At 37.9% G+C, this 133691-nt stretch overlaps 4 protein-coding genes across 6 annotated transcripts in view; 2 read left to right on the top strand and 2 right to left on the bottom strand.

Annotated features, from left to right (window-relative positions):
* The first annotated feature begins 22141 nt into the window (after positions 1 to 22141).
* On the top strand, positions 22142 to 34029 carry LOC139751081 (uncharacterized). The gene is made up of 3 exons (XM_071666185.1): positions 22142 to 22398; positions 31293 to 31444; positions 32454 to 34029. Exons 1-3 carry the CDS (start codon positions 22142 to 22144, stop codon positions 32603 to 32605), a joined length of 561 nt encoding a protein of 186 aa, XP_071522286.1. The 3' UTR covers positions 32606 to 34029.
* Positions 22606 to 29137, bottom strand: LOC139751236 (uncharacterized). Its single transcript, XM_071666467.1, has 3 exons — positions 28025 to 29137; positions 25769 to 25947; positions 22606 to 25185 (listed from the first exon to the last, which is right to left on the bottom strand). The coding sequence occupies exons 1-3, from the start codon at positions 28148 to 28150 to the stop codon at positions 24543 to 24545; spliced, it is 948 nt and encodes a 315-aa protein (XP_071522568.1). The 5' UTR covers positions 28151 to 29137; the 3' UTR covers positions 22606 to 24542.
* Positions 34030 to 41891: 7862 nt separating the features above from the next.
* On the top strand, positions 41892 to 65866 carry LOC139751237 (uncharacterized). Of its 2 annotated transcripts, none has more exons than XM_071666468.1 (10): positions 41892 to 42061; positions 48985 to 49052; positions 50725 to 50854; positions 54017 to 54180; positions 54860 to 55017; positions 57210 to 57349; positions 60460 to 60651; positions 62712 to 62813; positions 63185 to 63397; positions 64964 to 65866. In XM_071666468.1, the coding sequence occupies exons 1-10, from the start codon at positions 42023 to 42025 to the stop codon at positions 65069 to 65071; spliced, it is 1314 nt and encodes a 437-aa protein (XP_071522569.1). In that variant the 5' UTR covers positions 41892 to 42022; the 3' UTR covers positions 65072 to 65866. The 2 variants fall into 2 exon arrangements, with proteins under 2 accessions (XP_071522569.1, XP_071522570.1); XM_071666469.1 differs by lacking the exon at positions 41892 to 42061 and adding an exon at positions 42147 to 42260 and having other exon boundaries at positions 64964 to 65217.
* Positions 65867 to 98324: 32458 nt separating this feature from the next.
* bwa (alkaline ceramidase) overlaps positions 98325 to 133691 on the bottom strand; it is a 41585-nt gene continuing 6218 nt past the window's right edge. The window contains exons 1-2 of one of the 2 annotated variants that reach the window (XM_071666471.1): positions 107757 to 107777; positions 98325 to 105359 (exon numbers count right to left, since the gene is read on the bottom strand). In XM_071666471.1, the coding sequence (XP_071522572.1) occupies positions 104520 to 105338 (819 nt within the window). In that variant the 5' untranslated portion in view covers positions 105339 to 105359; positions 107757 to 107777 and the 3' untranslated portion in view covers positions 98325 to 104519. Of the gene's footprint in view, positions 105360 to 107756; positions 107778 to 133691 lie in introns of those variants that run through there. The other variant, XM_071666470.1, reaches the window with a different exon arrangement.

Below are 133691 nucleotides of genomic sequence, written 5' to 3' on the forward strand. Positions count from 1 at the left end.
ATTCGGCTCTTCCAGAGGCAAGATATATTAAAGAATTTGAGGTAGTCTTATGTTCAAAGGAGTAACATTATATTAACAAAAGAGAGGCTGTCATCATGTTTGTTACAAAATACAAGCCTCTAAACTGCTTTTTTATTGTGATGTTGAATTACCTATTTGACAGATGTGAGTCTGGTTGCTTAAGCAGTGGGAAGGGGAGAGAACCTGCAGATCGTAGGTAATTGACAATCAGAAGCTTGTTTCTCAGTGATTGGTGAAACCTTCCAACTCGATTATTGTACAGTATGGCATTCCTGGTTACAGTAAAACATCAGTTTGGCTGCTCACTTATTATTGCGATTGAAAACGAGCCATCCTTTTTTTTTATCTACCCTTATGAAGTACACAAAATTCAATAAAAAAAAGTCTGAATAATGTTTATATTGTATGTTTTTCTTTCTTGTTCTGTTAAAGTCATAGCATTGGAAATACCTCTAGTTTTTATATTAACTTAAGGCCGTCCAGTGTATGCCGTCCCCCTTGTATAGGAACAGCTTGTTTTTGTGTAACATTTAGTTCAACTGGAAAAAATTAATATAAAGCTATTTGAATTAGAATTATCCCACATTTAATACATGGCTTGTAATCATTAAAATCATATGTGTATGTTTGAGGTTAAGGAATATTAGTAGTATTTATTTGTTAAACCAGGCATCAGTATATAAATTACACAGTTGCATCTTGTGATTGTTAAAGTTTTATATATCTTATTTGTTTAATTTTGGTAGATTACTTAGGAGCACATTTAGTCGTATCAGTGCTGGAAAATTGAGATAATGAAAAGATAATCTACATTATGCAGTTTTGAATGTTCTAAACAAAACATTACTAATTCTGATCTTTTCTCAAAAGATTTAGAGTATTTGATAATATGAAATAGGATTATTATCAGATGCTATGTAATCTGAGAAGAAATTAATAGATAAGGAAAGCATTTATATTACTTAAAATACTAGAAGTAATCTTTGCTCATTCCATGCAACACTTCAAGATACTTGTCATGTAATCTTGAATGCTTTACTTACCACTGTTAATTTACAAGTGACCTTATAATACTAAAGATTATTGGAAGCCATATCAGCTTGTTTCTAATATCTTGCAAGATATGATGTAGTGGTACAAAAACATATCTCTATTTTGTTTGTTAAGCATGTTAAGGTAAATTGAAATGATACAGTTTATCATTTCTCCTAACTATGTTGGTAAACTGTATTAACACTACTGGTTAACTCCCCCGGGCCTACCATCTGTAATCTGTTTTACTTTGTAATTATTTGATGATACTATAAAAACTTCCCAAAATGCTATTAAATTGTATTTTCTTACATTTTGCCTCAAAAGGGGGCTCTAAAACCCTCGATTCCTGAGAATCTATTTATGTTCTTGGTTCACTGACAAATGTCATTCTGTGAAAATATGATCTCGTGCAAGTTAGAGTGAAAATTTTAAAGACAAGGGAACAAGGAAAATTAGGCAATGAATGCTTGAATAAGTTTTATTGTAACTTATGATGATAAGTACATGCTCAGTGACCTCCTTTTTACATTAAAGAATATTGTTTTATACCGGTGACATAGGTTGGTTATTGATCCTTATATAAGCAGTTAGTTGGTACAGTGCTGTTTTAGTTGTGAATCAGAATGTCCCATGCACGAGTTGTATTGCAAATTCAAGATCTTTAGTGGCAAAGTGAAGCCAACAGGTAGAAAATAATCTGTGCTCAAGCTTTAGTGACTGCTGCTCAAAGATCTTGAAATTACTGGTATAATGTGCGCTGATTATTAGATGTCCCATTTGCATTGATCATGGTGGATGAACGTCCTTTGAAAGAGTGTAGTAAATGTGCCTGTTAAAAGTCCTCATTCTCTTGTATAAATGTTTAAATGGTGCTCACAGCCTTTGCTCTGTGTGTATTTTGCAGTATTATACAACACTGTATGATATTCAGCTAAAATAGATTTCTACTTCAGCATTAGCTTTGTATTATATTACACTTATAGCAGCTGAGTTTGAAAGGAATTAAAAAAGTTTGATAATTTTTTGAAATACACTGAAGAATATTTTTGGTACCATAAAAAAATTCTTAATGTTTTAACCATTCTTCCAGTGGCATATAGTGGAGGGAAAATATGTGACATTTTATTAACAAACACCGAAAACATTTGAATATTTGTTGGGGATGATATTTTGTTTAAATCTTATTAGTCCAGCAACACATCACAAGATGAGTCATTGGGTGATTTCCTCAAAAAATTGAGACATTTTTTTATGAATGTGAGTTAACTGTTAACATAGCAGGGGATATCCAATTATTCGTTAAATTGTAATTTTTTCATGACTGATTTGATCTATTGATTTGATCTATCTATTTAAATGCTTCTTTCTTGTATTGTGTTATTTCAAGTAAAGGTCTAGGGCATCTTTGTTTATCTAAGTTAATGTTAAGTGATGAAATCTTACATCATTAGCTTTCAAACCTTAGTATCTGTGTTTCTTGGGCTGAAGTGGTGTTAGGTAATACAAATTTTGAATCATTTATGACTGCCAAGTGTCAGGAAATCTTTTCCTTTTTATTTCAGATGCTGGAATAAGGTTTGGCTTAGTTGCCATAATAAGTCATTGGGGATCGAATTCTTGCTTATGGTTTATGCACAAAACTACATTCCAGTAGTAAGTTTCTTTTTCTCATTACTAAAAACATTTTGTAATTTGTTAGATAGGAAATTAAAGTATCAGAAGAATGAAGACATTTTATTATGCTTTCCATTTATAATGCAGTAAAACATTAGTATTCCAAGCCTCGTATTCTGTAATAATTGGACCTAAATTTTTCACAGATCAAAAATTATAAATGTGAAAAGTATTTATAAAACAGTCATCCCTCCATATATTTGGACCATTTCTCATGATGCTCCAACTTTCAAAATCATGAGATAGGACTATGTGAATACTTCATATTTACGTAAGAAACAGCAAAATTGTTGAAGAGAATATTCAGTAAAAACTTCATTAGAAGATATTGTGTTCACCCAAGCATTAATGGTTTATTATAGATTTTTTACTTGGATGTAAACATGATATGAACATAACTCCAGATTTTTAGGTACACACACTTTCTCTCATTCTCATTTTATACCAGCGTTCATAGATTAGGACCCGCGTAATGTAGCTCCTGCATAGGGCTGGTGTACATTGCCTACCCTTAGAATCAACCAGAAAAGTGAAATATACAACCAAGAAGAATAACATGTCCTGAGATATATATATATTATCCCTGGGGATGGGGGAGAGAGGATACTGCCCATGTATTCTCTGTGACATAGAATGTGACTGAAATAGGTGGGAGCAGAACTGGAAATCCTCCTCTCCTATTTTACTTTTCCAAAAGAAGGAACAGAGAAGGGGACCAAGTGAGGATTTTTTCCTCAAAAGGATCATGACTGAATTTGTTTATTTTAAGACTTGTTTCATCATGAGCCTCAAGAATGAGGTAGTGCTCCCAGCACTGTCCTTTTAGCCATCAAGTAAATATTAAACCAAAGAGCTGATTGATGGAATACTTTTTTAGTGTTGGTTTATAACGTAAGAGAGGTTCTCTGAGATTTGGTACTTTGTGCATAACTGGAGTTGGGATTAATTGGATTCTTGTTTAAGATCAAGTTAATTTAGTGGAAAGTCTCTGCCTTTGCTGTTGAAAATATACAATGATGTTTCTTGTTTAAAGTTATTTTGTTGGTGTATAACTTCATATGGATGTTTTGGTTGAATTAAGCATTTTAGTACTAATGGTTACCAATGTCAATAATTTGGTAAAAGTACTTGTCTTAAGAACCTCAATCATCTTTCTCAATACAACGTGTGATTTTTGCTTTTGTATGTATAGCTAATCTGTTGGTGTTTACACTATTTTCTTTTTTGTCTTAGTAAGATATGATTAGGAACATATTACTGAATCTTTGGGGGAACAACCCTCATGGAGCTCCTTCCTTTGTTTCAAGGTTTTATTGATGATGTAAGAGAGCAGGATATCCAGGCCCACCTCCCCCTTCCTGACCCTCTTAGTCTCTTTATGTGACACATAGGAAATACACAGGTATTTTCTATTCATTATCTTAATGGCTCATACCCTTAAATGGTTTTAGGGTTTGTAGGTCTGAGTATGCGGAAACATGAGCTCAATTTTGCAAAACATATCTACAAATGTTTTTTTAGATCCCTGTTGAAACTGCACTTTCATTATTACTGTGACAGGATGTAGTTATGTCATCTTTGTTGTTAGGTTGTAACCATATTAGTGGCCTTCAAATGCCTCAGGGCATATGGTGTTACCAGGGATGGCAAGAATCATGATGAGCTGGTTTAGACTATCAATTGTTGAAGATAAATGTACTTATTTTCCTAGTGGTAATAATATTCCTCTTGTGTTAATGTATATGATGTATGATATATATAAAGAATTTTTGAAGAATATTAGGCCTTCCATCTTACAGGTGAACCACATCATAATTTCATGAGTGATACAGTCATACATATGATACACTCATGTTTAATGATATGTATTGTATATAACAAAGCTCTTAAAGAACTTAGAATTCAGGACATCTCCTTCAAGCATATATGATCATGGGCAAATTTTGATCGTAACTGATCATTTTATATACACAGCATATTATATTCATTGTATTCATGTGCTTTCATATCCCCCAGAATTGTTTTTTTACATGTTATAACAAAGGTTCATGTGTATCTGTTATTATTCATGTGCATGGGGACTTTGTAAATATGCATATGCATCACCAAAGTTATGTAAACTCCTTTTAAAAAGTTTCAGGCTAATCATTTACAATGTTCAGGTGCTTCTGAAGTAGGATGGAGTAGAGTGAGGGTTATTGGGAGGTAGGTGGAGGTGAACCAGGCTTCCCTGCTTCTCTTCCATCACCCCCTTAATTATCTTACCCAGCAGACATTGCCATATCACAGATAATGCAAACAAAATTTGATAGATCATTGTTTACCAAAAAAAAGGGCATGATTGCTGCTAGAGTGGGATACAGTGGAGTGAGGGTTAATGGGAGGCAAAGGGAGATGAGTGAAGCTTGTTCACCCCCATATCTTGCTCACTACCCACATATCTCCTGTGTCTCATGGAAGGCAATTAAAGGGTTGCAAATAATGCTGGAAGCTCTTCACTCCTCTGTTATCACTTTCTGAGTTGAAAATGATTGGCAGAGTAGGGATTTTTTCCTCAAGGGCTCTGATTATCTCAATGCTACCTCACTAAGTCAGGAAAGGTGACTGGGTATAAAAGAAAAAATATAGTAGGCAAGTTGCAGATAAAGTGTTTCACATTTGAATCAAATAGAGTATGTTATTGAACCACAAAATCTCAGGCTGAGCATAGAACACCACCTGTTAGAGTTTTAAGGTTCATATTGATCATAGTATTAGTAGGTGTAAGAAAAGACCATATGAAAAAACTGAACACATTTTCTAACTGAGAAGTTTAGAGAAAGCTTCTCAAAGGGAAATAATATTGTTGAGTCGCTTTTAAAGCTAAGAAGGTCCACAAAGTGAATATGGTTACCAATTTTTATACCCAGTTTAGCTACACCGAAGGAGATTACCTTTGTAATCTGTTTACTAGGAAACAGAGGTGCAACTGGAGGGATGACTGATCATTATCTTGTGGAGGCGAAGGTGAAGATTTGTATGGGTTTTCAGAAGAGAACAGAAAATGTTGGGGTGAAGAGGGTGGTGAGAGTAAGTGAGCTTAGGAAGGAGACTTGTGTGAGGAAGTACCAGGAGAGACTGAGTACAGAATGGAAAAATGTGAGAACAAAGGAGGTAAGGGGAGTGGGGGAGGAATGGGACGTATTTAGGGAAGCAGTGATGGCTTGCGCAAAAGATGCTTGTGGCATGAGAAGCGTGGGAGGTGGGCAGATTAGAAAGGGTAGTGAGTGTTGGGATGAAGAAGTAAGATTATTAGTGAAAGAGAAGAGAGAGGCATTTGGACGATTTTTGCAGGGAAAAAATGCAAATGAGTGGGAGATGTATAAAAGAAAGAGACAGGAGGTCAAGAGAAATGTGCAAGAGGTGAAAAAGAGGGCAAATGAGAGTTGGGGTGAGAGAGTATCATTAAATTTTAGGGAGAATAAAAAGATGTTCTGGAAGGAGGTAAATAAAGTGCGTAAGACAAGGGAGCAAATGGGAACTTCAATGAAGGGGGTTTATGGGGAGGTGATAACAAGTAGTGGTGATGTGAGAAGGAGATGGAGTGAGCATTTTGAAGGTTTGTTGAATGTGTTTGATGATAGAGTGGCAGATATAGGGTGTTTTGGTCGAGGTGGTGTGCAAAGTGAGAGGGTTAGGGAAAATGATTTGGTAAACAGAAAAGAGGTAGTAAAAAAAAAGAAGGAACAGAGAAGGGGGCCAGGTGAGGATATTCCCTCAAAGGCCCAGTTCTCTGTTCTTAACGCTACCTCGCTAACGCGGGAAATGGCGAATAGTTTGAAAGAAAGAAAAAGAATATATATATATAAATATATATATATATATATATATATATATATATATATATATATATATATATATATATATATTTTTTCATTTTCATACTCTGTCGCTGTCTCCCGCGTTTGCGAGGTAGCGCAAGGAAACAGACGAAAGAAATGGCCCAACCCCCCCCCCCCCATACACATGTACATACACAATCGTCCACACACGCAAATATACATACCTACACAGCCTTCCATGGTTTACCCCAGACGCTTCACATGCCTTGATTCAATCCACTGACAGCACGTCAACCCCGGTATACCACATCGCTCCAATTCACTCTATTCCTTGCCCTCCTTTCACCCTCCTGCATGTTCAGGCCCCGATCACACAAAATCTTTTTCACTCCATCTTTCCACCTCCAATTTGGTCTCCCTCTTCTCCTCGTTCCCTCCACCTCCGACACATATATCCTCTTGGTCAATCTTTCCTCACTCATTCTCTCCATGTGCCCAAACCATTTCAAAACACCCTCTTCTGCTCTCTCAACCACGCTCTTTTTATTTCCACACATCTCTCTTACCCTTACGTTACTTACTCGAACAAACCACCTCACACCACACATTGTCCTCAAACATCTCATTTCCAGCACATCCATCCTCCTGCGCACAACTCTATCCATAGCCCACGCCTCACAACCATACAACATTGTTGGAACCACTATTCCTTCAAACATACCCATTTTTGCTTTCCGAGATAATGTTCTCGACTTCCACACATCCTTCAAGGCTCCCAGAATTTTCGCCTACTCCCCCACCCTATGATCCACTTCCGTTTCCATGATTCCATCCGCCACCAGATCCACTCCCAGATATCTAAAACACTTTACTTCCTCCAGTTTTTCTCCATTCAAACTTACCTCCCAATTGACTTGACCCTCAACCCTACTGTACTTAATAACCTTGCTCTTATTCACATTTACTCTTAACTTTCTTCTTTCACACACTTTACCAAACTCAGTCACCAGCTTCTGCAGTTTCTCACATGAATCAGCCACCAGTGCTGTATCATCAGCGAACAACAACTGACTCACTTCCCAAGCTCTCTCATCCCCAACAGACTTCATATATATATATATATATATATATATATATATATATATATATATATATATATATATATATATATATATATATATATATATCCCTGGGGATAGGGGATTAAGAATACTTCCCACGTGTTCCCTGCGTGTCGTAGAAGGTGACTAAAAGGGGAGGGAGCGGGGGGCTGGAAATCCTCCCCTCTCGTTTTTTTTTTTAATTTTCCAAAAGAAGGAACAGAGAATTGGGCCAGGTGAGGGTATTCCCTCAAAGGCCCAGTCCTCTGTTCTTAATGCTACCTCGCTAACGCGGGAAATGGCGAATAGTTTAAAAGAAAAGAAAGATATATATATATATATATATATATATATATATTTTTTTATTTTTTTTTTTTACTTTGTCGCTGTCTCCCGCGTTTGCGAGGTAGCGCAAGGAAACAGACGAAAGAAATGGCCCAACCCCCCCCATACACATGTACATACACACGTCCACACACACAAATATACATACCTACACAGCTTTCCATGGTTTACCCCGGACGCTTCACATGCCTTGATTCAATCCACTGACAGCACGTCAACCCCTGTATACCACATCGCTCCAATTCACTCTATTCCTTGCCCTCCTTTCACCTTCCTGCATGTTCAGGCCCCGATCACACAAAATCTTTGCTTTGTTGCTGTCTCCCGCATTAGCGAGGTAGCACAAGGAAACAGATGAAAGAATGGCCCAACCCACCCACATACACATGTATGTACATACATGTCCACACATGCAAATATACATACCTATACATCGCATCGTATACATATATATACAAACAGACATATACTTATATATACACATGTACATAATTCATACTGTCTGCCTTTATTCTTTCCCATCGCCACCCTGCCACACATGAAATAACAACCCCCTCCCCCCTCATGTGCGTGAGGTAGCGCTAGGAAGACAACAAAGGCCCCATTCATTCACACTCAGTCTCTAGCTGTCATGTAATAATGCACCAAAACCACAGCTCCCTTTCCACATCCAGGCCCCACAGAACTTTCCATGGTTTACCCCAGACGCTTCACATACCCTGGTTCAATCCATTGACAGCACGTCGACCCCGGTATACCACATTGTTCCAATTCACTCTATTCCTTGCACGCCTTTCGCCCTCCTGCATGTTCAGGCCCCGATCACTCAAAATCTTTTTCACTCCATCTTTCCACCTCCAATTTGGTCTCCCACTTCTCCTCGTTCCCTCCACCTCTGAGACATATATCCTCTTGGTCAATCTTTCCTCATTCATTCTCTCCATGTGACCAAACCATTTCAAAACCCACTTCTGCTCTCTCAACCACACCCTTTTTATTACCACACATCTCTCTTACCCTTACATTACTTACTCGATCAAACCACATCACACCACATATTGTCCTCAAACATCTCATTTCCAGCACATCCACCCTCCTGCGCACAACTCTATCCATAGCCCACGCCTCGCAACCATACAACATTGTTGGAACCACTATTCCTTCAAACATACCCATTTTTGCTTTCTGAGATAATGTTCTGTTCTCGACTTCCACATATTCTTCAAGGCTCACAGAATTTTCACCCCCTCCCCCACCCTATGATTCACTTCCGCTTCCATGGTTCCATCCGCTGCCAAATCCACTCCCAGATATCTAAAACACTTCACTTCCTCCAGATTTTCTCCATTCAAACTTACCTCCCAATTGACTTGACCCTCAACCCTACTGTACCTAATAACCTTGCTCTTATTCACATTTACTCTCAACTTTCTTTTTTCACACACTTTACCAAACTCAGTCACCAGATTCTACAGTTTCTCACATGAATCAGCATTCATGAACGCTCATTTTATGTTTTGGACAATCACATGCTTACCAAATGGCGTCCTAGCTTCGTCTCTTCGATGTATATCAACTGACTGTTATATTTCTCTCTTGTGTCTCCCCGATGATGTGATTATTACACGAAAGTGCACTTGGGAACTTTTCATGTTTCATTTTCCCCGTGGACTCATAGGAATATCTTGATCACGCGCAAAATTGTGATCCCTTCCAATATGGGAGAAAGAATACTTCGCACGTATTCCCTGCATGTCGTAGAAGGCGACTAAAAGGGGTGGGAGCGGGTGGCTGGAAATCCTCCCCTCTCGTTTTTTTTTGATTTTCCAAAAGAAGGAACAGAGAAGGGGGCCAGGTGAGGATGGATATTCCCTCAAAGGCCCAGTCCTCTGTTCCTAACGTTACCTTGCTAATGCGGGAAATGGCGAATAGTATGAAAGAAAGATTTTTTTTTTTCATACTATTATTATTATTATACTTGTTGCCATTTCCCACATTAGTGAGGTAGTGCCAGGAAACAGATGAAGAATGGCCCATCCACTGATATATGCCTACATATACATAAATGCCCATACATACACATATACATTCATAAACATATCAACATATACACATGTACATATCAGTATATACATTTATTTTATTTATCTGTTATACTTAATCATTGTCTTCCACGTTAGCAAGGTAGCGCAAGGAAACAGACAAAAGAATGGCCCAACCCACCCACATACTCATATATATATACATAAACATACTTACACAGACACATACATATATTCACTTGTACATATTCATACTTGCTTGCCTTCATCCATTCCTGAAGCTACCCCACCCCACAGGAAACAGCATCTCTACCCCCTGCTTCAGTGAGGCAGCACCAGAAGAACTAACAAGAAATTCCACATTTGTTCACACTCAGTCTCTAGCTGTCATATGTAATTCACTGAAACCCTAGCTACCTATCCACATCCAGGCCCCACAGAGGATGAGAGGCGTGCAAGGAATAGAGTGAAGAGTGAATTGGAATGATGTGATGTACCGGGGTCAGTGTGCTGTCAGTGGACTGAACCAGGGCATGTGTGTGTATGAGAGTGGATAGGTCTTTCCTCATCTATTTCCTGGTGCTACCTTGCTAACACAGGAATCGATGTTCAAGTATATTGATAATAGAAGAAAAATAAATGTATAGCTTCCTGTGGCCTCTAAATGGCTTACTCAGTTTTTTCAAGTTTGATGAAACTCGATGAAGTGTGCATTTGCGTTCTTTCCATACCAAACAAGTCATTATCAATAGTAAAACTAATTTGTTATACATGTACCTACAGCCATCAATTTGTACAAAACATTTCTTGATGGGTATATTTAGTCTTAACCCAATAAAAATGATGACTTTCTTCCAACTTACTCATTGGTGAAAATTTGCTTTAACTAAAGAAATTCATCCTTTTGAGCGATTGAAAGCTTGGGTGAAACATTTTACATATGATCATTGCTTTAAACAAGTTCAGATATTCCCAGTAGTTTGCAGTTTACAAGTTACACTTGACTGGGGTAGTTTTTGCATGTAGTTCTCATTTAGCCTTATGTTTGCAGCACTGTGTTCTCTCCTCCAAAAAAGAACAGGCTAGTGAAGCACCAAATGCTTTGCCTGTGAAATAGCACAAGTAACTAGTGTACAGTACTGTGGAAAAGATGATGAAGGTGCTTTGTAACATCATGTAGGCCCAATGCTTAAATGTGGCACACAACAATTATCTAAACTTTAAGACAATTCCTAAGTTCTCCCTTTACCTCAGCCAGAACTAGCAAGGCTTCACAGGTTTGTTGACGAAGTGCAAAGCAGGTGGACTGCAGAAAAGTATCATCTACTTGTTGCCCAGAATTTCAGTATCTTTTGACCAGCAAGTCTCCACCCAAACAAGTCAGTGTTGAAACACAATTAGTAGTGAACTGCAGCCTTCAGTCAGTTTTGCTTGCATCCGGTTAGAACTCGGTATATTATCTGAAGATGAGCCTGTAAACCTACCTTTCCTCTCCTGCAAGCCTCTTAAACATGGTGAGCACTATGAGTATCAACCTTAACAGATGCTGTTGGTGCCATCATGCAGCCAGGTTATGTTTTACTGATAGATTTATTTTCTTACGTTTTGTCCACAGTATTGTTCCAAATTTTTAATGAATTATTAATTAGTACCTAAAAGAAAATACATTTGCAAGAAGAGATACTGAAAAAAGATAAAACAGGAAAAAATTTAGGGTAAGTTTTTGGCTGACACAGACTATAACTGAGTATATATTCCATGAGAAGTTTGATTCATAAGGCAACTTCAAAAGCTATCATGTTAGGTTATGAGATATCCTTCTTAATATACAAGAGATGATTTCAGTGATTAGGACTTGAAGGACACAGAGCATTCAGGGAAATATTCAGCCACAGTAATCCAGTTGCAAGATCTTTCAACATATCATCCAGAATGGTAACTTAATATTTGCATAGTACCTTGAGCAAACAGCTTGTTCATTATATTTATACAGTGCATGTAAGGGATGTAGATCACAGAGTATATATGGATTATTTTTCAGCCTTTCATTAAATGATTTATCTTAAATGCTATGATTGCAAATGATGTATCACTATTTCTTGTGTGTGTTCTGTTGGTTTCATTGCATATTACAAGAGATCCTTGAGACAAAGTTCCAGGGGTACTTTTCTATAATGTAAGGCTTTACATCTTGATTGTAAGTACATTTCTTGCTTACTGTTGAAAGATCCTAGATAACCACATAAGTCAGTTCAGTTTAGTTAGGCGAGTACATATCACAGGGTAAATTCTCATTAACAATAATTGTTTGATAAGACTTTTATATCATATATTTGTCACATTATAAATTTCCTCATTATGAAATTATATGCAAGTTGATTGTTTGAGGGCCAATATATACCTTCTCATGTTCATCAAATATATTTGATGAGGTAGAACTGTATGATAGTCCAGTAATTGTCCTGCTCTGTAATTAGCCATTTGGACTGGTTACAAAGATGGATAATGGTTGATTACACTTTGATAAGAGAAGACCTTGTATTTCATTCTCTATACATGACAGAACAACTATTATTTCCTTCTCCATGCGTGCATTGACATTTCTGGATGATTAGCATTCGTCCTTTTAAAACTGGAATATAGGATTTTGGCTTACTAGAAAGACTGACCTCTGCATTGTGACATTTAAAAGGATCCATGCATCTGTACCTCATAGCCACTGCAATGTATGTAAATAGTCATTATAGCTTTTCATTGGCTTAGACTTCTGTGTATGTGTGTGTTTTCAGTTTAATTGCCCTAAGGTCTGGGTTAGTGACAGGATAGATAAGTGTATTTACAATGGCAGTTGTCAGCTGGCCCTTCATATTATTTTGAGATAGCAGTACCTCTTTCAGATATTTACCTTTTTGAACACCAGTTCAGTTCCATCATGACATCTTTTAGCATGTTTCTGTTGAATCTTCTGAGTTCAAGAGGTTAGTGCCTCAAATTGAAATCATCCTTTTGCTTAGGTCAGTGCTAAGTACTGTAATCTTACTGATTATGTATTTACTCCTGCATGCTAGAATGAAATTTAGTTCATGTATGATTTTCACCCAAGCTCCAGTACTAATGACCCCATCATACCAGAGTACTGAATACCATTGAGAAGTGGCGTGGTGACATCAGTTGTTTCTTTTAATCTATTTAAAAGATATGTATGCAGAAAAGTTAAAAAGAGTGTAAAGGAATAATTGCCATTTGAATAACTACAAACTTGTGTTTAATGTTAGATACTGATCTGTATGTAGATATTTACTTGGTATGAAACCACAACTTGTTAATGTGCAAATTGCACATACTTTTTATGATTTTATCACTTCTAATGTCTGATGGTTATGTGTAGGTAAAGAGATCCAGAGCAGGTGGATAAAAGTAGATGATAGACAGTAGCTGCAACACTGAAGGTTCTTGAAGACACTGGTGAAGCTATGAATCATGCTTTTTTTGATGTCTGGGATGGTTAAAAGGAACTATTTTTCTTGAGTTTTTGTTGATCATTTTTCTCTGTACCTTTATAAAAGACATTGATGGGGAAATTGGGACACATGTATTGGTTCAGTATTTGCAACTAAAGAGATGTTACTGTGCTAGACCATGGTATACACCAGTGTTACTGTTGTTACACAGAGCCTGAGGAAAGTGAGTCATTCTTACCCAAGAGATGTAGCATCTAACACAACTTAAGTTTCATACATTGACTGATATCAGGTGAGTTTGTCTCAGTTGTCCATTGGTGCATACTGGCAAGGTGAATAAGGTTTAGCTACTTTCCCCTTTTCTGGTTCTTTCCCTTTGGCCAGAGTCACAATGTGACTCTGCTTGATTCACAAATCTTCAAAGTTTCTTTTTTTTTTTCTTTAGTGTTTCCTTTACTTATAGCTTTAGCAATCACACCTTGTTTCCATAGCATTTTCATCATGAGAAAAGTTATATCTGTCAATCTACATATCCTTACATAGGTAGATAAATATTTGAATATTCATATATTTTAGTATAGCCAATTTCTAAGTCTTGGACCATTCAAAAGGCTCCTTCAGACCAAGCAGTAGGGAAATTTAGACTCCTTTGGAATGAGTTCTTTGATGAACTTGTATGCCCAGTGATATAGTCTGTCCAGGAGTGACTTCACTTGCGGTGTAACATCATGCAGGTGTAGCCAGGTAACACTCTGTATATAGAAAAAAAAATGTCATTATTGGAGGATGTTTGCATTATAGGGAATGAGTTTCTTGTTGGGAAAACCCCAGACTCTTCACCTTGTATACATATATGTAAGTATAGTCAAGCTTATGCCAGTTTCTCAATTATCAACCATTCACAAAGAGGTTGATGATGAGCAGTCATTGGCTGCAAGTCAGCTGACTGGCAGGTGTGCGTGTATGTGTACACAAATTCTGTTAAGGCTTGTGGTAAAAGATGTTTTCTATTATTTTTTTACGAACATTGTGGTGATTCTGTATTTATCATTTATTTACCTGTTGTTAAAGTCGAGAAACAGTTATATGCACAGCAATTCGTGAGGCTTTTTCCCTAATCAATCAGGTCTAGATTCTGTGGAATGATGTTATGTCTAATGGAAAGATTCCATTAGTGGTAAAGATTTTGTTTCATACTTTTTACACGAGAAGAACCGAATACTGACATTTCTTGGCCTTTCTTGACACCGTGGTCACTCAAGTAAAGTGCTCTATGTTAAGCAATAGTAATTGTTCCTTACCAGCACTGTTTTATGCCAATTTTATGGATCTCAGAATTTTGTAATATTGTAATATAAGTTTTTGTGTATAAAGAATTATAAATGGAAGACCCCGAATCATCAAAGTTTAGTCATACATCTTTATAGCCATCATAGTATTTTAATACTCAAGTAAATGTTGGTGTTCTGTTCGTAGTTTTATATCAATATGCTACAGTTGCTCAGCAATGTTTTGCAAAATATATAAAAAGTTATTCAGACTAGATTCATTACCCTATTTGACCTTAGGAAAGTTACATGGGACTCCCAATGGAAAGCAGTACATTGCATTGTTTGGGTTCAGATTGGAAGTATATTGTGAATAAGAAATTTACCGAAAAATTACTGCAACAGGTTGTGCTTTTCCTATTTGCATGCAAATACTACTGAGGATTTTAAATACGTCCTAGACAACCATCAATAACGAATGATCGTATATAGTGTGTGTATATCTTGAATCAACTTAGTCTCAACGTGGTAAGGATTATACAATTGGCGGTTGACGGCCATAATGATATCAGGCTGGTTGATAAACACAAAAACCTAAATAACTAACCAACCAATTATAACAATAATGTGTGCATGATGAACCAGTAATACGCCTACAAAGAATTACGGTTTGATTTAGTTCCGAAGTTGAAATTGAAACTATACAGTACATAGGTCAGTAGGAACACTGAAGTAAAAGGAAAGTGAATTAATGTGAATATTAGATGTTATTAGGGGCATGTGAAGTAAGTACCTGTCTCTACTTGAATATATATATATATATATATATATATATATATATATATATATATATATATATATATATATATATATATATAGCATGACAGCTAGAGACTGAGTGTGAACGAATGGGGCCTTTGTTGTCTTTTCTTAGCGCTACCTCGCACACTTGAGGGGGGAGGGGGATGGTATTCCATGTGTGGCGAGGTGGCGATGGGAATGAATAAAGGCAGACAGTGTGAATTTGTGTGCATGGGTATATATGTATGTGTCTGTGTGTGTATATATATATGTGTACATTGAGATGCATAGGTATGTATATTTGCGTGTGTGGACGTGTATGTATATACATGTGTATGGGGGTGGGTTGGGCCATTTCTTTCGTCTGTTTCCTTGCGCTACCTCGCAAACGCGGGAGACAGCGACAAAGCAAAATATATATATATATATATATATATATATATATATATATATATATATATATATATATATATATATATATATTCATGTGAGAAACTGCAGAAGCTGGTGACGGAGTTTGGTAAAGTGTGTGGAAGAAGAAAGTTAAGAGTAAATGTGAATAAGAGCAAGGTTATTAGGTACAGTAGGGTTGAGGGTCAAGTCAATTGGGAGGTGAGTTTGAATGGAGAAAAACTGGAGGAAGTGAAGTGTTTTAGATATCTGGGAGTGGATCTGTCAGCGGATGGAACCATGGAAGCGGAAGTGGATCATAGGGTGGGGGAGGGGGCGAAAATTTTGGGAGCCTCGAAAAATGTGTGGAAGTCGAGAACATTATCCCGGAAAGCAAAAATGGGTATGTTTGAAGGAATAGTGGTTCCAACAATGTTGTATGGTTGCGAGGCGTGGGCTATGGATAGAGTTGTGCGCAGGAGGATGGATGTGCTGGAAATGAGATGTTTGAGGACAATGTGTGGTGTGAGGTGGTTTGATCGAGTAAGTAACGTAAGGGTAAGAGAGATGTGTGGAAATAAAAAGAGCGTGGTTGAGAGAGCAGAAGAGGGTGTTTTGAAATGGTTTGGGCACATGGAGAGAATGAGTGAGGAAAGATTGACCAAGAGGATATATGTGTCGGAGGTGGAGGGAACGAGGAGAAGAGGGAGACCAAATTGGAGGTGGAAAGATGGAGTGAAAAGGATTTTGTGTGATCGGGGCCTGAACATGCAGGAGGGTGAAAGGCGGGCAAGAAATAGAGCGAATTGGAGTGATGTGGTATACAGGGGTTGACGTGCTGTCAGTGGATTGAATCAAGGCATGTGAAGCGTCCGGGGTAAACCATGGAAAGCTGTGTAGGTATGTATATTTGCGTGTGTGGACGTGTGTATGTACATGTGTATGGGGGGGGGTTGGGCCATTTCTTTCGTCTGTTTCCTTGCGCTACCTCGCAAACGCGGGAGACAGCGACAAAGTATTAAAAAAAAAAAAAAAAAAAAAAATTATATATATATATATATATATATATATATAAATATATATATATATATATATATATATATATATATATATATATATATATATATATATATATATATATATCCTTGGTTTCGTATGCCCATATAGAAAATTATGATATATGCCAATGATTATGTAATGCTGTTGAACTTGGTTGAAATATTTAATAATGAAAATTAGATATTCTGAGACAAGAAAAAATAATTTGCACAAAGGTAAGGAAAAAATCCTAAATTTTCTCGACATTATATGGGTAATTGTCTATTATTTCATATGGAAGAATATGTTGTTCAGAAACCAATGCATTATCTTTGTATATCAAAAGAAATTTAGAGATGCTGTATTGTAGATTTGACACTGCTGTATTGTAAAGCATATTTTCGTTGTGTGACTATTTTCCATCTTCCTTTCCTGGATGTTTCCAGCAAACATTAACCATGCAAATGTCTTGTGTTTTGTTATTAGTATGAAATTCGTCTCGGTTGAATGCGGTAGCATTGTGGAATGTATAGTTTTAGGCATTATATGTTTACTGTGTGTACACCTTACACTGTGAAGGAACAAAGTGACAGGTGGTAATTCTGCATTTTTAGGGCGATACTTGGAGAAACGTGTGATTGTTTAGTTTGATAACATAGATCCAACATGGAGGACGCAAGACTAGTTTCTGGTCACTCTGACGTCCAGGAGAGAAATTCATATTTTAGGAGGTAACGGCAGACTTACAACCTTTCTAAGGAGGTATGATATTCAAGTTCTCACTTTCGTAACCCAACTTAGAATTTTATAACTTATTATGATTGTATGTGAAGTGCAACACTTGTTTTTAGAGATCTTTTGTAAATCCGTTATGTTTACAAACTTTTGAAATACGGATTTCAGTCTTTAGACTATGTAGTCTTTTAAAGTTCTTAATAGGTAGAAACTCCTCTTTCCAGAAATGTGTTGTGTTCTCAGATTTTGGCTCGAGACTTCCGTTGCGAGTAGCAGTTTACTCGCTTTTCCATATGGCATATGCGACTGGGTTCGTAAATCTTGCAGCAGATCTTTATTTTCGATGAAGAATAGTTGTTAAACTTTCCAAGATTATTTGTTGTTTTTTCATGTAAGTGGGGAAAAATTATTTGTTAAATATGGAAATTAAGATTTTTCAGTTGTTATTTTGCCGATTAGTGAGCACTGGTTGGTGAAAAAGTATTTTGCCGACTAGATTATTTTCCCGTTTTATTACGGTATTACGTAATTATTGTTTTATGAATACTGATAGCCATACTAATAGCAGTTATGATGAGTGAACTAGTCAGTTTTAATTGTTCTAAGTCAATCAGTCACAGAAGAGCTCATACCCGTTGCCACCTTGAAGTGTTGGCTGTTACATACCCGTTGCCACCTTGAAGTGTTGGCTGTGTTACATACCCGTTGCCACCTTGAAGTGTTGGCTGTGTTACATACCCGTTGCCACCTTGAAGTGTTGGCAGTTAGCGTAAAACATTCATACCAATCACCCTTACGTTGTAACTTAGAACCGGAGAACTCTGCCGCCCTACCCAAGCCAGTCTTAAGGTAACGAAGAGATGGAACAAAGGGAACATAATACTGAAAATTAGATGGTCGGCAAAATACCGTTTAATCCACCGATGCCGACTGGTCGGCAAACTTAGCATTACGTCTATGAAATTATTAGCAATTTTTTTTCATATTTGAAAAGAAAATGCATAAATCGTCGCTCCCTAGCAAACTTAGCATTACGTCTATGAAATGAGAGCAATTTTTTTCATAGTATTTGGAAAGAAAATGCATAAATCGTCGCTCCCCTAGCCGTCCAGTATGTTCCCAGGCTCCGGTTTAGTGTAGGGCTTCAACCACTGTAGTACGATGATGCAGTTTCTGAAACACTATGGTCGACCTTACGGTAAGGCGAAAGCTCTACAGTATTACTCGTAGGTATGATGATTTGACTTTTTACAAGACTAGGAAGGGTCGTTGAAAAGGTCAGGCCATATCATAATAGAATAAGAAATAACCATATATATATATATATATATATATATATATATATATATATATAACAGGTGATTGCTAAAACTTTTCCGTCACCAACTGCCACAATGACTGACACCTCAACTCCCACGTAGCTGGCAGCGCTAAACGTTAAGATAACATCGCCTGAGGGGACTTCACTTGTAGGGATGACCACCAGAATAATGACATTACTGGAGGGAAGACATTATATGTAGGGATGACATCAATATGAATAACATGACCAAGAAAGAGTGACACCTATGTATGACAGGAAAGGTTTCCTTGGTCTTCTGTGAGCGATTTCCTGTCCAGGTCCTTTAATGCTTGGACGAACCCGTCACAGTTTCCTCAGGAAATGTTGAATATCCCCAGCCAAACTGTCCTCAGCGCGAGGACACGACACCTAGAGACAGACGGTACGAACCTCGAGCCTGACGGTACGTCCCTTGGTTATGATGACAGCCTAGCTTAGAAAATAATGAACTTGCCTTATCAGATGGGAAGAAATTATTTGTTAATAGGGAAAATTTAGTTTATCAGTTGTTTTTACTTAGTGAGCATGGTGGTGAAAGTATTTTGACAGTAGTTTTCCGTTTATGAATACGTATTTGAATTGTTTAAAATACTGATACCATATTGTTATGAGTTATGATGAGTGCGTCTTCAATTTGTTGTTCTAGTCAATTCGTCCGGATCATACCCGTTGCGCACCTGAAGTTGGGTCTGTACACGTTGACCACCTTGGAAATTTACTGGCCCCTCTACCCGTTGCCCCCTTTAAGGTTGGCTGTTAAATACCCGTTGCAAACTGAATTTGCCCAGTAGCCGTAAACATTCATACCATCCCTTACGTATGACTAGAACGTGGGAAGTTTCGCCTCTCATCCTCTTAGGGTCACCAAAGAGATGGAAAAGTAACATAATGAAAAGTTTTGAATAGATGTAAGGCAATTACCGTTTAATCAGAGCGACTGGTCGGCAAAATTAGCTTCGTCTATGAATTATGTTTTTGCGTATTGTGAAAAGAATCATGATTGTTAATTGTAGAAACTTAGCATTACGTTTGAAAGAGGAAAGCAATGTCTGAAAGTATTGGGAAAGAAAAGTGCTTGAAATGAGCTTAGGCGATGCATATTTTGGTCCGGTTAGTGTGGGCTCAACCTGTGGTGATGATGCAGTTTTGAAACACTGATGGTCGACTGACGTTAGGTAAGCTTCTACAGTATACGAGATAGATTTGGACGTTTTAAAGGATAGGAAGGGTTAATAGGTCACAATGCATAGGGAATAAGAAGTAACCTTAATATTGATTGATATTTATATAGAATATATGAGAAGTGAATGTTTTAGAATCTTTTCGGTCAAATGCACAGATGGACATGCACACGAGCTAGCGTAGTGGCAGCGCTAGACGTAAGATAAATTGGAGGGACTTACACTTGTGGGTTGACCAGATTCATAAGGAAGAAGTGATGTAAGTATTGTAATGCGTCTAAATGGTGGAATTTTACTATTGCTATGAGGTTAGACTTTGTTAAGGTAGGTTCGCTTGCACTGAATACAGTAAATGTTTGAATATCACAAAAATGACGTGACTACATTTGTTTTTGACAGCTGTTGATACAGCGTCTTAAAAGTTGTGTCTTCACTCGCAGTTTAACTTTGGTTTCTCGTATTCCGGTAACACCTGTTAGCGAGATAGCGTCAAGACCAGAGAACTGAGCCTTAGAGGGAATATTCTCACTTGGCCCCCTTCTCTGTTCCCTTTATCGGAAAATTAAAAACGTTCGGGAAGGATTTCCAGCCCCCGCTCCTTCCCCTTTCAGTCGCCTACGACACGCAGGGAAGACGTGGGAAGTATTCTTTCTCCCTTGTCCCCAGGGATGATATATATATAAAAAAAAAAAAAAAAAAAAAAAATATATATATATATATATATATATATATATATATATATATATATATATATAGATAGATAGATAGATAGATAGATAGATAGATATATATATTTGATACACGATGTAATGAGTGATAAATTTAGTGGTATGTATTGTAAATTCATAAACATCATGGAGGATGTGGAACTTTATGTATTAGTATTTTCGGTAACTGTGAAACTCTAAAAGCCGATAGACTGGAATGTGGCCATTTAGTCACTCAGCTTTTATTTTTCAGAAATATACTCAGATGGGTAAAATAATGTTTAGTACTTACTGAATCGACGTTTTTTTCTCATGTGTAATATTTTATTATTGTCCTATATTTGGAAAACAAATTCTTGTGTAGTACACTTGAATAAGGCACTTGATAGTTTAACTAGTATTCCCTTGACCTTATATCCGTTTCCGTTGACACTTTGCGACGACTTTATCCTTAAGTACCTTACTGTGACATAATCGTTGATCACGCAGACTTGACTCTGGAGTACGACAGTTTAACCCATTGAGTACGATGACTAAATGATCATGAGGGATAAATTCCTCGTACTATAGGAATTGTCATCATAACATAAGGGGCTGTAATAAAAAAAAAAAATGGGTTGTAATGAAGAGGTTAAGTCGAGTACACAAGGGTAGAGTGTGTTTCACAGCTCTTGACAAGAGCCGGCCAAGTGAGGTGAGTGGACCTGCCTGGCAGGTGTCAGGTGGCCAGTGTTAGTATCGCTGGCGGGGTTCCTCAGGAGAAGCGTCCTGACCCGAGTATAGGTTAGCAGCGGTCAGATCTGTGAGAGAAGGCGACGTATCTGATGGCGTGAGGAGGAAGGACCTGGTGAGGAGGGAGCCGTAGCTGGCGTTAGAGAATGCGTCGGGCGAGGATAATAATGTGTGGGGAGCTGCCTCAATTGTGGCGGTGCAGGTGGAGTGGCGGAGATGGGTAGGTGGAGCGGTGGATGATGATGCGGCTAGCGAGGCGACGTCCAAGGTGGCCTGCTCGTAAGATGGCGGCGGGAGGGAGTTGTATGAAGGCGGTCTGTCCCGCGCTCCTGCCCTAGCGCTGGAAACTGACGAACGGCGGGAAGTGGACGCCGTAACCGTGTTGTACATATACGTTGACTGCCGCCGGCTACGAGCGCGGAAGCTGTAAATAATGATGATCATCAGGATGCAAAAGGAGACGAATATTAGGAGGCATGTAGTGACAGGCCAATATACGCCGCTGCCGAAACTAGGTGCGTTGGATGTTTTCGTGTGCGGTCGGCGAGGTGCAGCCGATGTCGGTGGCGGGGTTGTGGTGGAAACGCAGGTTCCATCGTCGTTCGTCAGGCCCCCGGGACAGCCACACCTGCAAGTGGATCACATGGTCGTTAGGGAGAGACTGGGAAGGATGGCAAGTGTCCGTGTCCGAGCAGACTACAAAAGGTATAGAACATTGTTTTGAGAAGCTTTTTCCCTTATTTAGTGACGTACATGATAAGCACTTTCATTTATGTAGTATATATGTGTATATATATGTGTATATATATATATATATATATATATATATATATATATATATATATATATATATATATATATACCCTGGAACACACAACATGAGCTTTCCCTCGACCATCTGCTCACTATAATCACTTCAACCCCACCTGGCACAGCCACCGTAAAAAGATATTTAGACAAAAGTAGAATGGCCAACTTTTATCCAAACTCTATAACTCGTTAGACAACTTCCCATTGCTAGACTTTGCTGTCTCCCATTTCAGTAGCAGCAGCATCCAGAAAAAAACATACATCACGGAAACAGAAAACACATTCTCAGCGTCAACAGTACACGACAAAGCCAAACCACTTTCGATACAATCCCTCCTCAATATGTATGTCATTCAATTCTTTGCATCCGTACTAGATTATTGGAACATGGAATACTACTGTACCCACGGAGATTGTGGAGTTCTCTGCTACTTTTGTTGCTACTTTGTAACCATAAAACATATATTGTAAGAATCTTTTGGAATTACAGGTCAAAGATATTCATAGTTATTTGTTTGAATTTTTATTTCTCATTGTGATCTGAAAGCACTTTTGTATTTTTCCGTTTTGTAGTCATGAGTCGCAATATCTTGCATTTATTGTGAAAAAAGATCAAGAAATCTTATAATGGAATTATTTTCCAACTACGATCTAGTCATTTTGTATCATTACACTTCCATCTGGCCATTTTTTCATATCAAAATGAACCCCTGGGCATCAAAAGTAATTAACCTGGTCAAAAATCAAACTAAATTTTAAAGACCCTTATTTTTTGTCTAATCAGGATACAAGTGAATATGTGTTGGAAATTCAATGAGGTATGACGATTGTATTTATAATTAGTCAAATTACAGCGTGTCAGGTTGTCTTTTTTTTTTCTCATGCTTCAGAAAGAACCACCGTCAGTGCAGTCTTATCTAAAGGCTTACAATATACCCTGAAACTCATGACATGAGCTTCAAGGTCACACAACTGTTGCGTTCCTAAAGACTAACCTGAAAAGTTTTGATATAGAACTTTGAATAGGAAACGATATTTCCTATAACCACCAGTATCACCTGAAGTGTCTTTCAGAATCTAAGAATGAATCTCCTGACATTTTAAAGCAGTATTGAAAATGAATTTTATATAGTAGCGCTGCCTCATGGTGTCTATTCTCCTCCACTTTATATGGTAAAAATGCGATTTTCACACATTTTTACTTTCCATTGTGAGCATTTCCGCAAAATGCAGAGTATACTGTACATATGCCATGTATTTGTCCAAAGTTTGCGGGAATTTCAATCGATAGTTAAGTTGCATTCTCTTCCCTATTATTATTTAGAATCCTCAAGAATGTCACCGGAATTATCGTAATATTTGGCCTCTGGCAGAACCAACACGCGTTATTTGAGGGTTTGCTTTAGATTTGGCAAAAAGTTTTGGAGTTCTGAAGTGCTTCATAAGCCAACCATAGTGTTGTGGGCACACTGAATAGGCTGCTGCACATCATTCATGGTGTTTATGGCACACCTGTAATGTTATTAGGGGCACACGGAGTGGGTTGTCATGAAACACCATGCTAGCAGGTAACTGGCGTGGAACCAGCTCAAATTTCACATTTGAATTCCAGTTTTTACCCCAGATGGCAGAGAGAAAAACATTTCGGCGGTTTCGATCTACAGTGATGGCCTGTCCCGTTGTCGTTTGCTGTATTTGTAACTCGGATGGTACGGATTATAATTTCATGACTCAGGGAATCGATTGACGTTGAGTCCATCGGCATATAGAGATGTTAGTATCGCTGGCTGTGTGACATTGGCGACGATAACCTTGGATATTCAGCAGTTATCGTTTACTCCGTATCTATTAAGTAGCGTTCGCGATGTGGAAGCATTGCTTGCTTTCAAGTAACGTCCGCGATATGGAAGTATCGTTTAAGTAGCGTTCACGATGTGAATATCTTAAACTTTGCATTAAGTAGCGTTCGCGTTGTGGTTATCTTTATCCTTGTATCAAGGAGCGTTCTCGATGTGCAGGTATCCGTTGGTCTTGTCTGTTCAGTAGCGTTCGCGATGACAGGGACTGTTTGCATCACTGTATTCACTTTGTGATTGAGGAGCGCCTGGAGGCGACGTATCTGTAATGGAAAAGCCGATTGAGGGCGACAGCGGGGAAGTCGTGGCGAGGCCTGAGCTATAACTGGCTTCTGAAGATGTATCAGGCGATGGTAAGGAGCGAGGCTCCTCGGCGTCAGCAACGGAGCTCTCTTTCTGTCGAGGGATGAGTGGTATATCTGAGGCTGGACTGGAGATTGTGGCGACGTACTGAGTCGCCTGCTCGTAGGAGGGAGGAGGCAGAGAGTTGTAGGAGGGCGGGGCGTCCCTGTCGCCGATGGTAGACAAGTCTTGCAGGCTGGCGATGGAAGGTCGGCGGGAGCTTGGATTGGCTTCCTCACCTAGCCTCACAGCCCCTCGATGACTTCGAATATAGAAATGATAAGCCGAGAAAAGAAGAAGGGCAATAAATATCACGATGAGCAACAGGACAATCACGGTGTTGTAGTCCTTTCGCGGGATTTTCCTAGGCTGTTCCGAGGACTGGTCAATAGAGCCTGTGAAGGCAGGTATTGTGGGCGGCCGAGGCTTAGCAGAGTAGATGCAGGATCCGTCGGCCAGCTTGATGCCGTATGGGCAACGACACCTGCAAGATGGTCCAGTATTAGTCCCGCTTGAATAATGTTTTTCTGCGTCGTCCAATTTTCTTTTCGCTTTTAACGCCCATCAGTAAGAGTTTATGTTCTAGACAGCAATAATATACTGACTACACGTGCATACAACAGGAATTTTATTCAATTTCATTCTTAACGTTCTGATAAGCTCGTATATTACCAGGTGAACTAAAATTATCTTTGGAGTTTTGTGATCGGATCTGCTTACAGTTGAAAATCCACATCATGCATAGTACCTGATTGCATTCGTGATCGCTGATCTTACTTATTCTTAGTGATTTCATGTCATTATGATCTTGAATATTATTTGTCCATATATCATTTTAGCAAGTATGATATATTAGGCACTCAAAACTGTAACCCTTATTTTTTCATAGTTTGTGGTTTAAAATGCACGAGGATGAGAATATTTTTAACCACCATTTGACATTCAATAACTAGAAAAGTTTATATCTTATTGTTGTCTCGCTCTTAGCTTCAGCCCCACTTTTAGTTCTGTAACCTACTGATCAGCTGGTCAACCTCACTTGACGCATGGGGACGACTGGAACTCACCTTTCGTTGTAGCAGACTAGGCGGGCGTCGAGGCGGGAGCATTGTTCGTCGACCCTACACGGCTCCCCCGACCGCCGCACCGCCAGACATGCACCCCTAGGTTCCCTCACGAAGTCCTTCCGGCAGTGGCATTCTTGCTGGTCCTTGCAAAACTCCCCAGGGGAACAGTCTTTATGGAACTGAGGGGGAGAGAAGGAATTCCATAAGCACGACGGCGCGACTCTTGATCACGATGGTATAACCCTTGGGTATGATGGCCTGGTCCAGACCGCCATCCCCAGGGGTCGTACCGGCATACTGTAATGAAAGCAGTAATTTGAAAAAAAAAAAGTTTGTCAAGGCAATACACAGGTTCCGAAGGATGTTTTAACTCAAGGATTTTCGGACATCTTTAAGTGAGGTATATTGCTTAGATATAAGCATGTGTATTACATGGGAAAAACATCATTGACGAGTGTGTTTGAAAGAGTGATGCGGGATACGGAAAATGTTTAAGATTGCTAGGAACGTACGCGAGAAAAGACTATCAAAACGAAGCCGGTAATCCGTTTCTTCCGTGTTGAATGACAAGCGGCGATATTTTCGACACAATTAGATATTTTCAATTCAAAGTTTTATTCTTAAGAGAAAAGGGACTCCATCAAAACGAACGGTGAGAAGCGTAATTAGATTGCTTTGATACTCATATTTAAGCTAATCTTGTTCAAGGGAGGACAAAATTCCTCCAAGTGTGCCCCGAGCTAACCGTGCCAAGGTCAGTTTTGGAAGGAATTTCTCATGATTGTTCGTAGCCGCTTTGCCATGCTTATGGAGGGGGTGGAAAGATATACAGCACAGATTATTACTATTTGCGTTATATATATATATATATATATATATATATATATATATATATATATATATATATATATATATATATATATATATTTCTTTTTCTTTTCTTTCAAACTATTCGCCATTTTCCGCGTTAGCAGGGTAGCGTTAAGAACAGAGGACTGGGCCTCTGAGGGAGTAGCCTTACCTGGCCTCGTTCTTTACTGTTAAGTATGCACACACTTCAGCCAGTGTCAGGTACCCATTTCATCGACCATCCCTTAGTGAAGGATGAACAGCTGGATGGATTGTGGACCGGGATCCACGGATAGGATTCGAACCTATGCGGGCTTTATCCCAGGCGGCCCTTGCATGCGCAACATTCAGTAATATAATCGCTACTCTATGATGTCTGCTAAGATGCTGGGAGATTAAAAAAAAAAAAATCATAAATGAAGGTATGTTAACGAGAAACCCCAGAACAACAAATGCGGTAAATTTGCCAAATTAAGAGGGCCACTTTCACAAGTTTTTAAGGATCGTGAATTAAGATGTAGAAAATGTTCACAGTCACACATTATGGATAACACGTTTTTGAGAGCGGCAGTAAAGTGAGCGATTTTGCCAGATCGCTGTTAGACATCTCGTGTGATTCCACTGATGTATCCTGATTTACTATAGCTAGGACCCGCTTTAGGCATCTAGTGTGATACTCGTGCTGTATCCTTTACAATAACTAGGACGTACAGTCTCTTTTTTTCTCGTAGGTCCACATTTGACACACCGTTGTACATATTTTGTTCTCAGCCAAACAGTTTGATAGCTAGACGTTGCCCATCGCTTTAGCTTTTACATTTGATTTCCACTGTAATCAGCTCACCCACATAACGGTATACACCCTACTCCATACGCCTAGGGAAGATATATGCCATCAGTTAACCAATTGATTTCTCACCAAAGTTTGTCTTAGTGATGGCCATGTTGATCTAGCACGACGGCACGACCCTTGGGTCTGATGGCTTAGCCTTTCACTTGACCGCTGAAGGTCAGGTGAAATTCCTCGCCATCGTACTCATGAGATATACCGTCGTGCTCGTGTAATGCTCAAGAGCTTAACCATTGTGTCCAAGGGTAGTTAGTATCTTCGTGCTTTAGAAGTCGCTTGTGGTCGAGATGAGTGGTCTTATATGATGAAAAAAATTTTCCATATTTATTTTTGCTACCAAACGTCACAGTAAAGGACGAAGGAATCCTTCCCTTTGGGACGAAGATCCTTGCAGAATGATTAAGATGATCTCACAAATTCAACAGTTAGATTACTGAAGTGAAATATTTTGATAAGTGTACTTCACGATGGATATTGTACATATTACTAAAAAAAAAAACTGCTGTAAGGTTATGCTTGCATTCACGCATACGCAAGCAAACGTTTCACACACTCACTTGGCAATGCCTGGCGATGGGGTAGGAAGAGGAACTCCTAAGCATCATCATGGCGACACAAACCGTCGCCAGCACCACACGGGACCACCACCCCTGGGGACGCACCTGTGCGCCCGCACCGCCCATGGGTGGGTGATATATGGGTGTTACGAGGCACTGGCGTGAGGGCGTCTGGGGTTATAGGGGGTAGAAGGGGGTAGATTATATCTAGGGAGTGGAAAACATGTATAAACATCCAAGGAAATCGAGGACTTGTGTTTGTATTTGGGGGAAAACCTTAAAGGTCGACGGGAAGAGATGGAGATGAGTTTCTTTTTGGAAGACCAGTAGGATATATGGAAGTTAATTGGTATATCAACAGACAGTGGAAGGCTATGTTTTATGATTAGTGTAACGAATGATACGGAAATTATTAGTATCTTATGGAAATATACTGAGACAGGGGCTAGTGAGGCTCTGATCAATTGTTGGGTGGAGTGGACAAGTCCGGGGTGTATGGTGTGAGCAGGGGGTTGGGGGTGGAGGTCAATGCTGCCCGCAATCGATGTTCCTCAGGTTTAGGCTACCACCCGTGCTAGTGGTAGCAGTAGGTTTTGACTGCACCGTTGGCCAGATCATTCATGATGTATCACTTGTACTGGTGTAGTTAAAACCCCACAGAGGAACGTCTCCTTATTCGAAGGAAGTATTCTTGTTGCACTAGACAAGGAACCTAAAGCCGGTATAAGAACCACATCTCTTTATCAAACTTTCTTCTCGGTTCATCGTCCAGGACGGAAAAAGTTTTTGCATTTCATGGTGCATTTTCTGTTACAAATAATTCACAATGGTGTACGTAACCGACCTCACAAGGAACACTTCAATTCCTTAAACACAGGAGGAATCCTTGGGCCGTGGCCCTTCTTGCTACACAACTGTTGCATCGTCACACAACATCAGTCACTAACTTAGATTTACTTATTTATTCGTCAACTAACCCCTCTTGCCACCACAGAAAACATTAGTAACTTAATGAATGAGACTTTGCTTGGGATTCATGAATGTACTTCTGGTTTGTTTTGCGGTTAAGTTCCGTGGCTTTGTTGTCTACATGTACAGCACCCAGTCATGTGGAGGCTAAGCTACGACTGCCACTGCTCCTGCGCACCCTACCTTACTAGGTGTCTATGGAACAACTAGTAGATGGCAACTTCCTTATTTACATTGGTATATATATTTATCATTTTCTTCGCTTCGGGAAGATTCCCCCCACTGAGGAGATAGATGTACCAGCAAAGTCTAGCGAGATTAGAGAGTTGTATTAATGTCAGTAAAGTTGGAATCCAAATTGTTTTTGTAGAGGTGGCAACCTCTGGCATGGATCGGCTTATGACTAAATCATACCAAAGTTTACCGGTCGTTCAGGTACAGACTTCTGGTGGTTCTTTCATGAGAGTTCAAGTGGAATATGAACTAAGTATGATGCATGAAAATTTGCTGAGTGGCATTGGTAACGTCAGAGTGTGCAGTATCGAAATCTGATTGTTTTCCTTGAGACCCATCAAGTAAACCTAACCTTTTCACGAAATGATAGGAATCATGATTTAGAATGCTTAGGCCAACATTCTGGACAAGGAGAGATAACATTCCTTTTAAGTGGGTAATTATATATTGATGGTACAATTTTGAAAAGCATTTTAAACTCTGGACAGGGAAACTCAACCACCTTTGCTGTTTCAGGGATAGTGAAAATTATACAAATAATCTTGAGGTCCATTCATATAGCCAAGAAATGATTTCAATTCAGAAATTCATATAGTTTGAATTTCTCCGCGTTGCAACATGTTGATGTTGTTGGTGGGGTCACCATAGCAACGGGTAATATGGCGGGCAAACATTGGTGAGCAGACTAATCAAGAGGATTGGTTATGCGGGCTCAATCAATGGCCGACCCGCTTACCATTATCATAAAACACCCCAACTATTGGCAGGTGAGACAGATATTTGGATTTGACGCAAAAATGTAATATCGCATGGAAGATGATGCAGTCGTGCTATAGTGACAAAATATGCTATATGACTTTACCACCCAACAAATAGTGAAGTTTCACTGGAGGAGTCACAGAATGTTCCACCTCATACAGGTTTGCTTTGGCACAGACAATAAGAATCATATACTTTGAATTGATTTTCATCTGTGATCACGATTTGGAATATATTAAGAAAATGAACGTAATTCTATAGCTGTTTCAGGTGTTTGATTATTTCTCTTTTATTTTACATTAATGAAAGTTAGAGGCAGATATGCTTAAAAGTGAAAAAATTAATGCAGGGTATGTAGAAATTTACTTGTAAAGTAAATTGGCATAGAATATGCTTTGAGGGGAAGTACATTAACTGGATAGTACTGTAAGGAATGTTTTAAGAATGTGATTGAATTGATTGTTACTAAACGTATTCCTTCGTTCTGTATACTACTATTACTAATGATATCATTTTCCATCCTTGAGTGCAGCAATAGTGCCAGAGAGGCGAAACGCATATATTCCATTCATATTTCATTTTACTTCGAAAATGAGAATATTTCATAGCAAACTTTTTCATTAATAAAGCAAAACTACCAGACCACACTATTTCCCCAAAAGATTATGTCATGAACTGAATCCAAAATGAAATTCTGATTATATAGGAAGGCATGAAGGGAAATTTTGGCTAAACTTCTAAGTAACATTTATTCTAATTTGAAATTTTTTGGTAAAATTCATCTATTTGTTTTCAGATTTGTTCGGTAGTGGGGTTTTGGGCAACTATCTACCAGAGTTATTTAAAGCCGTCTTATATCAAACTTTAGCCAACAGTCGAAAACTTGTGAATACCTTCTTCAGCTGTTCAAGTTATTTCTAAGACCACATACACTTTATCGTCGTGTATTTGATCTTGAGACGTATTTTTTAATTGGTTAGATGGAAATTGGCTGCTTGGGCTTAAGATATGTCACCTGCCAAAGTCATTGAGGCCGTCAACGCCAAGAGGAAGCGGAATATCTTTAACATCTGGTACTGAAGATTATTCTAAGACGACATGCACATTTAGTGTGTACGTGGCCGTTAAACTTGTATTCCATTTGCCATGAACAAACGCTATGTATCACGTGTACCTCTGTTTTCGTCGAAAATGTTGTTGTAGGCAAAATTGAAGTGATTTTTATTTCTAGGATATCATTTTGAAGTTAATTTCTCTAATTGTTTGTATAATAAAGACTTACTTTTGGCTGTATCTTCTCCCACAGTATGCCTGGTACTGAGGCGACCTCAGCACCGCCACGCGGCCAGAAGCAGAACCCTGGAGGCAAGAAGGCTGGCTCCAAGAACCCGGACAAGAAGGGCGAGAAAGGCAGCAAGAAGAAATCCAAAAAGAAATCGGCCAAGGAAGCAGCTGGGGGTTAGTAGTGCAAGTCGCAGATAAATGGTATAATCTAAGTTTACGGTTTGTAGTATATTATTATTATTATTATTATTATTATTATTATTATTATTATTATTATTATTATCATTATTATTATTATTATTGAGCTTTCGGTGAATAGCCATGACTGCGTTGTTATTGTACTGGACACAGTTAACCCTTGTCCAAATGTACAGCTTATAGTCATCTTTAAGGATTGTTTTTTATCACTCATTACTTCTAACCATGTAAGGCCTACTTCATAGTCATTCCCAGTGGGATGCGAGCCTTCCACCTATTCATACAATGAATCCTCCTAGTGTCGGTCCTCCATCTCTTTATATATGTTCATGCGTATCTCAGGTCTCTGTCCCTCTCTCTATATACATGAACTTACATACCTCAGATTTTTCTCCATCTTTGTAAATGTACTTTTATGTCAGGTTTCTCTTCATATTTGCAGACGTTAGTCCACAGTCTGGTCATGTCAGGTTTTTGATAATGTTTTTCTTGTGATGTGAGTGTTAGATCTGTCAGTTCAATAAAAATCCTTCATTGATTTCAAGTACACCATTGAGGTTTCTCGATGTTCTTGCCTTTTCTTTAGCTATCCTTGTCAGATAATCTTAAGTGCTTTCTACATATTATTTTCTGATCTCTAGATATTCTTTTGATGTTTCTAAAAACCCTTTTTTTGATGTCTTGATGTCTAGTTCAGGTCTTTAAATGTCCTTGTATAGTCTCTAAATAATTAAATCAGGTCTCTAAGACATATAAATCCTATCACCTAGATCTTTAAATGCCCTTGTTAAGTATATGAATAACCCTGTTAGGTTTCTAACTACCTTATCGTACCCTTTCCATCATCCATATATATTCGCTCGATCACGACTGTACGACCCTTGGAAATAATGGCCTGGCCTTTGATCCAAAGTTTATAGGTCATCCAAGGGTCGTACCGTCATAGTTATTTTTTTTTTTTTCTCTACCTTCGCCTCTTTGACAGGGCGAGTCCATGTGGACATCCTGGGGGAGACTGCCATGCAGAACGCCCTCTACATCTGCCACAGTGTCCAGGAACTTCTCTACTGGCGTGGGTACCAGTGGGCCCCCGGGGGCAAGAAACAAAAAGGCAAGAAGGGCAAGAAAGGAAGATAGAGAAGAATGAAATAACAATGGTGGAAAGGAGAAGTCAGGGGGTGATCAAACCGTTGTAGATTTTTATTGAATGATTGATGTAGGGTAGATGTAGACTACTGGGCAAAAAGTGCCGTAGGGTAGATGTAGAGTATTGGGCAGAAAGTGCTGTAAGATAGGAAGTAGAGAAGAATGAAAATTACTTATTGTAAATAGCTAGTATAGTAGAAAAAAAGTAGTGATTGGAAATTATGTAAGGTTTAGAATAATGATTAGTAAAGTAGTAAGTAGTACAGTAGTAAAGTTCAAATTGCAGTGGTCGGGAATTTATAAGGAGGGGAAAGTAGTAGATGAAAATGGTAAGAAGTAGTGATTGAAAAGTGGAGGCTGGAAAGTAGTGATTGGGAAGAAATATGAAAGGCAAAAACAGTAGTAACATTTAGAGAATAAAGAGATGAAAGGAGTGATCGGAAAAATAAAGTTGTATCGTGAAAAAGTAATGATTTTAAGGAAAAACAATAAAGCAAATATAGACTACAAGAATATGAAAATAAAGCAACAGTGGAAGAAAGTAGTGAAGCGAAAAGCAGAGAACCTTACAAAGTTTGGGCAATCTATTCCTTACTGTGTTTTAGTTTCATTCTGACGTTTTCTTATAGAACATTTGGTTCGAATTGTCATGATTCCGTACCTGGATCACATCGGTACCTCATCGCGATTGCATTTATGGAACAAGCAAATTACGAGTAATCGAGAAGCCTATTAACAATAACCCAGTCGAAGGGAAGAGTTACTTTGTACTAGTGAAATGGAAATGTTGATTGGTATTATTGTGATTCCAGGTTGTTGGGTACAAGCGGCTGTGATATTCTATGTCAATTTACTGATTTATTTAATTTGCCAATATGATTGTTCAGATAGAATATGGTTTCCCGTTACATGTCTTTATCTAGTCAGCAACACTTTAGCTTCATTATAATCAGCTTGTATATTTGGGCATTAATTAGGTAATGGCCTTTTGCATGTGGCCTTTTATGTATCATAGTTATATACTTCCCCATTTGCGTAGTTTAGATGGCCATTTACGTAGATGCTTCTTAGTTTAGGTTTCATTGGCCATTTACTCAACAGAGATGTTTGCTTTTTCATTTACTTAGCTAAGGAGAAAAACAGTCGTGCCTGTGCTATATATGATCCAGCATAATCTTGTGTTGTTAAAAGAGTAGTGAGTTACGCAGGTGAACTTATTAGACTGAGCAGTAACCAGTGAAATCACTCCTACATAGGTCAATAACTGTGCATAGGGAAGAAGCCATTTTTGAGACTGATAGGATATTCCTGCATGAGAGTATATTGTTATGTATACTATTTCTGCACGGGAGTACATTACCTTGTATATTATTCCTGCATGTCATTATATGGTTTAGTAAACATGTCAGTTTGTGTCTTACCTTTCTTTGTTCCTGTTCTCTAAAATCTCTACCTTCTTGTTCTGCCGTATTATCTTTCTTTGCTGATGAACCTCGTTCGTAATTGATGTGATTAATGTCTTTACATGTTATTTTTTCGAAGTATATATATATATATATATATATATATATATATATATATATATATATATATATATATATAGAGAGAGAGAGAGAGAGAGAGAGAGAGAGAGAGAGAGAGCTTGCTGAAGTGTATTAAGAATTCACATTCTTGCGGTTTCAAAACCCAGTGTATATTTCGCATTTCTGCACGTTTAAAATGACAGCACAAAATCAAAACATCTCGAGTAGATCCGAGTAACGGTAACTTCAAATATGGCACAGATCGCCACCCGTCAACCTCCAGCAAGTCTGGGTAAAGGTTAACCTTGCGTCGTTATATGTTAATGGTAAAATATTCATTATATCAGAATGTATGACGTTTTAAAAGGGCTACTAAATGGCTATATCATACGGAACCAAAGTTGGTGCGGTGCCGGGCATGGTGGACAGAGCCCTGAATTATGTAGAGGGGTTGTTGGATGATGGCGTAGGATGTTGGTGGCTTAGAAAGGTCAGCTAACCCTGAACTCCGAAAGGCCTTGGACACTACGGCACTATACATGAGCACGATGGAGCGATCCTTGAGCATGACGCCAACATCACTGGATATGGTGACCTAGCCTTTATAAATTGACCCTTAATGATTAGATTCAAAGCCAGGCCATTATACCCAAGATTTTTGTTATCGCCGTGTTCAAGGCTGTTATCGCATTATGGTGCTCAAGGGTCGTACCGTCATGTGCAAGGGTTTATAGTCATTTGAAAGATAAAAAAGAAAGCCCAGAAGGCAGGAAGGTCGACTAGTTTCGTACTGAAAGGACAACGTTGAACTGCATTGCCTTACGACCTTATGGTAGGATCCCACGCTACCTTGTCTTTCGTTAAATCAAGCTGGCAATGTACAGATCCAAATATACCATGTTAGATTTATGTAATATTTTTTTGTCCAATAGTAACATGCTGTGACTTGTAGGCAGTAGTGTTTGGCTAGGAAGCGGAACCACTGGCTAAGAATGGCATCGGTAAAATAAAGAGATGAAAAAGTGTCATCCTTGGCTTGAAATATGGATTCTGTAGCTGTTGGTGAACTGCCGTTGTGGTTTTGCCTCCCTGAAGTCGAGGCCGGAGCCGACTGTTTGAATTTAGACAAGCCCAGCATGTCGTCACTGTTACGTAAATCAGCCTGGCAAGAGCACAACAATCTCAACACTCTTGTCAATGTTTACAATTTTTGGTTTTAGTAACGTTGACTGCAGACGCCTCACCAGCTCCCTTCTTTCGCCAAGCAACTCGGGACACGAGGCTGAGAAGTAATATCAAGAAAAACACTAAATTCAGTCGGATGTTGAAATGTCGCACACGTGATTGTTAGATTATCTTTAACAAAAGAGTTAACCTCAATGGGTAAGTTCTTGCGGACTTTCAACAATGAATCATATCCTCCAGGTCAGACTTATGTCTTGGTGACACACACAGAAAACTCCATCGGAAACAGGACGAAAGAGTATGATCCTCATACGTACAAACATCTTTATAATTAAATTCTTTATAATCTAATGATAAGAAAAGGAAAATCCGATATAGTTTTGGAGACGCATTTTTTTCATCTGCTGGTTCTTCGGTATTGTAATGCTTGTAACGGCTGAAACCATTATTAGTAGATTAATGATGTCAGATAATTGGCTGTTACCGTATACTGTTTTGTTATTCTGTGTAATTTGGTTGTTATGGTATAGTTGAAGTAACTAGGGTAGTGCTGCTTACAGATTCTTAATGATTATATGTTTGAGAGGGTGTGTGCTAGTAGTATGTACTTTTCGTCATATAAAGCAAGACAAACTTCTGTTGCGTCAGACTTACAAAATTTAATGTATCAGCCACATATACGAAGAAGAAATGGAAAGGTTCACATAGTATTAAAGTTTGGAGTGCTGATTAGGATGGAAAAAAGAAAACTCAATTCTTGATAAGTCAGGTGCAAGAGAAAAGAAATGCAGTAAAGTAGTACAGTACCTCACACAGCAACACCTTGATTCACCTTATAACAGAGGAATGACTACCCTCTTATCGCGTTACTAAACCACAGTATTAGACACAATCATATGAGACCTCGAATATCGTAATCCGGTAGTTTATGAAAGTGTTAGAAGTGTAATAGATCAGAAGCTCTGGTAAGTCAAGATTCCACTGAGATTTCCGGTGTTTACTTCTAAATACATGAAACCTAGAGGCGTTCATACAGCGGAAATGCACGCCTTCGTCATACGTCTGCAATCACTTGGATCTAGAGTGTTTTACTGGGTAGTGTAGCTATAGAATTGAAAGAATGTAGGCATGTCAAAAATCTGTAGATTGCACCCTCCGGTTACTTGAATGTGTCTCTGAAATTGTCTGATTATAGTTTTGTTAACTCATGCACAGACACTGTCAGCCTAGCACGTGTCTGCGCGACATCATCATGATCATTGCTGAAAAGATTTATGTTTCTTATTTGATTTTAATTGAATTCTTTTTCGTTCTGATGGTTTGTGTTGACCTGGCAGTTGTTCCTCAGTTTCCTCCTATTTCGCAGAATATATCAATATGTACTTGTTTACTTAAATTACATTTCTAGGATTGGAGGTCTCTTATCGTTTAGGCTTCCCGCAATTGCCTTAAATTTTTTTTTTTTTCGTCTTCATTTGCTATACTGAATGTAATATTCCATCTAGATAAGCATGTGTAACACGATCTTAGTGTGGTGATTTAAGTGGTAATAACATTATAAGCGTTAGATGTTGTTTTAACCCAGTCAGAACTGGCCCTCCTAAGTATGAATTTCATGACTGAATTTCATCCTGGGGCCTGATTTTCAGGTCAGCTGTGTTAAGAGGTGTTTTTTTTAAAGATTGCCGACGAGGAAGCTGTCGTGCTGTCAATTACTAAGCCAGCTTTGAGTGACGCTAATATGTGCTGTCAATTACTATGCCAGACGTGAGTGATGTTAACATGTTAGCTCAGGTATAGAAAGGTAAGATTATGGATTTACCAGTAACCATGATGGGTTTAGTTATGGTATGCAACAATAAACATGGCAAAACTTGTGTATATTCAGACGGGGAAACTGGTAGAGTAGATTTCGGGTTGACACAAGTTCGTTGTAAAGATCATCTCCAATTGTGTGTGCACGTCGTTACGACCCCTTTGGTAATATGGCTTGAACTCTGCCCTATCGCTTAATGATCAGGTCAATGGCCAGGCCGTCATACTCATGGGTTGTGCCATCGTTCACCGGGTGTCGTACCGTCGTGATCAACTTGTTATCACTGGTCAACTACCACCACCGGATGGCTGTGAATACTTTACGCTCGCCATTATCAAATTGTTAGAAACAGTGACCACGAAACTAATCTCTAGAGCTGTTATTAAAGATAAAATCATCGTGGAAATAGTTTTGTAGGAATGTGTGAGACTCGTGAAGTAGGTTTATATGTGGTGTAAGCGTATATCACAAATATCATTGAATCTGTAAACACTTTAGTTATAGGGAAAACTGATTACATGATAACTAAACACAGTGATATATGTTGATTGACTTAATTCTTGGATGGGTAGAAAGTGGCACTCAAGTTTATGCTGTGACGATATTAACCTTTCTTTAGAAGCATCCCAGATTTATCTGACTATAGAACCACTGTACTTAGAATTACGAGTAGAATCCTTAATAGTATAACTACCAGTGGAACCATTGCAGGTACAATTACTAGTAGAACCAGTGGAACTACGGCAGGTATGACGCGTGGAACCTTTCCAGTGGTAATCATAGAACCATTAAAACCGCTTCAGATAGAGCCAGTGAAAATGATTAAGGTGTGACCATCCCAGGTTGAACCGGTGGAACCACTGAAGGCAGAACCATCCCACTTACAACCAGTGCAATCCTACTAGGTGTATCTCCGTAGAACTAGACCAGATGTAACCAGTGGAACACACCAGGTGAGGTCGTGGGTAGCGCACGTCCAGATTTAGGCTCCTAGAAGAACGAAGAACGTCTTTAGATAGAATAGTAGAACCATTTCTAATACAACTACTAAGTAGACCATTTAACTGCAACTACCATTAGAACCATTTTCTGCACTTCCAGTAAACCGCTCCTTCTGTAACTAACATAAAACTACTCACACTGTCACTACAAGTAGAGCCGCCTTCTCTGTCACTACAGTATAACCATTTTTACTTTAGATTTAGTTGTATATTTCAAGCTTTTCAAAATATTTACAGAGTTCAACCTGGACTGTATGGTAAAAACCAGTGTGTAATGTGGAGCCCATGACAAGCCATGGGCTTTATCGGGATATTTGAATTATATATATATATATATATATATATATATATATATATATATATATATATATATATATATATATATATTTTATATATAACCACAATGTGGGTTCATTACGAGTTTGCCTCCTCTATATAAACAATTACTAAAGAAATAAGGTCTTTTATCGACCATTATCTATTTCCTGCCTGAACTCGAGCAATTATTTCCTGGTTAAGACTGTGACTCACTCATCCCGTTTTCTCCAGCACTTTTCCCCGCTTGTCTGCGTTCTGCTTGCTGACTCAACTTCCTTCTTCCCAGCCTACACACACATGCTTTTTACTTAATATATGGTCACTTAGATTAAAAAAAGTTATTCCTTATATATATATATATATATATATATATATATATATATATATATATATATATATATATATATATATATATATATATATTGGAAAGGATCACAATTTTGCACGTGATCAAGATATTCCTGAGTCCACGGGGAAAATGAAAGACAATAAGTTCCCTTATCGTGTTTCATTTTCCCCGTGGACTCATAGGAATATATATATATATATATATATATATATATATATATATATATATATATATATATATATATATATATATATATACTTCCCTGGGGATAGGGGAGAAAGAATACTTCCCACGTATTCCCTGCGTGTCGTAGAAGGCGACTAAAAGGGAAGGGAGCGGGGGGGCTGGAAATCTTCCCCTCTCGTTTTTTTTTTTTTTTTCCCAAAAGAAGGAACAGAGAAGAGGGCCAGGTGAGGATATTCCCTCAAAGGCCCAGTCCTCTGTTCTTAACGCTACCTCGCTATCGCGGGAAATGGCGAATAGTATAAAAAAAAATATATATATATATATATATATATATATATATATATATATATATATATATATATATATATATATATATATATATTCTGTGCTTTCAGGTTCTCTTGGTTTATCACGTATTTATGATGTGTAACTTTTTTGTGTCCGAAGAAAGCCTCAAAACACGTAGTGAATTCCAACAATAACCTGGCCACAAAATTCTGATACTGTTCACTTGAATCTGTCATCTCACGCATACGATTGCAGTCAGATGGCAGTGCTGTTTATCGACTAAATCTTTTACGATCTTTGAAAGTCGTCATGTAAACATTCGGTAGGATCCAAGTATCTTTGAGTGGTAATAAGATTGGCAGCGTAGGACAGTGAAACGTGCACCCGCGACTGTAGAGGATTAGGAAAATCCAGGGTTTCCCAGAATTGTAGACGCCCGGAGTGAGCATGAGATCACCTCAAACGACATTCACTAGAATAGCTTATATATATATATATATATATATATATATATATATATATATATATATATATATATATATATATATATATATGAGAGAGAGAGACATAGAGAAAGAACTTACTATGAGAATTTAACTTGCAACTTACCGACCAGAACTGACCACATTGAGGGAAAGAGCTGCCAGAGGCATCGGGGAAGTGTCGAGAAAATTGGCTGTAAGTAAACAGGGATACTGTTATGAGGTCTCCCAGTAGCAGAAACTCGAGCCAAGTTCATGATCTTTTATTTTCATGAGAGAAGTTGAGGCGAGCGGATCTGAGTAATTATGACGAGGAATATTTGGCAGGCAAAGGAAAATACGAGGAATGGTAACAAGGACAGATGGTGGAGATTTAAGGCTGAAAAAAAAAAAAAAGCTTGGGTATTATTAACTGGATAGAGTTAACCATGGTATATGATGAAACAGAAGCTTGATGAACGTTCTTATACCCAAGATGAAAGGTATTGCTGCAATCATCTGGGCATCAAGCTTGTATGAATTCTTCTATAATTTATATCGAACAAATAGATGCCGCCTGGAACTGTTACCGTGCGGTTTCACTTAAGGAAGTGAGATATGTCTGTGAAGTTGTCACTTTACGAAAATGAGAGGAAATGAGTCCCAGACAAGTTTTGGTATAGTTCCAATAATATGTATTTAATTTGTAATTCGAAAAATGCTTTTTTGAGTGGAAAAAAATATACATTGCATTACTGCCAGGATGACATTAGGGAATGCACTGCAACAAATTAATCGTTCTCAATACATTAAATGTACAGAGTATTAACTGCTTGTGGTTATGTGAGCTAAGATTGGCTGGCATGCTGGGTTTGGTTGGTGATAAGTTTTTTTTTTAGTTCTTTCACCTACTTGAGGCATGGCAACAGAGAGCAAGAACATTTGCAACTTAATCATGAGAAAGACAACGGAGATGTGGACTCATGTGGCGTTGAAATAAGGTACGCTCCGATGAGGTATGCCTCACTTATAATCGTGGTAAGCGAGTATAATCGAGGATTATTGTACTCAAGTGTAATTAAGTTAACACGGAAGTGTAGAGACGGACGAGAATATGAATAACGAAAACGTAATTCATGTTCATTACAGGCACCGACACCGCAAGAATTGCACGGTGAGGCAAGTTTAACTGACTGAAAAATCCTGAAAAATCCTATGATGATTGTTGTATATGTCGGAAATCACTGGTCAAGAAAGTGTGATACACAGCACCTGGATATGGTCATAAGGGAACAAGGCAAACGAAAATTATCTGTAAGTTTCAGAAATTTTAGTTGATAAGTGAAAGATTATTAACAGCTGACTATTGTTCCACAGCCGCTTACAAGATTAGCTTCTTAACTCCCGAGTTGATTAGATTTGGGGATAATTGAAGTAATGGTCGATCGTGTTTGAGTGTGCCCCTGCAGACTGATTATATAAAGCGTGTACCTTCATATACCAGCACACTGGAATATTACAACCAAAATCTATTTGATGACTAATGCTAGTTTTCAACCTTTAGTGACAGTAGATATAAAAAAAAATGTATGGATATGGCACGAATGATCTACATGTATAACATACATATTGGTTCATGTGAATCGAAGAATAAAAGGATATTACTAGTATATTATACAGGCAAACAAAAAAAAATGAAAAAGTGTAGCTTATAAGGTTTAATTGATATATGCATGTAAGATAGTCGTAATAATAATAATAATGGTATGACAGACACGGAACACATGACTACGTTTGAGATGTGTAAGTAACAGAGTTGTGGAAGAGAGTGGGAGTTTTTGTGAGAGATATGGTTGGGATGGGCCCCGCGTGGCAGTGTTTACAATCAGCTGGTACCATCGACTTATGACGTTTCAGCTGAGAGGCTTCGGTTTGTTTTTGTTCGCGGCCTAGACACCCTCCGTGTCCACGCTCCCCATTGGTCCACATATTCTCGCTCCACACACTGGAATTTTAACGGCAAGGCACAGCTGTTCACGGTTTCAAGATAACTTGCCTATAAATATTGCGAGAGACGCCGACGCGAGTGCCGATAAATTTGCGTTTGTGAATAATACAAACAATCGAGAGTAAACAAAAGAGTGCATGTTGTGTAGGAGCCAATCGGAGCCTGGCTTACAGATCGCCTTGGAGTGTTGTTAAAGTCGCAACTCCGATATCTCTCATCCTGGCGAACATATCACCAATATTTTCCCAATTTTGGGAAAAGCTCTCCTACAAAATGAAAATGATGAACCACAACAGTATGAATAGATTAGAGGTAAGCCACAGATAGATCTTTTTATTCCATAGGTTGCAATATGGGAGAGATGTGAGCGCAAAGATATTTTGTTACTAGGAATCGTCTGCCATCCATGGCTGTTGACGATGAGAACAGCTGATCGCCCAGTAACACAAAGAACTCCCTCTGAGCTTCATATTACACAACGCTTTTCTACTCCATTCTCGTAGGAATGAACGTATGGCTTATATATACATTTAGTTTTGGGCTATTCTTCGTGGTGTGGATGTTATTGATTGATATAATGATTGTAGTGCGATATTTGGTGTTGTGTGAAACAGTCCTTACTGATAAAGGCATGTAGGGTATGCCTTTGTTTACTGTGCCCTTACTGGCCTTGTAGGTCATGTAGGTTAAGGAATATCTTATCCCCTGATACATGTGACTTAGTAAAGCTCCTAATGAATTCTGGAAGGATTTCAAGTGGGAAACAGTGTCAGTATTTTAACTTAGAAGATTTGTAGGAGTATCTGAGTGCATGGCATCTCATGAACAAAGTATGTGGTATCGCATGCTATAGAATTAGTATTCTGGGTGTAGTGTACATTAGAGTGGTTATTTCCATTTCTCAGATATTTATTTATTAAGACATTTGTTTATATATGCTGGGAATGTATGTTTCATATACATTTTAGTGAAACATAACTGGTGGTGGCTGGACTGATTGCTTGTAAGTTAGAAATAAGCAAAATAACACCTTTTTCATGAACTTGAATTGAAGTGAATGATGGGAACAGTAACAAGGTATTCTGTTTATGGCTTTGAAATTATAGGGAATATATATATATATATATATATATATATATATATATATATATATATATATATATATATATATATATATATTCCTATTTGGTAAGGATCACAATTTTGTGCGTGATCAAGTATATTCCTACATATATATATATATATATATATATATATACACACAATGTGAGTGTATTGTTTGAACTTTGGTGCCTTTTCATGTTCATTCAAGAAAATAGTATGCAGTACATAATTTATATTCTGTGGCAAAGTACTGAAGTTTTATTTAAGTCCATTAAATTGATATTACTTAATGCATAGTGAGGGCATGGTATTTTCATACTTTTTTCAAAACGAAGTCTTAATTATGATTTTGTATAACTAATGAACACTTGATTTCATTTTAACTGCTCCATTCATAGTCCTTAAAAGTTTCCTACCTTTAACTGTTCTCACAAAAGAAAATCAGAAATGTTACAGCTCTAGATTTAAGGTTTTGACTCAAAGCAGTTAGTGTTTGGAGTTTGTATGTTTGTTGAGAGTAGCAAAGGGGGTATAGATGTGCATTAAAACATGTTTAAGATATATCTTTTGAGCTCAGCAGTTTCTTTGTCAGTATTTGGTTTCTACGTAATAATATTCCAGTTGAAAGAAAAGCACTTTAAAAAGTGTCATTAATTTTCTTGGTTTTCTTGTTTTAAAAGTTTTCAATACCTGTTTTGGTACATTAGGTATGAGTTCTAGGAGAGGTTATTTGACATTATCATGCTTACAAATACACAGTATTTCAGTTTCATCCACCCCTGTTTTTGTTATGTGTTTGGTGCATGATTTCACTTCTTTGTTCCATCCACAAAGGAGATTTATTTTTTTCCATATTGATTATCTTGATATTTTCTGTGGTCCACTCTTAGAGATGGCTGATGAATATATGCAAGTTTTCAGTGGCTTCAGAATATGACAGGATAATTGAGTTGCAGAACATTCATAACAAATGCAGAATAGAACAGAAGTCAATCTGAAGTGTGAGAGTACATCAGATGTGATTGTCTTATTGGTTTGATGTCTTGTGTTAAGGATGATACAAAGCTTTACAGTATTTTATGTTGCTGTGTTGGTGTCAGATATAAGTGAGGAGTGGACAAAAGTATGGGAATATGTAAAGTTCCTAGGAAGACGGAGCCTTTAGCACTGTAGGCAGTTGATTTTGTATAATCATTTACCGCATACTAAGATGAACACATCACTGCCCTTCTTGATCACTGTGGAGTCACTGCAAGCCCAGTTCAGTAACACACACACACACACACACCCATTTATTTATTCATTCATTATACTTGATCGCCATTGCCCGCATCAGTGAGGTAGCACCAGGAAACAGATGAAGAATAGCTCATCCACTCATATACACATATATATGCATAAACGCCCATACATGCACATATCCACACATATACATATCAACATATATACATACATATACATACACATACAGACATATACATATATACACATGTACATATTCGTACTTGCTTGCCTTCATCCATCCCTGGCGCTACCCCTCCCCACAGGAAACAGCATAGCTAACCCCTGCTTCAGCAAGGCAGTGCCAGGAAAGCAGACAAAAAAGGCCACGTTCGTTCCCACTCAGTCTCTAGCTCGTATGTGTAATGCATTGAAACCACAACTCCCTATCCACATCCAAGCCCCAAACATTTCACATACCCTGGTTCAGTCCATTGACAGCACTTTTACCCTGGTATATCACATCATTCCAATTTACTCTATACATGAGGTGTAGTCTGAAGTTGAGTGGATGAATAGTTTGTGGAGGATGTTAAGGGAATCTTTGTCTTGTCAAAATCTTGTGTCATTTGATGTACTAGGGGCATTTAACATGTGTTGCTTTTCTGTTATGTTATTGGTGTGGGGAGTGAATGTCATTTGTGTTGTATGCTATGCTTAGAATAGTTAGTGCTTTGTTCATTGGGATTAAAAGAGTGATTGAAGACTTCTGTGGAGATACAGACATTATGTTCTTGGTGAACCCTTATTTCAGTTGTGTAATGCATGTTGTAATTGTGAGGTCATCTGCATATAAAATGAATTTCATGCTGAGGTTTGCTTGAGATAATGGAAGGTTATGCAAGAAGAAATTGAAGAGAGTATAAGTTTGATATTTATTACAGCATATATTTTGAATTTTTTTCTGTATAGGCTATACATAGATTTTGGACAAACAGCAGTGAGAATGAAAATAATTTGAAGTTGGTCATGTCACTTGACAACAGTCTGTACAGTTTGTCATTGTGTGAGACTTGGCAAGGTTCCAACTTAGCAACATGGAAAACATTTGAATTTTTATATAAATTTGTTGCATGAATCACTTGGAAATCAGAAGGCTGTGAATATTATTTTTTAAAACAGGAGAAAGTGTTAATTGAAAATGCTTTAAAGGTTCTTATGAGATTGCTTACTTTTGGCACAGGTTTGGTAGATGGAGGTAGGTATTGTGAGCAGTGCCTCTGTTGGCAGGGAAGTTGGGTAACAATTTAGACAATCCCATAATAGTTGCTGTCTGTAAATTTTGGTGGTTCTTCTGGAGTTCATAAGAGAGAGAGAGAGAGAGAGAGAGAGAGAGAGAGAGAGAGAGAGAGAGAGAGAGAGAGCAAATGTGGACTTTTTTTTGTCTTTTCCTGGCACTACCTCAGGGTGTGTGTGTGTGTGTGCTATTTCATGTGTGGCGGGGAGGCGATGGGAATAGATGAAGGCAGCAAGTATGAATATGTACATGTGTATATATGTATATGTCTGTGTATGTATATGTATGTATACATTGAAATGTATAGGTATATCTATGTGCGTGTTTGGGAGTTTATGTATATACATGTGTATGTGGGTGGGTTAGGCCTTTCTTTCGTCTGTTTCCTTGCGCTATCTCGCTAACGCGGGAGACAGCGACAAAGCATGATATATATATATATATATATATATATATATATATATATATATATATATATATATATATATATATATATTTTTTTGCTTTGTTGCTGTCTCCCGCGTTTGCGAGGAAGCGCAAGGAAACAGACGAAAGAAATGGCCCAACCCACCCCCATACACATGTATATACATACATCCACACACGCAAATATACATACCTACACAGCTTTCCATGGTTTACCCCAGACGCTTCACATGCCCTGATTCAATCCACTGACAGCACGTCAACCCCGGTATACCACATCAATCCAATTCACTCTATTCCTTGCCCTCCTTTCAGCCTCCTGCATGTTCAGGCCCCGATCACACAAAATCTTTTTCACTCCATCTTTCCACCTCCAATTTGGTTTCCCACTTCTCCTCGTTCCCTCCACCTCCGACACATATATCCTCTTGGTCAATCTTTCCTCACTCATTCTCTCCATGTGCCCAAACCATTTCAAAACACCCTCTTCTACTCTCTCAACCATGCTCTTTTTATTTCCACACATCTCTCTTACCCTTACGTTACTTACTCACTCAAACCACCTCACACCACACATTGTCCTCAAGCATCTCATTTCCAGCACATCCATCCTCCTGCGCACAACTCTATCCATAGCCCACGCCTCGCAACCATACAACATTGTTGGAACCACTATTCCTTCAAACATACCCATTTTTGCTTTCCGAGATAATGTTCTCGACTTCCACACATTCTTCAAGGCTCCCAGGATTTTCGCCCCCTCCCCCACCCTATGATCCACTTCCGCTTCCATGGTTCCATCCGCTGCCAGATCCACTCTCAGATATCTAAAACACTTTACTTCCTCCAGTTTTGCTCCATTCAAACTTACCTCCCAATTGACTTGACCCTCGACCCTACTGTACCTAATAACCTTGCTCTTATTCACATATATGTATATATTTTTTTTTTTTTTTTTTTTTCAAACTATTCGCCATTTCCCGCGTTAGCGAGGTAGCGTTAAGAACAGAGAACTGGGTCACTGAGGGAATATCCTCACCTGGCCCCCTTCTCTGTTCCTTCTTTTGGAAAATTAAAAAAAATTATATATATATATATATATATTGTCCCTGGGGATAGGGGATTAAGAATACTTCCCACGTATTCCCTGCGTGTCGTAGAAGGCGACTAAAAGGGGAGGGAGCGGGGGGCTGGAAATCCTCCCCTCTCGTTTTTTTTTTTTTTTTCCAAAAGAAGGAACAGAGAATTGGGCCAGGTGAGGGTATTCCCTCAAAGGCCCAGTCCTCTGTTCTTAACGCTACCTCGCTAATGCGGGAAATGGTGAATAGTTTGAAAGAAAGATATATATATATATATATATATATATATATATATATTTTATACTATTCGCCATTTCCCGCGTTAGCAAGGTAGCGTTAAGACCAGAGGACTGAGCCTTTCAGGGAATATCCTCACTTGGCCCCCTCCTCTGTTCCTTCATTAGGAAAACTAAAAAAGAGAGGGGAGGATTTCCAGCCCCCCGCTCCCTTCCCTTTTAGTCGCCTTCTATGACACGCAGGGAATACCTGGGAAGTATTCTTTCTCCCCTGTCCCCAGGGATATATATATATATATATATATATATATATATATATATATATATATATATATATATATATATATATATATACATATATATATATATATGTTTCCTTGTGCTACCTCGCTAACGTAGGAGACAGCGACAAAGCAAGATAAATAAATAAAATATATATATATATATATATATATATATTTTATATTTTATATTTTTATCATACTTTGACACTGTCTCCCACGTCAGCGAGGTAGCGCAAGGAAACAGACGAAAGAATGGCCCAACCCACTCACATACACATGTATATACATTTCCACACACGCACATATACATACCTATACATCTCAACGTATACATATATATACACACAGACATATACATATATACACATGTACATAATTCATACTTGCTCTCTTTATTCATTACTGTCTCCACCCCGCCACACATGAAATGGCAACTCCCTCCCCCGCATGCGCACGAGGTAGTGCTAGAAAAAGACAACTAAGGCCACATTTTTCACGCTCAGTCTCTAGCTGTCATGTATAATGCACCGAAACCACAGCTCCCTTTCCACATCCAGGCCCAACAAAATTTCCTATGGTTTACCCCAGACACTTCACATGCCCTGGTTCAGTCCATTGACAGCATGTCGACCCTGGTATACCACATTGTTCCAATTCACTCTATTCCTTGCACACCTTTCACCCTCCTGCATATTCAGGCCCTGATCACTCAAAATCTTTTTCACTCCATCTTTCCACCTCCAATTTGGTCTCCCACTTCTCCTTATTCCCTCCACCTCTGACATGTATATCCTCTTTGTCAATCTTTCCTCACTCATTCTCTCCATGTGATTAAACCATTTCAATACGCCCTCTCCTGCTCTCTCGACCACACTTTTTTTTACCACACATCTCTTTTACTCTTTCATTACTTACTTGATCAAACCACCTCACACCGCATAATGTCCTCGAACATCTCATGCCAACACATCCACCCTCCTCCGAACAACCCTATCTATAACCCACGCCTCACAGCCATATAACATTGTTGGAACCACTATTCCTTCAAACATACCCATTTTTGCTTTCCAAGATAGTGTTCTCACCTTCCACACATTTTACAATGCTCCCAGAACTTTCGCCCCCTCCCCCACCCTGTGACTCACTTCCACTTCCATGGTTCCATCCATTGCAAAATCCACTGCCAGATATCTAAAACACTTCACTTCCTCCGGTTTTTCTCCATTCAAACATACCTCCCATTTGACTTGTCCCTCAACCTTACTGTGCCTGATAGCCTTGCTCTTAGTCACATTTACTCTTAGCTTTCTTCTTTCACACACATTACCAAACTCAGTCACCAGCTTCTGCAGCTTCTCACCCGAACCAGCCACCAGCGCTATATCATCAGCGAACAACAAAATATATTTATATATATTTTCATAATTGAGCACCTATATTAACATAACATTATGGAATTAACTACAGCTTACTCTGTAGACATATAAGACAAATATGACACAGGAAAAGATGATAAGCATTTTATTTTTATGATTGATACCTGGATGACCAAAGTTAAGTTGTTCAGCTCCTTTATTTTTACTTTCAGTTGACCAAAGTGTTTTCGGATGATGAAGCGTTGATAAACAAGAAGGTACCACGTGAGCTATTGTTACAGTAAGTATTATTTATAACAGTTTTAAAGGGATTAACGGCAGTATTTCTTTGTTTGTCAATCATTCTCTGGTTAGGTTAAAGGGATTGCAATGAGATTGACTTCACCCAATGTATTATAATGAGTATTCTTTCTCAAAACATTTGAGGGATTGATCATCTCTGTCAATGAGATATACTGTCTGTCAATGAGAGACTGAGTGTGAACAAATGTGGCCTTTGTTGTCTTTTCCTAGCACTACCTCGCACACATGAGGGGGGAGGGGGATGTTATTCCATGTGTGGCGAGGAGGTGGCAATGGGAATGGATAAAGGCAGACAGTGTGAATTGTGTGCATGTGTGTATATATATGTGTACATTGAGATGTATGGGTTTGTATATTTGCGTGTGTGGACGTGTATGTATATACATGTGTCTGGGGGTGGGTTGGGCCATTTCTTTCTTCTGTTTCCTTGCGCTACCTCGCAAACGCGGGAGACAGCGACAAAGCAAAATAAAAGAAATATAAATTATTATTATTATACATAATTGCTGTTTCTTGCGTCAGGAAACAGACGAAGAAATAGCCCATCCACTTATATACACATATATATACATAAATGCCCATATATTCATATATACACACATATACATATCAATGTGTAGCTACATATACATATATATATGTATACATGTACATATTCATACTAGTTTGCCTTAATCCATTCCTGTTGCTACCCCACCCCACAGGAAATGGCATCACTGCCCCCAGCTTCAGCGAGGTAGCACCAGGAAAATAGATAAAAAGGCCACATTCATTCCCACTCAGTCTCTAGCTTTCATATGTAATGCATAGAAACCTCAGCTCCCAGTACACATCCAGGCCCCACAGACCTTTCCATGGTTTACCTCAGACATTTCATGTTCCGTGGTTCAATCCATTGACAGCATGTCGACCCCAGTATACTACATCATTCCAATCCACGCTATTCCTTGCATGCCTCTCACCTTCCTTTATGTTCAGGCCCTGATCGCCCAGAATCTTTTTCACTCCATCCTTCCACCTCCAATTTGGCCTCCCACTTCTTGTTCTCACCATCTATGACACATATATCATCTTTGTCAATCTTTCCTCGCTTGTTCTCTCCATATGTCCAAACCATTTCACCACCCTCTTCTGCCCTCTCAACCACACTCTTTTTATTTCCACACATCTCTCTTACCCTTTCATTACTTACTCGATCATATGTATGTATGTATATGTCTTATATGTGTATGTATATGTATGTATGTGTACATGGTTATGATTATGTATGTACATGTATGTTTTTGTGCATTTATGTATATATAATTGTATATGAGGGGATGGATCATTCTTTGTCTGTTTCTTGGCACTACCTTGCTGATGCAGGAAACAGCAATCAAGTATAATGAATTAGATAAAAAAAAATTTTATACATATTCACCATTTCTCGCATGAGCAAGATGATGTTAAGAGCAGAGGACTAAGCCTCAGAGGGAATATCTCCATTTGGCTCCCTTCTCTGTTCCTTCTTTTGGAAAATTGAAAATCATGGTAGTACTAATTATGATATTCTTATTATAAATACTTGGAGTTGGAGGACATGTAGTCTTTCAGTGGCAGTTTTATTTAATGATATATCTTATTTTCTGTGATTTGTTTTCTCATTGCAGGGTGTTCTCATACCTAGATGTTGTTTCACTGTGTCGATGTGCTCAGGTATCTCAGTACTGGCATGTGCTAGCCCTGGATGGCTCAAATTGGCAGCGAATTGATCTTTTCAATTTTCAAACCGATATTGAGGTAAGAGACTAGAGTAGAGTCAGCAAAGAGGTGAAGAGTGAATGCAAGAATAGATATACATCTGCAAAAGAAATATAACAGGGAGAGTAAAATGATGAAAAGAAAGGTAGATACACAATTGAATTAAAATAGAAGGCATTTTGGGCAGAATGAAGAAGCTCATTAAGGAAATTGAATGACCAGATGAAAAAAGTTTTCATTTAATAATGGAATATAAAAACAGAGTGAAGTAGAAAGTGAGGAAGAATTATGAAGACTCACTAGATTTTAAGGTGTATGTGTGTAATAGAAATATTGGTATTGGCTTAAGAAGGAAGTAGGGTATGGATGTGAGGGCATTTTTTTGGACATTGCAATTAAGGTAATTAAGATGATAGCGCAGAATGCAGAATATGGGGGGGTCCCCTGGGAGATGCAAAGAATAGTTATCAGAAGGTACGCTAGTGCCCTCATGTACATGATATTTGTTATAAGAAGGTAGTGCACCAGAGGAATGAGCAGATGTAAAAATTATACTGTAATAAAACAGGAAAGTTATTGAAAGTGAATGTAATGACTGAAGGATATATCTTGATAATAATAGGAGCTTAGGCATGCAACAGGGTGGTGATAGAAAGGAGGGTGAGAGGCATGCATTTGAGAAAATGAATCAGACTAGTGTGGTATATGAATGTAATTTACTTTCAGTGGGCAGAATTAGATCAAATGAAGTGTTGAATATAAACCATGTAGTAGTTTGTGGAACTTAGCTTTTGATGGTGGGCTTTAGTTTTGATGCATTATATGTGACAGCTAGATATTTAGTGTTTGCAAGTGAGGCCATTGTTCATTAGTTTTTGATGCTGCCTCATTTAGATAGGAAGAGTAGTTACAGTAGATAGTCGTAATGATAATGATAATAATGATAATCATCATCATTATCAAGAGAAAAGTTGTTAAAGTGTAGTCAGATATTTTCAGCACAAAAAAATTTTCAAATGTTTTTGTCAGTTTAGTAATCTTTTTAGTATAAAGATTTTCATAAGTAAATTAGTTAGTGTAATCTGAACCAGAGTAATCTGTGGAGAAAAGGAGCTCATCAGTTGAAAAATATTATTTTTACATTATTTTTCAAAGTTTAACAATCTCATTAGTGCATTCTGTTAATCTGGTAATATTTTTGATCGTATGTCATTTGAAACCTAAACATGTTACATTCTCAAACACAATGCACCCTTTTCTTCCCTAAAACACATTTTAATTTTTTTTCTGTCAGCCATACAACTTGTCTCATATTTCCATTCACTTTTGTATCCTGTTATTAATGTAGCAACAATGATATCCTTATTCCTATTCTTGACCTGTGTATGAGATATTTATTAGTTATGATTTTTGACATGAAAGGTAACCACAATGATATCCTTATGCCTATTCTTATGTTTAAGATATTTAATATATATGATTTTTGACATGAAAGGAGAAGGGGACAGAACAAGTGCTTGAATTACAGAGGTATAATTTTGTTGAGTATACCTGGTAAGATGTATGGGAGAGTGGTGATTAAAAGAATGGTAGCATGCACAGAATATCTGACGGGAGGAACTGTGCGTGAGAAATACTTAGGGAAAGATTGAACTGTATGAGGCATTTATGGATTTGGGGAAAGCAGATGATGATAGAATTGACAGAGAGGCCTTGTGGAAAATGGTACAAATACATGGGGTAAATGGAAAGTTGCAAAATGCAGAGGGGGTGTGAACCAAGAGAGTAACGCATGTGTGGAAGTAGGAAGGGAAGGGGATGAGTGGTTGGTAACATGAGAAAGTGTAGTGCTTTAGGTACTTGAGAGTGGATATGGTGGTGGGTGTAACCATTGTGGTTGAAGTGATTGAGTCATATCTAGGAGGTCCTGGGTGCATTAAGGAACATGCAAAACGTCATTATTAGAACAAAGATAGATATGCTTGAAGATATAGTAGTGTTGTATAGATGTGAATATAGGGCCTTGAAGGCAATAGAAAGAAAGATGGTGAACAAGGAAATGAGGATGAAATGTTGTGTGCAAAGGGATGACTGTGTTAGGAAGGACTGTGTAAGAGAGAGGTGTGATAGTAAGCTTGGTTTGATTGGGAAAACTCATCAGGATGTGCTGAAATGGTTCAGACATATGGAAGGATGAGTGAAGAAAGACTGACTAACAGGGACTACATGTCTGAAATGTAGGAAGAAAGGAGGAAGGGAAGGCTAAGAAGAGAGAAGAATGGAGTGAAGGAGGTTTAGGGATATTGGGGCTTAAACATTCAGGAGGGTAAAAGGTGTCTGTGGGATAGAATGAATTTGATAGATGTTCGTGGGGTGGCCTACTTTTACTGGGCTTCACTAGGGCATGTGAAGTGGTAAAGGTAATCCATGGAATCCTCTGAGGGACTTGGCTGTGGATGGCAGACAGGTTTCAGTATATTGCACATGATAGCTAAAGAATAGCCATATGCAAAATGAGGTCATTGTTCGTTTGTTCCTGATGATAATTTGCTGAGGGGGAGAGGCTATATGGTGTAGAAATATGTTTTTCATTATAAGTGTATTTTTATCATTATTATTGTTATTATTGTTGTTGTTGTTAGAATGACTATATACATTGTTTTTCCAGAAAAATTACTCTCCTTACTCACAGGCAGGCGTATGTTGCTTAACAGTTGTTCATAGAATCTGTGAGGTTTAACAAAGACACCTACTTACAAGCCCCAGGGTACAATAACCGAGGTGCCACCCTAAATCCACCATTGCTTCATCACCTATGTTCTTATTACTCCTATTTACAACCTGGAAGTCATTCTGTTCTTATCTGGGTATCTGACACAGTTACTGAAGATATCTAAATTTCACTCTTCCTCATATCTCAAAATCTTATTGATAAGTGTATGTTTGGAAAAGTGATGACATAGGAGATAACATTTATGAACACTGCAGTTTTCCAGAGATACCAATAAACTTGTTGGTAGTTGCTGTCAAGTAAAACCCAATGTGGAAGATAGGGCTCACTGTTTCTTAATTTCTAATTTTTCACAGTGCAGACAGAAATCCCTTATTTCATTAGAACTACTATCATATTTTTAATAATGTTGTGCTAAGAATCGTGGCTAAAGAAGAAAATAAATTTTTATCCATTTTTTCCTCTCAAAGGGACGTGTGGTGGAGAATATTGGGAGGAGATGTGGTGGGTTCCTGAAACAGTTGTCTCTGCGAGGCTGCCAAAGTGTCAACGATGCAGCCCTTGTTACTTTTGCTGAAATGTGCAACAATATAGAAGAACTCAATCTTAATTTTTGCAAGAACATCACAGACAAGTATGATTTGTTTTTTCTAATTTCTGTGATGTACAAACATTACTTGTAAGAACTAAGAGTGGAAATAAGTTTTTGGAAAAAATTTTGCATCAGGGAAAGCTGTGCAGAGATATGTGTTAAGTAAGATATATGGAGATGGGTTTTCATTATGTCTTATACTTGAGGCAGAGAGATTATTGTTTAATAGGATGAAAGTTTTTAATATTTCCAGGATAATGAGACAAATTTTCCAGAGAACAAGCATGCTTGTAATGCATACATGTGGGAAGTAAGAAAATAACCTAAGTATTATTTTCATGTTCCCATCATTTACATATTAGATTTGCTTGGAGTGTTAATTTATGAAACATACAGACAACAGTGTTTAAGAAGCAGAACAGCAGATTGAAATATATGCATCAGTTCATGATTAATATTCCTGAAGGTAGGTAGCCAACAGTTTTATTGCCCTGATAATTCTGTATTGTCATCATTCATACTTGAAAGTTTTATGAGATTTTGATATTTCGCTCTGATCCACATGTAACTCCACTGTTCAGCCAATATGACAGCATTGTGTGATTTAAATTTTGTTGCAAATTGAATGACCCATCAGTACCAAGCTGGATTTTTTTGAGTATTTCATCATTACTTCAAAATATGAAACTGACAAAGTTACCCATCTCTTGCTTATTTTCAGAACCTGTACAGCGCTTAGCAGAAACTGTCCTCGGCTAGTGCGATTAGACTTAGATTCATGTGCTCAGATTGGTGACATCTCCCTTAAAGCACTTAGTGATGGTTGCCCACATCTGGAGTGGATCAATGTATCTTGGTGTGAGAACATTACACAAAATGGTCAGTAACAGTTTGTCTTGATGGCTTGTATTTTATGTTAAGGTGAGTTTTTCAGGTAGTTATTTGTCTTTGTTAAGCCTTTGTGATGTTTTGCTTAACAGTACCAGTTTTTTTTTTTTATCTTTTTTTTATGTTTGTCAGTTTTTCTATCCACCAAATAACCGTTCTAAATGGAAACTTGGAGATGACAGGGTATGCTGAAGTCTTGACATATGGAGAGGATGAGTGAAAATAGACTGATTAAGAGGATCTGTGTTTCAGAAATGAAGGAAGCAAGTGGAAGGAAAGATTTGGAGTGAATGAGACTTTGAGAGACCAGGGCTGAACTTTCAGGAGTGGCAAGTGGCATACATTAGTTAAATTGAATTTGGTTGATAAATTTACATGGATGAGGGATTGACATAATGTCAGTGGGCTGAACTTGGTCATATGAAACAGGTAAGGAAATGATGGAATGGTCAATGGGCCTCGGCTGTACATGGTAAGTTTTGGTTTCAGTGGATAATACATGATATCTTGAGAATGTTTAAGTGCTAATGAGGTCATTGTATATTTGTTCGTGATACTCTTTTCTAATGGTTGGAAAAGCAGTTGGGCATGAAAAACTGATAGACTGTTAGAGATATTATTGAACTGAAATTTTTTTATTCCTGTGCCTATTTCATGGATGGCATGTTGAGGTACCCACAATTCATTCTTATTCCCAAACTTTACTTTTTTGTTTTACGTTGGTTCTTAACCCCGAGTAGCACAACATATGCTTTGATCATTAGCCTCAGTCTGGGACATCATCATTCTAGACTCAATGTCTGTGTATTTCCCCTGTAAGGAGCCTCTGCACCAAGTTCCTCCAGTAGGAAGAAGGTAAACAATCCATACAGGTTTCAGGTGAAAGTAGAAAGAGAGGATTGGTCACCATCATAGAAAACAGGAACATCTAACACTTTTAAAAACTTCATAACACTACAGAACATTTTGAAATGGTTGACTATCCATGAATACATTGCACCATAAGCAAATTGTAGAAGAATACTTATCCTTGGTAGTGTGGAAGAAGCCAACCACAAATAAAGGCTTGTAGATGACCAGACACATCTGAGGATACAGAGAATTGTGAGGCATTTGATGTGGTAGTGAGTCAGCTAGTGGGATGGCGATGTCATCTCTGAATGGGTGTTACTCATTGGTATTGGGGAAACCTGGAAAAAGTTGAAAAATGGTTAGGGAGGGATGAAAAGGCAGGGATTAGAGCTTTGTAAACCCGAGGATCTAAGAAAATTTTTCACAGCTTTTAAGACAGACCTTAGAGTGTGTGGGATAGACCAACCCCAGAGAGAAATAGTATTAATAAGTACATTGTAGACATTGCTTTTACGGTAGTTGGTAGGAGCTTTAGATAGAAGTAGTCAGTTGGAACATTAGGTAGGAGCCTCAGGAAATGCTGCACTAGAGTTGCCCTCTGCCACTGACCTGCTAAGGGTGAGGCACTAAAGGCTAAGAAGCAGCATTGGATTTCCCTTGTTGTGATGACTCTGGCTATGGCCACCCCTTTGAGGGAGTTCCAATGGAACAGGTGTCAGAGATATAGATGGATAGGCTTTTATGGTAAGATTTGGATGGTTACTGCTTGGAGGGTACTTTAATTTTTGCACTCTAATGAAAGAATACATGCTCCAATTGCATATCCTCTTGGTGCTGTCCCTTGCTTTGATATGTTTAGTTTTCTGCATATAGTTGGCTGTTACTGGGGCTGCATGCTCAACTTCGTCTTAAGGTTGTGAAGGCAAAGTTGATGACCGAATGATTGTTTCATTTGGTTTAAGGTCTGTCTCCTAGATGGTCATGTGCATACCCTTTAAGACTGTGGATTGTGTGAGTAAGGTCCTAGCAACCTAGACTAGACGAAACATTACAGCATATTACCTTCAGTCCTGTAAAAATGCAAAAATAAGTCTCACAAAAAAAAAAAATCATCTTTAACATATATATCATGTAAGCACTGGGAGGTGTCATGGTTTTGTAATGTTTAACTGAATTCATGTAATGTAGTTTTGTTTATTTCCACTAACCAACAACAGTAGCCAATATTGTCTGTGTACATGTTTATTTTCCTACTTAGTCAGGTCCTTCAGGTAAGCAGGTGTTTAGACTAGTGATGGCCAATTTTATAATTCCTCTGATTTCTTCTTCAGGTGTGGATGCCTTGGCTCATGGTTGTCCAAAGTTAAAAGGTTTTGTTGGCAAGGGATTGAAGGCGCTTACAGATCCTGCCCTTATATCCCTTGCACAATACTGTAAAGATCTTGAACACATCAACTTACATGGATGCTCAGTGAGTTATTTTTCTCATTTTGAAGTTAACATCATACATGTTCACACACACACACATATGCTGTTGAGAATGTTGAATAAGGGGAACTGTCCATAACTCAGTCAATTGAAACTTTTGAAAATGGGCTAGGAAAGAAAGAAGGAACATTTTCTTGGGTTGCTCAACATGCTCTAATTTTGATGACTGTTACAGTGTGACAGGAACCTAGGGACATTGAATTAAGCAGTACTTAGAATGATAGGCACTGTTAGAGACATTGGAATCAGGAAAATTTATGGTTTAGTTGATAAAGAATTTAGAAAATTGCAGAACATACAGGATCAGTGCTTGTTAGCAAAAAGGGAGATTATAGAGAAAGCCAGAAACTCAGGAAGTCAATGAATCAGAATTATTTGACATGCACTTAAAGTGAGTGTTGCCAGAGTTTGAGAAATTAGTAAACTAAGTGGTTGACAAAATTTTTTTTTATTATTTTTGGATTGGAGAAACATCATACACCAGAGAGAGAGGAATGAGGAAATGCTCATTAAGAATACTAGGGGTTGCGGAAATGCCAGATGCAGTTTTGTTGGTAAAGAAGTAAAGAATTGATTTTTATTAAGAAATAAGGATGCCCCTGTATTATAACATTTGCTTTTGATTCATCTAGCCAGGAAGTATTTAGGCAGGCAAAGAAACTGAAAGGACGAGGTGAAATTCAGTGGGGGTAATCATTAGATGTATTGGACCAAGGGAAGTAAGGGAGAAAACCAAAGAATACAGTCTAATTGCAAAAAAAGAGGTTGCACCAAATGAGCAGAGGGGATAGAACATCCTTTCCAGTACTATAGACAGGTCTGGAATGTTTTGTGATGGAAATGTCAGCTTGAAAGTGATGTATACAAATGCTGATGGATTACTAGTATATGGTAAAGAGCATTAATTTAGGGATCACATTAAGGCAGACACACCTGATGTTGAATTTGTGGAAACAAAACCTGCTAAAGAGTTGAGAGCTTACCTGTTCTGCTCAGAGGGGTATGTACCTGATAGTAGAGAAGACGGTAGACAAGGAAATAGTGGAAGGTGGGTCTTTCAGATGGTGCATAATAATGGAAAGAGTAATTGTAAGAGAGAAATTCTTTGTGGTGTTGATCCTATATAATCCTCAAAAGAATATCTATGATACAGAACGAATATACATCAATAACAATGAAGGAGCAATCAGATTGGTACTGCAAGAAGTAAAGCATGCTCCTTTCAGAGATGGTAAAGCACTGATGATGGGGGTTACATTTATAAAAAGAAAGACTGAGTAAATTTAGACTTTCATGGTGACAGGGAGTCAAGGAAACATGAATGTTTAAGAGTTTATAGAGGAAAATTTCATATACCAGCATATCAGGATGAGAGGGACTGATGTACCTTGTCTTCACACATACTAGCATAGTTATTGAGAATGATGCACCATTTAGAAAAAGTGATCATGTAATGCTTAAGTTTGACTATTTGGTACTTGAGTAAGTTAAAGGAGCATAGGTGAGACAAAACCTAAGGATGAGGTATATAATCATGGAAACTACACAAATCTCAATTTTTTTTTGTAAAATGGATTTAGAAATTGTTTTCAGTAGTCAGGAACCAGGGCATTGAGTTGAAAGGTTCTGTGAAATTTACAGTGAAGGAGTAGGAACATGGATACCTCTAGCCTCATATACAGAGGGAAAGTTAGAAAATAGGCTTGAATGATTTTATGAAAGAATGCCAAAAAGCAAGATATAGGCTGAAATCCAGCTAGCCAACATTTGGAAGGTACAAAAAGCAAGAAATGAGTTTAGCATTATAAGAAATGAGGAACAAAAACTTGTACAGATTAGGAGAAAAGATTTCCATGATTAGTGTAGAGTGAATTGTCAGTTAAAGAGCAGCTAACCAGGCTAAATGACTCAGGGGAGAATTGTATGGATGACACAAGGATATGTGAGGAACTGAAGAACTGGTTGAAAAGTATTTTCAAGGTGAAAGACACTATAGTTCCAACTCTAGTGAGATGGGTTAGGGAAGATATTTTAGAAAATATTGAGTTATATAGAAAAGACATTAACAGACTACCAGGCTCATGATCCTGATAAAATTCCATCATGTGTGCTGAAAATTTTTGCGGTTACATTTGACAGAAACTCTTGAAATATTGTTTAAGATGTTGATGGAGAAAGGCAGTGTCAAAGGCATGGAAAAATGGTAAACTTCATATTTACGATAAGGAAAGAGACTGGTAAGAGACACTGAACTACAGACCCGAGGAAAGTGATCTGTAAGGTGCTAGAAAAGATGATCAGAAAGCAATTAGATACTTTCTACGTAGGAGAAATAACCCAAGAGAGAAGCAACATGATTCTTTGGAAAGGTCATGTGTAATGAACCTCTTAGATTTCTATTAGAGAGTGTGTTCTCTCTTAGACAAAAGATAAGAGTGGGTAGAAAGTTGTTTCTGGCCTTAGGCGTAGGGTGTATACAAGTCATTAGTTGGAAATTAGGCCAAGTAATACAGTGACTGGTGGAAACATTCTAATTTTTGAAAGTCTGTTTGGTAACTTTATCCAATTAGGATGTGTTTTGGATAAAGAGCAATGTAATCATGTCATATCAAATGCTGCCATAACATAGTGGTATCTTCTATAACATTTACTTTTGTACCACTTGATATAGTTTGTGAAATTATAAATGAAAGTATGTAAATAATTGCAGCATAGACAAAGTTATCATAGCATCATTCAGTAATATTAGTTCTTTTAAGTAATAATGATGCTTAAAGTACCTTAGTTTAGGTCTGCGTGTATATATGTGTTATATTTTATTATTAGCTTTGGTGAAGGCTTTTATTATGCATCCAAGCAAACCTTGATTGAATAATGAAGAGTAGAGTGAATCATTATGAAATCGTTTATTTAAAGTGTTTAGTGAAAATTCTTATGATTGATTAGTTTTATTATGATTATTTGAAAGTTGGAATCCCTATAATTTCATCATTTACAGCACTTTCATGTTGTATCGAGAGTTTAGTTGTAACTTTGTGGGATTTAGATACATTTGTTAGACATTATTATGGTAATATGATTATCTCTTTACAGGCAATCAGTGATAGAGGTGTAGTGGCATTGGCTGAAAATTGTGTAATGATCCGGTACTTGTGTTTAAGTAATTGTGTGCATTTAACGGACACAAGCTTAGTAGTCTTCTCCCAGCATTGCACACACCTTGAGACCCTGGAAGTGGCAGCTTGCTCACTGTTTACTGACAATGGATTCCAAGCTTTGGCCCGGGTAGGTTTAACGTGAGATGTGTGTGTGTGTGTGTGTGAGATTACCTATTTGTGCAATACAGGAAGAGAGTTCTACACTCATGCAGCCCCATCTTTTGAGCTTTCTTTGCCATCAAGTAGCCTCTTAAACCTTTGTTGACTGCTTTCATTTACTTTCTCATTAGCTTATTCCTACCATCCACCACCCTAACACTAAACTAATACTTTTCAACGTCTTTTTTACCCAGTGTTTTCCAACTATTTGTCATGGCCTCTAGTTACTCTGATTCTGCATCTCTTGAAGAACTTTTCTCTGTCAGTATCATCTAGCTGATTTAGAAACTTAAAGGCTGATGTCAGGTTCCCCCTCTTTCTCCTTTCTTCCATGGTGGACACCTTTTTACCCACAGCCTCTCATTACAGCTCTGTCTTCTTGATTTAGGTACCATCTTAGTTACTTTGTACTTATTTAGGTATGATGACAAGATTTCCAAGGCCTAATCCTGTTTTGATCTGATACATGGAGTGAATGATTTACCAAACACATCCTTTTCCATACACTTGAATGTGTGTTTGTGTAATTACCTACTTGTGTTTACCTATTTATATTGTATTGGAAGGGAGATTTACTCTCACAGGGATTTGCAATTACCTTTTTGTACTGTATGAGGAGGGAGTTTTACACACTTAGGGCCCTATCTCTTAACCATTCTCTGCTGTCATACAACATTTTAAATTTCTGTATGCTGTCAGCATTAACCATATCTTCATACATTTTATTCCCTTACACCACCGCTCTTTTACTATATAAGTACTTCTTGCATGTCTTTTAAACAAGTTTCTTACTTGATTTTGTGTTATTTCCTCTGGTTCCAGTAACCTTATATCTTTCAAAAAACTGCCTACTTTCCACATCATCAGTCTGTTTTGAAAACTCAGATGTTATGATCAGGTCATCCTTCAGTCTTTTCCTTGGCTGGCAGACTTCATACCTCAAGCTTGTAACTTAGGTGTCTTAATTTTGATCTTTTTGCTGATGTTGCTTTCATCTGGGCCTTTTCTATAAGCTTTTCATGCTTTTCTAGGTCTGTTACTAAACTTGAGAGGCATATACAGGTTCTGGGCTTACTTTACTATCGAAGGGGTTCCTAAGTGGAAACGTAGGGTGTGTAAAGGGAACATGTTTTATTCTCATAGAAAGCATCATCTCATTGGCCTTCATTTCCTTAGTACAGTTTTTCAGTTTTCAGTGTTTTCACCTTTTCTTTACTTACCTTGTATATCTTTCTTTACTCTTTATATCCTGTTGATGAATGGTACCTCCCATTTCATGGAATTTCTGAATATCACCATGATCAATATAGGTTAATATAAGTAGCTCTAGAAATATTATTTGGTAAGCTACATTTTTAAACATATTAATTGATATTTATTTATATGTATTTCATACTTAATTACTGTTTCCCATGTCAGCAAGGTAGAGTCAGAAGACAGATGAAGAATGGCCCATCCCCTCATATACACATATATGTACATATACATACACAGACATATGCATATATACACATGTACATATTCATGCCTGCCTTCATCTATTCCATGTGCTTCCCCGTCCCACAGGGAACAGCATCACTACCCCCTGCTTCAGCGAGGTAGTGCCAGGAAAACAGAGAGAAAGGCTGCATTTGTTCACACTCAGTCTCTAGCTGTCATGTTTTGCACTGAAACCACAGCTCCCTGTCCACATCCAGGCTCCATGGACCTGTCCATGCTCATTTCAGTCCATTGATAGCACATCGACCCCGGTATACCACATCGTTCCAATTCAATCTATTCCTTGCATGCCTCTCACCTTCCTGTATGTTCAGGCCCCAATCACTCAAAATCTTTTTCACTCCATCCTTCCATCTCCAATCTGGTCTCCCGCTTCTTGTTCCCTCCACCTCTGACATATATATTGTCTTTGTCAATCTTTCCTCACTCATTCTCTCCATATGTCCAAGCCATTTCAACATTAATTGATATAAGTAATTAATCAATATAAGTTGTATGTATTCATGTGGAAGTACTCCTTCTCCACAGACATGTCATATGCTAGAGAAGATCGATCTGGAGGACTGTGTATTGATCACAGATAATACGTTAAACCACTTAGCATCAGGATGCCCAAGATTAGAAAAGCTTGTAAGTTTTCAAGCATATTTGTTTTTACTGCTTATTGTATGAGAAGATGATCTTTCCTTACAATTTAGCATATATGAGACTGATATTACATCATTTACCCAGATAATGGTAACACTTGAAGGATGTATAGATTGGTTAGGTAGTTATTGGGTGAATTTTTTGATAGAATTTGTTGTTTAGATTCATATTTTGAACCAGTAACCTCTTTTCACTATCTTTGTAATTGATTAACATCCCCTTTTCATCATTTTTTCCCCACCTTGGTACTTATTTTTTTTGTGTGATGCAGAGAATAAGAAATGTCCCACTAGTAACACACTCCAGTTTTCAGCAAACATAGGTTGCTTAAGCTTTTTCTGTTCATTTTTCAGAGCTTATCTCACTGTGAATTGATCACAGATGAAGGTATCCGACATCTAGGGGTATCTTCCTGCTCTACAGAACATTTGTCTGTTTTGGAGCTGGATAATTGTCCTCTCATCACCGATGCATCTTTAGACCACCTGCTTTCTTGTCATAACCTTCAACGAATTGAATTGTATGACTGCCAGCTTATAACTCGGGCAGGCATTAAGAGACTCAAGGTAAGAAGATTTGGGAGAAATTGTACTGAAATTTTATCATGTGAGTCAGTTTATGTAAATATCAACCAGTTAAAAGTAGATTGAAATAAGGGATGAAATAAGATACTCAGCAGATCATAACTTTTAAACTGCTATAATCATTACTTGCTGATGCATGGATCACTCCTAATATTGTCAGTTGCTATAAGGGTTCCCACCTTCATTTAGATTCTTAGCTAATGTTTATTAACTTCCACTTATCCAATGATGTCACTCATATTCTCCTGCCTTAGTGAAGTAAAGTGAAGAGATCTGTATATAAAAGTGGAGAAATTCTTGCGTTGATTTGACATTTGTGACATTTTTAAAATTCATCCCTCAATTATTAAAGTAGCATAATGACGTAAGGGTATGCACTTAATGTGGGAAGAAAGATATAAAAGTTTACTCAAGATATGTGGAAGTAAAGAGGAAAGGAAAGCAGAATAGATGAATCTTGATGCATCTTGAGAGGGTCAGGTAAATAGCTTGAACTGAGTTTTAGCATAAATTCTTTCAGCCAGTGTGTAAGCTGGGGTGTATTACAAGTGGATGCATGAATAATGAGTGGAGAGTTTTGTTAAGAGAGGATTTGCATAGCATGTTGCATAGTAAGAGGTAAGTAAAGATTCTGAGAAGGTTGTCATGGTGTTCACCTTTTGATAGTGGGAAGATTGTTGACACCAAACTTCACCAGTAGCTTTTGCAAGGAGCTTACTAGTTTCTACACTTGGTAGCTTTTCATGAGCACCTGCTGATTATATCTGTTCAATCAGGGCAGCTGAACCTTTGCCACAAAAGCTCACTTTTTACAAAATATCAACCATTCCTGTACAACTCTTCTGTTATGTGGGTCACATCCATAGCCCTTGAAAGCATATGAAAGAACCTTCAATTCATTATCCTTCAAATGGGCAATTGGTTTGTGCATAGGGGAGCTAGGATAGAGAGGGGAAAAGTGCCCTTACCATTAAATTTACCCTGGAAATTTTTAAGTTATTCATTTCTGAGGGAGCTCTTCATCTGTTCTTGATACTACCTCATAAAAGCATGATAAAAATATTTATTGAGCTGTTGTAGAGAAAGATGGTACCTATGCATTTATAAGGAGCAGTATCTTTACCTGAAGTGTTACGATTCTAAAGAAAAATCTTTTGATATTAGTTATTTTGTGCAGAGAGACTCCTCACAGCACCCTAATAAAACTCCTACAGGATAGTACACTTCCATCCTCCAATTTCTCTATGTTATGTAAGTGATAATAGGCCCTTCTGTGTTCAGGCCCTTGTGTTCAGTCTTTTATATAGGACATATCAGGTTTTTAAGGCATAAGTTCATTAACTTTGATGAATGGTAATGAACAAATGGTTGCTTCATATTCTTTTAATGGCTGTGATTGACTAGTATATGGAAGACAGTTTTTAAGGTATTGTAGATGTTATTTTGGAGATTGGGCATTCCCATGGTAGAAGGTACTTTCTTTGATTACATGGAACTTTATATAATGCTGATTCTTTTTTTTCATTTTTTTGCATGCATCTCTTTCAGAGCTACCTGCCAAATATCAAAGTGCATGCGTACTTTGCTCCTCAAACGCCACAGCCTGCAGAAGGAAGATCAAGACAACGATATTGCCGATGCTGTGTCATTCTCTGAGGTTACTTGGCTAGAATCCTCCAGATATTTTCTCTGGGGTTGGGGAAGGCGAAGGTTACCCCAGATTCATCTGAGGTTGAGTTGCAATTATTATCTTTTTATAAGAAGAAACATTCTTAGATTCGGGTGACCATTAATTTCTTCCAACCTCAACTTGTCTCCTTGCCTATCTGTCATCTTATTAGCCTTACAGTGGAAGGGAGTTCCTTATTGCATAGGCATTCATTTATTGGTTTCAGTGACCTTAAAATGTAATATTGAAACTCATTGTATGGCTTAGATGACATACTGAGAAACAGCTGCCAATCTGCTGTCGTGATCCTGAAATCACTAAGTCAGAACACATGTATGGTAGTAATTTTCATTACTGGTTAGCAGAATGGTAGGTAATAATCATTTACCATTTATGATTTGCCAAAGCCTTTATTTCTCACTAAACATTGGGTCCCACTGGAAGGGTGGGTTTCGTCTAATGTTAGTTGAGACTCGCAATTGCTCCCATAACGTTGGCAGGAGTCAGCCTTGTACGACCAATTTTTGTATGGTGTCGCCCATCATTTACTCTCTGTTTTCCTGCCAATCATAAAACAATAAGTATATGTGCTTCTTTAGTGGCACTATTTGGCCAGGCTGTGTAATTTTTATTGATTGTGATGAGAATGTGCAATTTGGAGTCCTAGTAAGGTTTCCATAAGACAGGTTTTCTTTACGAGTTGCAGTTACAGATGAAGAAATATTTTTTGTATGGAAGTTTCATGGTTTTGTAATATCAAGAACATTATGCATAAGAACTTATAGATATTATTATTAATCCATTAAAATATGAATGATATTTATTGTTAATTCCAATTATTGTTGAATATATTTATATTAAGAATAAGAAGTTTTCAGGTTGGTAATTTATGCTGGAAAACATATCTCCAGTGAAATATGATTTCATGAATTATTTTGGGAGTTAGAGACCACTCTTTTAACTTATGGAGAGAGCCCTGTGAGCATCCGAGAGAGCATTAAAATGCCATTTTACTCCCTAAAAATTGGGTATGTCCATGAGGTTCACCCTTGTTGATCATCATAAAACATGAGGCCAGCAGATGCATATTCACAGGACTCAACAGCCTTGCAGCTGCCACCTCAAGCCAATACCTTGATGTAGAAGTAAGGTTGCACCGGGTGACCATCTCACCTGCATTCCATTACACTCATTCACTGGCACTGTTCATACCTGTTGAACATTGCTTTTGATGCTTTCACTTTCATTTTTGACCTTCAGATATGTCATTTGTGCAGTAAGGGGAGTACAAATACACTAAAAATAGGTGATTACAGTGGAAGTGATGTCAACTTTCTGCATGGAAATTTGTGAGCCTTAAGGCTGGATTTAAAGGACATTTACAGACATGTTCTGGTTTGTCACAGGCTGGGAGTTCATAAGAACTAATGTAGGCTGTCAAGGAAATTTGACAGTTCAGAGTCTTAGTTTTTTGGAATTAACCTTGCCCAAGTTGTTCTTACTTTGTTGATCCAGCCCTTTTAACCAAAGATCTGGTTGTACCAGATTTAAGAGAAGAATGTGTCTGGTAGAGTAGCTCAGCCAAATATGTTTTTTTTCCAGAAAGCATGTTTCACTCTAATACAGAAAAATCTTGGATTGTTCCATATCAGGATTTCACTTGGTTTAGGGTCAATTGGTACCCCTGAACCAGTGTGCTTTGCCTTTCAGCAGAGAAGTTCTCACATATTAACAATACAAGCACCCTAACTCGTGTCTTTGACCCTTTGTTGATAATGTCTTGAATGTATGATAGTGAGATGTTCATCAGAGCTGGGTTTATAGACAACACAGCTCATGCAGACAAGCGTTTCCATTAGAATGAGCTGAAGTTTTGATATAGAAGCAATAGTTTCCCTGCTTGATCAGAGAGGCAGTATAGTGTTAGAGTCTTCTGTTTTGTTCAGTCAGTGGATAAACTTCAAGTTGTACCTTTAGTTTTCTAGTGAGAATAGGGAGTGAAATCTAGCAACAAGGAAATTCTCCCTCCAGAGGACCAAGACCTACTTAGGAGGTGCTTTACAGCATGTTGGGAAATATTGTCACAGTAATTTGTATTTCCTTGTTGGTCCCCAATATAGGTCTCAGTTCCTGAAGCAAGGTTTAAAAATTTGAGTAATGTATCAAGTAAAGTTGAATGTTTATTTAGGTAATAATCATTTTGCTCTTTAGATGATCCTTAGGCTGGTTCTTCCATTCATTGCTAGGAAGGATCAGATTCAGCTTACCCAGGCTCTGATTACAGGAAAGTTAGCTCATTTAGCATCTTAATTTAGGATGGCTTATGGATCTTCTCACATGGTGGGGAATGCTTGCTTAGTGTTATGTTTGAGTGAACATCAGCCAACAGGAGCATGGTTTGCCCTGTCCTCAGACTTTCTTCCTCCTCAACTTTCTTTTGGCTTCAGACAGGTACTTAGAGAACTGAGAGTTAGTCTCTTTTTCTGGGAAAATGCCCCTGATCTTTGGAAAGAAGCCATGTTTTATGAGAAAAGAATGTACTCTTCTTCACCTGCCAGATCAGTTTTTTCATGTTGTGAGAGATTTTATAGTTGAATCTTGTTTCAGAACTTCATAGGCAAAAATGGCTGTTGTATCCTAGAAAGGTTTGATGATAAGCTGCATAATTTATGATGGTTGCTCTATGAGATGGTAGTTCAATATATGAATAAAGGGTTCCAGTATTGAGTTCAGAGTGATCCTGCTTATCACCCAGACTTATTTTCATAGAGATTCACGTGATGCATTTGATATTCTCTTCCAGTTTGATAGCTATTAATCTACTTATGCGGCATTGCTCTAATGACAGCTTGGAAATCAAATCTTTTCATTTGTCTCCCATGGAAGACAGTGTCAAAGGCCTTCATAACTTAACTGTACTATCTTTTGATTTTAAATGAGGCTTGCTTGTTAAGGTAAACAAAGGAGCTAACATGAGATGCTTGACCAGGCAGTTGTTGGGGTAAATGTCATGATTGAGATTATGAAGACATGACAACTACCTTTGTTTGACAGTACCTCATTTAAGGTAGGGTTGACCTTCGTTTTGTTGCTTTGATAATGCAACTCTCAGAAGAGGATGGTCCAGAACAGAGGTCAGTTATCTTTAAGGGTAGAGACTTTCTATAGGTTTTTCTGAAGGCCATTTTCCTTTATGTGGTTATGGTGTCAGATGACGGTAGGGGTCTGTCCTTAGATGAGAAATGTAGGTTTTGAAAAATGAAAAGACTTGTCTACCACAGGCAGAACATTGTGGATATTCATTTATTTTACATTCCCATCCTTCCCCTCTTTACTCTTTTGAAAAACATTTATTTAGCACAGACAGTAACAGGCCTGAGGCACAGACACCAGCAATGGTAAATGAATATGGATGAAGGGTCTCAGAGCACTACCTCACCTTCTAACCATAATGCCACGGGTCTTGGCAGGTTGCTGTATGGTCATTGAGTCTTGTGAACATGCATCTGCCAGCCTTATATGTTTTGTGATGGTCAAAGGAAGGAAATTCTTTTGGATGCAGCTCATTCTAAGGAGGTGAAATGGTGCTTTTACCCCCTACTAAGCAAATGGTCTCCTAGTTTCTCATTGGGCTCTGCCCACGGTAAAGAAATTATTTTACATCCTTCATAACCTACATATCTGACTTTTGTCAGTATATGCTAAATTGTAAAAGGCACTTCAGTTAACTTAGGGAAAACAAGACTTATGGAGAGAGTATCTAGGACTTACAGTAACTTTGCCACAAAGCCTCAATGTTTGTACACCATGATAGAATGGTCTCTCCACTTAGCTTTGTATTCTTTGACCAATATATTTCTGTGCTTACTTGAAAGAAGTTGATGTATTCCAGGCAGGCAAAGATGGTTCATTTCAGTGTTCATTATTTTGTTTTAGCTTTACACACACACACACACACACACACACACACACACACACACACACATACACACACACACAGATACATATATAAAAGTAGATATGGTACACATACAAGGTTAAGAGGCAGGGCAACACAAGTGAGAAACTCTCTCTCCATAACACACAAATAGTAATTGTGAATAGTAATCTCACACACACACATACACTTACATACATACATACAAGGTTCCTTAGTGCAGTGGGTAGCTTTGCAAGCCACTGGCAGGCCCAGTTCTAGTCTTGGACAAGGCATTTGGTTTACAGCCAACCCTTGTAGGGTTAGTCGAGAAATGGGTACCTGGCATAAGGTGGAAAATGTCAAATATATGAAGAAGTATATATATATATATATATATATATATATATATATATATATATATATATAAGATTGACAAAGAGGATATATGTGTCAGAAGTGAAGGGAACGAGGAGAAGTGGGAGACCATATTGGGGGTGGAAGGATGGAGTGAAAAAGATTTTGAGTGATCAGGGCCTAAACATAGAGGAGGGTGAAAGGCATGCAAGGAATAGAGTGAATTGGAACGATGTGGTATACTGGGGTCAACGTGCTGTCAATGGATTGAACTAGGGCACGTGAAGCATCTGGGGTAAACCATGGAAAGTTTTGTGGGGCCTGGTTGTGAAAAGGGAGCTGTGGTTTTGGTGCATTTCACATGACAGCTAGAGACTGAGTGTGGATGAATGTGGCCTTTGTTGTCTTTTCCTAGCGCTACCTCGCGCACACATTGGGGAGGTGGTGGGTGCTGTTTCACGTGTGGCAGGGTGGCGATGGGAATGGACGAAGGCAGCAAGTATGAATATGTACATGTGTATATATGTATGTGTATGTATACATTGAAATATATAGGTATGTATGTGCACATATATGGGTGTTTATATATATATATATATATATATATATATATATATATATATATATATATATATGCAGGTGTATGTGGGTGGGTTGGGCCGTTCTTTTGTCTGTTTCCTTGTGCTACCTCGCTAACGCAGGAGACAGCAACTAAATGTAATAAAAAGAATAATGAATATATATATTTCACACATATTTACCATTTCCTGCATTAGGGAGGTAGCATTAGAACAGAAGACTGAGCCTTAGAGGGAATATCCACACTTGGCCCCCTTCTCTGCAGGCAAATGCAGAATAGCTTTCAAGTGCATGGATAAGGAATGTACGTCCTATTCTTATAAGGCCAAAACTTGAGTGTGCTTGTCATGTTTTGTTACTGCACCCAAAGAAGCACATAGAGCTCATAGAGAAAGTCCAGAGGAGTGCAGTAAAGATAGTACCAGAAGTAAATTAGCTAAGTTACAGGGAAAGGCTGGTGGTTTTAAATTTACCCACCATGGGAGAGAGAAGAGTGAGGGTGATTTTATCAAAGTCTTTCAATTTTTAAAAGAGATCGATGATGAATAGTTCTTTAAGAGATGAGAAGTGTAGGGTTAGAAAACTAGGGGAAGTAACATGAAACTAATTAAGAAACTTCTTGATAAGGATTTAAAGAAATACCTTTATGATAGAAGAGTGTTGGGTGAATGAAACAGAATGAGAGAAGAAGGAAATTAGGGAATTTACAGGGAAAGGCTGGTTGTTTTAGATTTACCCACCATGGGAGAGAGAGAAGAGTGAGGGGTGATTTGATCACAGTCTTTCAGTTTTCAAAAGAGATCAATGATGAACATATCTTTAAGAGATGAGAAATGTAGGGTTAGAAAACCAGAGGAAGTAACATGAAATTAACTAAGAAACTTGTTGATAAGATTTAAAGAAATACCTTTATGATAGAAGAGTGTTGGATGAATGAAAGAGAATGACTGAGGATATTGTTAATGCAGACAGCATACATATATTTTGGAGGTTGTATGGCAGCAGAGAATGTTTAAGCCATGGGGCCTCATTAGTGGAAAACTTTTTCCCCATACTGTACAAATAAGTAATCACTCTCACACATACACATACACATAGTGTTTAAGAGATGGGCCTCCCTGAGTGTAAAATTCCCTCCCCTACAGTACAAAAAAGGTAATTACACACCCACACACACACACACACACACACACATATGAAAGGGAAGAGTGGATAGATTGTTTATATCTTGGCTGCCTGAGGTCACATGATGCATTACTGCATGGGAGGCTTATTCAGAAGCTGGAATACTAGGCAGGAATAAAGGAGAGATTCCTTCAGTGGATTGAAGAGTATCTTAGTGGAAGGGAACAAGGAAAACATGTCAGAGGAGCCTTCTACAAGTGGCTAGAGGTCACCAGTGGAGTGCCTAGGGTTCAGTTTTGGAATTGGTACTCTTCTTGATCTATGTGAATGACTTGCCTGAAGATGTTTGCAGATGATTCAAAAGTTATGTGAAGTGAGAAGCAAGGAGGATTGTATCAGCTTACAAGGGGACCTAAACAGTCCCCATTGTTGATGTGATACATGGTTGATGAAATTTAACACAAGCAAATGCAAAGTAATGAGGATGGGACAGAGTGAGAGAAAGTCTCAGTATGATTATTATCTATCAGAAAAGAAAGTTTCTAGATTCTGTTTGCTGGGAGATATTATGTTAGCTCTCAGCTGTATGGATAAAGAAATATTTAGCAAGCTGTTCATAACCTACATAAGACTATATGTAGAATTTTCTTTACAAGTTTGGTCACTGCATCTAAAGAAGCATAAAGTGCTAATAGAGAAGGTTCAGAGGAGGGTAACAAATATATTACCAGAATGAATAGAGTTAATTTCTAGGGAAAGTATAGAGGCTTTAGATTTGCCCACCTTGGAAGAGAGAAGAGTGAGACCGATAACACTGATAGTGAGCAGTTTTTGAGAGATGTAGCATTGGAACAACCAGAGGCCATAACATGAAATTGAACAAGAAACTTGTTAAAAAGAGAATTACTTTTTTAATGTAAGAGTCGAGGCTGAATGGAATAAGATGACTGATGACATGGTAAAGTCCAACAGCAAACTTAAATTTAAGAATTTGTATGATAGTAGAGAATGTTCGAGAGGTGGGGCCCTACAAGTGTAAAACTCCCTCCTCATACAGTACAAATGCATGATTGCAGATTTGTAATTGTGCTCCATGCCTTGCCATAACACCTTCCTATGCCATCCCACTTTATGAAGCAAAGCACTGGGGCTGGGTCATTATACCAGTAAACAGTTGCAGATCAGTATTTATGGCCAAAAAATATTACTGAGTAAATGTTTCTCATACCAGATGCATAAGAAATAGCCATAACACTTCCACTCTTTATGTTTTATGAGAATGATTATTTTTTGTATTGTAAAATGCACTTGAATTCTTGATATCATTAATGGTATTGTGCAATTAATGACCCCATGTAGGTTAACTTGGTGTGGTTTCAAACTGAAGTCTCTGCAGTTTGTTTTGCTATTTCTCTTCTAAGTGATGATTTCAAACCACAGGACTATAATTCAACTCAAAAGATAATAGGTAATAAAGAAGATTGTAAACATTCATCTGAACTCTAGATCTTAGTTTATGAAAAATTACATGGGTACTTCCAATATTTACCACATGTGAAATTTTGCATATCACAGTACATGGTGCATGAGAAATGGTCTGCCAAAGTCCAGCTTTACAAAACACAGTGTTTTTCTTTTTCTTTCTTTTTTTTTACATCCATATCACAGTAAGATATCAAATTTCTGAGTCTATGCTTTCCTGTATACTGTATTTGGCTTCACTCTCTGTAGACTAATGGTTCCTAATCTTTTTGAGGTGATGGCCCATCACAGCTTATCTGAAGATCTTGTGGCTCACCTCTTACTTTTGTCAGCTAGTTAACGCTTACAGCTTTAAGGGAAATTCTGGTAATTTTTGTATTTTGTAGGGAAACAAACAGCAAAATTTAAATGTTATAAGTGTTCTAAAATGACTGTGTAAACTACTGAAATGTCATGCAGAATCATTTGTTATCATGGTCATTCATACATAATCATATATTGAATCTATGACAATCCCTTTGGCCCACCCAGGGAATCCACCATGGCCCACTGGTTGGGAGCCACTGATCTAGACTGTATTTTGAAATACAAGACAAAATACAAGTCTATCAAACATAATTCATTGAAAAACTGAGCCTCCTTCCCTATCTCCTGTGATGCAGTAAAAGTCTTTAGTCATGCATTTAATGTAATTATAACAGCATGGAAGAGTAATATTAACCAGTGATTTAGAATTCTTTAATTATTATATTTTCTGTTAGACATACAAATTAAGGAAACTGATGCCTCACCTTCAAAGAGAGGGTGTTAGACAACAGAATACAACAGACTCTTTAGAAATGACCTCAAGAATCTACCAGCCATTTGCAACAGACCCCAGAACTCATAAACAAGAATTTCAACTGTGAGACTGCTTCATGTGTATCATAGAGGCCACCAGTGTAGTAGACAGACTGGATGGTGGGCTGTTGTATTTGTATTTGATTAAGATTTATGTTTAATACTTAGATAGTGCTGCTTTTACTTTCATTACTTCCGCTAGAATGTTTTCTGAGAATGCTTAGTCAAGATCAGCATGCTATCTGTGACATCTGCCAATACAGCTCAGGATTTTTCTTCTTCACAAGGCTGGTGATGAAGTATCCATGCTGCAATCATATATCTCTGTTGGCTTTTGTTTGAGGGATACTGGATGCCAAATTTAGCTAATGTATTAATATTGGAACTGTATGCAGTTAGTTCTTATATTCACACCAGACGTGTTAAAGTCACCTTAATTGTGCATTTAAAAAAGGTTTAAGCTCTCAAAATGGTATTCTGACTTGTGCAGGTTCTAGCTTCTTAGGGAAACAGTGAGACCACAACATATTTTAATCATATGCCAACTTTACCTTTAAATGTTTCTTGAAAGTTTTCACTTAGTTTGCACCTCAAAAGTTTGTTCTATCAAAATTATAATGATTTTGGTGAAATTTTTCTAAATGGGCTGTAGAGGAAACTAAAAACTGGTAGAAATCTCATTTTAACTCTGTTCTAGTGTTGCTGGCATAAGCTGATTGAAGAATACTGTATGTTTTTTTTTTCTCTTTTTTGCCTATTGTAAACTTCCCCAAGTTTATTTTTAATGCTTATCATCTCATTTTCTAACTGCAACCCTTGGTAAACGCCATAAGTGATTATAAGTAATCAGCAATTATTTACGTTACAACTTACGTAGAGTACTCTAAGTATTCATACTGAGAGTTAAACCTAAGGATTTATTTTAACCAACTTGAGACTATTTTCAAACAGAGTAACTTTTTATGACTGATGGATGATTTAGTGATGCTAACTATAGGGATCATCTACCATGCAGGGTTAAGAGAAGTGTTCATTGTAGAAGTGTTGCCATAGCAGCAGTAGTTGCATTAATGAGATCAGACATAATGGCTTGAACTTGAATAGTAGTATTGCCAGCTGTAGGGCAAATTGATTATTTTTGTGCTTGCTTACTTTTTAGGTATTTTGGCTCATATCAGATGTCTGTAGATCCTCATTAGCATGGAATATTTGGCTCTCAGGAGCCTTTTAGTGTATTATCATGAGAGTAGTTGATATCGATGCTAAAAGAATTCACCTGATGGCAGGACAGGAAAAAGAAGTGCAGTTATCTTTTTTTGCATTTTGAAGGTTATGTTAATTCATTGGGAGGTTGATTGTATTTCGGAAGGGAAGATTTTGCTAATGGTACTGTAGTGTTTGAGTGGAGGTGTCCTTTATGCATTGACTGAAGATTTTTAGTTTGATGGGCATCACTTCCCAAAACATATTCAGGACAAAAAGTGTAGTTTTGCTAAAGAAGAAACTTTTGTCAGTATTGTGAGTTTTCAAATTTAAGAAATTGCACCTTATTCCTTATTCGCCCAGATTTTTATTGAAATGGTTTCTGAATGAATTTGAAAGGCCAACTGCAGTTTCATCTTGATATCAAAAAGGGGTTGCTCATCAGCTATGTCCCTATGGTGATACCTTCTAAATGGCCTTGCCTTGGGGCTTGTTGCTTGTTATTTATTAGAAACTTTAGCCGTTTCTTTAAGGACTGATAGATATTTTGATGTATGATGGACCCTATCCCTTCCAGACAAAAAGGCATCAGTTTTCTTAACTTACACCCTGTCTTGAGTTTAGAAAGGAGCTTCCTCTTCAAAACTGCTCTTACTTATAAAAAAAAGTGTGCACTGTGTATATATATATATATACACAGTATATATATATATACTGTGTATATATATATATATATATATACACAGTATATATATATATATATATATATATATATTTTTTTTTTTTTTTTTTTTTTTTTTTTTTTTTTTAATTTTCCAAAAGAGGGAACAGAGAAGGGGCCCAGGTGAGGATATTCCCTCAAGGGCCCAGTCCTCTGTTCTCAACGCTACCTCGCTAATGCGGGAAATGGCGAATAGTATGAAAGAAAGAATATATATATATATATATATATATATATATATATATATATATATATATGTGTATGTGTGTTTATAATATTTGTAATTTCTCATTCCAAAGGAGTCCACATTTCCCTGTTACTGGAAGTTGCACAGCCTTTAGGTGAAGGCACCTATGGAAATATGTCCTGGATGATCACAGGACTCTCCTTATGAAAAGGTCCTTGGGTAACGACAATCAGATATGTTCCACATGAGTGAGGAAGTGTCCAGAACACATGAAGAAAATGCCTCATTTTCTCACTTTCATTCTCTGGCTTTCATGTGTAATATACTGAAACCATAGCCCCCAATCCCTTTCCATACTTGTTTTATTTTTCTGCACGATGAGATAAAAACCAGGAACTGATGAAGAAATGCTTCATATGCTCTAATCCACTCTAGCTGTCATGTATGATGCACTGATAGCAGAGCCCTCCCCCTCCCATCCACAGGCAAACCCACAGAACTTTCTGTGGTTTCCTCTTACTGCTTTCATATGCTTTGATCCAGCCCACTGACAGCACTTATCCTCCAGTATGCCATGTCACTGCAAGTTACTCTTATCTTATACATGCCACAAACCCTCCTGCATGTTCACTCCTTTGCTGTATCTTCCACCTCCTCCTCAGTTTCTCCCTTCTCGTTTCCTCCACTTTTGACATGTATACCCTTTTAATCAGCCTTATCTCACTCATCCTCTCGGTATTTCCAAACTGTTTCAGCACACCTTTTTCAGCTTTTTCAATTTATTATTCTTATTACTACACCTCTCTCTTACCCTATCATTTCTTATTTGATCAAGTCTTAATTCATTTCATTCTTTTTTATTTCTCAAGATTTAGAGCTCATGCTTCACATCCATACAACACTGTTAGGACTCCTATTCCATCAGATGTGCCCATCTTTGTCTCAATGACAGTTTATATTTATGTATGATTACTGAAGGACTCTTTCTAAGAAAGAATCCTGGTGTTACCCAGGATGTCTTTTTAAAGGCTGCCCTACTTCCAGTATCAGGAAAATGTAGACTTGGAGCTTGAAGTTCTTTGGTGAGACTGTACTCCTAATGGTACAGCCTCACCAAAGGATAACTTTTAACTTGTGATGTAATCTTGGGCAGGCAGAGTCAAGTAACACTTATATATACACACACAGTCTACAGGTGTTACCAAATTCAGCCAACTTAAGAGTATCGTGAGTAAAAAGTCACCCTTGGGGAGGCTGTATCATTGTCAGTCACATCAGAGAACTTCTCACCTCGAAGGAGTCTATCCTGTCCCTGCTACTGAGTGTAGTGCAGTGTTGAAGCTGCAGGAACCCTGGGAAAAGGGTCCTGGACTAACATCATGACTCTTTAGGAAAGGGGTCTTGTGATAATGAACGATAATCTGTAGTATACGTACAACTGCTAGTGGACTGTGCCTTCAGTTGGTGACACTACACTTTAGAGGTCACTTTTGATAGAGACGAGTACAGTGTTATCGAGGACTTTATCGCCTCACAAGAGCTCATCAAAGCCTGCCCCCACATGGAGTGCAGCCTCAAAGCTCGCAGAGCCCTGTGAAAAGGGTACATAGTGGTAATATCTTCATACACATATATACATACATATTTCTTACTTCAGTTCCAGAGTTGCAACTTTAGATTTTTAAAGGAAAACAGACTTACAGCTGTGGTATTAGGCTTACATCTTAGTTTTTATTATGTCTCTTTAATTTGGGATGTTGCCTCAGCCAATGTTTGTAAGTATAGCATATTTATCTTGCTTGTTTTCTTTCATTTTTCTTTCATGTTCTTTCCTGCCTTTTCTGTCTGATTCTTTTTCCTCAATCCCAGTCCTTTCTTTTTCCTATCATAGCCAAGCAGTAAGCTGAACTTCATCACCTCATTTATAGAGATTAGTTTTGATACGCATCATATACATTGTAAAATTGTAGTAGATAAAGAGGGATCATCATCATTCTCTTTACTTTTTAGCAAAATACATTATTGTATTAGAGAATGATATTGTGATTTTGTAGTACTTATCTCTCCAAGATATATGAGTTTCAAAAATGTATTAGTAGTTATAAAAAACCTCTGATGATTGCAAAATATTAGAATGATATGTAATGCATATTCAGCCACTATGATTGCACTAAGTTGCATGTTGGTTAAACTTTTGTACCCCATCTGTTAGGAGACTGATATGGAAATATTCCCAAATTTTGTGTTTTATGTTTTATGCGTTTTGATAATCATATTTGTGTTAAGGGCAAAAGGTTATTTTCTAAGTTAATGATACTATTTATTTGTTGATTTATTTAGGAAACTGGCAAGGTTTAATCTGGAATCACAGTGTTTTTATTAGTAGATCTGGAAGGTTTCACAGTGGATCATGATGACGAAAGGAAAGCCATTCTTTCTACGTCTTGGCTGTAAAATCACATCATTCAGAATCATAGATGTTGCCTGACATTATTTCCAACATAAGAAATATATTCATACTTTATTCTAACACAGATTGCATTCATCTGAATTCCTTTTGTAATTCTTTATTGTGCTTAAATGACTGGACAGCAGAATGCGAAGGGTTATGGCCAGAGTGATGACAAGGGAACATTTTGTTGCTTTGTTTGCCTTTTGCCATGTGCTCCAACTGAAACAAGCTTATGCTAAATTTTTCTTTGACATAGCATGAGTTAACTCTTCACATTGTCTAATGTGCACGATTTAGGTAATATTCTTATCGTACAATCTTAGGCTCCACTTTTTATGGGGCTCCTGTGGCATAGCCTCACTGGTGCAGGAGCCCAGTAAAAGGAGTCTTGGGAAGGAACAGAAAAGGAGGCCAAGTGAGGATATTCCCTTGAAGGCTCAGCCCTCTGATCTTAATGCTACCTTGCTAATGCGGAAAAAGGCGAATATGTATGACAAAGAGGATATACATGTCAGAGGTAGAGGGAATAAGAAGTAGGAGACCAAATTGGAGGTGGAAGTATGGGGTGAAAAAGATTTTGAGCGATCAGGGCCTGAACATACAGGAGGATGAAAGGCGTGCAAGGAATAGAGTGAATTGGAATGATGTGGTATACTGGGGTCGACATGCTGTCAATGGATTGAACCAGGGCATGTGAATTGTCTGGGGTAAACCATGGAAAGTTTTGTGGGGCCTAGATGTGGAAAGGGAGCTATGGTTTTGGTGCATTACACATGACAGCTAGAGACTGAGTGTGAACGATTGTAGCCTTTGTTGTCTTTTCCTAGTGTATCTATATACATGTGTATGTGGGTGGGTTGGGCCATTCTTTCGTCTGTTTCCTCGCGCTACCTCGCTAACGTGGGAGACAGCGACAAAGTATAATGACTGAATATTAATGAATATATGTTTTCCCTCATACTTATTTTCCACTTCTGCATCACTACAAAGAATGGCCTAGTTTGTGCTGATCCACTCGTTTTGTCATGTATAATGCAGCAGAACCAGAGCTTCATATCCACAGCCAAACCCCATAGACCAATCTGTAGTTTCCTCTATCATTTCATGTCCTGGTTCATCCTGTTAACAGCATATTTCCCCCTTCATGTCACAGTTCTCCAATCCTGACAGCATATTTCCTCCTTCATGTCACAGTTTTCCAATCCTGACAGCATGATTCCCCCTTCATGTCACAGTTCTCCATCCTTTCTCCCATGTATGTCTCTCACACTCTTCTGCATGTTCAGGCCTTGATAACTCAAGGACTAATTTACTCCTTCCTCTCAACTCTTGTATCCTTTTCCCCTTTGCCGCTTCCACTTCTGACACATATATCCTCTTAGTTTTTCTCCACCCATCCCTTCTGTATGTTTAAAACATTTCAGAACACATGTTCAATTTACTACCACACTTTTCTCCTACACTGGATGACATTAAAAGTGAATAATTGTATGATCTGAAGCTGAGAAAGAAGCTTACCGTGAAGGATATGAAAAAATACTGGTTTAGTGTAAGGATAGTGGATGGTCCAAGTGGCTTAACCAAGGAAACAGTGAATGCCAGCACTTACAAAGATTTGTGTCTAAATGATGATGTAAGAATTATTAGAGATTAAGGCCCCATGAGTGTAAAACTTTCTCCATGTAGTATACAAATAGGCAGTTATATACATAAATACATGCACCTGTCTCTTGCATAAAAGAATGAATACATTCCTGATAAAGTGGTCCGTTTAGTGATTGGCAAAATCTATTTTCTGATGGACTCCCATTATATAATTTGAGATGCATTCCTACAGAAAAACAATTTCTTCCTCAGTACATGATGAAAACAAACTTAAGAATGCAATAAAATAATTTTTTGAGTACATATGTGATGGAAATGTGTTTTGACAGAATATTAATGATAATAACAAAGTATATCAATGATAATACCTAAAACTGGGTACAGAAATTTTGATTAGAGTGTTTTCACCACTTACCAGATTACTCATATTATTTACCTACACCTTACACTGAATCTGGTCTTTGTTCCAGACGCAAAACAATCCATGTTTTTCATTACAATCTTCTGTGGCAAATTATGTCATAACACTTATAGGCATAATAGCCATAGCAATAGCTTTTGATTTATTTTTTGCTTTTAATTTCTATCATATGTATTGTTACCATTGTGAACTTGGCAAACACTGACACTTTTGAATTTGGTTAAGTTTTCCCCACTTTAAAATAAGTGCCACAGTGCCTCCAATGTCACATTAAATCAAATTGATTTGCAGCATTTTCTGCACCTCTGCTATCAAAAGCACTTCACACCCTTTTTCCAATCATCTTGATACTGTTATTGTAGATATGATGATGTTAACCTTGCCATCACAGAATAACCAGCAAAAGGTAGGTAGAGTGATAAAGTGAGCCAGGAAATGCAAACTATCAAAGTTAACACAAATTTACATAGTGCTCGATATCTGTTGCTTCACTTTTTATCAGTTTGCTTGTAAGGTGTTTGTGAACAAATCAGTAGACAACAGAAAAGAGTAAGTTTCAGTATTACATAAACAAACCCCCTAGAACTGTGTAAGTAAATGAAGTCCCTAAGTGAGTCTTGTTTTTGTGGGAAGAAAAGCTGGAAGAGCATTAGCTTGGAGGTAAAGTTAAAAGTTTTGAAAGGGCTCTGATGTAGTTCAGTGTGTATTGATATATCCAGAGCTTGTGGCTTGCCTGTTACATCAATGAGAACAAAACCAGAGCTTACATATAAAGTGAGCCACAATGCTTCCAGTGTGACACCTGTAAGTGTAATGAAGATCACTCATACCAGAGGTGAAGTTGAGGAGAACTTGGAGTGAAGGTTGGGTGTTTGGATCAAAAACTAAATAATTGTATTTTGTTTGTACCTAGTGTAATGTATTTTTTACTTGAGAAGAACTATTTTGAGCTGTATTTCTCATTCAGATACTGAGATTGATGATGTACCTGTATTGTACTGCATGCCTCTTGGCCATTTTTATTGTTTTTTGTGTGAAAATTAGATGAGAAGCTATCCCTGGAACAGTATATTCTGTATCCCATTATATTCTGCAGTAAAATGAGGATCCTGCTAAGTTATGTTTTCCAGGAATGCATCTCAAGGGTTAGGCACAGACTAGGTGTACAAGTCTTGCATCAAAGATAAAATTACAGGGAATACACTGTTAACGCTTTGACAGATATGTTGTTTTATATGGTTGTTTAAATGATATGCAAGATGATCACATTCTTCTAGTAAGTAGTATGTGCAGTGGCCTGGGGGCTGGCCTAGACTAATCATGCAGGATCCATTGTCCTTCTACAAGCATGATGAATACATCATCATTATCATCATATATATATATATATATATATATATATATATATATATATATATATATATATATATATATATATATTTTTCATACTATTTGCCATCTCCTGCATTAGCAAGGTATCGTTAAGAACGGAGGAGTGCGCCTTTGAGGGAAATCCTCACTTGGCCCCCTTCTTTGTTCCTTCTTTTGGAAAATTAGAAATGAGAGGGGAGGATTTCCAGCCCTCCGCTCCCTCCCCTTTTAGTCGCCATCTACAATATGCAGGGAATACGTGGGTAGTATTCTTTCTCCCCTGTCCCCAGGGATAATATATATATATAGAAGGATGGAGTTAAAAAGATTTTGAGCGATCGGGGCCTGAACATACAGGAGGGTGAAAGGCGTGCAAGGAATAGAGTGAATTGGAACGATGTGGTATACTGGGGTCGACATCCTGTCAATGGATTGAACCAGGGCATGTGAAGCGTTTAGGGTAAACCATGGAAAGTTTTGTGGGGCCCGGATGTGGGGAGGGAGCTGTGGTATTGGTGCATTACACATGACAGCTAGAGACTGTGTGTGAACAAATGTGGCTTTTTGTCCTGTCCTAGCGCTACCTCGCGGGGGGGGGGGATGCTGTTTCATGTGTGGCAGGGTGGTGACGGGAATGAATAAAGATAATATGAACTATGTGCATGTGTATGTATGTATATGACTGTGTATGTATGTATGTACATGTATACGTTGAAATGTATAGGTATGTATATGTGCATGTGTGGACGTGTATGTATATATATGTGTATGTGGGTGGGTTGGGCCATTCTTTTGTCAGTTTCTTTGCACTACCTTGCGAACGCAGGAGACAGCGACAAAGTATAATAAATGAATAAATATAAATGACAGCTAGAGACCGAGTGTGAACAAATGTGGCCTTTGTTGTCTTTTCCTAGTGCTACCTCACACGCGCATGGGGAGAGGGGCGTGCCATTTCATGTGTGGTGGGGTGGCGACGGGAATGGATGAAGGCAACAAGTGTGGATGTGTATACGTGTATATATGTATATGTCTGTGTATATATGTATGTATATGTTGAAATGTATAGGTACGTATATGTGTGTGTGTGTGGACGTGTATGTATATACATGTGTATGCGGGTCGGTTAGGCCATTCTTTCGTCTGTTTCCTTGTGCTACCTCGCTAATGCGAGAGAGAGCATCAAAGTATAATGAATATGAATAATTTATATTTATTATTTTGCTTTGTCACTGTCTCCCGCGTTAGCGAGGTAGCGCAAGGAAACAGACGAAAGAATGGCCCAACCCACCCACATACACATGTATATACATACACGTCCACACACGCAAATATACATACCTGTACATCTTAACGTATACATATATATACACACACAGACATATACATATATACACATGTACATAATTAATACTGTCTGCCTTTATTCATTCCCATCACCACCTCGCTACACATGAAATAACAACCCCCTCCCCCCTCATGTGTGCGAGGTAGCGCTAGGAAAAGACAACAAAGGCCCCATTCGTTCACATTCAGTCTCTAGCTGTCATGTAATAATGCATCGAAACCACAGCTCCCTTTCCACATCCAGGCCCCATATATATATATATATATATATATATATATATATATATATATATATATATATATATATATCGCTACCTCGCAAACGCGGGAGATAGCAACAAAGTATAAAAAAAAAATATATATATATATATATATATATATATACATATATATATATATATATATATATATATATATATATATATATATATATATGTATATATATATATCTTTCTTTCAAACTATTCGCCATTTCCCGCAATAGCGAGGTAGTGTTAAGAACAGAGGACTGGGCCTTTGAGGGAATACCCTCACCTGGCCCAATTCTCTGTTCCTTCTTTTGGAAAATTAAAAAAAACGAGAGGGGAGGATTTCCAGCCACCCGCTCCCTCCCCTTTTAGTCACCTTCTACGACATGCAGGGAATAGGAGGAAAGTATTCTTTCTCCCCTATCCCCAGGGAATGTATATATATATATATATATATATATATATATATATATATATATATATATATATATATATATATATATATATTTTTTTTTTTGCTTTGTCGCTGTCTCCCGCGTTTGCGAGGTAGCGCAAGGAAACAGACAAAAGAAATGGCCCAACCCACCCCCATACACATGTATATACATACGTCCACACACGCAAAATATACATACATACACAGCTTTCCATGGTTTACCCCAGACGCTTCACATGCCCCGATTCAATCCACTGACAGCACGTCAACCCCGGTACACCACATCAATCCAATTCACTCTATTCCTTGCCCTCCTTTCACCCTCCTGCATGTTCAGGCCCCGATCACACAAAATCTTTTTCACTCCATCTTTCCACCTCCAATTTGGTCTCCCTCTTCTCCTCGTTCCCTCCACCTCCGACACATATATCCTCTTGGTCAATCTTTCCTCACTCATTCTCTTCATGTGCCCAAACCATTTCAAAACACCCTCTTCTGCTCTCTCAACCACGCTCTTTTTATTTCCACACATCTCTCTTACCCTTACGTTACTTACTCGATCAAACCACCTCACACCACACATTGTCCTCAAACATCTCATTTCCAGCACATCCATCCTCCTGTGCTCAACTCTATCCATAGCCCATGCCTCGCAACCATACAACATTGTTGGAACCACTATTCCTTCAAACATACCCATTTTTGCTTTCCGAGATAATGTTCTCGACTTCCACACATTCTTCAAGGCTCCCAGAATTTTCGCCCCCTCCCCTACCCTATGATCCACTTCCGCTTCCATGGTTCCATCCGCTGCAGATCCACTCCCAGATATCTAAAACACTTCACTTCCTCCAGTTTTTCTCCATTCAAACTCACCTAACCAATTGACTTGACCCTCAAACCTACTGTACGTAATAACCTTGCTCTTATTCACATTTACTCTTAACTTTCTTCTTTCACACACTTTACCAAACTCAGTCACCAGCTTCTGCAGTTTCTCACATGAATCAGCCACCAGTGCTGTATCATCAGCGAACAACAACTGACTCACTTCCCAAGCTCTCTCATCCTCAACAGACTTCATACTTGCCCTTCTTTCCAAAACTCTTGCATTCACCTCCCTAACAACCCCATCCATAAACAAATTAAACAACCATGGAGACATCACACACCCCTGCCGCAAACCTACATTCACTGAGAACCAATCACTTTCCTCTCTTCCTACACGTACACATGCCTTACATCCTCGATAAAAACTTTTCACTGCTTCTAACAACTTGCCTCCCACACCATATATTCTTAACACCTTCCACAGAGCATCTCTATCAACTCTATCATATGCCCTCTCCAGATATATATATATAGCAATGGGGATAGGGGAGAAAGAATACTTCCCATGTATTCCCTGCGTGTCGTAGAAGGCAACTAAAAGGGGAGGGAGCGGGTGGCTTTTCCAAAAGAAGGAACAGAGAAGGGGCCCAGGTGAGGATATTCCCTCAAGGGCCCAGTCCTTTGTTCTTAACGCTACCTCGCTGACGCGGGAAATGGCAAATAGTATGAAAAGAAAAATATAGCAGTGGTCATTGTTTAGTGTATATGAAATTATAGAACAAAAGAAAAATACAATTCATGACTGAAGATAGCATCACAACTTAGATCGTAAATGTTTGCAGATAAGTGAGCGACTTCAGTGGCCTTCTGGTTCACCTTAGATGTAGGCTAGGGGACCATGCTGGTTTTCCCAAAGAGTTAAATTAACATGGTTTATGTTCATCTAAAGCTAGTTATGGCTTGTGAAGTGGATAGAAGCTTATAAAACATTTTAGTGAAGGCAGTAGAAAGAAAAAACAACAGGCAACAGAATTTAATTTTAGAATTTTTTTTATCATGTGCCCATCCTCAAAAGTCTCTTAAATATATTAACTTAATGTACCAACAGGGCGAGATACATTGATTCACTCTCTTACATTCTGCCTTCATCTATGTTGCTTTATTTGAATTTCTTTCTAGTTTTCAAATATTTCACCATGACTATACTAAAGCTACTGCATAGCTGAACCACTGCTGTAACGGTGCAAAGCAGGCATTTGATTGTACTTGAAAGCCAGCTTGGGACAGATTTCCAGGACATTAACTGACTTGGTCTGTCAGCAAAACAGAAAATGAAGACCCATTGCTCTTCACATTAGTACGCTCTTACCTCTTCTTCCACCATACACAGTGCTTCCTCTGCCCCTTTTCTCTCTTGCCATTGAATATACATAAATTTCATATCTATTTTTTTAAAGTTTACAATTACTTTACTAACACTTGTATAGCTAAAACAATAGAGTGGTCATTTAATTGTATCAAAAAGTCAGTTTACTGCTGAGACAGAGAAGTATGGGGTCATAAGGGTTTCAAAATTCTGTTATAACTAATGTCAATTTTCTGTTAAATGAATAAGTTCCCAAGCCAGAGTTACTTAAGAGCAAATTTCTTGTAATTTAGCTGCTGTTATGTGATTTATTGTGATTCATGCAGGTTTACATTTTAAGTACAAAGCAGTTGTCTTAAAATATCTCACAGCTCTGCAGATTTATGAAGTATGTGCCAACCTTTTGTAAAGCCAGTTAAGAATTAGTTTTTTGGTGATATACATTGATTTAAGATGACGTCAATACGCATGCTGTGTGGATGCCATAACATTTAAATGTATGTGTCATTGAAAGAAATTCATACATTTTTTAACAGACTCTTACTTTTTGTAGCTGCTGCTAGAGTATTCATAGAATTTCAAGTAAGATTATAAGTGCTGTCATTTTTATTTACATTTGTATGAAAAGGTTCAGTGCTAGGTATGAATACGAGCTCATATAACGTCAGAATTCAAGATATTTAAGAGTGCTTATGAAAAGAGAAGACAATCTGCTGTAATGAATAAACCAGTCAGTGCATGAAATATACGCAAAAACTGCCTTGAAACTTTGCCTTCTCAGAATTTGATGTTATGATTGTCATCATGTTCTACAAAGCCTTTTTTATTTTCATTATTACTTTTAATCAGTTTGTTACTGATTAGGAGCAGTGAAGTAACTAATATGATACCTAATCTGCCATGTCTTGGTGATTTTACCTTTATTTGATGATGGTGATTATCTGAGCATCCTGCCATTTCATTGTCTTCATGTTCATACCAACATTAGCCATCATCCATCTTGCATTACCATTATGCCATGCCTTTGTCATCTTTAATGTTGTAACTAATTTTTCTAAATGTTGGAGGTAGTTATTAATAGAATTCAGAACTGGTTTCATTTTTTACTTGGTGTTCAGAATTGATTGTTGGAATTTGTTCAGAATTCCTCAGAATATTTTTCCTGTTTAGAAATGATAATGAAAAAGTGTGGTTTTGAAAGTGTAAACTCTGAGATATAATATGATAAAATGGTGCAGGGTTTCATGTGTATCTTTTTATTGTAGCTAAATCTTATATTTTTTGAAATACTTATTTTGTTTTATGATGATATTTCTCTCTTAATGAATTCCAGTTTATCAGCAGACCATGCTATCTGATGGTCTTCTAAAGATCTGTCTATTTTTACATAGGAACTAGATTAAAACTTTATGTACAGCATGGGCATTATGTTAACATGTTATTTACCATTTAAAGGGCATTATTGATGACACAAACTGAAATTGACTTTACTAGTTGCTGTTGCCCTATATTATTTATAAACTTGGATACTGTGTTTGGAGGAATGTACACTGTTATCTGCCTGGGACGTTACATTGCAATAAATGATGCTTTTGTTCGAAATACATAGTGTAACCTCAAACCATTTAGCATTATATGATTTCTTGATTTGGCAACAAGTTTCAAACATTGTGATAAAGTGCTTTTAGCCATTTAAGAGCAAGTCACAGTATTTTAAAAATCTATAAAGCCATTAGCACTTTGTCAGCTCTTCTTAGGCATGTGAAGTGCAGCTGTTGCAGTGAACTCTGTGCTAGAATGAACAGTGCTTATAATGTGGAGGGCATTTATTCTGCATAAATGATAATGAATGGTCTTCCTGACTGTTTGTTCCTGTAGAGAATTTCTTGTGCTCTGAGGCAGCCAGTAGTATCTTTATATAATTAATTGCATGAATATATAGATTGCCTTTGTAAAACACCAAGTTAGCTTTGTTCTTAAAAAACCTCTGATTTCACTTGATGTGCCAGAGCATGTAGAGATGCCAGTTTACTGTCTGTTTGGTCATGATGTCTGCGATCACGGAGAAATTTGAATACGATGATGGATAAAGATTTCAGTGTCATCATTAGCTCCATTCTCTTTTTCATGGGATGGATCAGGTACATACAGCCTCTAAAATCACTTGCACACATCTTCAAACCATGCCCAGTATTTGTATGTGAAACATGGACTTCGACACAAATAAACGTGCTTCATACTTTTCCACTTTTCACACTGAGTTGATTCATCAAGTGAGACCAACAGTTTTTTCCAAGGTGCATGTGACCTTTGAAAATTTAGTTATCAGTTTAGAAAAGTATGTAGGATTTGTCTTGCAATGGAAGGGTTGTATTGTTGTGGATTGTATGGAAAGTGGAGTGATGGTATGAATACATATGTTAATGTAATGAGTGGCATCTTTGTTTGGAAAGAAGAGCAGTTGTAGTGTCAGCTCTGAAATTAATGTTTTAAGAAAAGCAGTGATTCACATATTATTTGAAATTCAAGGTTACCCTTGTCACTAAGCATTCTCAGACATATAAAACATAACATATAATTATCCCATGAACCTGTTTCATTAACAAAAGTACTTTATTTAGTCATCGTTTGTGTTAATGTAAAATGTACACATAAAAATCCATTAATCACTGATGATTGAAAAGACAAAATCATAGAGTATATGAGAATATTGGTTTAGACTGTGTAAGTGCATACATAATTCAGCAGCTTTATTTGTATGATACTTCAGCCATTATCAAAAATACCTCTGTAAATGTTCTGAATGTTGTGGTTAGATTTCTTTATACTAGAATGAGTGGAAATGTTACTCATGTATGAAGGAATTCACAGAAACTTTTGTATGTATATTTGGTATGTGAGACATGTCAGAGCAAATCATTTAATTTTTTTATAGCGACTATATACCTTTGTGGAAGCTACATCAGTGTGACAGTATCTCTGCAAATGTTTTGAATGATTCTGTGAGAGCTTTTGATACAAGAGTATGTGGAGACAGCCTTTCTTGTAATACAACATAATGCATGCAGCACCGTGATTTGATATGGGAGAGTGGATGTATGCATAAAGTATGAGATCATGAATCTTAGTATCTCCTGAAGGTAATCTCAGGTCTGTCAGTTTGTGGACTATGGTTCTGCAACTATTAATCCTGCCTAAATAACTTGTTTGGTTCACCAGACATCATATGCCTTAGCTTATTTAGAAACATACAACATTTCTAGTTTTGCTGAATTTTCACTCCAGTTAGGATTACTCCAAATATAGATAGCCTCTTTTGTTTATAGGTCACTTGACATAAACACATTTGTTCATTGAGGATGATTATTCAATGAATTATTTCAGTTTCAGATATACCATAAGGTTTCGAGATTCTGTATTGATGTGATCATTAATCATGCTTTTTGTCATGACTAATATGTTATATTGCCAGTGTTGTAAGTAACATGATTTAGATGTAAGCATGTCCCTTCATTAATTGGGATAAAGTGTTTCCATGCCATTGTTTTATTTTATTTTTCAAATGTAACATGATCTCAGAACAAATATTAGCCCATTACATCTTTATATATATATATATATATATATATATATATATATATATATATATATATATATATATATATATATATATATATATATATAATAAATAAACAATCACCATTTGTCACATTAGTGTAATCTTAAAACAAACTTATAAGATACATTGAAAGTAGGATGACATATATGCAGTAAGTTTAGTCAGGCAAGCATTGTAAAGTCAGTGTATGGAAGGGGTAATGACATGAAATTTTTTTTTAGAGGATTTCGTTCTTCTAAAATTGTTAGAAAGAGTGAGCTGGATGAATCTGATTAGATGATCAGAAAAATGGCCAGTCATATAACTAATTTCTAAAGTAACATATTGTCTTTTGAGACAAGCATTTTTGTCGATGCATTCTCAAATTAATCTTTCATCCTCATCTAATCTCGGGCGTACCTACTATGGAATAACAAAGATTTTATCCCCAAGAAAACATATGTTTGCCATACTTTTTGTTTTCATGACTGTACACAACTGAATTATTTATTTAAAGGAAAAACGTTATGTGTGTGTGCTTTAATTTAGAAATTTCTCCTGATGGTCTCAGACTTCATGGTAATCAGACTGTATGTAATAATTTTCTAATATGCTTTGAAACAGTATAACTTAGGAATTAAATTTCCCACTTACAGATTGCCATCTTGAAATTCAAAAAATTTTTGTAATGTTCATTCTCTTGAGCAGTTGTCAGTTAAGATATTGCTTTAATTATCAAAGAAATGGCAGTATTGATGAAATTGGACGGCAGTATGTTTCCTTACAGTTGATTTTTTATAATAATTTTTTAAGAAGATAGAAATACGCCGATGAAAACACCACCTTTCAACGATTATATACAGTACAAAATTTTAACCTTTTTCAGCAAGATTTATTGAAGATGCAATACATAATGATAGCTTGTGTTTGTGAACTTCTCTCTCTGTCCTCTTATTTCTGAAAAACCATGTTAGTAATCACAAGTTGTTTTCATCATGATCATCATCATCATCATACGTCGCCAGTATCATATTTCAATAATCATATTCATAGTCTGTATCAGACTTGTTATCATTGCTCACCGTGCCATCTTAATCAGTATAGTCATGATCAATATTGATACCAACAATGTCAGTGCTACTCTTTTTATTCAGAGTCATCATCATGTCCCAGTCACAGTCATCCTCATGTTCTCACCTGCTTCATCCCCATAGAGCATGTCCATCGCAATTGATCGTTGCTTGTCCAAGAACTCATCCCCTTAGTTGTAGGGGTAAAAACCATCATTCCCCAGATTTTTGTCATAGAACGATCGTTGTTCATATTTAAGTGTTCATTGTCTCAGCACTGTATATAAGGTGAATAATGAAACAGGGCTGAGCTGGACTCATGATTTTGATAAACACTTTACTAGGTAGTTAGGCAAAAATACTGCTTGTAAATAATATTTGTGTGCATAGTGGATGTCTGTATTCAGCTAATAGTATTGGAGCTTTACAATACACTTTATGTATTGAAATTTAAGATAGAGTGAAGCTGACCAGTGTCCAACATTTATAAATCATGAATCCTATTGGTCCATATTACATTATTGCCTCATGCTGAGAAATTTACAATAGTGCATTTGTGATCTCGAGCCACATATGCCTGTAGCCTCCAGCCCAGCAGGGTTTTACTGGCCAATGTATTCAGTATATAAAGGTAGATTCTATGAAAATGCCTTCCGTCTGAGCTAATGAATAACTAGAGAAAATCAGAAGGCTAAATTTTTTATCACGCAAAGTTCATTTTGAAATGTAATGAAGCTGAAGATATTTACTAGTAAAACTTTTGCTTTATTTCCAGACTGTTTACATTGTGGAGTCTATATGAATATATTGTAGTTACCACCTCCTAACTGATCCAGATCTGTGTTATAGTTAGTAAGTATGACAGCTGTGTGTGCACGGGTGTGACAGGTTGGTTGATGTATTAGGAAATTAAAATACATATGATGGTACTTTGGTGGACAGTAATGAGTGTATGTGATCTAAGAATTAGTACTATTGCAAAGCAGGACCTTTATTATCTCCAGGATATAAACAAGTTTTATATATTCCATGTGTTTATTTCATGGTTTGTATATATACGTATACAGAAAGAAGCACGAGTAGGGAATCAAAAGCAGACATGCTAGATAATGAAGGTCCTGTCTGAATTAGGTTGTAGATAATCTAGTTATTGTTAAACAGTGATATGAAGAATTTTTGTGTCTGAAATATTTTCACAGGGATAGGATACAGTTAGGATGGAAGCTACATTACAATATGTAATAACTATGGATTAAATACTTATACTGCTGTGGGTAAACCTTTCAACTAGTAAGCATTTTAGTGCTACCCGGATGTTTATCTGTTGTATATATATATTTATTTTCTATTTTCATTGGGGACATGCTATCTCAAATGAAACGATTCATGTTGATAATTGTTTCATTAACCTCAATCATAAGCCAGATCTAGTGTGCCATCATGTTTCCTGAAGAAGTGAACAGCATAAATTCATAGATTCAAAAGGAAACCTTGTTACTGTTAATAGTCTATTTCACTGATAATATGAAACAGACATTATCTGCAATGGGATTCGTTCTAGCAAAGTTCTATTGCAACCTGCTCATGAAATGAAGTTTTCAATGATTGAACTATGTCTTGTGATTTATAAAAGCAATCTTAATTTTGCAGAATTGTGAACATTGATAGTGAATTATAAATTGCACACATGTTTTATATTCCCTAGCTTGACTGATCTATTGTTTGGACATGTTCATTCTGTAAGTGAATGCAGTATCTCTACTGATTCTGACCATAAAACATATGTCATTATTTAAAGAATTGAACTCTTGTTAGTTGTAACTGAATGAAACAGTCACGAGAAATGAAATTATTATTTTCCCACTTTGTACTTGGACCTTGTAACAAAATACCATATTATTCAGGACTTGAAGGGATGGAAGGACTGAGGTGAATTATGCCTGAATTTATATTATTTATAGATGCATTATGATCTGTGGTTTGATGATATTACTGTAACTGATTCTAGGGAGGTTTTGGCATGAACTGGAGGCGAGCTAATTCCATTTCCTAATAAATGCACAACTATGGAAGGAGACGAACATCCAATAAATTAGACGGAAGTTATCATGGAAAATAGGAGAGATACTAACAGTATTGTCAAAACCTTAAGATCATAAAAAGAGGAATACACCACAATTTGGAAAAATTCAGTTAACTATTTTTGCTTGATTTGAAATACAAGACAAAGTTCAGTGGTAATGGAAAAAAGTGAATTGTGAAACAAATTTGGCATCCTAAATGGTGACTAATTTCTTGCCGTACAGTGAAATTTCTATAATCAATCTAGTATAAGAAGTTCCATGCTTTACGGTGAACTAACAGAAGTGTACAATAGCCTTAAGTGTATTACATTATGTCTAAGTTTGCCAAAGTATAACTGCCTGTAAGTGTATACAGTGTGTAAATACTGTACCATAGTGTTAAGAGTAATGCATTAGTGGACGAAGAGAGTGAAATGTTTTCTTAAGAATAAGAATTACGAAAATTTAGATTTACGAGTGCAGTATTATTTGGTCCAGGTTGGGTCTCATCCTCCTCACAATGCAAGACATCACTACAGTCTGCATCATGGTAAGTCATAATTACTGTATTTCATATTTTTATGAAGTTAATCACTTTTTGAAGTATGTAATAATTACAAACTTTTCATGAAATAGTGAATTACTGCACTGTTCTCACAGTCCCTGTTATCTTCCACTATCACAACCTTGAAAGGACCCAGTGGTATGTTGCTGTTTGAATTCCTTTGTAAAAGTTATAATAAAACTGTAAATTTTGATGTATGTTCGTGATTGGTAAATTCTGAAGTATTGGTTCTTCAATTAAGATAGAGCCCTGTGGATGGCTCATAAGGTACATGGAAGTGATTAAGAAATTGGGGAGGTAGTGAGAGGTTACTGGTGAGGTGGCCCAAAAGTGACTCCGGATGATAATTGTAAATGCCAGAAATTAGAGGATGGATGATCCAAGCATTTACATCTATAATTTGCATAGCTTCAAAGCTGTGAGGATTATAGGCTACATATGTGCTTCTGGAGATATCTCATCAAAACCTAGTATTGTTTGTACAGGCCCTGTTAAGTCGTTAACTTTGGGAAAGGAGCAGATCTAGATTTACTATACATCACATTCCCAACTCTGCGAGTAAAGTCGGTTTGGAACTTTAATACAGTTCTGAGAAATGAGACCTCGTTGATAATTTATACCTTATATAACCTCCTCAGTTTCTTAAGTTGGTTACACAGAACTGATTCTCGTATTCTTAAGAACGTGAAAATCCCAAAAGTCAGAAAATGGTCATTTTCTACAAGGATGGAAAGTGGTCCATAGTTTATCCATAACATTTGGGAGATGATGGTCAAATGCTGTGGTACTCGATGTCATCTCCCCCCCCCCCTTTTTTTTTTATAAACATCGATAACTAATTTAATCAAAACTTTGATAGAAATCTGGGTCTTTGCACGGTATAAGGGTATCTGCATCAGACACTAATAGTATGTTCATATACATATTTAATTAATCCCATAAAAGATTTTACTGCTTGGAGCTGCAATAAAAAAAATTTCACGTATTCCCTGCGTGTCGTAGAAGGCGACTAAAAGGGGAGGGAGCGGGGGGCTGGAAATCCTCCCCTCTCACTTTTTTTTTCTTTTTTTTTTTAATTTTCCAAAAGAGGGAACAGAGAAGGGGCCCAGGTGAGGATATTCCCTCAAGGGCCCAGTCCTCTGTTCTCAACGCTACCTCGCTAATGCGGGAAATGGCGAATAGTATGAAAGAAAAGAAAGAAAAGATGTAGGTTCTATCCCATAATAATCTAAGGTCGGATGCTCGATCAGCCGGTCTTTTATTTTATTTTATTGAAGTGCATAATTTTAGTTATTTTACACTAATATAAAAATCCACAGCAGGTACCATTAATACACTGGTGGAACATGATTTTTCGAGGGTCGTGGGTTGAGGTACTGGAGCAGTATTTTATGCGAGATATTAGACACTTAGGTGCACGCCTTCCTGTACGTAGTTAAATGTTAAACTCAACCTATTTGCCATCAATATTGTCGTCAGAGGATTTTCAACCAAACATCCTCTCCTAACCGTACCTACAATTGGGTTACGACTTCTAAGTAACCACAGATGGAATTACAATAAACTTTCGGTAAGTTTAGTCTTAGAAGTAACATGGAGGGTGTGTAAACTTATAGCCAGTCATTAAATTCAGATTATGTAACTATTGTCTTGGACCAGGAAATTATATTGCGAAGTGCGAGGGAGATTAAGATTATGGCTGATCATTCTCCTGATCGTTTGTTTTATGACTTGTGCAGCTCAGAAAGACCTGCCTTACATTGTTTTACTCATTAACAGTCTTCTGTAAAATAATCTTGTTTAACGACTTAGAAACTAATTCGTATTTTCAAGACCATACGCCAAAATGGTGAAGTGTATTCTTATTTTTTTATTTCGTTTCCCAGATTCTAACGCATCAAGCAGAACAGCTGAAGACATATTTAACTTAGCCCTGTTTAGAAATCTAATTGCATCTGAATCTTTTCTTTTTTAAATCGAATTGATTTTCGTTTCGTATTTATTTTTTATTGTTTTGATTCAACGGATTTTATTTGAATTATAGTATTAAAGACTTTCAAAGGTTATTTTCCACACCTGTATAGGTGTGCCTCCCTCTAGTATCTGAAAAACACACATGTAAGTTATATGATTCAACGAAAAAATTGAAAACTATTTTCAAGTTTTTTTTAAAAGCGTTAGAGAAAAGACAAAGTGACAATTTGATTTTTTCTATTTTTTTGACTCGTGGAAAGTAAAAGGGTCAACGTTCCGTCGTTGGTCGTTGACAGTCTAGATGTTGAACGTAACCCTTGCAGTGGGCAGATTTAAATGGATTTTTAGGTGATAGATGGCCTTCCCATGAGAAATTATAAGAACAATAGTATGTAGTGACGTTCTTGTGCGGTATATGCAGCACTTTAACAACAGTACAGGTGAGAAGTGTGTCTGTGTGTGAGTGAACTGTCATTCAAGTAGGTAAACAACCAACATCGTTTGCTGAAACATATACTGAAATGAGTTTACCTAAATGCTAGGAACACTGTAGCATTTCATTGTTTCTTGTGTAATGTAGTGCGAGACATGTAGTACCGTATTTGTCCGGGTAATGCTTGTGACCTCGCATACCATCCCCATGTTGTGATAAGAAGCCCCCAACTTGACGGGCCTGGTGTCACCACCTCATCAGAGGGTTTCAACAAGCTGCTGCCTGTCGTACGGAGAATTATCTCCCATCATTATTATTATTAAATTACTCTGTGTAATGATAATTATTATTAGATTACTCGGTGTAATGATAATTATTATTAGATTACTCTGTCATGATCATTATTATTAGATTACTCGTTGTAATGATATTTTTGCGACACAGAGCACAAGATTATTCCGGTGTAATAAAGTTTCGTTTGTTTAGACTGCCTTCATCACCAGCATCATTGCAATTTGTAGTTTTCTGAGACTACGTTGGTGTTGCTCCATCTCTTAACCTTATACAGTATATGTGTATTTATACATACCCTAACGGTACACAGTATGTGTTTATTAATAGATAGCATACTTCAGGTATAAATTGTGCATGTATGCATTTTTGTGTCTGCAGATAATTATTTACATTTGTCATCTGTTGTTATGCAGTTAAAGGGTAAACAAACTTGAATATTCATTGCCAAAGGTTTTCTCTGTTGCTTGTAGTGCTTCTTTGCTGCCCCTATGATATTAAGAGATAAGATTTTAGTCTCACAATGAATTAATGTAAGCAAAGGGAAAATTTGCAGAACTATATCCTAGGATTTTGATTAATTATATGATTAATCTTTGTGCCTTTGGATATATTTCAGATTGTAAATTTTTGAGATTGAGTACACGTGCACAGATAATAGTTACGCAGACATCAAATTTATTCTGAACTTTTAGTGAATTATAATGATTTCTTAAGCTGCAAGGTGTTTGATATGGTTCTTATGTTTCTAGTCTCCAGGTATGTCGAGTTACGGGATCTTGGAGGACGGAGCAGAAGTTCAGGGTAAGTGTTTTATATTCCATTGCAGTCACATGTTTTGTTCGTAAAGATGATGTGGAAAATGAACACAACGACTCCCTGAATGGCGAGGGAAACAGCTGTATGCATTGTGTGAACAAAGCTGTCTGACGCTTTTTTTTTTTTTGTTTTGTTTTAATCGCTGATGTATAGGAATAGCCAGCCATCAGAGATAAGATTTGCTTCAGATTTTAAGAAAGCGGTCATTATTACGCGCGTCAAGGTCTAGGCATCTTTGCAGTTATGCATAGGTTAGATTAGGTTTACTAACTTTTAATATCGAACTAGTTACTGAATTCTGAATCCTATTTTTGCCATATCCATACGATTGCATAGGTAACTTCGATAACAATATACCTGAAGGTTTTTGACGTTATTTGCTACAGAAAAGTAATGATCATGTTAATTCCCGTTCTAGTTGGGTTGCGAGAAAATAGAAAAGTTGAAGGCCCTTTGAATCACAACGCGGGAATTTGGCCGTCGTGAGAAGCAAATTTAAGGTCGCAGTAAATAGTCCTCTGCCTCTGACATTAAATAAAATCGGGATAATTTTGTTTAGACTATGTTAGTGAAATTTCCTTTTGCATATTTTTATTCATGTCAAGTGGACAAATTTATGATCTGGTGTCCACTTTTGGATACAAATTATTTGGTTTTTAAGGATTGAGGATGGAATTCACAAGTGCAAATGATACTCCGTTGTCATTGACTTTTTTTCTATTAGGTTTACGTTTTCGATTTCTTATATACTTGGTCAGACCTATAGGTTTTCCCTAGTTTCTCCCAGTCAGCATTAAGCGTGGCTGGACGTATGTAACCTCGCCAGCGTCCACACTTGTGCTCCACAGCTGTGCAGAGATGGGGCTGTCTAGATAGTGTTATTAGTATAGTGAAAGATGGGCTATTTTCCCTGATTCTTAGATGTCTTTTCCTCCTTACCTTGTCTAGCTTCACCTAGCCTACAAAACCTTGTAACGTAACGTAGCCTATCATAGTCATGAGCGAGTTGTTTTAGTCAACATAAACTTACTGAACTAAACCTGTGTTTTAGTCAACATAAACTTACTGAAGCTAAACCTGACCACCAAATAGTTCTCATAGCATTGCAAAAGGTCCTAGTCCCTTTCCTATTTTCTTTTTTATCGTTTATCTCTATGACAATTATGTTTATTTGATTTTTCTTACATACTCGTTTCTTCATACGATCCTTTACCACGCCTATAAGATTGTCTTAAAGGAATGGTGGCCTAGTAAGGATCATGTCATATACCCAAGGGTCTTGCTGTTTGTGCTGAAGGGTTTGGTAAATTCCTGGGTGAATCGAGACCACCTACCTGCGTCACTGGGGTAAAGTGGATCACGGAAGACGAGACGGGTGGGATTCTGAAGCCTTATGCATCGCATGTCATTACTGGCCTCCTCCTCTGTGTAAGCTACTGCCAGCATTGGCCTGTTTCTGTCGTGCGTATCATTTGTTTTATTCCTTGAGTATGATAGGAGTACATTCCTTTGGCAAGACAGTGCACTGGTCTCTCTCTCTCTTAGTCCTTTTTTTGAGCCTGTGAAGTACTTCAGAATTAATTGCAGTGTTCGAAGAAAAAAAAAAATGGAAATTGTGTTATGCATGGATTACACTTGACTGTGTGTGTTTGTGTGTGTACTGTTTAGGTGTTATGGGGAAGGAGTTTTACACTTGTTGCCCCATTTCGCAAACTTTTATTTGTGTACCAACTCTTAACCTTAAGTATACACATATACACACCCCTAGCTCACGGCAGTTACCCATTCATAGACCAGCCCCACAACTTGGTTGGCTGTGAGCTGGCTCATATGTTTTCATGTATGAGTGCCGTAGCTAGGCAATTATATGGACTGCTGCCACGCGGCATTGCTTTCGTGGACTGCTAAAAAAAAAGTTGGGGTGGGGGTAAAAGAAAACATTTATTTCCATAGTTTTATTGTGTATTAGGGTAATGTTCCAACATGTTCTCTTCTCGAGGTTCTAGAACTGTTCCTGGTCTGTCCGAAACTCATTGGAAGACAACAGATGATAGCTATAAATATAAAGTATTTGTATAAATCAAGAAATGCGTATAATACCAAAGGGTCAAACCTGATTGTGCCCGGAGTTTATGTGATTGATATTCACGGGAAAACATACACGCATCGTATCCACACACACACACACACACACACACATTACCAAATAAACAAAAGGTAAACCTAAATATTATAAATGCGATGAAAAAAATCTACCATGGTAACCATCTAACTGAATGTCGATAACCTTAACAACATATTAATATCCGTACTGAAACTTATCGAAATAATTCTCTAGATAACATAACACGACTAGCCTTAACTGACACTCCTGAGAGAAACGTGCGTATTCGCCACATTGTGTTGGGATCAGTTGGAGTTTTACAGTGTGATGTTTTTCATAGTGATGTCATGAGTTTTCATGTGCGCTTGATAAGTTTAATAGTCTATGTAAATCTAACATTAAGTGGGGCTAAAAATGTCTAAAATATTATTGTCTATACATCAGTGAGAATATCACTAAACATTTTAATATACAAATTTCATTTACGACGCTGAATTCTTTATGTAGTTTGGTCTCTATTGTCGACAAGACAAGGGACTATGTGAAAATAAATGACCCGAAGTATTGCCATTTCTTATGAGTGAAGTATTATAAGGCTTCCAAAGTAAGCTGGGTTCGTCAAACGCGTAATTTCAAACCATGATGTATGAGGTCATATTCATTGATCTGTTGCTGGGACCACGATCACACAACGATTAGAACAGCGAATTAGGGAGTCCTCATTAGGTTAGGCTACTGGGAACCTTACAATACGAGTTTAAGAATAAACTTTAAAAATATCACATGACAAGGAATATGATATAAGTAGTAATAAAGTTTTCCTTTTTATCTTTGTGGCTCGAATTCCTCGTAATTCAGCAGGTGGTAGTTACTTCATATGGGTTACCATCTGATGTTCTCTAATGAGTTGATTGTCTCATACGAGGAACTTTGAAACGGGATACCGTATACCTTTTCCTCATATTTAAAGTGGCTCTGGAGAGAATTTCTCAAATATGTATGTATTCAGAGCCGATTATTTACATGTTACCAGGAAGTACTTAGGATTAATCGAAACATCGGCTAGGATGATATAATTCATTAATACTAACTGCCGACTGTAATGTCTTTATCGAATTATCATGGATATGATTTTGCGGATAAATAGCCAGTCTTATCTCGGATACAAAGTATGTAATATTGAAAGAAGTGTTCGTTGACCATTATTTGTATGATAGGGTTTTGTTGATATACTTGGTTTCGGCTCTGACTGGTTTGTAGTCTTCTGTTATGTTCTCTTCACTGACGCCTGGCTGTTAGTGTGCTCGTTGGAGGGTGGTAATTTTGCTTTGGCTTTGATAAAATGAACTTATTCAGATGCATTAGATTGCATTTAAGTAATTGCTAGTTAAAGCAAAAACATTGTTACTTCAGTACGCACTTGAAAAAAATATATGTATATATAAAGATGCATATTTGCTGAAAGCTTGAATTACTGACTTAATACGCCACTGTTTGGACGGCATGAAACACCTTCCCGTTTAATTGCTAGCCTAAAGAAGGCGTCGTTATTATTACACTGGAAATCATGTACTGATGCTGCCATCAATTGTGTAGCCTTATATTACTTCATCCATGGTAATGAAAAGCATTAAGTTGCTTCCGTAGTTGTGTGAACGATGAAAACTAGAGTAAGGAATAGTGTACATCAGCTTTCGTGAACAGGCACCTGAAATTATGATCTACGACGAGACTTGGACTACCTAGTGGGTGCAGTGTTGGGGGAACTGTAGAGTAGCACAACTTCACAGCATCAAGGAATTCGTGATCTTTCGGAAGGCCCCTGTGTTAACGTTGCTAACACTGTAACCTAAACATTATTGTGAGTCTTTGTGGTCTGGGGGTAAGATATGTCGTCAAATACCTGTACGAGACAGCCTAGGCAGCCTGTTTGACCTGAGTTACTTCGCCTCCGGGGCTTTTTTTTTTCTTTTTTAAATAGTCTTCCTTGAAACACATTACAAATTCCCTGCCACAGACATCTTGAACTACCAACCATGGGGCTATGTAAAAGCGTAACATCAGTTTACAGTGTCCACTTTTAAGTAAGGGTGAATATTTGTCCCTTATACTACACTCATGAAAATTTAGGTGTGAAACAAGTAAACTGTCAAGTGATATTTGCAGGGACCTTGAAGTCGTTGTTATTCTGCATTGTTTCAACATCTAGGGCGAATTTCATTTTTTTCGTCTTCGGAGAGTTGGTTCACTTTATCACACTGAATTTGCCAGTTACACTAAGTTAGAACAAAGATGCTCATGTTAAGAGCGATTTCAAGATCCCCTCACATGGTAATGATACTTAATTTATACTTAAATGTATAAATTACTTTGCATTGTTAATATCACAACTAAGGTACCATAGATTACTATTAAGGCCAACATGAAGCAGAGGTAACGAGGAAGATAGAGAAGCGTCTTTGGTCACAGTTTATGATGGTTTTTCCTTACCTGCTTATTGGCGAGTAGTAAAAGCGGCAAGATAATTATACTGATGACTAGAGCTTATTAGCCCAACTTCTTGTATTGGCATCCCGTTAATTTGGCATACATTCGAACGATGGAATTTGAAAGTATCCGTGAAATAGTAACCATGACTTCATTGCCTTGAAGAAAAAACAAAATGATGTTGACCAGTACAGCAAGTTGGACTCGAACACGACCGGACGACAAGTTATGATGGTAGTACGGGCCTCGATTCAACTATCTTCTACCATAGTTGGTCGTGCATGAGGGTGGGACTGTTGTGCGCGCGTAAGAGGTTAATTTCATGGTACTGTATGGCGTTATTTGTATCAGATACATTAATTGGGAGGATGGTTGTATGTTTTTTGATCGGGCTACTGCGATCTGGGATGGTTAGTACATTTTGTCGACGCTTTTGGGAAGGTATTGTGGGAGTGAATATTTGTTAAGACAAGAACTGTATTACTGTCTCAAGCTTACCTCAGATCACTGTTCTGTTAAATGGAAATATAGTGCATACAAGGCCATACTTTGCTACTTACTCGATACGTACAATATATATATATATATATATATATATATATATATATATATATATATATATATATATATATATATATATATATATAGATTAATATGCTAATATGTACATACAAAACACTGTATAATCACAGGTGACAAAATTGGGAATCGTGAAGACTTGTAAGGAAAGCTAATTTGTTATGTCTTTGCGCAGTGTTCGAGTGAAACAAAGTAGAAAGGCTCGCGCGTGTTTGGCACGGTTGTACTTATTTCTCAGGCATGTTACCGAATGTAAACAATTTCAGTGATAAAGGATCTCGTTCCTTTTCGTGGAGACTCATTTTACCTCGAAAGTGGAATAATGTAAAATATTTCATTGCGATCATGTAGGAAATACTTTTTTTTTTTTTTTTTTTTTTAGAAAGTTTACTAGTTTTCTACGAGTTGGAAGGTGGTACATACAATCGGTGGGTGGGGGCAGTCTCAACTTTCTTTGTCTGACCAGATCAGTATTACTTTGATGGAATTACAGTGGGTGTGAACAGGAGGCTGGTTTTCTGTTTCTGTAATATGTTAACGATTCTGCCTTAGAATTTGTGCTTGACAACAACAACGACAAAAATGTAGCTCTCCCCCCCCCCCCCCCCCCCCCCCTTCTTCCGTAAGTAATGTGGTTTTGAAGCCAGCATTTTTTTCATTTAGTTATTTGTTAGTACATTCTAGTTGTTATCTCTGGGTTAGAAACAGTCAGAAGCATTTGTTTAATTCTCTATATACAATGTTATTGATGTATGCGGTTTAGAATAGCGATCGCAACGGGGAATATGATTTATACTTTCAATTTTTCATTCGCGAGTGAAAATAAGGAAACATTTAAAGGATTAGGTACAGTTATAGTGATTACATCAGTGTCAAACTTTCCCTGCTCTTTCACAATAAATATGCATGGAAAGATTAGGTAGGTAGGTCGGTCCAAAGTGTATCAGCATATTTATTACCGTATACTAACGGTGTTACCGGACTCCCCCTGCAGGTGTGAGAAGTCTCCTTGGGCAAGGCTGTATCATTGTCAGCAAACACAAAGGAATGTAGTCTTGTCAAGAACCTTCTCGCTGCAAAGGAGTCCCATCATTTTTTTAATTTGCTCCTGAGTGGAGTGCAGCCACGAAGCTGCACGAACTCTCTGAGAGGGGTTTTGAATGTGGCTTGCAATGATAATGTAACTGAGAATATGAATGAAAACCGTCTGTGATTTGTAAAGAAATACGGCTAATAGAAAAAAAAGTACAGTACAAGAGGCTATAAATATTTCTTTATATATCAAAGACTGGTATATAATTATAACTACGTTGTTTTCTCTGTTAACCCCAAGAGCACAAGGGTACGACCCTTGAGGTGGATACGACCCTTGATTACAATGATCTTGTCCGTTGACCTAATCCTAAAAAGCCAGGCCCAAGGGTCTTACCGTCGTGCTCAAGGATCGTGCTCGATATTAAATATTTGTGAAGGTCGGGACACAGTCCCTTACACTTAAACATAAGAGTGTTTCACCGAGTGACGTTCTGAGTATGAACCTGTGCATCTTTTGTGAAGTGTAGCTCGGTTTTATCCATAGGGGACACCTGACTGAAGGCAACAGTACTTGTGCGAGTTACCAAGCAGTGACGGGCTGAACACGCACACCTACAGAAGAGAATCTCTGGCAACGATATGGTTCATTCATAATCACTTTTTTTGTTTAGCTCCTTGAGCGCAACGATACGACTCTGGGTATGATGATGATGATGGCCATTTCGACTCATTGCCAAGTATCGAGTCAAAGGTCACATGATCGTACCCAATGTTCGTACAGTTGCGCTCGGGAGATTATGAATATATTTACTTATGTATATATATTTTGTCATGATGGAGAACCATTTTTATTACGTAGTGATTAGGGGATACAATGCCCTTTATAGATATGCCAGAGACTTGAAATTGTCTCAGTGATAGGGTTAAGATGCGGTTTTTTAGGCTTAGTATATCACGACATTTGAATCCTATGTAGAATTATGTGTGCTGTTATTGCTATCACAGTGTACATATAACTTAAAGACCACATTATATATATATATATATATATATATATATATATATATATATATATATATATATATATATATATATTCAACAACAGGGAATGATTAGCCCATTATAACCTGATTACGGGCAGAAAGAGAATGTCAGCCACGTGAATATGTAATGATTACTACACACTATACAACGGGGGGTTGGGGAGGATGTATATGTAGGTGGGTGGATGCTGGCCTCACCATCAGCGGCCAGGTCTGACGTCACAAGAACGGCATCACTTGCCCCTTGTTCTGGGACGAACACCAGCGTCACCATCAACCTCCTTGGTTGATATCTCGTAAGCTCACTATCTCCTAGACACTGATGTAAGCTTAAGCTTACTATCACTTTAACACTGATGTAAGCTCACCATCACCTTAACATTGATGTAAGCTCACCATCGCCTTTACACTAATGTAAGCTCACAATCACATTCACATTGATGTAAGCTCACTACCCCCTTAACATTGATGTAAGCTCACTATCACCTTAACTGATGTAAGCTCACTATCACATTAACACTGATGTAAGCTCACTATCACATTAACTGATGTAAGCTCACTATCACCTTAACTGATGTAAGCTCACTATCACATTAACACTGATGTAAGCTCACTATCACATTAACTGATGTAAGCTCACTATCACATTAACACTGATGTAAGCTCACTATCACGCAGGGATTGACGCGTCGTTGTTAGCTCACTATCACGTCGTCGTAAGTGATGATGCATCGCTGACGTCGGTAGCTGTGGTCACAGGTTGGCTCCAACACGTCGCTGTGGGAGTCGCTGGCGTTCCCCGGCCAGGGGGAGGGAGGGGGGGATCCGAGGCTTCGGCGAGAGGGACGTGTTTGCACGCGCGGGCGTCAGTCGCGTGGCACACGTACTTATGGGGTCTTGTCGTGCGGGGCTGATTGGCAGTAGACGTAAGGGAGGCCCCAGGACCCGCGGGGCCAGTACCGCAGGACGGGGCGCGACTCGGGCACGTCCTGCGAGGCGTGGAAGTAGCAGAAGAGGACCTGCGTGGCGTAGGCCGTGATGAAGATGAGGACGTGCCAGAGGCCATGCAGCACCGTCAGGTCCAGGGCCTGCCACATGGCACACAGGAACCGGTCGCACACCCAGGCCGTGGCCGCCAGCACCAGCGCCGCTAGGGTCACCGTCCCCAGCCGCGTGACTCTAGGGTCCCTCGACGCCCTGATTTCCACGACCAGCATGGTCACCGCCGGCGCCCCCACCAGGAAGAGGGCGTAGGCGTTGATGGCAGGCTGAACGAAGGCCGACGCCGTGATGAAGACGGCTAGAAAGGCCATGAACGCCGCGTACAGCTGCTGATTGGAGCGCAGGAACTTGGGCCGGTACTGGACGGGCGTGAAGAGCGTGTAGGACACCATCTGCACCCACAGAATGGAAAGCTCGTCCAACAGCTGGCCCAGCAGCGACAGGGTGGCGTGGAAGTAGGCTGACGAGAGGCCGATGACGACGAAGAACATCCAGACGACGTGTATGCCCCGGGAGACGTGTCTGGCGTAGCTGGCCCATAGGCGCGTGCAGGCTGCCGGCACCACCAGGAAGAGCACGTTGCTCACCGTGTTTACGAACTCGGCGATGTGCGGCGTGACGGTGTAGTTGCCCTCACACCAGTCCACGGGCGAGGTCCCGGCGCCTACCCACGGCAGCAGGAGGCTCCCGGCGGGAGTGGCCATCCCTCAGGCTCTTGACTACACCTGCAACCCAGAGAGAGAGAGAGAGAAACACAACGTTAGTCAGGACTCAGAAACTGGGATAAAAGACGTCTTCAGTGTCGTGTGGTATTGGCGCCGTGGCTGCCAGTGCGAGACGTGTCGGTATTTTGAGCTAAAGACCTGTATGAACTGTATATCCTCCATATCTTACCAGTGCTGTATGGCGTATTTTGTGTGATTTTGCATGAGTGTTAATGTACATACCATCACCAGCGCAGTGTGTTGTACATCAGAGTGAAAGACACGGTATGGTGTTGTACTGTATGTTGAATTATTACTATTGTATGATGTAGGTCACTACAGGATTATATGGTGTATGATAATTTATCATTACTCTATGATGTATGAGTGTCGGATGAATCAGCACTGCATGTCAGTATACCCAGTGTGTATTGTAAAGTCATGAGATTACATTCTCTCTCTCTCTCTCTCTCTCTCTCTCTCTCTCTCTCTCTTCTCCCACCTAGTGTCCTTGCTACAGTCCACGTTGTCTTTGTTCTGTCCTTGTTTATGTGTCTGTAGATCTATTTCATTTGGAGTCTTATATATATATATATATATATATATATATATATATATATATATATATATATATATATATATATGTATATATATATTTGAAAAGATCACACTTAAGCTCGTGATCAAGTATATTCAAGTATATTCCTTTCTGTCCACGGAGAAATGAAACGGTAAGTTCCCAAGCGCACTTTCGTGTAATGATCACATCAGGGAAGATACAAGAAAGAAATGGCGTCCTAGCAACGTCTCTTCGTTGTATATCAACTGACTTATATTTCTTTCTTGTATGTCCCCTGATGTGACCATTACACGAAAGTGCACTTGGGAACTTATCGGATTAACTTATTTTCATCTTTGTCCCAAGTTATTTCTGTCAAAAGGTTCAGCAAAACAACGAAAATAGTTAGTCGTGGGACCCCATTTCCTAGGGGTGTGTGTGTGTGTGCAGTAACCTGTGGGTTCCTGCAGGTGAGGCTGTCTGTCTCTGGTCTTATCTATTAATAACTAAGGTACTTGTCAGACTCTGAGTTAAAAATACTTTAAGAGAACTCACCGGTGTGTGTGTGTGTGTGTGTGTGTGTGTGTGTGAGAGAGAGAGAGAGAGAGAGAGAGAGAGAGAGAGAGAGAGAGAGAGAGAGAGAGAGAGAGAGATTATCTATTCATCTTAACCTTCTTGGACACATGGGGCGGGAATTTAACACTCATGGTGCCCCCAGCTTTCTTAACATCCAGTTCTACAATACGCTTTTAAATCTTCCAGTCTCCAGCTACATCATCCGTGCTTATTAAACATCCATCACCATAAACCCTTCCACACGTCCATCCTGACGCTTCTCTTCCCCCTGTCTTTCCATATTAAGTTCTCTGGCTCTAGAATGTCATTAGGTTTTTCCACCAATACATTTTGTGATCACCACGGCGCAGTTAAAGAGTTCGAAGGTGTTAGGTTGGTTTAATAGTTTATGATCTATCCTCCTCCTCCTCGTACATAACGGCCACGTCAAGGACCTCTCTCTCGTACACTAGTATTATATTGCTTTCTCATTTCTCTTATCAAGCCACGTGTTTCTCTCCACACCTTTATGAGTCTCCGTTGCATTGTGGCTGGTGTTGCAACCCCCTCTCCCGCCAAGCCCAGTGTCACGGCATTACGACCCTCGATCACGACGGCCTGACAATTAAGGGTCGTACCCGCCGTTCTCGAGGGTCGTAACGTCGTGCTGTCGTGCTCAATTGGTTAAGCAATTTCCACGCCACATGATGGCTCCTGTCTCTGCAGAAATGCATGGGAACGTGCTAACGTCTTCTATCATTTCACCCACGATTGCCTGTCGTTCATATATATTTTCTAAACATCCATCGTACATATTGATGATGCCGAATTTACCAACACAGCCTTAAATTGCATGCTGCTTGCTGATTGTCAACACTTTAATTACTTCATTGTTGGGTACCGTAACACAGTTTACTCAGCGCCAGGTTTAGTGACAATTTAAGCTTTTTCCATAATTCATAATTAATTATTGGCACACATCAGTAGTTTATTGTCAGTACATAAAGATATAAAAGCTTTCCTAAATCTTCACGCCAGGATTCTGAGTTGTCACTCAACAAAAACGGTGTTACTATTACCATTGTTTTAATGTCCACTCACTTCCTTTGTCTCTCATTAACTTGGTAACTTTATACTTTTTCTGCCACCTCGTGACGTGCATCATTTCTCCCCACAGCTTGGCAGTCGCGTGGGCCCACATTGATTTTCACTTCAGATTTTTTTTGTCTTATTATAAACGTTGACTTATTTAGCCCAATTTCACTTCGCACTGTCCACCAACGACCACTTCTTTTTCGACTCACTCTGGTGCTCTGTACTCGCTGTCCGTCTCTTGTTTCCCTCTTAAGACTACTGTGTGTGTGTGTGTGTGTGTGTGTATGTTGCACAGTGTTTCCAAGATTTCGTCGTTTTTTGTAAGTTTTCATATACCAACCTTTTTGGTGTAATTATAAATACTTTAATTGCGTTATTTGATATTACAATTGTACCAGTATGTTAAAGATAATTGCTTGTATTGTAATTGTACATGGGAGAATGTCGTCCTTGACAGTTTCATGTTTAGTCACGAAGTTAAATATGAAATAATCGTAATCCTGGCAACACCAAATGTCACCCCTTCCTCCGGGACAGATGACGTCATCAGATCTGGGCGTGACTCCACCCCTGACGTCATTTTCTTGCCACTCATTGTTTCTCAAACATTTATGTGAATTATCGTATTTTCTTATTTTTCTTTAGAAATTAGAGTTTTACTGATCAAGAAAGACAACTCATGGTATGGGGAGCAAAATCCTCAATGATATCCGTGAATGAGATACAGAAGCTGACAGGAAGCTGGTGAAGTTGCCGATGTTCGTCAATAATTTCCCGGAAACTTGTGTTGCCGAAGCCATGTAAATTATTACCTACAGTTTTCGAATTTAACTGTATGCAGATTCCAGTCTATTATATAACACATGTATATCAGTTCACAGAGCGAATCTATTTTCTCTGAGACACAGATGAGAAAGTGATTGGTTCTCAGTGAATGTAGGTTTGCGGCAGGGGTGTGTGATGTCTCCATGGTTGTTTAATTTGTTTATGGATGGGGTTGTTAGGGAGGTAAATGCAAGAGTTTTGGAAAGAGGGGCAAGTATGAAGTCTGTTGGGGATGAGAGAGCTTGGGAAGTGAGTCAGTTGTTGTTCGCTGATGATACAGCGCTGGTGGCTGATTCATGTGAGAAACTGCAGAAGCTGGTGACTGAGTTTGGTAAAGTGTGTGGAAGAAGAAAGGTAAGAGTAAATGTGAATAAGAGCAAGGTTATTAGGTACAGTAGGGTTGAGGGTCAAGTCAATTGGGAGGTAAGTTTGAATGGAGAAAAACTGGAGAAGTAAAGTGTTTTAGATATCTGGGAGTGGATCTGGCAGCGGATGGAACCATGGAAGCGGAAGTGGATCATAGGGTGGGGGAGGGGGCGAAAATCCTGGGAGCCTTGAAGAATGTGTGGAAGTCGAGAACATTATCTCGGAAAGCAAAAATGGGTATGTTTGAAGGAATAGTGGTTCCAACAATGTTGTATGGTTGCGAGGCGTGGGCTATGGATAGAGTTGTGCGCAGGAGGATGGATGTGCTGGAAATGAGATGTTTGAGGACAATGTGTGGTGTGAGGTGGTTTGATCGAGTGAGTAACGTAAGGGTAAGAGAGATGTGTGGAAGTAAAAAGAGCGTGGTTGAGAGAGCAGAAGAGGGTGTTTTGAAGTGGTTTGGGCACATGGAGAGAATGAGTGAGGAAAGATTGACCAAGAGGATATATGTGTCGGAGGTGGAGGGAACGAGGAGAAGAGGGAGACCAAATTAGAGGTGGAAAGATGGAGTGAAAAAGATTTTGTGTGATCGGGGCCTGAACATGCAGGAGGGTGAAAGGAGGGCAAGGAATAGAGTGAATTGGAGCGATGTGGTATACCGGGGTTGACGTGCTGTCAGTGGATTGAATCAGGGCATGTGAAGCGTCTGGGGTAAACCATGGAAAGCTGTGTAGGTATGTATATTTGCGTGTGTGGACGTATGTATATACATGTGTATGGGGGTGGGTTGGGCCATTTCTTTCGTCTGTTTCCTTGCGCTACCTCGCAAACGCGGGAGACAGCGACAAAGCAAAATATATATATATATATATATATATATATATATATATATATATATATATATATATATATATATATATTGCATTCAAAAAGAGGCCAGGTTGTGGTGAGGGAAGTGTGGTTCCGGTGCATTACGCCAAACAACTAGAGAATGATTGTGAGTGAATAAGGTCGTTTTCCTGTTTCTGGTGCTACCATACTAACACGGGAAACCGCGAACGTGTGTATGTGTTTGTGTGTGTGTGTGGGGGGGGGGGGTGTAACCTTCCTTTCCTAACCCCAATTTAAACTATCTATCTCTATCTATCTATCTCTCTCTCTCTCTCTCTCTCTCTCTCTCTCTCTCTCTCTCTCTATATATATATATATATATATATATATATATATATATATATATATATATATATATATATATAACCTAGATAATACTTTGTATGACAACAGTTAAACTACTTACAAAAGTAAGGTACCAGAAATTGAAACACCTATACTGGATAGATTATACCATTTGAATTCCCCAAATGAATTACAAAGAAAGAAAAATGTCTTTTAAACGGACATAGCGAGTCAGTGTGACCCAGCAAATGCTACGCTCTGCCGACCCCGTGTGTAATGGGAGGGTTGGGGGTAGTGGGGTCGATAGCAGCTTTTGTCTTCTGTGACCAGTGTATTGATTCCAAGAACAAATACTAAGAAAAAAAAAAAACGCTCATCATAAGTATTTACTCTTGTTGCCAGAAGCCACTATACTTGATTTTGTGCTTGTAATATATATATATATATATATATATATATATATATATATATATATATATATATATATATATATATATATATATATATGTTTTTCTTTCATACTATTCGCCATTTCCCGCGTCAGCGAGGTAGCGTTAAGAACAGAGGACTGGGCTTCTGAGGAAACATCCTCACCTGGCCCCCTTCTCTGTTCCTTCCTTTGGAATATATATATATATATATATATATATATATATATATATATATATATATATAATGATGGTTATATAACTGTATGATAATTTGTTTAGGCTTTGACAGACTAATATGAGCATTAACAGCTACAAATAACCACATTAATAAGATGAACTCTAGTGACCCAATGCAAAGCGAAATACTGATTTAACAGTCTACAAATAGAGTGGAAATGAATCTGATTGCTGTGGCCAGAGCGAAAGATCAATCTGATAGCTGAAGAGGAAGGAATAATTTGATTCCAGTTACAAATAAGGTGAAAAATTATTCAAATAGAGGTGGAGGTTGAATTTACCACCTGTATGTAAGGCCAGAGGTTATTCTGATAGCGAAATGCAAGGTGACTAATTTACTAAGTAGAGGCAAAAAAGGTTAAAAAAAAAAAAAAAAAAGCTAGAGACAAAAGAAGAAAGACCTGACTAAGAGAGAGAGAGAGGGGGGGGGGGGTTAATTCTACAGTACAGGCAGACAAAAAGAATAATTTGACAGCTGAAGACAAAGTGAATGATTTATGTACTGGTTACAGTCAGACTGACATTAGTTCACAACCATCCATCAAAGTGAAGAATTAATTCAACATTTACCGCCAAATTAAAAGATTAATTGACTTGCTACACGCAACGGTAAACGTAAAAAGATTATTATGCTGAGTACATGCAGAAATATCAATTTACTGGTAACACGTAGACTAGCCGCAATTGAGAGATTAGTGTACTAGCAACATATACACTTTAATCTTAATGATAGTTTGATTTATTAATTGAAGCCAAAGCAAGAGATTAATATGGTACGTGATTTTCTCCACACAGCACGGTATGACATTATGTTGCAGTTGTGACTATCCCAACAATTTGCCAATGAATTATTTTCGTCTGTAACTTTGTTTAGCTTACTCGTATGAAATAGATTAGGTAACTTCTAGCGTTGTTCAGTGTCATGGTATAAAAATCTTGGACCTATTAAAATTTCATGGCAGGAACGTTGTGTGTGTGTCTGTTGGCACATTTATGTACGTAATATGCATATATGGACGTGTATGAGGTTTCCTACGGGTGTAAAATATAGCCAGTAATAACGGCTCATGAAATGGTTGCCAGACAACACAATTAGATAACGAAGGGCCTGCCAATGTACCTCATCTTGAATGCAGAACGTGTGACGTCATTATACGAGTGACGCACACTGATGACGTGCCTCAATTCAAATGTCAATAGTTGCCATATTTTGAACTCGAGTTGACATTACATTTTATTTTTTTTTTTTTTTTCAGTCTGGGGCTCAAGCTATCCACTAAAAACACTTATAGTTAACTAGTACAGACGTTGAGTGATGGGGGTAAGGATGTCTCTTGTTGGACACGAATGTAATGTGTTGAAATTAGTCGGTAACTGCACATGCTGTTGATGTCTTCCTGATGATGAAGGCCAGTCACTGTGCTGGTCTGGTCTGCAGATTAGCTCGTGTCGCACCGTAGAGTAATCCTGTGTAGATAAGGATGAGGCACGTGATGCTTTATACATATACACATGCAAGAATATATATATATATATATATATATATATATATATATATATATATATATAGAGAGAGAGAGAGAGAGAGAGAGAGAGAGAGAGAGAGAGAGAGAGAGAGAGACTATGCAGATGAGTTATATTTCACCTGGCAGTGGCATGTTAGTTTTTTCATACATGGGATTATCATTGACAAGTCTCTCTGTCACGGACGGCTGCGCTCCCTCGGTCTCAAACTTTTTTTTTTTTCCCTCACGGATGGTGTCTCCAGCGGCGGCGCTCCCCCCCCCCCCCCCCTCCACTCCCCCCATCCTCTTCCCATGGATACGGACGCTTCCACTTTCTCACCCCACTAGTCACGTACAGCTTCCCCCCGGCCTTGTGTTACGTACATCAAATCCGTCTTTTTCAGTCACGGCGGATTTTTGCCCTGATCACGTCCATTGTCCTTTAGCTACGCACGCCTTCCCCCTAGTATTTTACTCTCCGATAGCCACGGACACTTCCAGAGTCTCGTACGCTTTCCTAATGCCACGTACGTTCTACCCTGCTCATATGAATTCTCCCCTGGTCACGTACGCTTTTCCCCGATCACGTAAATTTTCCCCCCTAGAAATACAACTTTTCACGTACATGGCTCTGTGCTCATAGTCACACACAGCCTCTCGTTCCCCCCTCAGGTACATTCCTCCTTCCGTGCATGTCTTTTCCTACCTCCCCAGCAGGAGTCCGTGACTGTGAGCGTCCTTGAGGCGAATCCCTCACCGGCACGTAAGGCAGGGTATCTCAAGGTCCAATGGAGCAACTGTATTCGTCCTGTCGCCCCACAGCTGGGGAGCCTCACTCCCAATATACTCCTTCGGTAGGGAGCCTGACTGCGAGTGCTCCCTCCTGTAGTGAGTTATGCCGCTCAAGTCCACCAGTGTTGAAGGTGCCAGCAAGTATGATACCCTCACTCGCCTCAAGAAGGTATGATAATGATACCAGGAACACACACACACACACACACACACACACACACACACACACACACACACACACAGCGTCACGTAAGCATAACTCAGTTCACAGTAACAGCGGTCGATCATTCTTCAAAGTCTTGTCTCAACTTGGGTACCCGCGCCGTGTGTGTGTGTCTGTGTGGAGGGGGAATACATTACTCTTGGCTACTGCTGTGATCTAGTCCATAGTTATGATTGACTCTGCCTCGTCATTTATGTAAGTGAGGTTTCCTTTATGATTCTTGTTTTGAAAATGAAAGTTGAAATAAAAGTCTTGCTTTCATAATTAAATCGATGATGCGGTTCAGTAAAGATTTGCATTCCCAACATTAAGACCCCGTGGTATATGATACGTATTATGAAAAAACTAATCGAAAATGAATATGGAAAAAAAAACTTACCCACACACAAATTAAAACAAAAATATTTCGTACAAGAAAAAGAATCTGATATGTACAGATTTGTCGCGCGGCGTCGTAAAGAAAATGGGAATACGTGAGTAAGAAGTGTGGTATTCCTGGTGTAATGATTTTTGGTCTACCGTTCCTGTCCTGTGATAATAACAACATATTTGTGAGTTATGTTCTTGTGTCAGTCCAGAGGACTCACATACACAGCTCTAAATGTTATATATATATATATATATATATATATATATATATATATATATATATATATATATATATATATATATATATATATATACCCAATGTCGTAGCTCACCAGTCCCATGCCCCTCTCCATATTTTCTTGCCTTACACATCAGAGAGCATTTCTTTCTCGTAACACGAACAAGGGATATATACTAGGCAACAGCCTCGCGTTTTGGAGTGTGCTTCTGAACTTGGGACTCTACTTGCTCGCCTTTTCCGCAAAAATAAAAGAAAATAAAAACTTTGGCTTGGGGGGGGCATGTATAGTGACAGTCTATCCCAGACGAGGACGATCGCTGTAACCCTTCTATTTACCGTCTTTTGCTCTTAAGGTCCACTATCGTCGGGTCGTCCTCTGTGAGAGACTGGTATATCGTATGATGTTGACCGTTGATGTATCGAAAGCTCTTGGGAGAGGGATGGTTGTGATACCAGGAAGGACCAGCAGCCAACACCCGAGCCAACCGATGGCATTAACCCAATTGACAGTCAACTGGTGACGCCGGACGATGATTGGCATCAGGATCTCGTCTCCAGACTTCCCTCTCTTATCTTCCCATCCTCATCCTGTCTGTCGCCGTAATGGTTGATGGCTCAACATCTCCCTCTTTCCCCCCCTAACAACAGTGGTGTCCCCTGGGGCTGTCTTGTCTCGTACTCTCTCTTTATCATTAACGATACTTCTTTCTTCATCAAATGACCTACTGCATCCACACGTTGCCGACACAACACTTGTCTCTATTCCTCCGCTTCTTTCAAATTCACTCCGTCTCCTCTTTCTCAGTGGACGCCTCGCCCCCAACACAACTGTCTCTTTCAACTTGGGTTGGTTTTCCTCTAAGGGACCAGCCACACAAACCTGGTCCAGGCTTAACGCTTCTGAAACCCGGTTTGTTCCCATTACTCATTTCTAAACCCCACACAGCGTTCCTGTTTCCCTCAAGACGGCTCTCTGATTCCACCAGTTAACGCAATAAACGGATTTAGTATCACAGAAATATCGGATCTGTCTCGGAAACCCCCCCTCACTCCACAAAGAGCCAAAGCTCGGCCTCTATGAAACCGGAAATTCTGTAGGGATCGTTACGCTCTGGTGTTAACAGTTGTTCCGTGTATACAAACGATTGATCCGTTCTGTGTCATGCAAGGTATAACGACGTCCACGCTGTGAGTCATGCAAGTTGTTGTATTGCCGTCCAGCTTCTGTGTTGTGTAAGATATAATGACGTCCAGGCTCTAGTTTCGTGCTGGTTATAACAACGGTTCTGGTTATGGCTCTGCTTACTTTGACGGGTATTTTACGTCACGGAAGCAGAATAATATGGCTCTGTGTCACGGCAGTACTGTGACGTAATTTTAATGTACAGAGGTGTACAAGAGCGTCAAGGTTTTATGTTATGTAGGGAGGTGAACGGCAGTCTCGACGTGAAGGTTTTGAGACAGTAAGCTATGTAAGGGTTGGCACCTGACGTTTGTAAGCACGAAGATGTGAAATTTTTTTTATGTTGTGCAAAAATTAAGACCTGGAAGTATTATGCTGCTCAGACAATAAGACGTGAAGGTTTATGTACTGTAGGCATTAAGACGTGAAGGTTTAATGTACTGTAGGCATTAAGACGTGAAGGTTTATGTACTGTAGGCATTAAGACGTGAAGGTTTATGTACTGTAGGCATTAAGACGTGAAGGTTTATGTACTGTAGGCATTAAGACGTGAAGGTTTTATGTACTGTAGGCATTAAGACGTGAAGGTTTATGTACTGTAGGCATTAAGACGTGAAGGTTTTATGTACTGTAGGCATTAAGACGTGAAGGTTTATGTACTGTAGGCATTAAGACGTGAAGGTTTTATGTACTGTAGGCATTAAGACGTGAAGGTTTATGTACTGTAGGCATTAAGACGTGAAGGTTTTATGTGCTGTAGGCATTAAGACGTGAAGGTTTATGTACTGTAGGCATTAAGACGTGAAGTTTTTATGTTCTGTAGGCAATAAGACGTGAAGTTTTTATGTACTGTAGGCAATAAGACGTGAAGGTTTTATGTACTGTAGGCATTAAGACGTGAAGGTTTTATGTGCTGTAGGCATTAAGACGTGAAGGTTTTATGTACTGTAGGCATTAAGACGTGAAGGTTTTATGTGCTGTAGGCATTAAGACGTGAAGGTTTTATGTACTGTAGGCATTAAGACGTGAAGGTTTTATGTGCTGTAGGCAATAAGACGTGAAGGTTTTATGCCACATAGGATTTCAGAAGATTGGGTATTATACAGGCGCTGAGATGCGAGGCATTCATGCCACATAGTCCTTAGACGGGAACGTTTCGGGCCACGGAACCGAAAAGACGCGGAGGTTTGATGTTATGGAGGTGTGATGACGGGTTTTGTGATGTTGTTGACCAGCCATGTTTCAACATCAGAGTGGTCTAATTACTGGCACGTTTTGTATGAGGGTGATGCTTTGATCATCGGCCCTTTTATACTAATTCAAAGACTAGGAACTGCTGAGCACAATGGCGACAAACACTGGATAGATTACTGTTAATATTATTTTATGTTATTAAAATAACCGCTTTTTCAGATTCCAGTTTGTAATTCATATATATATATTATATACAATTTTTCGTGGTCACTCACTCTCTAAAAGCGATCCGTACGGTGGTTTGTGGCATTTGCTGGAGTGGTTAATTAAGAGAGTGCATTACGTTGATTAGTGAGTCATATTACCATACGCCGTCGGCTGGGCCAACAGTGAGGATGGGAGACTTCATCTTGTGGTTGAGAGGATGAAGGACAATCTTCCTTTGTGGACTAATGAAAGAAAATTAGTCGAATTCGTCACGCACGCAACACATGCCTCCAGCCTTCTCCACGGCCTACACACGGCGTGGGCCGGGACATCGGTCTGCCATTGTGTTTAATGCAGATTATAGAGTATGTACGTAAGGGGGCGTATTACCAAGGAATTATCAGACATTTTGCCTGCAAAATACGTTTATCACTTCATTTCATCACTTATTTTCGTGTAAAGTAGATTCTATACGTGACGTAATACTGAGTATTAATGACATCGCTACTGTTTTAGTCGGCCAACTGAAGATCAAAGACTTCCTTATTTTTCCAAGATGGAGGGAGTGTGAGCGGGTCAGGCACCGTGAAACACCAAGAGTGTACATTACTCCTCAGTACTGTACAGCTTGGTCGTCGCTAAGGCGCCCTGGTGGGGGCCGGCTGCTGGGGGACTCATGTAATTCATATGAGTAAGGAATGAACTGGGTTTTTTTTTTCCATCAGTCGTATTCGTGGGGGCTCTGGGGAGGTCAGGATATATTTTATTGAAATGTCCTAATGACCTTTCCCGGGGTCTTTAGAAACACACACACACACACACACACACACACACACACACACACACACACACGCACACACACACACACATGCTCAACTTTCCTGCCTTAGCAAGGTTAGGTTAGAAACAAATGGCTGAACCTTTCAAAAACTGCTGCCGAATTTTGGAGAGTTGCAATACAGGAGGGGGTGAATTTTTTTTCTTCAGACCCCCCCCCCCTCCCCCGCACCCGCCCCTCTTAAGTCGCCTCCCGCAGCGCCCTTGAGATGACGTGGATAGCCCTCTGTCCCCTGTGTGTGTGTGTGTGTGTGTGAATCATTTACTCTACTTGCATAAAAATTGTACCTTGGAGAACACGAGTGACGACCTTGGCAGTGCACACTACACGTGAGACAGCAGAGGGGAGCTCCGACCAATAAGTCTGGCAGACTTTCTTCCTGCTTAAGCGCGCGCCCCTCCCGCTCGCCGCTCTGGTTAACTGCCTACACTCGTTACACTCTGTGCTCCCAACACCGCCGCGCCCTCATCCACGCCAGTCATGAACACGCCCCAGCTGGCCTTGAACACGCCCAACAATACCCTTGAACACACGCCCACTACCCTTGAACACGCCACGCCCCCCTCTCCGGAACCCGTGACGTTGCCCGTCCATATTGGCCAGTGTTCGCTGAAAGGGAAGTGGTGGCACAGCGCTGGTCTGATCAGACACGTTTGGTCCAGCGGAAGTTCAATATAATATTGCACCGAGGGTCTTGTATACAGTGGATATTTAGTGTCTTCAACACCTGTAGATGGTGGTCAAATGGTTTTTAAATGGTGGTCATTGAAGAGGCTGACGGGCCGTCAGTGACCCTGGCAGATAATAGGCTCAGAGCACAAATATTATCAACGAACCAACAACAAAAAACGTTAAATTTAAGTAGTCTTTCTTTTCGCTGTTATTTTTCACTTCAGGTATGGATTCTGACCAAGTGACCTGAGTTGTTCGTCATCGCTAAATCTTAACAGTATTAGCAAGTGCTGGGCTGGGTAGTGACGGGTAGGTGGGTGGGGTTACGGGCCTTCTGTGTAAAAACAGTGGTCCGGGCTAGGCTAAGGCCGGACGAATCGTGAACAAGAGAACGTTGAACATCAAGAATAAAAAAAAATCTGTAAGTCTTTTCTCTATCAGCGTGAGATTGCGCACGGTCATAAAGCCTCGTAAGACATTTATTTATACCATGAGGTTAGTTTAAGTGTAGGTAAGTGGGTAATGAGAATTTCCACGTTAAGCAGAATGGTTCGCATGTGTTCTGAAGGCACACCCAACTCCCGCTGAGTGGGTAAGTGAACCTTGCGTCCCTATTCAATCTTTCACTTCCACACAAAAGGCCGCCATTACGCTCAATCTCCCGCCATTCCTGCAGCGGCATCTGCCGGAGGGACCCCAAGGCGGTAAACCTCTCTCTCACCGAATATCCACCAGTTGCTGCCTCCCCACGTCCGAGTCTTCCTGCCCCAATAAGCCATCTGAAGTTCACATTTGATCGACTGCCATCCTTAATACCTTCACTCCCACACTAACACAAAAGTTGGCTTTCAAACGCGAGTCTCTCTAGTAACAGCTTTTCACCAAACAGATAGCTTATCAAGATCATATACTTTTACATTTTCTAAAAATTCCTCGAGTCAATGTCTTTGCTCCTTGTCTGTTTGTCATCCACTAGACAGAGCGCCTCCACTTTCATTTTAACCATTGTTCTGCTTAACACTAATAATCATTCGGCCATACTTATTGAACAGCGGTCTAGAATATACAGGAATGTCATAGACTTTCAACCCTTCACTGTAAACATTAACAAATGCACTAGAACTTCCCTCTTATTTAAACGTAATAGCCCTGCCATTCCCTCCCTCCTACGTGTGATATTAGAGCATTATTATACACACACCCAACCCATCTCTTGACTCACCGAACAAAACAGCATCACGCAAAAAAATCGTAACGCATACTTTAACCCCCCGAGTAAGACAATACGGCCCACAAACACGACTGTACGACCTTTGGTTATGGTTGGCCTGGTCTTTGGCTTAAACCATAAGAGTCGGGTCTGTGGCCAGGCCATCACACTCAAGGGTCGTGCCTTCGTGATCAAGGGTCGTACCGCTGTGATCAAGGGTCGTATCGGCGAGGTCAGTGGGTTTAACTACGCGTAATTGTCAAGATAACGAAACTTAGTGTGAGGCAACATCACCCACCAGCAGCCAGGGGGTCACATCTTTCACACAGCTCACAGCCATGGTTCCAACCGTACCCTGGGCTGGCCCATTCACACACTCATTTCCCGTACCACCCCATCAGCAACCCATTCATACCCCCATCTCCCGTTCCACCCCATCAGTAACCCATTCGCACCCCCATCTCCCATACCACCCCACCAGCAACCCATTCACACACACACACACACATTTACTTGAGGATGTGCTTTCTTTTAATCCATCAAGACTCCATGTCACACTTTTATCTAAATTCATTATTAGAATAGATAAGCATGCACCCTTCTTCCCCGAATTCCTCCTTGATCCTAGGTATTCAGATGCCTTCTATTTTGTCCATACGACCCAGGAGTGGGAAAAATGGACGCTAAACAAAGACTGGTCTTCCCTCCCCCGAAAATGTTGACAAATTAGTTTAATCCATAACTTACACCTTATCATTTCAAATAAATAAGTACGACGTTGACCTAGTCCATTACTTTATCACTTAAGATAAATAATTACGACGTGGACCTGTTCATTTACAAGCTTTGTAGTATTCCACGTATTTGACATCTATTTACGTTTGTTTTGGATGCATTGTTTAAACTATTTAGTGGAAAAAGCTGAATATTTCAATGTGTTTTTTTTCCATCTGAAGCGCAAGTAGGTAATGAATAATGAAGTACATGAAGTGTAATACTGCAGGGTCATTAATATTATCAGTTGCCTTAAGTACAACATTTAGACCTCGAATTCGTATGTAACTTGATGAATAGCATCCTTGATAAGATTTTATAGAAATCCAGAATACTACCAGAAATTAAATGGCTTAAAATTAAGGTGTAGTTCAGAATATATCATAAAGAAAATCAGAAAGGAATGCTGAACGATATATATTAATCTAGTATCTTTCAAAATGATATCCAAGAATAGTAGGTATTATATTATTAATTGACTGAAATGTACAGTTGCTGCGTCGCCCAGTAATAAGACTAATTAGCAAACGTAATAACATGTAATTACACCTTGGGTTAATAAGACAAAGCCAGCCTACAACGCACAGGTGGTAGATCCATGATTAGCTAGCATGGTGGACAATATCTCTAAATATGGTTCTTAAGAAACCATGTTTGAACAAATAAGGCAAAACTGAAAGACATTTAGTTTATTTAAAACTGTCTTGGGACCCCTTTCTTAAAAAGGAACCTGGAATTACTCTTAACTCCAAGACAAAACTAAAAAAACAAATTAACATGGCTTCAGTACCATGATTGTAAATCCTACACTAAAATGGTATGTAGGAACGACATATGCCTCATTTGTTTAGTATTTGATTTCAAAATAGTTTTATGATATATAAGGAAAAACTGGAGAGACAGCGGCTGTGCCTGTAAGCAGCGCAGGACGCGCGCTGAAAAATTTAGACGATCCCGGTACCGTGTTACAGCCAGTAACACTTAACTACGCATAGAAAACTTGTTCCCACGGAGTACTCGCTTTATCTTGTATCCTTTTTAGACACTGAAATTCGTAGTCATCAGTCCTCTCAATATATTTACCCTGCAGCCATGAGGACTTCATTTGTATTCAATTTGTGTTCAATTCTTCTCGTCCATCTCATTCCCTATTCTGCCCACGTCTCATACTGCCTTTTCACATGTATCACATCTATGTTCTTGCCTCCGTTGTTATGCCATCTACACTTCTTCCCATTTTGCTTTCTTCTTCTTACTCCCTACATCACTGAAGCTCTGGCCTTTCAGTATATTTCATAGCTTTTAGCAGCAGAATTCGTCGTATCTATAGTACAGTAAGAGCACGTGTTCATACACATGTTCGAATGCCTACCTCTTCACTGATATTATGCGGGATATTAACAGTTTCTTACTACATTCCTAAATCAACTTTTTTTTTTTCAAAATCCTAAATACTTTGCCAAGCTACAGGAAAAAAATAAACCAGAGATTCAAGTTCAGACAGAAGTCATGAGAGAATACGAGGATTCGGATGTGGGCGTCACATATGCTAAGCATGAAGCTGGCCCGACCCTCAGCTTAAGCTGAAATACCAACCACACGTCAGACATGGTCTATCTTTGTATAAATTACAGATAATGGAACTATACATTTATTCTTTGATAATTTGGTGTACTCACAAGTATAAAACTATTGGGAAAAAATCAAATTTTCAAGTAGTCTGAAGATATATTTGCTTCGTTTAATGCTTGTCCTTCTCGTTCTTCACGGTAATGCCAGGTAAGAAAATAGTGTTCCACGTTCATTTCATATGGTCTTAGCGGCATTGGCGCCCCAGTGGAGCCATCTTAATTCTGATCATACCTGATTTTATGCTATATGCTATGTACGGTCACGCAGACTCCACACATGAATGACATATATCATGTTATCAACTTATGTATCATCAGGATTGAGCAATATCCGCTACGTCCCGCCTCCTTTTACAGCTATTAGACATCTGTGAAAAATTATGAATGTTTTATTTGGATAGTTCCTATAACATCTCCGTTACCTTGGTAACAACTCTACTGAGAGATGTAATTGGTTGAAGAATACGTTGAAGCCTTGATTTTCGCTCTGTTAATTGGCTTACTTAACATGGAGTTTTGATTGAGGAATAGATAAACTCAAAGGGTTCTTTATGTACTCGCAAACTGTTAAAATACAAGAGTTACCCTTTGCTGTATAATAGAAAACGGATATATATATATATATATATATATATATATATATATATATATATATATATATATATATATATATATATATATATATATATATATATATGTGTGTGTGTGTGTGTGTGTGATTCTTATTTGCTGTACGCCATTTGCTTTCAGATTTTTATCTCTATAAATTAATGTAAAGTCGAATTCCGTCTTACGCACTGCACTTACGGGTCAAGCTGAACGTGTATATTAGAACCCTTCAGCACAGTGGTAACGACCCTTTGGAATTGGTGTCATGACCATTGACTTGAGCCTTGTATGGGCCGGGTCAAAGATCAGGTCATCGTGCCCAAGGGTTATACCATTGTGCTAGAGGTACGTGGTGAAAACGTGCACCAGGGTCGTAACTATGTGCTCCAAGGTCGTATTTGCCGTGGTTAATGGTCGTAACCTTGAGTCCAGGATCCTGCCGTTGTGCCAGAGGATCGTAGCCTAGTGGTCCAAGGTCGTATTCGTCGTGTTAAAGGGTCGTAACCTTGTGCTCCATGGTAGTGTTGTCGTGCTCAAGGGTCGTAACCCCGTGCTCCATGATTGACGTGCCAATTAAGAAACCATCGGCTCTTAATTGTAAACAACACTCCTATCCTGAACAGAAAATGGGAGTTTCGCCTCATGCCCAGTAAGAAATATATCGATCGCGGGTCTGTTCCCATAAGGCTTTATATTTCTTCCTCCACTATGAATTAAGAAGTAGATCCATTTACCCTAATTTTAGTAGGAAAGTTAGAAATATATATTCATCCATAGAACTACATATTCACCCTTTAAACATAAATAGGGGGCATTTTGATGAAAAAAGGGGGGCCTTGGCTCTAATGAACATACACATAATAAAAGGTTTTGTAGAACTAGAACATTTAATGAAGAAAGACGACTTCCAAGGATCATTAAGAGTGCAGAACAAAAAACTGACATTGGGAACAAATGTCGGCATTCAACACACTCACGAAGACCCCAACAAAGCACCTAAAGAAAACGGGAGGTTTACTCCTTGCTATATAGGACGTCCCTTTGTGCATAAGTTTTCCTTCCACTTTATCTCGTGTAGTAACACTTAAAGGATACATATGCATATATCCTCAAACTACCCTGCAGTCGTTGTTCAACCAAGGCTCGAGTATTAACGACGTATCCTGCAAGAAAGACGACGTTGTCCATTTACGTAAATGCCATCGCTATTTCTTCTCCCGTGATCGCGTAGGGAGGGTCCCGGATGGACGGGTTTTTTCCCCCCTCCCTCCTCCTCCTCCTCCTCAGACTTGTGCAGTCACTGACCCCTGGCTGGCGTGTCCCAGGCCCGCCGTACTCCTGTTGCTGTTGAGTACCTGAGGAGAGAGAGAGAGAGAGAGAGAGAGAGAGAGAGAGAGAGAGAGAGAGAGAGAGAGAGAGAGAATCCTCGCTTCTCTTATCCGACATCCGGGGAACTAAGACTCCCATGTGATCTTTCGTAGTTTACAGAAGGCAGTTCCTTTTAACCTGTGAGAGAGAGAGAGAGAGAGAGAGAGAGAGAGAGAGAGAGAGAGAGAGAGAGAGAGAGAGAGAGAGAGAAGAAGAAACTATTCTATGGAAAATGGTTTTGTGATGCAAAACCCGTCGCTAGGACTAGCCGAGTCTACGCGAGTCGCGGCGTTTCTCCGGCTTCATGCAACGGTTAATTGTATCCTACGTGTGCGTATCGCTTAGTGTTAACTGAGACACTTTCAGTCCTTTTGAATCTCGGGTTTACAAACTATCCGAGTCATGGCACCGTGAAAGAAGGTCACGTTGCGCTTGGTGTCAAGAGCTGATAATAAGATATTGTGGGGAATCAGACCTCCTCCCTCCACCGGACAATGGTTGGCTCTCACGACGGGAGTTCTTCATCGGAGGTGCACGGTAAACATGAGTGAGGTCACGCAGGCACGGCAGGTCACATTGAACCTTCCCTTAACGTATACTGCGTGAAGCATGTAGTTCCCACGCTTGCAACCCCATCTCAGCATTGTGTACTGGTCCTCCCAGGATAGACTTGGCACCAGCCCACACGGGATTTGGCATCAGCCCACACGAGAGGGACTTGGCACCAGTCCACACGGGAGGGACTTGGCACCAGCTCACACGGGAGAATTGGCACCGCCTCACACGGTTGGGACCTGGCACCAGCCCACCCCAGAGGGACTTGGCACTAAAGCCACATGCTTGGGACCTGGCACCAGTATCACACGGGAGGGATGTGGCACCAGTCCACACGGCAGATACTTGACACGTGGGGGAGGGACGTGGCACCAGGCCGGGGGGGGGGGGGGGGGGGAGAGGTAGACTCATCATCAATATTCTCTTGTCAGGAGCGGAGGAACCCCGTGACGTCACGGCCGGAGTTCTGAGCGAGGTAAAATGTCAGCCTCGTACAAGCTTAATGACTGACATTTGACTTGCTATCTCGTCCTGCACGTGTGATAGATGTGGAATAATGCAGTGGATTTAGTAGAACGGGGTATATGGGCGTTGCAGTGGGAGATGTAGTGTTGTGATCGGACCCCGTGTAGTGGTGAGTACCACACAGTAGTGTTGGATGATACTGCCAGATGCAGTGTTGCTGAGTGTGGAATGACGTAGGAGCGGTGGGTTATGGCACGATGTGTGGGGTTAGACGTCCCGTGATGTCGTGGGAGGTACGAGGGTAGTGTGGCAGTTGAGCCATGTTGAAATATTAAATACATCGAGCGTCAGGTGGCCTAAGATGCTGATCGTAATGGTGGATGTTTCATGATTTAATAAGAGCAACATTCGACGTGATGTGCAGATGTAGGGCAATGTTACACAACCACATACGTTGCTACGGACGTTGAGTCAGCATTTCTTGCTCGAGTTAGCATATATATATATATATATATATATATATATATATATATATATATATATATATATATATATATATATCGTAAAATTGAGCGCTTAACCACATATTTAATATTAATTATAATTAATTATATTAATATGCTAATTACTCGATTAATTACACGAATCTTAAGGTTATAACCAAAGATTGTCATTCAACACACGTAAAAGGATCTATGCTGAAATTTTCAGGAAAATCTATTTTTTTAAAAAAAACAAGAAAAATCCTAGGCCTTGGGTAATATTTTGCTCAGATTTTCAAGTTCTTCAGATTTTAATGAAACTCAGGGTATATGTGGTATTCTATATGGTGATTAAGGATATCGAGTCAAAAGACTGCATTTCGTAAAATTGAGCGCTTAACCACATATTTAATATTAATTATAATTAATTATATTAATATGCTAATTACTCGACTAATTACACGAATCTTAAGGTTATAACCAAAGATTGTCATTCAACACACGTAAAAGGATCTATGCTGAAATTTTCAGGAAAATCTATTTTTTTCAAAAAAATCAAGAAAAATCCTAGGCTATAGCCTTGGGTAATATTTTGCTCAGATTTTCAAGTTCTTCAGATTTTAATGAAACTCAGGGTATATGTGGTATTCTATATGGTGATTAAGGATATCGAGTCAAAAGACTGCATTTCGTAAAATTGAGCGCTTAACCACATATTTAATATTAATTATAATTAATTATATTAATATGCTAATTACTCGACTAATTACACGAATCTTAAGGTTATAACCAAAGATTGTCATTCAACACACGTACAAGGATCTATGCTGAAATTTTCAGGAAAATCTATTTTTTCAAAAAAATCAAGAAAAATCCTAGGCTATAGCCTTGGGTAATATTTTGCTCAGATTTTCAAGTTCTTCAGATTTTAATGAAACTCAGGGTATATGTGGTATTCTATATGGTGATTAAGGATATCGAGTCAAAAGACTGCATTTCGTAAAATTGAGCGCTTAACCACATATTTAATATTAATTGTAATTAATTATATTAATATGCTAATTACTCGACTAATTACACGAATCTTAAGGTTATAACCAAAGATTGTCATTCAACACACGTACAAGGATCTATGCTGAAATTTTCAGGAAAATCTATTTTTTCAAAAAATCAAGAAAAATCCTAGGCTATAGCCTTGGGTAATATTTTGCTCAGATTTTCAAGTTCTTCAGATTTTAATGAAACTCAGGGTATATGTGGTATTCTATATGGTGATTAAGGATATCGAGTCAAAAGACTGCATTTCGTAAAATTGAGCGCTTAACCACATATTTAATATTAATTATAATTAATTATATTAATATGCTAATTACTCGACTAATTACACAAATCTTAAGGTTATAACCAAAGATTGTCATTCAACACACGTAAAAGGATCTATGCTGCAATTTTCAGGAAAATCTACTTTTTCAAAAAAATCAAGAAAAATCCTAGGCTATAGCCTTGGGTAATATTTTGCTCAGATTTTCAAGTTCTTCAGATTTTAATGAAACTCAGGGTATATGTTGTATTCTATATGGTGATTAAGGATATCGAGTCAAAAGACTGCATTTCGTAAAATTGAGCGCTTAACCACATATTTAATATTAATTATAATTAATTATATTAATATGCTAATTACTCGACTAATTACACAAATCTTAAGGTTATAACCAAAGATTGTCATTCAACACACGTCCAAGGATCTATGCTGAAATTTTCAGGAAAATCTATTTTTTCAAAAAAATCAAGAAAAATCCTAGGCTATAGCCTTGGGTAATATTTTGCTCAGATTTTCAAGTTCTTCAGATTTTAATGAAACTCAGGGTATATGTGGTATTCTATATGGTGATTAAGGATATCGAGTCAAAAGACTGCATTTCGTAAAATTGAGCGCTTAACCACATATTTAATATTAATTGTAATTAATTATATTAATATGCTAATTACTCGACTAATTACACGAATCTTAAGGTTATAACCAAAGATTGTCATTCAACACACGTACAAGGATCTATGCTGAAATTTTCAGGAAAATCTATTTTTTCAAAAAATATAATTAATATTAAATATGTGGTTAAGCGCTCAATTTTACGAAATGCAGTCTTTTGACTCGATATCCTTAATCACCATATAGAATACCACATATACCCTGAGTTTCATTAAAATCTGAAGAAACTCAGGGTATATGTGGTATTCTATATGGTGATTAAGGATATCGAGTCAAAAGACTGCATTTCGTAAAATTGAGCGCTTAACCACATATTTAATATTAATTATAATTGATTATATTAATATGCTAATTACTCGACTAATTACACGAATCTTAAGGTTATAACCAAAGTTTGTCATTCAACACACGTATAAGGATCTATGCTGAAATTTTCAGGAAAATCTATTTTTTCAAAAAAATCAAGAAAAATCCTAGGCTATAGCCTTGGGTAATATTTTGCTCAGATTTTCAAGTTCTTCAGATTTTAATGAAACTCAGGGTATATGTGGTATTCTATATGGTGATTAAGGATATCGAGTCAAAAGACTGCATTTCGTAAAATTGAGCGCTTAACCACATATTTAATATTAATTGTAATTAATTATATTAATATGCTAATTACTCGACTAATTACACGAATCTTAAGGTTATAACCAAAGATTGTCATTCAACACACGTACAAGGATCTATGCTGAAATTTTCAGGAAAATCTATTTTTTCAAAAAAATCAAGAAAAATCCTAGGCTATAGCCTTGGGTAATATTTTGCTCAGATTTTCAAGTTCTTCAGATTTTAATGAAACTCAGGGTATATGTGGTATTCTATATGGTGATTAAGGATATCGAGTCAAAAGACTGCATTTCGTAAAATTGAGCGCTTAACCACATATTTAATATTAATTGTAATTAATTATATTAATATGCTAATTACTCGACTAATTACACGAATCTTAAGGTTATAACCAAAGATTGTCATTCAACACACGTACAAGGATCTATGCTGAAATTTTCAGGAAAATCTATTTTTTCAAAAAAATCAAGAAAAATCCTATTGGGTAATATTTTGCTCAGATTTTCAAGTTCTTCAGATTTTAATGAAACTCAGGGTATATGTGGTATTCTATATGGTGATTAAGGATATCGAGTCAAAAGACTGCATTTCGTAAAATTGAGCGCTTAACCACATATTTGATATTAATTATTAATTATATTAATATGCTAATTACTCGACTAATTACACAAATCTTAAGGTTATAACCAAAGATTGTCATTCAACACACGTACAAAAATCTATGCTGAAATTTTCAGGAAAATCTATTTTTTCAAAAAACTCATGAAAAATCCTAGGCTATAGCCTTGGGTAATATTTTGCTCAGATTTTCAAGTTCTTCAGATTTTAATGAAACTCAGGGTATATGTGGTATTCTATATGGTGATTAAGGATATCGAGTCAAAAGACTGCATTTCGTAAAATTGAGCGCTTAACCACCTATTAAATATTAATTATAATTGATTATATTAATATGCTAATTACTCGACTAATTACACGAATCTTAAGGTTATAACCAAAGATTGTCATTCAACACACGTACAAGGATCTATGCTGAAATTTTCAGGAAAATCTATTTTTTCAAAAAAATCAAGAAAAATCCTAGGCTATAGCCTTGGGTAATATTTTGCTCAGATTTTCAAGTTCTTCAGATTTTAATGAAACTCAGGGTATATGTGGTATTCTATATGGTGATTAAGGATATCGAGTCAAAAGACTGCATTTCGTAAAATTGAGCGCTTAACCACATATTTAATATTAATTATAATTGATTATATTAATATGCTAATTACTCGACTAATTACACAAATCTTAAGGTTATAACCAAAGATTGTCATTCAACACACGTAAAAGGATCTATGCTGCAATTTTCAGGAAAATCTACTTTTTCAAAAAAATCAAGAAAAATCCTAGGCTATAGCCTTGGGTAATATTTTGCTCAGATTTTCAAGTTCTTCAGATTTTAATGAAACTCACGGTATATGTTATATTCTATATGGTGATTAAGGATATCGAGTCAAAAGACTGCATTTCGTAAAATTGAGCGCTTAACCACATATTTAATATTAATTATAATTAATTATATTAATATGCTAATTACTCGACTAATTACACGAATCTTAAGGTTATAACCAAAGATTGTCATTCAACACACGTACAAGGATCTATGCTGAAATTTTCAGGAAAATCTATTTTTTCAAAAAAATCAAGAAAAATCCTAGGCTATAGCCTTGGGTAATATTTTGCTCAGATTTTCAAGTTCTTCAGATTTTAATGAAACTCAGGGTATATGTTGTATTCTATATGGTGATTAAGGATATCGAGTCAAAAGACTGCATTTCGTAAAATTGAGCGCTTAACCACATATTTAATATTAATTATAATTAATTATATTAATATGCTAATTACTCGACTAATTACACGAATCTTAAGGTTATAACCAAAGATTGTCATTCAACACACGTACAAGGATCTATGCTGAAATTTTCAGGAAAAATCTATTTTTTCAAAAAAATCAAGAAAAATCCTAGGCCTTGGGTAATATTTTGCTCAGATTTTCAAGTTCTTCAGATTTTAATGAAACTCAGGGTATATGTGGTATTCTATATGGTGATTAAGGATATCGAGTCAAAAGACTGCATTTCGTAAAATTGAGCGCTTAACCACATATTTAATATTAATTATAATTGATTATATTAATATGCTAATTACTCGACTAATTACACGAATCTTAAGGTTATAACCAAAGTTTGTCATTCAACACACGTACAAGGATCTATGCTGAAATTTTCAGGAAAATCTATTTTTTCAAAAAAATCAAGAAAAATCCTAGGCTATAGCCTTGGGTAATATTTTGCTCAGATTTTCAAGTTCTTCAGATTTTAATGAAACTCAGGGTATATGTGGTATTCTATATGGTGATTAAGGATATCGAGTCAAAAGACTGCATTTCGTAAAATTGAGCGCTTAACCACATATTTAATATTAATTGTAATTAATTATATTAATATGCTAATTACTCGACTAATTACACGAATCTTAAGGTTATAACCAAAGATTGTCATTCAACACACGTACAAGGATCTATGCTGAAATTTTCAGGAAAATCTATTTTTTCAAAAAAATCAAGAAAAATCCTAGGCTATAGCCGTGGGTAATATTTTGCTCAGATTTTCAAGTTCTTCAGATTTTAATGAAACTCAGGGTATATGTGGTATTCTATATGGTGATTAAGGATATCGAGTCAAAAGACTGCATTTCGTAAAATTGAGCGCTTAACCACATATTTAATATTAATTATAATTAATTATATTAATATGCTAATTACTCGACTAATTACACAAATCTTAAGGTTATAACCAAAGATTGTCATTCAACACACGTACAAGGATCTATGCTGAAATTTTCAGGAAAATCTATTTTTTCAAAAAAATCATGAAAAATCCTAGGCCTTGGGTAATATTTTGCTCAGATTTTCAAGTTCTTCAGATTTTAATGAAACTCAGGGTATATGTGGTATTCTATATGGTGATTAAGGATATCGAGTCAAAAGACTGCATTTCGTAAAATTGAGCGCTTAACCACATATTTAATATTAATTATAATTAATTATATTAATATGCTAATTACTCGACTAATTACACGAATCTTAAGGTTATAACCAAAGATTGTCATTCAACACACGTACAAGGATCTATGCTGAAATTTTCAGGAAAATCTATTTTTTCAAAAAAATCAAGAAAATCCTAGGCTATAGCCTTGGGTAATATTTTGCTCAGATTTTCAAGTTCTTCAGATTTTAATGAAACTCAGGGTATATGTGGTATTCTATATGGTGATTAAGGATATCGAGTCAAAAGACTGCATTTCGTAAAATTGAGCGCTTAACCACCTATTAATATTAATTATAATTGATTATATTAATATGCTAATTACTCGACTAATTACACGAATCTTAAGGTTATAACCAAAGATTGTCATTCAACACACGTACAAGGATCTATGCTGAAATTTTCAGGAAAATCTATTTTTTCAAAAAAATCAAGAAAAATCCTAGGCTATAGCCTTGGGTAATATTTTGCTCAGATTTTCAAGTTCTTCAGATTTTAATGAAACTCAGGGTATATGTGGTATTCTATATGGTGATTAAGGATATCGAGTCAAAAGACTGCATTTCGTAAAATTGAGCGCTTAACCACATATTTAATAGTTAATTTAGTTAATATGCTAATTACTCGACTAATGAACAAATCTTAAGGTTATACCAAAGATGTCTTCACACACTAAAAGATCTGCATTTTCGAAATCATTTTTCAAAAAAATAAAAAATCCTAGCTATAGCTGGTAATATTTGCTCAATTTTCAGTCTATTTTAATGAACTATATTGTTTCTATAGATATTTTTTTTTTTTTTTTTTTTTTTTTTTTTTTTTTTTTTTTTTTTTTTTTTTTTTTTTTTTTTTTTTTTTTTTTTTTTTTTTTTTTTTTTTTTTTTTTTTTTTTTTTTTTTTTTTTTTTTTTTTTTTTCCCCCCCCCCCCCCCCCCCCCCCCCCCCCCCCCCCCCCCCCCCCCCCCCCCCCCCCCCCCCCCCCCCCCCCCCCCCCCCCCCCCCCCCCCCCCCCCCCCCCCCCCCCCCCCCCCCCCCCCCCCCCCCCCCCCCCCCCCCCCCCAGTCAAAAGACTGCATTTCGTAAAATTGAGCGCTTAACCACATATTTAATATTTTTTTTTTTTTTTTTTTTTTTTTTTTTTTTTTTTTTTTTTTTTTTTTTTTTTTTTTTTTTTTTTTTTTTTTTTTTTTTTTTTTTTTTTTTTTTTTTTTTTTTTTTTTTTTTTTTTTTTTTTTTTTTTTTTTTTTTTTTTTCCCCCCCCCCCCCCCCCCCCCCCCCCCCCCCCCCCCCCGAGTCAAAAGACTGCATTTCGTAAAATTGAGCGCTTAACCACATATTTAATATTAATTATAAATTAATTATATTAATATGCTAATTACTCGACTAATTACACAAATCTTAAGGTTATAACCAAAGATTGTCATTCAACACACGTAAAAGGATCTATGCTGAAATTTTCAGGAAAATCTACTTTTTCAAAAAAATCAAGAAAAATCCTAGGCTATAGCCTTGGGTAATATTTTGCTCAGATTTTCACGTTCTTCAGATTTTAATGAAACTCAGGGTATATGTTGTATTCTATATGGTGATTAAGGATATCGAGTCAAAAGACTGCATTTCGTAAAATTGAGCGCTTAACCACATATTTAATATTAATTATAATTAATTATATTAATATGCTAATTACTCGACTACTTACACGAATCTTAAGGTTATAACCAAAGATTGTCATTCAACACACGTACAAGGATCTATGCTGAAATTTTCAGAAAAATCTATTTTTTCAAAAAAATCAAGAAAAATCCTAGGCTATAGCCTTGGGTAATATTTTGCTTAGATGTTCAAGTTCTTCAGATTTTAATGAAACTCAGGGTATATGTGGTATTCTATATGGTGATTAAGGATATCGAGTCAAAAGACTGCATTTCGTAAAATTGAGCGCTTAACCACATATTTAATATTAATTGTAATTAATTATATTAATATGCTAATTACTCGACTAATTACACGAATCTTAAGGTTATAACCAAAGATTGTCATTCAACACACGTACAAGGATCTATGCTGAAATTTTCAGGAAAATCTATTTTTTCAAAAAAATCAAGAAAAATCCTAGGCTATAGCCTTGGGTAATATTTTGCTCAGATTTTCAAGTTCTTCAGATTTTAATGAAACTCAGGGTATATGTGGTATTCTATATGGTGATTAAGGATATCGAGTCAAAAGACTGCATTTCGTAAAATTGAGCGCTTAACCACATATTTAATATTAATTATAATTAATTATATTAATATGCTAATTACTCGACTAATTACACGAATCTTAAGGTTATAACCAAAGATTGTCATTCAACACACGTAAAAGGATCTATGCTGAAATTTTCAGGAAAATCTATTTTTTCAAAAAAAATCAAGAAAAATCCTAGGCTATAGCCTTGGGTAATATTTTGCTCAGATTTTCAAGTTCTTCAGATTTTAATGAAACTCAGGGTATATGTGGTATTCTATATGGTGATTAAGGATATCGAGTCAAAAGACTGCATTTCGTAAATTGAGCGCTTAACCACATATTTAATATTATTATAATTAATTATATTAATATGCTAATTACTCGACTAATTACACGAATCTTAGGTTATAACCAAAGATTGTCATTCAAACACACGTACAAGGATCTATGCTGAAATTTTCAGGAAAATCTATTTTTTTCAAAAAAATCAAGAAAAATCCTAGGCTATAGCCTTGGGTAATATTTTGCTCAGATTTTCAAGTTCTTCAGATTTTAATGAAACTCAGGGTATATGTGGTATTCTATATGGTGATTAAGGATATCGAGTCAAAAGACTGCATTTCGTAAAATTGAGCGCTTAACCACATATTTAATATTAATTATAATTAATTATATTAATATGCTAATTACTCGACTAATTACACAATCTTAAGGTTATAACCAAAGATTATCATTCAAACACAGTACAAGATCTATGCTGAAATTTTCAGGAAAATCTATTTTTCAAAAAATCATGAAAAATCCTAGGCTATAGCCTTAGGTAATATTTTGCTCAGATTTTCAAGTTCTTCAGATTTTAATGAAACTCAGGG

Source organism: Panulirus ornatus, chromosome 11 (genome assembly GCF_036320965.1).
Source record: "Panulirus ornatus isolate Po-2019 chromosome 11, ASM3632096v1, whole genome shotgun sequence".
In the NCBI taxonomy this organism is placed as follows: domain Eukaryota; kingdom Metazoa; phylum Arthropoda; class Malacostraca; order Decapoda; family Palinuridae; genus Panulirus; species Panulirus ornatus.

Coding starts and splice junctions, on each gene's coding strand:
- LOC139751236 (XM_071666467.1), bottom strand. CDS start 28,150: ATGGGCGGTGCGGGCGCACAGGTGCGTCCCCAGGGGTGGTGGTCCCGT. Junction 25,948..28,024: donor CCATCGCCAGGCATTGCCAA/GTGAGTGTGTGA, acceptor TCTCCCCCTCAG/TTCCATAAAGACTGTTCCCC. Junction 25,186..25,768: donor CTAGTCTGCTACAACGAAAG/GTGAGTTCCAGT, acceptor ACCATCTTGCAG/GTGTCGTTGCCCATACGGCA.
- LOC139751237 (XM_071666468.1), top strand. CDS start 42,023: ATGAAAATGATGAACCACAACAGTATGAATAGATTAGAG. Junction 50,855..54,016: donor ATTTTCAAACCGATATTGAG/GTAAGAGACTAG, acceptor TTCCTCTCAAAG/GGACGTGTGGTGGAGAATAT. Junction 63,398..64,963: donor CAGGCATTAAGAGACTCAAG/GTAAGAAGATTT, acceptor CATCTCTTTCAG/AGCTACCTGCCAAATATCAA.
- LOC139751081 (XM_071666185.1), top strand. CDS start 22,142: ATGCAAAAGGAGACGAATATTAGGAGGCATGTAGTGACAGGCCAATAT. Junction 22,399..31,292: donor GTCCGAGCAGACTACAAAAG/GTATAGAACATT, acceptor CTTCTCCCACAG/TATGCCTGGTACTGAGGCGA. Junction 31,445..32,453: donor GGCCAAGGAAGCAGCTGGGG/GTTAGTAGTGCA, acceptor CCTCTTTGACAG/GGCGAGTCCATGTGGACATC.